Source organism: Falco peregrinus, chromosome Z, assembly GCF_023634155.1.
Source record: "Falco peregrinus isolate bFalPer1 chromosome Z, bFalPer1.pri, whole genome shotgun sequence".
Lineage (NCBI taxonomy): Eukaryota > Metazoa > Chordata > Aves > Falconiformes > Falconidae > Falco > Falco peregrinus.
In genome coordinates, this window is record NC_073739.1 from 36,195,106 (window position 1) to 36,339,284 (window position 144,179).

Genomic DNA, 144,179 nt, shown 5'->3' on the forward strand with positions numbered 1-144,179 from the left:
GGAATGCTAGTTGTACCCGTGCTCAGCCCACAGCTGCTATTACTGGCATTTCGGAGTGTGCTGTGCTGGAACTGGCAGTGCTGCGCTTTTCACAGTGTCCAACCCCCTTGCACAGCCATCCTCAGCCCCCACACTAGTCACAGTTCAATATCCCGAATATTGCAGCTGCCTCGATAGCCTGTCACATAATCTAACAGGCGGGACAGGAGACTCCCAGCCTCATCTTGGACATCAGAGCACTGTAGGGGTAAGGGGGCTGCAGGCTGGCCCCTAGCCCAGTTAAACAGGGGTAGTTAGCAATGACTAGCCCTGGATGTGGCTGTTCTCAGTGTCTGAGCACAAGCAGAGGCAGAGAGGTACTGGGGAAGGCATGGGAGATGACAGGGGGGTTGTGGGAGACAGACGTCACCCCAAGATGAAGAGTTGGGTAAGGTGAAATTGCAGAGGGTTTCTGAAAAGATCAGAATTCTTCTCAACAGCTCCCTCCATACACAATGCACAGTGGATTTGTAGTTACCTTCAGTCACGCAAGAGCTTCCTGCTTGGATTTTCTTTGTCCGTTAAGCCAAGTGAGTTCAGCAACCTGAGGATCAGTTAGGAAAAGAGTATTACATGATGATACTGACCACAGAAACTCTTCCTTGTTTCTTTTCTCCTTTAGCCAAGGAACTCGGTGTGATCCAACAGCCTCTGGGCCCGTGCAGCCCCATCTCATTGCACTATCTATTAGCAGCAGGTACTGCCCAGAGCTGGACTGTTTGCAAGCCACATGCAATTCAGGAAGCCCAGATTTATCTTTGCATTTCGAAGCCAGTTTACAGGCTGAGGATGAGGTACAGATTTCCCTGAAGATTTCTTTATTATTCCTTCCTGATAGAAGCAGTACTCCAGGCTAGAAATTATTTTAGGGAAGTGGACATGGGTTTGGGTTTGCGTTTGGGTTTGGGGTGTGTGTGTGTGTGTGGGGGTTCATTTTCAGGATTTTTTTTTTTGCTGGAGGCAAACTCCTTCCTGAAGGAGTTCTCTGTATTGTACTTTGAATGTAAACACCAATAAGTGAAGGAAAAGCAAGTGTGTGTCTGTTAGTCCTTATGCATGTCACAGTTGCAAAACTAATTAAACTGGGTACTTCAAAGAAGGATTTTTATCCTAGTCTCAGTTTGGTAGGCCAGGTGTTGAGGGTAGAGCTATAGTTATGAAATGGACAAATTAAGTAACAAGAAACTGTGTAATGTCTCCAAAATGGTAGTCTGCTGAAATTAATTTCTCAGTGAGATTTGACTGCTTCTTCACAAACTCCAAAAAGATTAATTTAGCGGTTTAGACCAAACTTGGCAAAGTCAAAAGTTGCAATATAAATTAATAAAAATTACAATTATTTATTATTTTTAACAGTAGTAAAAACAAATGCCAGGGGGAGGAGGCCTTAAAATGCAAATAAGAGATTATAAATTACTTTAAAACGTGATGCAACAAAGGGAGAAATCGAGCTGGGTACAACAAAAACTTGACCTAGCTGCTCAGCCTATCACCAGAAAATTTTATTTCAGGACATACACATAAACTGAGGTTGAGGTTTGACAGAAACAGGAACTAAGGAGAGATTTTCATGGAGTAAAAGCCCAGAGACAGTCAGAAAGAGGTCAGCTGAGGGCAGCTGCAGGAAGAGAAAACTGCGACATGAGGGCAGCAGCCCAGCGTCGTGGAGGGTGAGATGCAGCAGAGGCTGAATTGCTGGAGTGGAGCTGGCTTGCACTTGTCTGGAAGGTCAGAACACCAGCCTTGAGCTAAAGGTAATGAAGAGGGTTGACAAGGTCAAGATTATAGCCAAGGAGAACAGTTTTAAGATCTGCATTATAGATTAAATGGCAGTGGGAAACCAAAGGGAAAGAAGTTTCAGTAATCATGGTAGTAGGTTGTGGGAATTTATACTTACAGTTTGGATACCAGAACAACAGAAAGAGAGCAGGTCGTCGAATATTTTACAGAAAAAATACTTTGTATATTGTTATTTCTTCCTATTCTGCTTATAGCAATGGGTAAGTGTTTAGGACAAAATCTCTCTGGCCATGCTAGGGTGGAAATACTGCACTGGTTGTGGCATTGGACTATTTTGAATAGAAAACAGGAAATTAATCTTTGATTGAGATCTCTTTCTTACCACCCTTATCCTACTTTGAAGTTCTTATATTCAAAGTATTTTCCCTGCAAGCACAAAACTGTTTTCATAGCAGTAACTCCCCTCCCTCCCTTCTTGAAATTAGCTGTTGATTCTGTTGCATGTACTGTCTGAAGAAAATGTCTGGAGCCAAGAGGGGAGTGAGGTATCCACGTCAGGATCTGGAGGGTCCATCTGTGTGGCAGTGTGGGGAGTGTAATGAACTCTGCCCACGCTGCCTGGTCCAGAACGAAGGAGAGGTCAGATGCCGCTGAGCTACCAGATGGGATGAATGTTGGCTATGTATCCACAGCCCGTTAATGACCCATGCATTAATGACAGCTGAGGGTAAAAAATTGATGCTATCAGCAGAAAGGACTAGGGCACATTATAGTTCCCAAAGGCAGAGGAAGCCGGGTTGGTAGCCAGAGAACCACAGTCAGGTTTTGCTGGCAGGGTGATACCACAGCTGCATACATTTTAGAGTGACTACCTCTCTCTTCTGTCTTCTGCGTTTAGCTGCAGGAATGGGACCACTATAAAACTTGGTGGTGACGGGAGCGCATTTGCATCCACAGCACATGAGCAGGATGATGAGTGTGCACTTAGTACAGTGACTGCACAGAGTAAGAGGAGATTGCTCTGTTATTTGCCAGAGTACCCTGCACAATGTCAGGGCAAAGGGGTGAGGTGGGAATAGGTCCATGGAAGAAGTGAATATGAGTGATCAGCAGCTGTGCACATAACCACAACACACAAGAGGACACTTAAACTGGAACAGAATATGCAGCATGGGTAGCCAAAGAAGCAGGATAGCACCTGCTCACAGCTGGCCACAAGCAGACCTGTGACAGTGGACCAGGAGAAAGAAAACGATTATGGTGGCATTACAGACTTTCCTTAGGAGGGAGTATCTCTTCCTCATTAAAGTAATCAAGAGCTCGGCCCTCAGGTGGAGTGGGTTAAGGCTACCTGTTTAAAACCCCTGGTTTTCAGTAGGCACTGTAGGAGTTGCTCATGCATCTGGATGGCCTGCTCCTCACAGCTGATGGGGACAGAGGCAGTTCTCATTTCTCATCTTTAAATTATTTTGCCCACAAAGAGAAAGCTGCATGAAATGTGGGGTTTTCCCACTGGTTCAGTGAGAAGAAAATGCCTGCCTTTGTCTCTTTATCTGGTATTCCTCTGATATGTCAGCAGATCTAAGACCTGGATGAAAGGTCTTGCAGGAAAGGCACAGGTCTGGGACTCAGGACAATGGGATAGAGGTCAAGTCCTTTTTCACAGTGTGTATATGAGAAGGATGTAACAATATTGTTGGGAGAGAAATGTCCTACTCGTACTTCTCATTAGGCTTCAGTGCTTGACGTCATGTCCCTGTTGGTTTTGTCCAGTTTTGTACAAAACCTGTACCTTGTCTTGTAATCCCCAGTTTTAGTACCCTCCTCATGTGAGGAGACTGATAACCATGTATGTGATTTGCATGTGTGTGTATGTACTCACAAACATATGCGTAAAAAGTCTTGATATTAGCAGTATTGTCATCTTGTCATATATTAGGCTTGACAAGGTTATTTTCAAGGGGTTTTTAGCAGTGAAGCAGTAGTATTTTTAGGGCTTTGTATCTGGAATAGCAAATCTGGGAGCTGAAGAATACATCTGCAGGGACCCAACAGTTCTAATTTTTCTGCTTTTCACAGCAGGAATTTTTGTTAGCAATCACTCGTTAAATTTGATTCAGTGAGATATGGTGCAGTACCACAATTCTCTGGTGAATTACACACATCTTTACCATGCTACAAAATAAATATTTCACATGGAAATTACTTTCTGAGCAATAACCATTTGGCAGACATGCACTATCCAGAATAAAGCTGGGGACAATTTGCTGGTGCCCACAACAGGATAGCAATGACTATATGAAAAACTTCATGCTGGAAGTTTGTAAATTACTTTAATAGGTTTGGGGTGTGCTGTTTGATTCTTTTGCATGTACTGTCTGAAGAAAATGTCGTCTTCTACAACATAGACATAAAGAAGAAACACAGCATGTTCGTTGTTGGCTTTTCCAAGAAGCAGCCCTGAAAGTTATGGTTCTGTTGTTAATAAAATGCCTAGGTTATGGTACATGCTCTGTGTGTGCTTGCGTATTCATATAGGGGTAATTCTTGAATGACTTGAGCCATCAGGTGAGACTTAGAGGAGCTGATCACAAAATAACAGCTTATGATGCTTTGGCACTGTGTAGCTGCACTTGTCAGCGTGGATCTCGGGTCAGGATCTGAACTCTGTCTCCATGGGCTTCTTTCTCCATAGCACAAGCTAGCCCCTACCTCAGCTGTGTAGAACTAACTGGTGCTTTTGCTGGGGCATAAGGACAGACCCAAAGGCTTCCTGCTGCTACATGCAAGTTTCTCATGTCAGTGTAATGGTGTTTGAAGCTGGCTTAACCACATACTGATGCTATCAAGCTGTGTTTGACAAAAAATGTATTTCAACAAATGTAATGCTAATGGAAGTTAAACAAGGGAACACTGAAGGCATAAACCCAGGTGGCTCTGGTGGAGCAAAGCATGTGTTCAAGACTTTTTTTCAGCATAATATAATTGTTGGGTTAAGCTGGTCTGAGATGGAGTTGCTACTGTAAAGGGTAATTACACCTGGCTCCCAGATACATGTTCTTGCTACATTTTTCCTACTGAAGCTAGGAATTGTTTGGCAAGTCAGATCAGTTTGTTGATCTGGTTGAAAACTGTGCCTTCAAGAAAGAAATATTGGCCTTCAATGAGATCAGAGAGCTGACATATCTCATGGCTGAGGGATCGCTACAACTGGTGCAAACACATAGCAAGCTTGAGCAACTGGATGTCATGGAAGGAGCAGGACTGCTCCTTTAAACAGCAACATGGGCTAACACTGGCTCAGGGTGACAGTGAAACCATACCCTCATACATCATACATCTCCCCCTGCTTCAGCTCAGTGCTGCTGCTCTCTCTTGGGGTGATAACAGAGCTCCTGGCAAAACCAGCTCCTGACCTGTCTCAGGAGGGACCTGTCTTTTAGGATGCAAAAGTCTTAAGAAGCCACAGGTAAAACAATATGCCTCTGCGTTTCCTAAGTGAATTGGATGTGACTCTTCTTGATTGAATCTCACTTGTTTTTCTTTCAGCTACAGCTAAGGACATTTGCCAGCTGGCTTCAAGTCCTCTGAAGGTGCTAGTAGTCTTTATGGAAAATTTGGCTAAACTGGTACCACCACAGACAGAGTTAAATCCTCATTATTGAGGGAAAATGAATAAGGGAAAACAAATGAACATTAGATCTAACCCCTCCTAGCAGCCCTCACAGCCTACACCTCCATTTAAAGTTGTCTTAGCACCTATTTTTGTGAAGCTGGTGTCTTGCTCTGTGACTTGTGCCTCCCTGGTCCCAGTGAGTTATTATGGACATCTATCATGTATAGATTTCTTTAGTTATCCTGTGGTGAAGTGAACGCCATCAGACAAAAATAACTCTGCCTTGGCTACAGTATGAAGCAGTTTCACTTTGTTCGCTATAGCTGAGCTTGTAGAAAACATTAAGTTTTGTATTATTAGCTTTTCTTTATGCCTGAAACACCTTGGGAAAGAAGGGATTTCATGGCCTTCTAAAAGCTGCACTCAGAATAGTTGTCAGAAGTAAACTGATTCATAATCAATACTGCCAGGACTTGATTGATGAGAAGGAAGTATGTGGGCAGAGGAGTGAAATAAGCCCATTAAAGGAACTAGAGGCAGCCTCCAGATATAGAAGTTGGTGGTAATAAATATCAATAAAATAAATAGATTATAAAAATGAAAGCTATTATTCTAGTGACTGATACCTGATTCTCTTTCTTTTCCTAACTTGCCTCCCTTCCTTACCGTGAGGTACCTAAAGAAGACCTAAGTTGTGTGATGGAAATGTTCCAGCTGTTGTCACTTGAGAAAAGACTAGAAGGCATCTCCACAGAAGGAGAAAGTCATTACACTGCTGAATGTTGTATCCCCTATATTTCTGATACCTAATTTAGTAGTGTAACAGAGTTTGTACCCTCGGCTTTTTCTTCAGTGCTTGAGATGAGCTGTGTGCTAAGGAATGGGTCTTATAAAGGCCATCATTAGAAAGTTCTCAGTACGGGACTACATAAGTGAGAAGCAGGGAAAAGTACCAAGGTTAATCTGTTCTCTCAGGTAGATGGGTTTCTGTCTTTCACTGGATCTCTAAGAACTCCAGAGAGTTCTGCCTTTCCTGACCCCTTTTCATAAAACAGCCCTGATATAAACCAACATTGGGTTTTTGTTTTAAAATATTGGTGAAATTTAAGACTATCCTTTGTCCAACAAGCTGTTTAACCCCTAGCGTTACAACAGAGTGGTATAATACAGCACATGAACAACTGAAACCCATTCTCTGCTAGTGCCAGAAGGCTGGCAGTGCTTTAGCAGAAGCATGGGAACAGAGACATCAATTGGATGGCTCTTGGGAAAGAGGTTGGGGAGGGAAAGGGAAAGGAAAGACAAGAGTAAGCCAAGGAAGCCAGGGGGACAGGGGAGATTGGCAGAGTGACAAGTACTTCTTCTCAGCATCAGTATCCACTTTTAATCCTAAACTTTCCCCAAAATCTCTATATGTTTCTCAAATCCAGAAAATCTTCAAATTGATAGTCAAATTGCATATGTCCTAAAAATGATGTTCATTATCAAGATGCACCAAAAAATGAGTTTAAGGCAATTTTCACAGATTAAATCCTAGGGGTGGGGGTGGGGGGTTGGACATTGCTTATATTTTGACTTTGGGGTTTTGAACTGTTCTCTGCCAGGTTAGTATATGACATCTGCTAACAAAATTACGTTTTAAATAACCTCCAGGTCTACAAACCTACAAAGCAAGCTCTACAATAAAGTGATGATAGGCCTCTACTATTACCAACACGCAAAGCAGTCATGGCCAGCCAGCTATGTAATCACCCAGGTCAGCCCAGGGCTGTGTCCGTCCCTTCTACCGTGCCGAGGTTGTCGCAACCTGAGGAGTAACACCAGGTTCTTGCAAGATATCCTGTCCTCACAAGTTGTGAAGGTACTTGTAAAATGTTAGTGAGCTTGGAAAGTACTGCCATTTTCATTTTAGAGGTGGAGAAATGGATGCAGAGAGGTGAAGTGTTTTATCAAAGATCTTAGAGGAAGTAGGTGGCAGAGCTGAGAGTGTAGTTCAAGAAGACTAAGTCTCATGACCTTGACCTGAGTGACACTTTCTTTGGAAGGCATCCTATTACTCACATCTGCTTTTTTTATATAATAGAGATACTTAATCCCTATTACAGGAAAGGAGAACTATAAAGAAATGGTCAATTGTGAGTATAAGGCTAAAATCACTAATAAAAGAGGAGGATGTTTACTGCCCAGAGGAGTATGATGTTGAGTAAGTTGGGAGCATGAATACTATTAGTTCTGAGTTTTGCAAACAGACATTGTTAAATTGGCAATTAGCACAAGGGATCCTCTGCTGCATTTCCAGATATGGGCGTAGCTTCCCCAGGGCTGTCTTCCATGCATTCATGTTTTAAACCGTATAAACTATGACTTCCTGAAAATAAAAATAGCTTTGTTAAACTTAGACTGTCAATAAACTATATCAGATTACATGAGGCAGGAAAGGTATTTCTTTGCTTAATGAAAGTTTCTGGCTAGAAATAAGACATTTTAAGACTTAAAACATATGCAATGTCCTGAGCCTCCTGTCTTGTCCACTAGTTTAACTCTGAATGGAATGAATGCTCCATCTTTCCACACTTTCTTCTTGCACTGAAGCTTTTAACAACAGAAACCTAAACCATACATCTGAATTCTTCTATCAGACAGGGAAGTGAAACAACTTAGAGCGGTATCAGCATGTCACATTTTCTCCCCCATGCACAGCAGGACCTCAGTCTACATGCAACTTTGTGAATAGTCTCACTGAAGGCAATTGGATTGTTGCAATACAAGGGGATAAAGAAGAAGAATCTGTCTTTTTTACTGGTGTGGCAGATTGCCATTCTGGAGATATCCACAGGTCATATATTTGGTGAAATTGTATCTCTGGAGGCTGACTGCCCAGTCATGTAGACAGGGTTTAACTGCTGGGTACCTGCACTCCCGGCAGAACAGGCACCCAGCAGAGCAAGCAGCACAAGGCAGAGCACTGTGACAGGCAGTGTCAGATACCAGTAGCTTTGCAGTTTCAAACATGCTAAAGGAATAACACAACTTGTCCGTGTGAAGTTTGACATGGGTGTGTGGAGGGCTAAGGCCTTAATAATGTATTAGAGTTATTGCAGTGGTATCTTCAGGGGAAAATTAAAAAGAAAGCTAAATCCTACGGAAGTCTCCTGAGATCCAAACATAAGCAATGTGCTATGCCATCTTCTTGAGGTTACTTGCAGACCTGAATCACAGGAGAGTGCTTGGTGGGCGTTTTGTTTGTCCACCACCATGTGTGTTTCAAATGAGTTAGGGAATGTGTCTTTATTCCCTTTTTGTGATTAACAGGGACCCTTTCTGTTGTCAAAGAACAGGTATTCATTCAGTCTAGCCCAGCCAAAAGCACAAGCCAAGGAGATTACTTCCTTGCTGGAAGAGGACACCGAAGAAGGGTCCCCTTCTTCTATGGGTACGTTCACTCATCCTTGTCAGTAGCTCTTTTCCTTTCAGTTCTGCATGCCTGCAGGAGGTCTGTAACTGTTCATGATTGCAAACCCACTTCACCATTGGCAGCGGAGCGAAGAGACAACTGAGAGAGTTGTGTAGGAGTAGCAAGCAGCTAAGAATACAGTTTTCTGCAGCCTGAGGAGAAATTATAGACCTATGCACAACATTTTCTGCAATAGTTATTTATCTGGGATAACAGAAGCATGAAATAAAAGACACTCAGCTTGCAGAATTAGCAGCCTTGCAGTATTAGCGTCTTGTGGCCATATAAAGACAGCAGTCTCTAAAGCTGCTTCAGTTGTTTCTGTCCAGATAGCACCATTGGCAATGACTCAAGAATACAAAACAAATTACAGCAGAACCACCGATACAAAAGGGAATAAGGAAAAATGATGGTGAAGTTTTTAATGAACCACTTGCCCTGTTATAGGCAGTTTTCAAAAGTTATTTTTATGATTAGTTTATATTTATACACTGTTATTTGCAAATCTGCCCTTGCTAGTACACACCAGTGACTCAGTTTGTAAGGCACTTCTCAATTTATTCCAGCCCCACAGGAGTTTACAGTTGTTGGAGCCTCATGGAACTGGTTGTCTCTCTCTGTCAACCATGCATGCACGTGCATTTTATGTAAATATTAATTAATTCCCTGTAGAGAATACAAGCACAACAATCAAACTGTCCTTGAGTGGCCAGGGTCCAACAGTCTAATTTTTGAACAATATGGGAGTGAAACATTCTATGCCCAGCTGTTCAGTTTACATCTTTTGTTGTACATCAGTGAATTCAGATGGCCTAAGTTTATTTTTAAGGCATTTCTACATTTTGATGTCTCTGTCACTATAGATTTACCTGAAACTTAAACAAGTACATACAAATGCAGTTTTCTTTTCTGTATTTCCAACTGAGGATCCAGCAGTTATCTTGCTGAAATGAGTAAAATAGAAAATAAATAAATATCCCACGTGCAGGGTGGGATCATAAGATGTGCTGAGTATAGGTTGGGAAGCCAAAGGTCCTGAGTTTTGAGCCAGATTAGAAGTCACTTTCAAATTCTGATGACAAAGTTACATCTGTAAATCCATACTGAGGCATTATAACAGCATACACACTATGTCCGCATTGCTTAAAAGAGACAGAAAGCCTAACACGCTCCAGCCAAGTTTTGTCCATGGGTTGCAACAGTCTGCTGCGTGATGTGCTTACTCTAAATCTGAAACAGTTCAGAAAGGCAGTTTCAGTGTGAGCAAGTAGCACAGTGCAGCAGCAGCAGTGCAGTAGACCAAAGCACTCGGTGCACAGGACCCAGTGTCTACACTGCACACATTTTTGAGGCTTTGGAAGACAAATACAGGTGTGAAGTAATTTTAAATTCCTGAATCCTCAGTATTTTAAAAGAAAAATAATTATAAACGAAAGAGACAGTTGGAAAAAAGAAACTTCTGGAAAATATACCTGTGGCCAAATTTTTTTTCCTTTGGATTATAGTTCTGCATGAACTGAGCACCAGCAGAGGCATTTTTATTTCAGTGTCAAATTGCATTGAAACAGACCATTCTGATAAAAACACGGGGGGAAAGATTTGTCTTTTAGTGGATAGGCCTGGAACTGTCAGAGTGGTACCATAGCCACCCAACTGGTCATTTAACCATCCTCATCTTCTCCTTCATGATTGTTTCTTATTTGTTCTTTCTTGATTTTCATCTTGCCTGTGAGCTCCTCAAGGTAAAATCTATTTCCACATAGGTGAGAACTTTCTTGTCTTCATTTTAAATAGGACATAGGGGGGGCTTTTGGATGCTGGCCCAAGGCAAACAGTAAATAAAACCAAAACTAACAGTAATCTCATTTAATATCCTGAGCTTCTGTTACATTTTCAGCCTGCTCCTGCTCCCTGTTTTCAAAGCAGTTGTCCACCTTGGGAAATGCATGAATACATACCTGTTTCCTGCTTCTGTAGATTTGGTTTGCTGTGCTTGTAAACATTGTAGCAGTCATACATGGGTGAGCTCCAAATGGACAGAAAAGCTAGAGAAGCTAGTATCTTATTCAGGCACATTGATATCAGTAGTTAAAAATTTTGAACTGAAATTTGACAGTTGTGAGATTTTCTAACATTAGTACGGGACAAATAGGCTGTGTCTTTACTGTGGGGTGTGTGCTTTGTGGCACATCCCATGTTGTGGTCCACCAACACACTGAACATAGGACCTGCTGGGGCGCATTGCAAATGCCCAGTAGAATGCTAATCCTGGTTAGCTCTGTGTAACAAGCAAGCCACGAGCAAGGGGCAAGTATGGTGTGTTCCCATATCCCTGTCTGTATCCCAACTCTATCCTGGCATAAGTGTGCACTCCTAGATTGGGACGCTGTAAAGACAGTCACGATTTGATTAATAATATATAGTGAAATGCATGTGATTTGATGGTACCAGGTAAAGATGATGTTTTCAGCAAAGCTGAGTTCTGAGACAGAATGTGGCCTGTTCCTGAGTTATAAATTTGCATGCTTGGAAGAACTGTTTGATACAGAGGGAGTTTTGGGGGGGAGGGATGAATTTTATAGCTTCAAGAGGAGGGTTTGGGTTTTGTCTGTGTGTGTAGTTTTCGAGTCTCATTTGAGAGAAGTAGTAGTAGGAAATCTGTAAAGGAAGACCAGAGCATATTTAGTTGTTCTGTTCCCACACTATATTGTCTGGACATAATAAATGGAACATGAGTCTCATGTCTCTAATTTGATACTTTGAAAGTCCCTCATTCTCTTTTTGCCCAAGGCAGGCATCTATTCTCCTACTAAAGTTCCTTTAAAACTAACTAAGCTTAATCCAGCTTCCATTCAAGTCAGTTGGAATTTTTAAATGAATTTCACTGCAAACATGAATAGGCCTGTAGGATACATCCTTGCATTATTATTTAGTTGGTTGGGCTCTGTGTGTGTGTTTGGTCAGATTATGTCATCTTAAGTACCTCTGCATTCGTAAGGGAGTGGCATTGGATATAGATAGAGTTTCACTGCCCAGAAAATCTCTTTTTTTCCCAGATCTAGAATAGATTGGGGAAAGAACATGGATGACCACTCCAGATCTGTCCTATGACCCAAATGACTTAGTAAATTTTTTTATTTAAATCCCTGTTGACATATGCCTACATATTAAAACCAGTTTGCCATTACAAATACCTTGTAGATTAAGTATTTTATGATACCAATCTGTAAACTTTTGCTAGAGGCTACCAAAAGTTTTTTGTCAAAAATTTCCAACTGTTCCTGAGTGTTGGGAATCTACTGGTGAAGCATTACAGGGAAAACTCTGACAGCTATGTGGAACAGGTTTGAGCAGCATTGGTTGCCAGCAGCGTGTCTTTGCTGTTGTTCCCTCTGTTATTAACATCACTGAAGTTGTCCTAGCACTGGCAAATGTGTAGGTTAAAAAATACCTTTAAACAAAAGCTTAGTGCTTGTGTGGATTTGAATGTTTTTAAACACGATCCCACATTGCGTAAGTTCTGCTAGCTGTTTTCCAGCAAGATTTTGGTTTAAGCCCAGATCTGGCTATCAGCACTGGAAGTGCCTTAGGGACAGGGTGTCAACATAGAACTACTGTATACATCCAGATGATGACAAAACTGTAAACATTTGGGGCAATCATGAAGCAGAATGTTGTTCCCAATCCTCTGCATGCCAAAGCAAGTCACTTGCTTTTGCTGTCCTGCAGACCCTCCTCTACCCAATAAAGCTACTGAAATTAAATGAACAATGGCCTGTGTGATACACTTAACGTTACTCCCTGTTTTGAATTCCTCACTCCCTGATTAGGGCAATGCAGTGTTTTGACAACCAGGACGTCTCAGCTGGTTCTGGTTTTGTCACGCAGGTAGGCTGCACATGGTCCCAGTGAAACTAGTGGTGATTGACCTGCTTCCAAATGTGTATTTGGACCAGCAGGGCTAAAAATAGAGAAACCGAAAGGGAAGCAGTCATGTGGTGGACACAAAGCACTGAAGTACCTACTGACTTTTCAAAATTATACATCCTTTTACCCTCCAGGGCACAGTCCTATTTAGGACGTGGCATACCATTACCAGGTACTGCTCAGCTGTGGGTTGTTTCAGGAAAAGACCCTTTAGAGTTTCAGTGAGGTATTCAGCATACAAATCCTTAGAATGTTTTCCTAAATGTATAAATGGGCAGAACATTTTATCTAGTTGTTCCCTGCTGCCATCCTCCACGTTTTCACTATATATTTTATTTAAAAAAAAAATTTATGCATGCTGTAATCAGGCTCTTTGTCAGGCATTTTCAAAGTGGAAAACAATTCATTGACATTTTGCTTGGACTACTTTTGGGATGTTAGAAAAGTAAGAGTTATATTATTTAGCAAGGGCTATCCTGTCAAACTCCTGAACCTGGTCTGGTAACATGCTTGCTTTGCTTATTAATACTACCTACACTAGAGTATTTACAGAATAAACTGTTCTGGAATGAATAGCTGAAATCGACTCAGGTACAATGAAAGTCCTATGGCATTTTAATAGGAGAATAGCTGAAATCTACTCAGGTACAATGAAAGTCCTATGGCATTTTAATAGGAGATATTGCTGAAGTTGCTGTAAATTTCAATGGGAGTTCAGTATCAGGAGCACCTCCAAGACCTGGCTCCTAATCTGGAACCTGAATTATATTTAGTATCCATTTAAAGCCTGGATTGTTTTTAAGTTTGTCCACTTGGTTTTGTCATGCAGTGCCAGCTTTTCCTTTGCCATTACTCAGAATCCATCAAACTGTACTAAAATTGCAGGACATGGGTATGCCATTTAGCAGCGGTGTATGCTTCTATTTACAGAGGAAAATCAGGTGTATACTCCTGCAATTTTTCATGGAACTTACTTGTATGAACTAGTGTGGTTGTTTAATTACTTTTACCTCAAATATTTCCCTTAAACAGTTCCCTAACATGATGGAGGCAAGACTTGAGTACAAGTGGTGAATTCTGAATGGCCCAAGATTTCTCTGAATGATTGCAAAGGAAGATGTTTAGATGATTCTCTGCACTGCAGTCGCCTCCTGCTGTGCTACTGTGGCTGTCCCACAAAAATGGAGGTCCTAGGAATATGTGAAGTACAACACAGAGCGATAAACCTTAGTTAAATATTCTTTCGGTGCCACTCAAAGTGTTGTTTATCATAGAGGCCTGATACAAATGCTACTGTGGTGGAAACGAAGCTTTGTCCATCTCACCCTCATTACACTAGTACCAACCTACTACACTGCTCCTGATGCTGGCTGCCAGGTAAAACCCTGAAGGTGTGGCAGCAAGCTACTTCCACTGAGGGCTCATACCTCTAAAACCACTTCTTCTGACACTTCTCAGAAAGTCATACTTGATAATCTTTTAGAATGCAATTTACCAATTAATTTATACAGGCGAACTCAAACACACACCCACACACCCACCACCCCAGCATGATTTCCAAGGCATTATTTTAGTGATGCCGTAAAATTCGTTCATGGAGGAAGACTCTCAAGACTAGTTTTGAAGTTTGAGAAGGCAGGCATTTGTTATTACAGTGCTGAGAGCATGGGGAAATGTTTCCTCCAAGTGTGCTCACCAAGTTACTCAAGGATACACATTATATACAGCAGAGTACTTGTACATTCATAGTGTATTACATATTCATTTTCATTCGTGTATAGGACTGGTTACAAGTTTCTTGCTTCTAACGCAGGCTAGTATGCATCCTCCAACAGCACTGCTGAAGCTTTTTACTAACCACTCATGCTCCCCAAGAGAAGGTTTGCCCTCTTTCAGGGGGGCTATTTGAGTCAAAGACCATGATTTCCCACTGCCACAATTACCTTTGTCTATTCTCAACCAACTTTCTGGGGATTGCAACACTTCATCAACTTGTCTCCTCTTGCGGACAGAACTTCCTCACTTGGAAGCTTCTTTCTGCATAACTTAAGATAACAGTGTTCTTTTCACCATCTTTGTTTCATCATTCTTTGTTTCCTGTCCTTCCCAAGACTGACTGCCTTGATTAGAAGTCCATTTGTCACTTCTGGCAACTTTAGAGTCTGCTTGGCCTAAACTTTGTGCACAGATTTCTTTAACGTATAGCTAAATACCAAATCAGAGTTTGGTAATTCAGGTCTTGTCCCTTTGCTTTCCCTTAACAAAATACTTTGACATAAATGTATATGCAGTGGCATCTATACAGTGGCATCAGTAGAGATATATGTATATTTACTTTTGTCTTTGGACATAGCAGAATTGTATTTAATTCAGCTTAGATATCCTGATGCTCTGACATGTTAGACAGCAATGTTGCTAGGGAGAGTTCGCCAGTTACATCTGAGGAAAGTTTCCCACGTTTCAAATGGTTTCATGAGGAAAGAAAATAAATTAAGATTAAATATAGACCAGAAAAGGGAAAGAAAATGGTTGATCAAATGCTGCTTTCTCAATCTCATGCCATAGGGGAGAAAAGGCAGTCACCCAAGACAGACAGGAAATAGAGTTTCAGAGAATATTTGGATTTACAGTGCGATTAGCTGGCAGAACTTATTGCCACCATATATTGTTAAAGGCATAAATCTGGAAAAAATATTTCCTGGCTGCTTGTGGCAGCTATGATTTTAATCATGTCAATTGAGTAATTGGATAGTCCCATTTTCAAGGCCAATTCTCTACATAAATGTGCAAATCTGAGATTTCTCTAAAGCTATTTTTCTGTTACTCTATTTGCTCTCTTTTTCAGTTTTGTGCTAGGCTTTTTCTGTGTCTGTGTAAGGTTTCTCTTACCTTAGCTAGGTAAGAGAATGCTGTATATGTCTGTGTGTTTGTCAGAAAAAGGTGAAGTCCCAGCTTTGTAAGTCCCTACAAGTTTCATTAAAAGAGTTAGCCCAAGAGATAAGAGAAACCCTGCCAGGAGATGGAAAACTAAGAATGTTACTTATTAGACTGTGGAGAAATCACATGGTAGCAACTTTGTGAATGTCTCCACTGCAAGAAAAGCTTCAGTCATTTGACTTTTTGCAAGACACCGGGGAATCAATCATAGGATAGAAACCCTAAGGAACTGGAATTTATGGGTTCCAGCACTCATGGAATGTCATACTGTTCTCTTATTGTTAGTGCATCTTAGTTGTATTTGAACCTATATGCATAATTCTGTTCTTTTCTTTTGTACTTTTGGTGCAGAGAGTTTCACTTCCCTTTGCAAATTTGAGGCTAGCATTCAGAACGGGTGTTATCATCCATTTACACTTCAGAAAAACATTCTCCTACCAAATACTATGGGCAACATCCACGTGACTTGTACCGCATTGTGAATGCTATTTGCTACTTCAGTGGGTTTGTTCAATTCAGGACTAAAGAAGGGCAGGTGTTTGTGCCCAGCCCTGTGCAGGCACCCATACCCTGTTGTGGCAAAGTCTACCTGGCAGTGCAGCTGGACGTGCAAAACTGCACCTTCTGCAAGAATGAATCAGTGAGGCTGATGGCATGGTGATAAAAAAACCAACTGTGTAAACTCATATATGGGTTTTCTGTGGCGCGGATAGCATTTGAGTTTAATTTTTGAGGCAACTTCATATATATCCTGCCTCTGGCTTGACCTGAGAGTTTTCTGAAATTCTCCCAACACAGCTAGCAGTTAGTGGGATTCCTGTTCTAGGAAAAGCTCGGCACATTTTTTCTAGCACACCAGCTAGTTCTTTTGTGAGCCCCACCTCTTTTGACCAGTACTATGGACATGAAACAAACACTCGTACTTAATGATAATGCTGTCTGAAATCCCAGTTGCAAGCTCAAAGAGCATAAGTGTCACGACGGAGGGAAGACACAGTCACTCAATATGAGTGATCAGCAGACTTCATTTATTGTCTCTTACAGTCACCTTTTATGCCTTGTTATAATTAGCTCATACATATTACAAAAGTTAAGCTCATTATTGGTTAGTTGCCTAAATATCAAGCCCGCCCCTAGTTTCTCTTCTGTAGTTGTCTGTTCCCACCTGTAACATTCTTTTCCCACCGCGATCTTCCTGATATTGTGTAACAAGGACAGCCAAGGACAGTGTATTTTTGCTTTACTTCACATAAGCTGAGAGTGATGTGCATTTTTGTCCAGCCAGCTGGACTATGTCTATGTGACCCTTTTCAGCTAGCCAGTTATCCACACATAAGCTTCAGGCCATACAGTCACTGCTGAGAGGCTGAGGGCGGTTGTTTTTCTCATGAATATGAATGTTCTGTTCAAAACAAATGCCATCAGTCTTCAGTGGCCTAGGAAGACAATTCCAAATCAATTTAGCAGGTTGGCAAGAGATCAAAAATACCAACAATATATGAGTTGATGCAGCTTACTGCCAGTTACATAAACAAGGGAGGCATCGTAATGGAGTGGCTGATGGCACAGTCAAATACTGCTGCAAGCAGGCTTTTAGTACTACCTGTCCATCAGCTGGGTAAGATTCTGTTCACTTGCTTATAATTAAAGAGCTAAATTAGACTATCCACAATAAAGACTGTACAGTGTAGGGTAAAGAAACTCAACAAACCCAAAATAAAAACAATGGAAAAGATACACTGAAATTTATAAGGTGGAACTTAATTTGAAAGCTACTGGTACAAATTAAAAAGACACACAAGGCACTGCATTAGGAAGCTGAGCATACAATGTAAAAAACTGGTCTCACTGAAGACAGCAGCATGTCTTCCACTAAGTGATTCAAGTTCTAAGGCCAGCATCAGATCGGCATACTTCCCTGTATTTAGGAAGCAGAGAATATTTCATGGAGAGGACAGAATTCACCTTAGAAGCACAAAATACCCCCAATACAAGATACAGCATCCTATTGTATTTTTCTGAAGTCAGACAGAGAATTACTCAGAAAGTATTAGGAATGCTGGCTTCCTTTTCGTATTCCTTTTTTTTTCTTTTTTTTTTTTTTTTCTGGCAGGGAGGGGGAACGGGGGCAGGGCAAAATGGCTTGAAGTAAGGAAAAGCTTGAAGTAGGAAAAAGCAATGAGGATTTATACTGTTACGAGATGAAGAGTTGCCATCCTGTCACCATTTTTCAGTTACACTGAGCTGGTTCTGCTGCAGGAACAGGCAGGTTAATAGCAGTGAGAATGTAAGTCCACCTGATTTGCAGTTCAGCATAGGGCTGGTACAGTCACATTCAAAAAACGGTGAGTATAAAACTTTATAGAAGTGGCAATTAGAAATTCAGAAAGAAAAAAGACTTGAAGAACAAAAACAAGGGAGCAATGCCAGCTTTCAGAGTGCTGGCTGGGTGCTATGAAGGATAATTGCAAATGGTTCAGGGACCTAGTAAGTCACTTACCCACAACTCCTGTTGACTTCAGAGGATTTTTTCCCAGATGGATAAAAGCTTCCTTGGAAAATACTTGAACCTAGCCAGCAGTACTCATGAGATAAGTCTGTAAAACTCTCCATGCCATTAGCAAGGCACCTAGGAATACTAACAGCAAAGGTGAGAAAAATTATACATCACAGAGAATTCCAAGGGGTTTTGTCCCATTCCCAGACCATTCTACACAGTTTCATAGTAGCATGCTGCAAAGCTTGTAAAACACAAAGCCTGCCTTTTTACAGTGGCTAATGGAATGCCCCTGATCACTGGTTAAACCAATAAAACTGTATTTTCATAAAGAGGAAAACAAAGTTAATCCGTAGAGTTTCTGAAATAATAATGAATTTTAAAAGTGTAGAATTATTTATTATTTGTATCACAACAGCTAGTAGAGATGCCAAACAAATTGGGAGCTGCTTAATACCGGGCAATGTGCAAACAGCATAAACATAACAGAAACATGCAACCTATACAGACTACATGGCCAGAGGGTAAGAGAGAGAACAGAGATGCATGTTAAATAATCACAACTTTCCAAAGCCATGTACCTGCATAGAATGAAAACTAAGGGAAATTACAGGAAATATATTAGAAACCTAATCACCAGGCCTGGTCCCTGCAAGTGCAAAAACCGCTGCTGTTTGTGGGGTTGCATTTTTGTCAGAAAAGAGGACGATGAATGAAGGTATCATCCAGAGATTTCATTGCAGGCTCATGATGAAGCAACTGCATCACTGCAGCTATTTAGCAAAGTTCCTTTCTTAGAGGAACAGTAGTTATCTAAGGCAATTTCTTTGGAATTTCACTTAGATCTTCTTATTATGCAGAAAAGCTCTGAGCTGCTTTGCCAAGTTCAGGTCTTTACATGTTGAGTGAGAAGTGACTAAGTCAGGAGGACGCACATTCTTTTACATTCTCCCGACACTTTCATGATGAATGGTAACTCTGCCTCACGCTTCTTGGTGAAAGAGCACTTCAGCTTCTACTTCAAGTCTCTGGATCTCATTCAGGAAAAGGACATATGCAACCTATAAAGCCATAAAAGAGCAGGCGTGGTGCATCAGCTTCCACACGGACAGCCATCAGGCCAGGTAGAGGGGCTTGCATAAAAAATGCATGCAGATTCAGAGAGTTTGCTGGGACTTCCAGGTGAAACTTCTGCCTCTTCTGGAAAAAGCATTTTTTCCCCTTACCTGCACTTGTTCACAGGGAAGAACCCTTTAGAGAAAACACTGGAAGTTTTCTCTCTCCTGGAAGTAGCTCTCTCTTTTAGCAGGAGAGAGGTAAGAAGCTAGCCTTTCTTCTCCAGCCCCACCACCCCCACAAATTGAGCTGAGCTCCTCTTAAAGCTGGTGGTTATGACTGGACTCACCTTCAGCACGCGTCATGAACGGACCCTTGCAACCAACTGAACAAGCAGACCATAACAAGTTGCCTCTTGTTAGCTGAAACACATGAACAGACCATGCTCCTGGTTCTTTGCCTGGGGCAACTGCAAAACAAAATACACTTGCCTAGGCTGCTGTGAGGAACAGACAAGATGTCACAGCTAAGGAGTACAGGTATTGCAGCTAACACAGCTCAGTGAATAGCTATGATAAACCATTTGTAATTGCTGGTCCACACCTTCACTGACTTGTATATGGCTACACAAGAAACAGAGGAATCCTGTGGTGTTTATGAGTGTTGTAACCACACACTGCTATTTAGTCACAGCTAACATGTTCTTTTTATTGTTCATTTAAAAAAAGGGAACAACGCATTGTCAAATTTGGATTTATAAAGTAATTTTCCCTTTTAAAATGCAATCTTTTTTTTCACAGGCACCATCAAAGCCAGCAATGATGGATTTCTATTTGTTGTGCCTGGTATGCCAAGTAGCAAGCACTCAGGCCCACAGGGTGGAAAGAATGTCAGCAAAGGTTTATATAAATATTGAGTTATTTCTGCCTGACCATTTTTTCATGCTCTGGCATGAGGCCTTGAGACAGCAGGAGAGGAAAAAAGTTTTCGAAAGATAAAGTTCCTGCCTAACTTTGGATATTGAAGAGGTAATCAGCAAAAGTAGTCAGTGATATGGGCAAGACTGTCATCACTGGGGAAAGAAATCAGGAGAATGGTCAGTATTTAGTCAGAAGAACACAAGAGAGATACTTGGAAACTGGTAAAGACAGCATGATTGCGCTTTTGAGGAACTAACTGTAATGAAGCAGAGTACTGTTGGTCAGAGCACATTTGTCCAACTGAGTTCAATGTATGGAAGGCATAATTGAGTCCGTTTACAAGGATGGCTAGCACTATACACAGTTTTTTCTCACACACAACATGATTAGTACTTTGTTAGTAACTATGGCAGCTGAATAGGTACCATTGCTGCCAGAAGCAGTCCAGCACATGACTGTCTTCTGACAAGTATTTGGCAGATGCTTTCACAATGTAGATGGATCTCCTGACTCTGCTGCTGGACCTGGTCTGGAGAGGTTGGCTTCTTACAGGTTTATGCCACTGGGCTACACAGTGTGTCTTTGGGCACTCTAGTGTCTGTTGAGACATGTGTCAGGGGAGATGCCTGAAACTGAAGGTTTCTAACCACCATTCAGAACCATCTAACACAGATGACTGTGGAAGCACACACTTGACACCTCTCCCTTCTTTGAGAGGAACTGCTGCAGGGAACAGTTCAAACCACAGGGTCTGATGAAAATGACACAAGTCTTTAGAATACATTGGTACTCCTAATGTAGACAGTCCTTCATTGAAGTTGTTAATGTATTTGCAGCTTTGGCTGAAGATTCTTGTGATGTTCCTGTGATTCACCTGGTCTGGCATTAAATTTGGCCAATAAAATCCCAAAGTTCTTACTTATATCATGTCCTAAATGCACAATATCGAAGCAACATGTTACATGGTGTTCCCCTTGGTTTGTACCCTTACCAAACCAGGATAATAATACTGCAGAAGTTGTCTGTGTCAATATGCCTACTTGCAACATTTCCACTGAACTACATGTTTTTTTGCACGAGCTCAACAGAATTTCTGTTAACATGTCTTCTTCGATATTGCTTTGCTCCTTCTCCCAAGAATTTCTCAGGATTGAATTCCTGAGAAGTAGAGCTTGAGAAAGAAAACGAACTTGTGGTTAGACTGACTGGATCTGCACCAAAACTCTAGAACAAGTTTCTGGTTTTACCAAATACAGTATATATGACCTGAGGCAAGCTATACTGCCTCTTTATGCTGGAATTTGTGATCTTGAAAGTGGGGATAATAATACTTTTTCTACATCATGGGATTCTTGAGAAGTAAAGTCCATTAACAGTAATGAGAACCTTAGTTAGAATGGAAGCAACCATCACACCTGTTTTCTGCAGGCATCAGATAAGGGTGTTGATCATCTAAACAACCTGCAGCTGAAACACCACCGCTGGGGCACTGGGACTGGTTTTCACTGCCCCTGTCTGTGCAAGCCTGATGCAGACATCGCTCACACTGTGTCCTTCTGAAGGCAAATTAGACGTAACCACACCTGGTACCTCAGTGGGCACAGATAAAGACCTCTTAGAAAAATGTTCAAAATCATTACAAAAAAAAAAAAGAGAGTCAGGAAAAATAACAAAAAGCAACCATGCCGTCAGTTGTTGCAGGCCTTATTAATGACAGTAAATCTGTGCTGTTAGCAAGTGTAAATGTCAGGGATTCATACAGACTAAAAACAGAGATGAAGAGGTTTTGGATGATTTTTTTATATGCTTGATACCCTTTTCAGACTGTTTTATAACAGTTTGCAGGTATAGACCAGGTAATGTTCCATTCTACAGCTGGTCTTTCCAGTATCTTTCCCTGTGATACTGTCCAGTAACAGCTTACTGGCCACTTGTTAGCACTGCTGCATTTTCCGTCCTATCCTGTGCTGGTGAACCCACAGATGACACGGAAGACCAGGGCAAGCAGTGCATGGACGAGGTGGAGGAGGGTGGCAGCCTGTCTCTATGCGGAGAGCAGCAGCTCACAGCACCAAGGCATCCCTGGGTAAAGCTGCCAGCCGTACCCTGCCAGCAAGGAACGCCTGATCTTGTGCGTTCATCGTGTTTCTTATCTGGGTTGTTTGCCACCTTTAGCTTCGCCCCCGCCCCTTTTTTTCCTTCTTAAAAGACAGTATATGGTCCAGTGGAACAGAGTGGGGCGAGTTCCCTTCAGTGGAGAGCTGCAGTGATGCCATGCCTGTTCTGAATCAGTGAAGGGGTTATGGGCGTGGGGCGCCCATGATTAGCCATCACCCCTCCGCCAAGGTCAGGTTCACGTCGCTGTCACGGACTGAAGCGACTGCCGGGGGGGACGTAGGATGGGCATGAGGCTTGCTGCTCTCAGCAGATGGGGGTCAGGAGCCAGAGCCCCTCCTCTTCTCCTGGAGGCCTGGCTTTCCTGACCTGCGCTCCGCACCGCTTCGGGGCCTCTGCAACGCCGGCGCGACGCCGTGGCCAGCGGGCTGACAGCCGGTGAGCTGCGGGTGCTGCCTGCCGCCGGGCGCGCCCGCTCCTCACCGGCGGCCGCAGCAAAGCCATCGGAGGGGCGAGGCGCCGCCGGCGCCGTGCGGGCGCTGCCAGCCCGGGGCCCGGTCCCCGCGGGGGGCGCGGCGCGGTGCGGGCCGGGGGGTCGGGGCGCGGCGGGCAGGGGGCGCTGCGGGGCCGGCCCCTGACGGCGGTTCAAAGCGCGGCGGCGGAGGAGGAGCGGGCGGCACATCGATAGGGCTGACGGGCAGCGGCAGCCGTCCCCGCCACCGCCCGGCCTCCTTTATCCCCTCCCCTCCCCGGCGCGCCCAGCCCAGCCGGCAGCGCGGAGCCGAGCGGGCCGGCCCGGGGATTCCCAGCCCGCGCCGCCGAGGTCGCCATCTTCACCCCCGACCTCGCCTCGGACCCCGCCGGCCGGGCTGCCGCCAGCCGGCCGGGACCGCGGGAGGGGGCCTGCGCCGCGCCGCGCCCGCCGCATGTGACCGCCGGGCGGTAGCGGCCTCCTCCGCGGATCTCGCCTGCCTTCTCCGCCCCCGGCGCGGCGGGGAGGGGGCGCGGGGCGCCCGGTGGCGGGGGACGGAGGTGCCGCGGCGCGGCGGGCAGACAAAGGAGCGGGCGCCGCCGTGGGCAGCGGTGAGTGGCGGGGGCAGGGGCGCGGGGGCCCTGGCTCCCACCGCCCCTCTCCCCCGGCGCGCCCGCGGAGCAGGTACCTGCCGGCGGGCCGGGCTTCGCCGCGGCCACTCCCTTCCCCGGGGGGGGCGCCGGCGCTCGGGCTGCCCCGGCGGAGGCGGGGGTGCTGCCCCTCCGCCGCCGCCCGACAGCGCCGGTGTCCCCCGCACCGCCCTCCCTGCGGCCGGGCAGCGGCGAGCGAGGCCCGAGCGAGGTGCCCGGGGGCGGTGCGGGCCGGGCCGCGGGGCGGTGTGGCGGGCGAGCCTCCGGCCGCGGAGCCGCCGCCGCGGGAGCGGGCAGCGGGGCTGGCCAGCCGCGGGCGCGGCGAGCGATGCTGAGCGGCAATCCCGCCTGGGGCTGGGCAAAACGGGGCGAGCGACACATTTTCCTGGTGGGCGGCAAAAAAAAGATGGGGGGTGTGGGTGTGGGGCGGGCAGGTTTGAGGGCGGTGGGGTCTCGCTTTTTTCCCCTGGCGGGCGAAGCCTGCGGCGGCGGGGCAGGTGCTGCCGTGAGCAGGTGGGCGGGCGGCGGGAGCAGCGGGGCCGGGCCCGCCCGTGCCGGGGATGCCGCGGCGCCTCCCCGTCCGCCGTCCGCCGCCACCCCGCGTCCCTGCAGCGGCGGGAGGGCGGACCCCCGGCCCGCTGGGGAAGGGGGCGCCGGGCATCGCCGCCCGGGCTTCGTGGCGCAGCCAGAGCGGTGTGGGGTTTAACGCGTTTTTTTGGAATATGGCGCTTGTCTTGTGGGTTAAGCGTTGGGTTTTCAGGCAGTTACTCAAGTGTGTGCGTAACCTTGTGCGCTTACCGAAACCTTAAATCTTGCTTTCACAGGCCAAGAGAACATCAAGGCCGGCGACTTTTAACTGTGAAGTTGGATGTGCATTAAACTGTAAGTCTTGTGGTTTTGGTTTTGATCTTGGATGGATGAATGGAGTAATTCATGTGTGTGAGGCAGAAACTTCAGGAATAATTTGAATGAAACACTAAGCAAACTTCTCCCTCGCCCATTGCAAATATGGCCCTCCTGGACTGTGATAACTGGTTAAAAAATAGAAGAGTAAAGAAAATCCATAGAGCCTGAGGGGAGGGGTTGCCTTAAGCTCTTTTTTAAGGTATTTTTTTCTGGTGATCAGCCTTAATCCTCAAGGGCAGAGAGTCACCTTTTTAAGCTTAAATCAATGTATAAGAAACACCTGTAAGTATAATATTAGTATGTTTCTTTATATTTAACTGAAGTAATTGAGATTAGATGGTGCTCTTTTCCTCACTCATGAGGAATGTTTAGTCAATTAATTTGCTTAGGTAATCTGATAGTAATAGCTCAGTGAAGGTACAGATGCACCTCTGAAAGTTCTTTTATACCTTGTTGAAATAGAGATGCAGTTTTGAAAGATGTAATAAAATACTATATTTCTACTGTAACTTTTGTTGAAGGGCGAAAGGGACTGTTGTAGATTAAATTGTAGAAAGTGATAAAGCAAATGATTATACCTACTAATGAACTAAGTAGCAGCTCAAATAAGCTAATGAGGTAATTCACTGTATAAATTTTATTATGTACCTAAACTTAATTGTGTGTCAATAGTTGCATCACTCGTCTTTTAAATTTAATGTCTCCCATTAGCTTGGGTGAGAAGCTGGAATCTGAAGTAGTTTTTCTAATGGGTAATACTTTATATGCTCTTTCTGCTTTGAGGAAAGGCTGTTATCATTTCCACAGCAGAAGATCAGTTATTCTATGTTTAAGAAACTTCCTGGTGAAGTTTCTGTATATCTAGACCAAAGTTGCATAGATCAGAAATGTCAGTGTACATACAGTCTATAAGACATTATATTACGTTTGTACACCAGCGGAGTGATGAACTCTGGAACTATATTTGTTAGGTATAGGTTGTCCAAAAATTGACAGTTTACTTACGGTGCCATAAAAAAGAAATCGTTTTGAAGCTTGCTAGTAGTTCTGACCTTATGAGCATGTCAGAAGTTCTGTGGTGGCTTGCAGTGTGGTGGTCCGTGGGAAGCCTTGTGGACATGGTGACTTGTTGTGATAGGGAAAAGACAGAAATGTTTTGAACATCCCATCATAGTTTCTGTTGTCCAAAAAATGAGTTGAGTTGATTTAGAAACGGGAAGGGGAGAAGAGAAATGGGGGGGGTGTTCCAAATGGCTTTTGAAGTATGTGATGACTTTTACCTAGATATCAGAGCTTTCATTGCAGTGATAAAACATTAACCCTGGAGTAGTGTTGAGAAATCAGATCACATCCTATAGAGGCATTACAGTAAACAAGGAGTGTTAAATGTCTCATTTCATATTTTTTCCCCAACAAGAAGCATAATCACAACCTTTTACATTGCTAAGATTAATGGTTTGCGGTGGTAGAATAGTGTTAATCAGCATATACTGCTATAACTTATTGTCCACTTGGGAGGAGTTCATTTAACACCCAGGTAACTTGAGCAAGCTTTTTAGAGCAAACTTGCACAAATCCTTTAGATATTTGTGAGACGTTTTAACCCTTATAGGTGGGATGCGAAGGGGTTTATTTTTTTGTCTTTTCAGTTAAGATTTATTGCTAGAATTACAATACACAATTAGAAAAATACATTTTCTTTACACTATTGATGCATAATTACAAGGAAAACATATTTCATTCTGTAGTATGTGACTGAGGTGACAGTTTCTTGGAGTTCAAGAATTTTTTTTAAACTGTTAAGAGTAGTATTGAAGTGTTGAGACATTTGCTTTACTTAACGTGATTTTTAGACCAACCTTTAGGCATGAAGCGTAATGTGGAATTAAATTACTCAGTGTTTAAAAAAAAACAACAAAAAAATCCCAGTAAAATACTTCTTTTGCAGGTAGTTTGGGGTTTGGGTTTTTCTTATTATTTATTTCTTTTTTGGTAGACTTGGCTCATTGTGGAGTAGCAAATTATATGTAAGCTTAGCATGCTGTATTGCTGAAGTGAATTTCTTGCCAGTCTGTTTTGCAAACACTCTCATGCTGTGTGTTAGCATTATGTTCAGAAACCCACTGTGTTCTGGTCAGCGTAACTGAGTATTTGTGTAGAATTAAAATACCACTGACTTTGCACTTACTTTTGATGATACTTTGACTATTCAAATTAGCTTTCAGCAACTTAGTTGCAGCTCTTGATTATACTTGACAACCTGACTCCAGGACCTGAGCAGCAATTTCCCATGATATTCATTGCTCAACACATGTTTTTACTAGATATGGTTCTAGCTAGTGTTAAAGACTGTTGCTTCACATAAACATACTTCTGAAAGACCCTGTTATCTTTGTTTACCACCTTTTCTCTGGGTGTCTGTCTCTGTACACCTCTGTGTGTGCTCAGATAGAAAGCAAGGGTGAAGACTAGTGTGGCCCTTTGTAAAGGTTTGTACCTTGCTGTGTTGTATTCATTAAAATGTGTTTGCTAGTAACTACCATGTGTTTAATATTAGTCTTGTATCTCCTAATCGTAATATTGGCCTGTAAAGCAAAATAACTGAGTTTTAAAAGAACTGAGGGTGTTGTGAAAGTGTTAGTCGCTATTTTGATACAATATTTTGTCAGATAAATGCTTCCTTATATATGCTGAAGGACTGTAGGGAATTGGCTGCTGTTTACTCCACAAATGTAGCTGGTACATGTATGCCTGTATTCTAACGCAATTTTCTCAGTAAAGTATACTTAGCAGGGTTAATGTGAAGGAGGTTAATATTATAGCTGTCTCACTTTATTACTGTTGCGTTAGCTACATGATGATGACTGCAAAACTAAATGTTTTTTTTTCTTCCCCCCCCCCCCCCCCCCCCCCCAAGAATACATTTTTGAGTAGACTAGATAGAGTTGGAGATGCATTAGAAATGCAGGGACCTGGCATTCTTTCCTATAGTCGATCCTGGGAGGGAAATGAAGGAGGGAGGGGGAGGAGGAATGTATCTCTGAAGGGTGTTAGCCCTGAGATGGATAGATTAGATTCCTTTTTTAAAAAAAACCAAACAGTAAATCTGAAGAGAGGCTTTTGAGCATTCACAATCACTTAAAGGTTTCAAGATATTTTGATGAAGCAAGTCTGTCTTGCATGATTAGTGACTCCTGTTTTGTTGCATGACTAATGATGATGGCAAGAAATAATGACAAATCCAAGGAACAAGCAACCTTGAACAAATGAAAGTGGGTAAGAGAGCATGTTGAAGCAGGGGCTTCATATAAAGAGCAGACTGAAGAGGAAGTTTAGTAGTGAGAAAGCTGGCCTTTATTAACAAACAGAATGTAGGAAGTTTAGGCTGGTGAGTGTCTTCCAAGAGGGTCTGTTCTCCAGTACCTGTTACATAGCTGGGTAACTCTGCCTGAAAAGTGCTTTGGTCTCTTCAGTTCAGTGTTTTGTGTGTGGTTAGAGGTGAATGTGAGATGAAATTACTAGTCCAAGGGTAATTATTGCCCCAAGGGGAACCAAGGTTTCTCTTGATCGCTTCTCGTCAGCTCCAAGAGGAAGAGGAACTCTTTTGCCTGTAATGAAGGCACAGTTAAGGGAGTGCACTACTTCAGCGTGCTCTTCCATCTTTGTCAGTCTCACATTAACAGAAGGGTTTAGAAGGGAGGTGTGGGGAGGAAGATTTAAAGTATCAATGCGATCTTCAGCAGGTTTTGCAGGCTTCCTCCTAGAAACATAACTGTCTGTATTAACTTCCTTCTCTAGTTTAGTTAGGTTTCTGTCCAATCAGATTGGTGATATTTGTCGTAAGGTGTCAGGGAGAACTGGTACCTTCTCTTTGCATGTGCAGTAGTGCTTCAGAGTGGTCCAGGGGAGAAAGCAAGCTGCGGACAGTTGCACTGCCTCAAGAGCTAGGAACTTTTTTCAACTTGCTTCAAAGTTACAGTATATTCAACATACAAGTGAAATGATCTCTGTGGGCTGTGTTCAAAGGATAACTTGTTATACAAAGTATGGATCGTGATATAGGCCAATATCTAGTAATGTCAAAGGTCTATTGGGTTGCAGTTACCTGGGCACTTCATCTGATCCTGTGGTTATTGGAAAAATGTCAGCTTAGTCCTTCACTGCACAGAATTTGAATTCTCTCCCCACAATATGTAAATTGTAGCAGAAGTGTCATGACCCATCACGAGGTTTGTTTGCACTGTATAAACCATCGCCTGTATGTTGGAGGAGAGGTGCTGGAGGAGAAATTGCAGTTCATCTTTATAGTAAAAGAGAAACCTCCATCTAAACAATAAGGGGCCTCTGATGCTGTGAGAAGATTACACATGGTGATGCCCACTCTGATCCAATAATTTTTCACAGCAAAACACTTACAGTACTTACAGTTGCACTTTAGGCAAGTAGAGATAAAATGTTGTAAGTATCCTTAACCGTTTAGGCTAAAACAGATAGCTGTTTGTTTTATCAGTATATAAAACACAGTACAAGGGCAAAATGATGCATGAATCAAGTAGCTGATTAGAGACTGCATCATTGTTTGCTGGGTATTTTGGTGTCTTTTGCTTCTTTACAACTTACTGTATAACTCAACATGCTTTTTTTCTAACTATACATGGCTTGAACTTTATCACTTATTACACAAAGTCTAGAAATGTATTCTTAGGAAAACTTTCTTTCCATAGAATAGAAAGTGTGTTGTCACCAAAGCCTTCCCAGTCAAAATCCCAATTGTTCTCATAGAAAAAATAAGCGTGTCTGGTTTCTGAATGAAGTTGGTGATTTCTGTGTTAAACTTAGTGCCTTTTCTGTCATAAAGTAAAGTCTTATCTTTGTATGAGCTTCATATACTTTTCCTTCACTTCCTTTTTGGAAGAGGATCTTTTGTATTGGAAGGAGGATCTTGTACTCACCCATGGAATGTGGAGACTTGGGCAGAAATAGGACTTTCATAAATTGCAGTTGGCTGCTTTGTCAGAACAGTCATACTAATAAGTGCTGAAATATCACATGGAGAAAACTGTTACACCTATTGGTTGCTCTTATCTTATGGGTCATGTTCAATAACTCTTGTGCTGATTGATAACATCTTTTAGTCGGCCCCATAAGATGCAGCTATTGTCATCAAACACCATTTGCTAAAGGAATTCCACCTGCTCCTTTAAAGCTTCCTGAGAACAATTTTTCATCTGAACTCAGCTACCTATTTCTTCTTAGCCCTTCAAGTGAATGGTATTTTGCCTTGATTTTCCACACTGAAGTTCTTTTCTAATAAGCTGAATTTTATAAGGTTTTTTCTGCGTTAAGATAATAAAAATAAACTAAAACTGATGTAAGAAAGCAGTTTGAAGTTAGCAGTAGTCCTGTTCACCTGAACTTTATAAAGAAATTGTGAGATATGATAGGAAGTGTTTTTGTAGCCAAAAGTATGTGTATTTCAGAAACAGTTTACCTGTTTTATTTAGTGGTGACATATCCAAGAAGTCAATCTACAGTAGACTGAAGTAAAGGTTTAGAAATACCAGTTTTAAGTAACCTTTAATTTTTAAGGGGGGGGGGGGGGGGAGCTAGGAATGATCTTCAAATAACTGCTTTAGTTTCAGTATTTCATGCACTCCTTGCTCATCAGTGGGGTTTTTTTGTGTATTTGTTTGGAATTTTTATTGTCCTCAAGCATATAGGGGGAATAATTTGTGGAGCTAATGGAAGACTAAGGCAGTAGCTCTGTGGCATTCCTTTGTTTTCTTTTTTTGTTGTTGTCCAATCAAAAATTCATCTTACCTGAGATCTCACACGGGGAGCCTGCCACTGATCACATCATTGTTACAGCCAGGGCTTGTTGCATTTCAAGTCCGTTTTATTTCAGTGTTGAAATAGTGACTTATTCTGAAAGATAAATCTAGGTATGTCCAGCTTTGTTACTTGATGCAGTTTTAACTTGGTTTCTGCTGAGCTGTCATGATGCTCTTGAAAAGTGTTAATTGGACTTAAGACTGTGTTGAGGTGAGTTTGAAGGGGCACTGTGTCAGTACAGCTACTCTGTCATGAAAAGTGATTGATTATAACTCATTCTTTTTCCTCCATGGACTGTCCCCCAGGGTCCACCATTGCCAAGCTTCCTGTGAGGGCTCTAAAGAGTAGTCTGTAAATCCTTCCATCAGCATCTCTTCTTCACCAAGCGGTGCTTCCACTTAGCACCGGCCTTTCCTGCAAAGTCAGTGGGAGTGGTGAGGCATGCCTTTCAGTTGTGTTTCAAGTTGAACCCTGACTATGATGAATTTAAGTGAACCTTTCATTGAGATCCTAAATATGTTACAGTTGTGTTGGTGAAGAAAGTCAACTGCATCTCTGCAAGAATGCATTTGCAAGGGTATAGTCATTACCTGCAGGTAGCAGTTATGGTCTTGTCTTGTCCCTGCTGTTTCTTCATTAGAATTGCAATATAGTTGTATCCCAAGGTGCTTACAAACTAAAGTATGAAACATTATTGCTGTATATACAAGAAAACACAGATACCAGAGGTTGTGGTGGAATTGTTTAATCTGTTGTTTGGTTGGGGCACAAACAACCAAGAATTGTTGCCTTTGCTCCCAGTCCTATGCCCCCTATGATGTCAGGGTATGTACGTGTTCCCAGTAACATGATCCTCATTTCTTCAGACATATAATTAAGTTCCTCATTTCAACAGAAATATAAATAAGAAATAAATAATATTTCTTATTTATATTTCTGTTGGAAATTATAATAAATAAAAGGAAAATGCATCAAGAGTGATTCCACTTGTGGGAAACTCACAACAGGCATGAACCTGTTGTAGTCCAAACAAGTGTGCATTTCAGTGAGATAGTATATAAATTAAAAATTCCTTTAAAAGAAACATATTAGTCTGAAAGTGACACTTCCATAGATAGCTAGTCAAATGTTGACAGAGATAATGGGCAATTCTAGGTTATGCTTTTTATACTGAATATATGCTGTTTCTTTTCTAGAATCTTTAAACTCGGCTCCCTTCCTTCCAGGGACAGAAAGCATAATGTGAAAGCTTTGTTGCGTTGTTTGTACTGATTGAGGTCATGTTAAGATGTTTTTGTCAGTGTTCTTCTGTAAAGGCAGTCTGACCAGACTATCTGTGGCTTATTGTCTCTGTAACTTTATTTGTGTTAGCGTTTATTCAAAGATGCTGAGAGCATTTCAAATACTGTACTGTTCCAAAATCCCAGGCAGCAAATCTTGCAAATCACCATGGTAATGTGTATGTGTGGGAAGAAGGTTAAAGTCAGAATCTGCATTAACAGAATCTGTTAATGCATATGCTGAGTGCCACTAGCACTGCTTGGTCTTTGATGTAGATATTTTCTTCACTTAATTAAAACCAAAGTAATACAATGCAGCTAATACTGCTTGTAGTCTGATTTCTGATTTTTTTTTTTGTGATTCTGAAACAAATCCACTAAAATAATGAGATACACGGGTAATCACAGAGTCTTCTTTCTGTTCAGGAAATGGCATATAAGAATCTTGTAATCTAGCAAAAAAACTTCAAAATTTCTTTGTTGCCTCTTTAACAACTTATGGATAGGCTTAAAAGTCAGTGTTTTAGAACTAGAGCAACATACCAAGGACACTTGCTACTGGTAGCTCAGGTCCTGGTGATTTCTGCCGAGTTACTGTAAATGTTTAAGGATCTTGATTTTGAGTAAGCCTGTCTGGATGCTTTTGCACATGCAGTTGTTACCTTGGACACTTGGACACACAGAATTAGTTCTGAAGTGTAGTCAATGATAGTTTAAATAGTAATAATACAAAAAAACAATCAAACAAAGGAGCTGTGTTCTTTTCTAAGGTGCTGAAACTGTTTCTTAGTAATTTACCCTTGTTTGGTCAGTGCTGACATCAGACCTTAAAGTTCCTATGAATTGCTTTGTGTGGGGGACAGGAGGAATTACATCTGGCATTTCTTGGGTCTTTACTCCTGTAGTCTAAATAAACTGAAAAAAATGGGAGACTTGGATGAAGGATTATTTATTTTCTCTGTTACTGTATTGATTGTCTCAAATTTTAATGAGTTGCAGTTACTTACTGGTTTAAAAATACTGTCCCACTGCTACTGAGAATTACAGAGGAACTGATACTGGTTCAAAATGCCAGGTTATAATGACTGCAGTGTTAGATGGCCTGACAGAATGGGTTTCTTCATTCTTTCATTGCATAGGTGAATCCTATAGCAAAGCTGCCAAGAGGAATGTGGAGCTGAAATGCTCTCTCTGTGTCAGATGTCAAATGCATGAGGGGAGGGTCATGAGAGCTGAGTGTGCCACCAGCAGAGTGGAGTAATTAGCCTGGCATGACATGAATACTCAGTCAGACTGTCCTGAACTTAGCTGTTGGTTTGAGTTACCTGTGTGTGCATTTACATCACTGAGTGTGTTTTGATTTTTACAGTGCTATTCACTTGTTATGTGCAGTCTGTCATAGTAATAATGCTTATTACTGTGGTATTTTTCTTCAGAATGCCAGGCCTCCTTTCAAGAGAGTGAGTGTGGGAAGTGATGACTTTGAAAGTCTTTGCCTTGGGAAAACAAGTTGCAGTATTTCAAGGCTGATTTTGTGAAAGCTGAACTCCGCTGTGTAGACTGTGGAGCTGTTTGTATAGCTAGAGACTTCCTGGGTCCTTTCTTTGCTTGTTGATGATGTTTAGTGTCTGCTGACAAGATATCTCTCTTTCTAGTTCTTTAAAAGACAAAACTTCAGGGTCAGTAGGACTTCAAACAATGTTTTTTTGTTCTGTTGATAACCTTGATCTGTCTACTCCTGTTAGGTGTAGGATTTGCAGTAGCACACAGGTTGATTGTCACCTGTGTGATTTAAAGCAGACAGGCAAGGAATTATTCATAGTAGATACTGAAGCAAAAATTTAAGTAAATTACATCCTTTAGCTGATAAAACAGTTAAGCTATTCATGTCAGGTTCTCAAAGCCTGTGTTGGCAAGTATGAAAACACAGTACCTGCTTCTGAAGAATGTACTATTAATTGCACCTTCCTCCCACTAAACCCCCTGATGGCAATGCCCTCTTTCAGCTATGTCCTTATGAAAAAAGGTAAGCCTTTGCATGCAGTGAAAGAGTTATCACTGTTAGATTTAGGTTATATGGCAGTAAAATAATCTGAAAAAGAGGTATTAATGCAGATACTTTTTCTTTCCCTTTATGAAAGGCTTAGCCTCTCAAACATTGTAATACATATTGAGTGTCTCCATGCTACGAATCCAGCGTGTCTAATTGGGCTGAAATACAAGATTTCACATCTTACATAGCTGAATTTTTGTGCTCCCAGCTTCTGACCCAGGTATCTTTCAGTCTTCTCCTTAGTGTGTTCATACATCGTAGTCCATCTATCATCCAAATAGACACACCTGTGTCACTGATGAGCCAAAGAATCTCATTAGAACAGAGAAGAAATAAGAAAGCTTGATGCTAGCACAGATAAACATGACCTGGAGGTCAGCCTTCTATGTGTCTGACTCGGTAGCTTCCAAGAGGATTATTTGCCTTTTTTTTCATGCAGAGATTTCTGGAGGACACTGGAGATAAATGTAAACATAAAATGTAAACATTTTATACATTTATACATTACAAAAATATCTAAATTTCTTAATGTTGCTATCTTCTAAGTATCTCTCAAAAATGGTGTTTGAGGTGGGGAAAAGGTATTCAGGGAGACATTCACATAGGCTATTGTATCAAGTTCTCTTCTAGGCAAAGCTGGTTAATTGAGGTATCTTCCTGCTTCAGATGGATGTAAGTGTAAACCCCATCTCCACGTTGTCATCTAAAGGACTCTAATTTTGAGACTTACGTTCCTCTGATAGGAATGGTAGAAACTAAAATGAGCTTTCATGATTCTTTGTGCCTCAATTTACATTTCATGTTATATACCTTCCAGCTCTTTTGTTTCCAGATATGCACAGCTCTGAACTCATTGACAGCTATTAACTATTTACATTTATTATGGCTCTATTAAAATAATTAGTGTACCAGTTATAAGCTTCATAATGAAATTATAAAATTCTCTGCTGGCTAGTTTTCTGTATTTATATGACTTTGCCATTGACAGGAATGGAACAATGGTGGTAAATCTGTGTGTATATACTATATATGCCTATACAGATAAGAAAATTGTTTAGCAGGGGCAAAGTATCCTTGGTATGTTTTACATTTCTGTTTTTAATAATTTGAAAAAGGATAAAGAAGTCGGGTGTTCAAGATAATGAAACCCAATATAGAGTTTAGATTATCATTTTCTTATGGATAAACTGGTGAAACTGCTGAAGTTCAATGTCTGTGGTTTTGTTTTCAATGGAAAGGACTGAATGTTTGTAGGCTATTTAACTCTTCATCTATTGCAAACTCATGGCCTCTTTAGCTTAGAAAACACTTCATTCTTAAGAGACAAATGCATTCTTAAATCTTACACTTACGTAGTGTCTTTAAGTTTTTTATCAAATTTCAACCTGTTCGTGTAATTAGAAAATTTAGAAAATGTTATGAGGCTGCACTAATGATTTTTTTCTCTGAATTTGATACACTTAGTAACAGCATTAATTTTCTTAAATCTGTTAATGCTTATGACACTTCTGTAGCTGCCTTATCAGAATAGACTTCATTGGCATTTATGTTCTTTGAAAGAATGTGTAGCTCTTCAGTGGAAGCATTGTACTAACAGATATGTTTCAGCCTTCTAAGGTGATCTGTATGTCACTTATCATATTGATTTATGCTTTGACATCTTTATTTTCATTCACAGGTTTTATACCGATCTTCTCAAAAAGGCAAATATGACTTTTAAGCTGTGATGGACTAAGTAAAATAAGAAATAATTTGAGCAGATAATGCCAAGATAATGATGAAATTCCCTACTAATGTTGCAACAGTAGCGATTTCTTGTAACTGGTTAAATCAGTAATTTGATTATTACGTAGAAATACAGGAGGTATACTGAATTATTCACTCTGAAAACAAGGCTTCAGACAATCATAAAGCTTCAGATTCTCATGCAAATGCTAACACTTGCTATTTATAACTGACATTCTGAATGAATGAGGGATGTAGTGCAAGTCTGCAATAAGCTGCCCAGACTTCACAGAAAGTGTTTACAGCTTGATTAGTAATGTGCCTTGGCAGTACCTGCAAACAACTGTTCTTTCCACTCTGCTGGCTCTTACTCTATACTAGTTCATTTAATAGCCTTTCAAGCCAGAAGGCTACCATTTATAGAAGTGGTTTTGTGAACTACATTGTCCATTAGGATGTGGGTTTAGTCTATAGGCTTCATTCATCTGGAACTCTAGCTGTGACACGCTGACTTTAAAACTACTGTTCCAGATCTCATTTGTGACTGACTTCTAAAAATGTTATTTTATAAGGATGGATTTCATTGTGCTGTCTTGCTTCTCTTACAGTATGGCCCTAGATTTTTAATACTACAATTTAAGAAAGTAGAAATATTTTTTTTCTACTTAGTCTTTTTTTTTTTTTGTTTTTTTTTTAAGGAGAGGAGTGGAAGAAGACTCTTGGCTTGGAAGTTTTAAGTATAGATAGTCTTATATTTACCTCATTTGTATAAATATTGTTACATACTGAAATGGCTTATACAGAATTGGTCTCTACATACTGCTAGGGTGTTATGTGTGCTATTAATGTGTACTCTGTGCTAACATCTTATAGTGTAGAATTGTCTCAGTTTTCTCTCAGTAGAATTTACTAATATGAATCTTTCTCCACTTTGATTTTAGTTGCATTGCATTCAAGTGATTAGGTCCATGTTTAACTACAGTTAAATTAGTTGGTTCTCTTATCTATATGTCAGATATTGTCCAGAGTCTTTAACTAGAAGGCAGCCAAGTTGCAGTGACAATTCAGTTACAAGGTTGACATCTACTCTAAAAGTGCATGCTCGACTTGCTGGCTTTAAGGATTTTGCTTGCTTTCTGGTTGAACTTTAGGCAGCTAATGCAGTGTCGTGCGTTACCAGCTGTTTGCTCAGCTGTTTTGCCTGAGGACCAGTTTATTGTGTTACGGTTATTTCACCAGGTGAAAGAAAGATAACCAGAACTCTGCGCATTCTGTGATAATAATATTACATATTATTCTGAATATAGTTTATGTGGAGCCCAAGCATTATATTGAAGTGTTTTCCCTGTGTGCCCCTGCCACTATGTTGATAGCCTCCTGCTTTGCCCTGACTAGGTGTCCCATCTTTGGGAGCTGTAGCTTGCTAGCCCTTCATCCAGTAACTCTACACCTTTTATATAGTATGTCAAGCTTATTTTTCTGTCAATTCAAGTTCATTTTTGTCTCCCCTTCATTATTCTGAGGTAAGTAAAGATAAACAAACTAAAAAACTGTTGTCTGACTTCTTAGGCAAAGGGAGGAGACTGGTCTCAGTCTTCCCACAGACTCTTCTTGTGTCACTGTCACGGCTATGCAATCATCAAACATTACTTTCACGAAGGCGGTTATAGCCAATTCCTAATACTGTTCCTCTTAGTAATCCACTGTTGTGAAGTGTTTCTTTTTTGACCACCCAGATTTGTAGCCTAACAAAAACAGTGATCAAAGCTTTCTGTCTCTTGACTTGTGACACTGCCCAGACAGGTTTCCCCCACTTCCCTCTTTTCCTCCCCAGCATTCTTCTCTTGATTTACTATTTTTCTTCATTTGTTGTCTGTTTTACCTGCTGTCATCTACCTCTGTTCTTTGTCCATAAATTTTGTGACATTTTTTCTGAAAACTACAGGGGTAAAGATAAAAATTCCTTAATGACACTTTTTAAATCTAGCTTATGTCAGTCTGAGTAAAAGAATAGAAGACTTAGTTCCCTAGTTTGTGAGCAAGGAAGGGCTAAAGTATGACAAACAAGCCTCCAGTGAAAGTTGGCAAGCCAATGTCTTGCCATGTGGCATGAAAGACAAAATACCAGGAAGCTCAAGTGTAGAAGAGGGGATGGTGGTTTGTTGTTTGGTTTTGTTTTAAATAAAATCTGCAAAACATTACCCTACCTAACATAGGAAAGGCATCAAACTTAATTTACTACTACTTTTACCTTATTTTATATGAACATTTGGAGTGTGAACTGGATTGTTTGGAGTTTTCAGCTTTCCTTACTGATTTCGTCTGTTTTGAAGCCAATTTCTGATACATGAATTCTGTCATGGCAGTTTGTCGTTACAGTGGATGCTCTCTCAATACAGGGGTGTTCTGGTGGTTTTTGTGTGTGTTTTTGTTTGGTTTTTTTTTTTTTCAAATACAGGTTTAGCACCAGTAAATAATCTGCAGTTACTTCAACAGCAGATTCTAGAGCAGTGATTCTTCTCTTTGCTCAGAGCCAGCTCTTACGAATGTGTTTCCTTTCTGTTATTGCCTGCAGTACTTGTAATCTGCCCTTCCTTTTACTGAGAACTGCTGAACCTGCTAGCAGATGTCATGGACAATAATTCAATAACAAACTTGTTTGCTAAACCTCACACATGTCATGAGACTTAACTGTCAAGTTACACATTATTATTGGGTACTTAGTACAAACTAGTTATTTCCTGAACTACCTAGTATTGCTAGTGATCTGAAGACTGATCAGTAGAAAGGATTATCTAACTAATCTTGCACACAAAAATGGTGGAATATATATCTGGTTTAGGGCCTCTCCACCACCCACTCCTAATAGTAACATTTGACCCCAGCAAAGGGAGCAGCCAACTGAGTAGTTATACTTTTGAATCCATGCTCCTTTTTTATTTCCTTTAACTATGTCATATATATATATACACAAATTATATGTATATTTTTAAACAGTGTGTAAACCTTAGGATAAGAATAAAGAGTACCTGAGAGTGCAAAAGTCAGTGAAGTTTTCTTCGAACGCTGCAGTGAACAAGGTAGCCTCTAATTCTTGAATTCATTCACAAATGACAGCAGCTGAGCCGTTCTGACATATGTGGTGCTCTGCAAGGCAGAAGAGTTGGAGAAACTCCTGACTGTTGTTGGTAGCTGTTTTCTTCATGCTCACATGAAGTTACTTTGTTCTGTGTTATATTTGCATTAGGAGCTGTAATATATAGTTACTTATACCATTTTTTCCCTCCTTCTTTGATCTCTAGAATTGGGGATCTCTTCAGTGAATAACTTGCTGCTTAAAGAAAGGACCAGAGTAACGGAAGTTCTGAAATTCAGGTAGGCAATACTCTAAGTTTACTTTTAACTTTAAATGTTGAGGGAAACATAGGTGACAGACCTGTGGATATTCATTGTGGTACCAAAATCGTCAAAGCACAATAGGGATTTTAACCTTAAGTAGATTGGGTCTGGTTTCATGGCTTTTCTCATGAATTCTAAGAAGCGTTTCAAGTGAGCCCCTGGTGAGAAGTCCAGAAGAACTATGCTATGCAAATGTCTTTTGTGCTTCTAATAAAAACAGATTGATTAATATTCATATCTAATTCAGACTGACTTTGACAGGAGGTCCAAGTACTTTGTGACCCTCAATTAATTTAACAAATTATTTTTGACACCATTAAATTGTCTTGTTGCCCCAACAGACTCTGGTATTTGTGGTATGTTCGGTCACATATACTTTTATCTAGAGGTCCTTCCCTAATTTTCTTACCAAAGTATATTCTCAGTAGATTTGCTAATTACTTTGTCAGTTTCGCATTCCTGTTCCTTTATGCAAAGTAAGGCTTCTAAATCGATCTCCAATACCTAGTTCTTCAGTAAGATGTCAAAACTCCTTTGGTGTTCTTTGTGTGATACCTTTCATGACTTTAACAAATAAACAATTGTAATTTAGTATCATATGCTATTGTTTATTGTGGTTTGCTGAGTTTTGAAGGACCTATCCAACTTGTCTTTATTACTTTCTATGTCCCATCAAGTTTATGTGCTTTGGTGTGGTGTTAAATAATGTAAATGAATGACCAGTGGCTTTAGTCAGCTGAATTTGCCTCCAGCAAAATTCTGGGATAGATTTATTCCTATTCAGCTTCAGTAAGTAATATGATTGCAGCGCGTTTATGTAGGTTTAATTTCTGTGGATTACATGAGTAATGAGGGAACAACTAAACACTGAAATTATTGCTGGTTTCTTATGAGCTCAGTTCTGTACAACAGCTTTAAATTTAGAAGCTTGTAAATTCTACTTCAGTGTGTTCTTTTACTGTTCCCTGTTTTACTGTCTAAAAATCCAAATGAACTGTGGAGAAGGATTCTGTTAGGTAACAGTACTTTAGGAAATGTGCATAAAAGTCTCTTACACATTCTGCTCCCTCGGAAAGAGGTGTGGCTTGTGGAACACATTGTGCAATTCTCTGCATTGAGAGCAAAGCCTGCAAAACACTGTTTAATGTCTCGGGTACTACCTAATAAATATCTTTCTATTTTACCTTCTGAGCACCATTCATGAAATATGTAATTCAAGTAGCAGTCAGACTTGATGCTTTATTCTAAAAACACTCAAAGTATGCTGAATTTCATTTAAATACTGGTAAATAGCTAAAACTACGTTTTCTGTTTCCTCCTTTCTCTCTCCCTTCCCCCATGTTCCTTTGACAACTCCAAAGTGTTCTCAATACGACTGCCTGACAATACCAGACATGTTTGGGCTTACCTTTCATGTTGCGGACTTCCTTTCTAAGAATGCACCTGCTTTTTTTTCCCAGCTCTAATTTCACTATTACTTGTAAAATCTTTCTGCCAGAGAGCCTGGGGAAGGAAGAGTTTGCACAGGAATTTACCCTGGAGAAGTATGTGACAAAGAGATGGTTTTGTTATTAGCATGTGAAACTGGAAGTCAGTGGCATCCCAAAGTGGGAGCAGGAGCTGCAGCCTCCCCTGCAAGCCCTGCGGTTCCCCCTCTGGCCTGCTTCTTGCTGCTATGCCTCAGGAGCATCCCCAGACTTTCATATACCCACCCTGTGGAAAAGCATTTCATTGCAGAATGAGAATGGGGGGCAGGGATGGGGAATCTCTGTCCTTCAAACTCTCAGGAGCAGGGAGAGACGAGGAAATGCTAACTCAATCAGGTAATTTTAAAATAATAAAAAAAAAAACCTGCCAACCCCATATAGCCTGACAACCAAAAAACCCACTATGTGGAGGTGGATGGGAGGGGGTGAAGAGAAGGCAGGCAGTTGGGTAGCAGATGTAGGGGTGATAAGGGCAGTACAAAGATGGTGATGACTGAAGAAGACTGATAGGAAAAGAGGAGGAATATATACTACCAGTGGAGAATAAGGACTGTACTGCAAGCAGCAGGAGGAGGGCATGGGCATGGATGAGATCTGATGCAGGAAGACTGAATGGATGAGGTTCAGGACTTCTCCTGGAGCACTGATGTCAGTCAGTGGGGATCCCCCCTGGAGCAGGGGGAGGCAGGGAGCACAGAGAACTCCACAGTGCAAAAATGTGTGTATTTCATTCTTGTGCCAGAAACAAGTGAAGTGTGATGGGTGTTCCCAGCCTGTTGGCTGCCCTTTCAGTTCTTGCTCCAGGAGTGTCTGCAGGAAGCTTCAGTCACAGGTCAGGAAGTACAGCCTTCCTGACTTGCCTCACTGGCAGCTATGAAACTGGTGAGTGTAAAATCTCCATGACATCTTTCAGTATGTCCTATTCCAGCCAAAACCAACCCTTCTTAACGTCCTGATATTTTTCTTCATTTATCTTAAGCGTTTTGAGGTTCAGACTGACAGTTTGTAAGACAGTGATGCAGGGCAGTGCACCGGGGCCATGCCCTGCTGCCTCTTTAGTTAGAACCCTGCAACTTTTTCCTCTCTTTTCCCTCTGCAGTTGTGTGGCTGGATTTGCATCTTCCTTCATGTTCCTTGTTGCATGACTTTGACTACATGGTGGATGGATATACTTTCAGTCATGTGAAGGAGAAGGCATTAAGGCTTGTGGCTCTTCATCATAGTATATTCCTCATCTGATCTCGTGATACTCTGATACTTATACTTTCCAACCGCTTATGCAAATCCAGGATAATCTGAAAGAAAAGATAAAAGTGTGTTTTCCTTAACTCTTCTATTCTAGTATTGCTACTTGTCACTTAATTCACTAAAGTTCTAGAATACTTGGCTGGGGACAGGGGGAAAGGTGGAAAAATTTCCTTTTCTCCCTTATGGAGGTGGTTTCAAAATGGTAGTGAATGTTTTATAAATGCTTTTACACCAGTAAATAACTTCAGTTTGTCAAGAAAGTTCTTACTCCTTTCCTGTCTAGCACTAAAAACTTCTGCAACACTTTTGTACTACACTCTTACAGCCAGAAGTCCCAGCCTAAAACGTTAGCAGAATGTGTTGTGGTCATGTTCGGATACCACCACAGAAAAGCCTGCATATCTTCAAAATCTGAAATATGTCTTTTCTATTACCTTGCTTTTGTAGTAAGTGATTTTCAGATTTGGTTTATGGACCATCTTTTCTAAGTAAGATTTTAATTGATTTTAGTTTTATGTGGTGGGTGAAGTCAAAACACTTCCCTACATACTTTCATCAAATCTGTATGACTATAGGTGTCAATTTAATAATCGATTTGTGAAGTTGGAACAATGGCAAAAAGGGAAGTTTTAGTTCACTTATTTAGTTGGAATTTGATGTGCTGTTCATTTCAAGGGCAAAGGACAAAAAATCACGTAAGATGTTGGATTTCAACATTTTGTTTAATGAAGGACTTTTGTTGGTCAGTTTAGCTTTAAATTCTACCCGCAGCTCCTGAGTTCTGATCACTGCATTAATCCTGTAGAATAACTCTGAAGTAACACAGGTGCAAAAGTGTGCTCTTCCGTTACTGCATTTGAGATGGCCAGTTGTACAAATAGTCACACTTCGTTACTGTTGTCTCTTGCACCAGCTGTGTTTCTGACTGTCCTCCACTTCTTTCATTGTTAAAATTGGGTCAAATCACTGGTGTGCAGCTAGATTGTGTGACTGGTTCAGCTTCTTACATAGGTCTGTCTTCAGAAACAGTTTTGCTTTTTTTCCATTATGCATTTTGTTTGCATTTTGAGGTAGAACACAGCTGTTGCAATTGAACAATTAATGCAGAAGTCCACAGCACAACTTTTGCTGTCACTTTTCACAGTAAGGTGGAAGATGAGGAACAAAGTCACTGAAGCTTTGTGCCAATGGAAGCTATAAACCAGAGGGAAGGTAGGAATTGAAGACTGTCAATAAGAGAATTGCTGTCATGGAAGCTAACTTTCATTACACCTGTCTATGTGAAGAGAACAGTAAACAAAAAGTGGGCTAAGAGAATGTTAGGAATATTGGTTGATGTCTAAATTAGACACTTAAACTCGTTTGTCCTCCTTTGAGTAAGCTGTCCTGCAGTGTAATGGGGAAGGGAAGGAAGGCACAAGGCCCGCAAAGAATTGATGCTAGAAGGTACACCTTCATGATGTTCAGTTACTGTAGTTTGAAATATTCAATATATACCCTAAGAGATTTTTCAGTTTTTAAGGTTTTATATTTAGGCTTCTAACTAGCTACAGAATGTTCTTTATAATGATATTTAAAGTATCTCTAACAGATTGGGTAATTCTGTTCTGTAAGATATTTTTTTTTTTCTTTCTGGAAGTAGTTACATGCTTTAATCTTTTCCTTAAATTGGCTAATCTTATGTACAGTGAAATATGGCATCCTGAAAAACCTGTACATGCTTCCTGTCCTCTTACATGCACTGTATTTTGCAATCATATTTTTTGGTTTTGTATGTGATTTTATGCAGGAAAAAAAACCCTGCCATTTTGTAATTAAGGCACAAAGCCTAAGAGCCTAATTCTGGCTCCTACCAACATGAATAATCATGTCTCCCCAGAAAATGCCCAAACCCCATATTATGCCTAACACTTGCGTCCTAAGTGCTGTCTTGCAGTGAGGATGCCAAGGACAAATGACCAGGGACTACTTAAATGTTGGGATCCTGTTTTCTGGGAGAGCGCCAGCTGAGTGTTGGTAGTCCTTTTCACAAATTTAGTGCTTACTGTCTGACTTCTGTACATCAGATTTGTATTTACCCTTCAATGTGCAATACCTATCCATTCAGAAAAGCTACCAGACCAATGTGCATGTGTTACACAGTCAAATTTGGTTGCTATAGGTACCAAATAATTAAGGAACCCTATTCTACAGCACAAAGTGACTTCAGGTACTGGAAGTCTAGTAAGTTATGTAGCTCAGAGGCAGAGAAGAGCTCATATGAAGTCTATAATAATTTGATCTGTACAGCAGGCTGGGTGCAAAAGTGAACACAAGTGGAGGAGATCTGTTTCCCTTACCATATCTACATCTTGTTCTTGAATTCCAGGTGAAACTTCTAACCACAGCAACTGTCCCATTTTCTTCAAAAGAAGGAAAAGGATAATATCCTCTCCTATATTAATAATCTAGTATCGAGAAGGAAAGACTAAGTAACAGACTTTTGCTAATGGCCGAGTTTAACTTTCAGATTTGTCTTTGCCACAGAAAATACTTTTCCACTCAGGTGTCTTCTTTTGGACCAACGGTTGCTACAACATGCTGAAGGACACAGAATGGATCATTTTCTAACTTTGTTTTTTAACATTACATACAGCTTACTGGGTATTCCCTTAATAGGAAAAGCACTTCAAGCTATATGTCCCTTGAAGGAGGGATGTGTTCCAGTAAGCATTTATTCAGGACTTTGGCACATAGATTCAACGTACTATCTTGAAAATCTTACTAACATTCTAACTAACAATACAGCTTTGGACATGTAGGTTTCACAGATGCCTTGCCTCCATTCTGTAGTTTCACAGACACATAGTTTGCTTTGTTTACTCGTGTCCAATATTGCTGCAGTTTGGTTGAGCCATTAGGGATACTGCCCTGTGTCAAAGAGAGACTGTTATAGTTCCTTGGGTATGCTTCATTCAAATCGTAGTAGGCTTCTCAGCAGACACCATTCTGTGATGCCATTTACTTTTTAAAATATAATGGACAAAGTAACTTCTTGCTGCTCCAGCCTCCTTAAGCATCAGGTAGTAACTGCAGCATTTTTCTAAGAATCAGTTTTCCTCTTTTGAATGAGGAAATTCAGAACACATCTTGTCTTTCAGTCTTTCTCTGTGTTGGAATGTATATCAATCTTTAATCCTTCTAGCCTTTATTGATTCCCAGTTATTTTTCCTACCAGGAATGTTACCTGTTGCTGAGTAGATTGAGGGGAAGGATAAGCAGACCAGTATTTCCATTATTGCTGTTACATGGTAGATCTGTTCCTGGCTGGCTGCCCTATGCCTGGCCAACCGTTCTTTTGAGGCTGGTTTGTTAGACTTCAAGTATTTTTCAGCAGTTATTCTGCCACTCAAGTTGGGTCAACCAGCCTTAAGTATGAATCGTGTTTGGAGGCTGAACGGCATTTGCACATCGTGAGCATGTTGACTCCTTGGTGCAGGATTCTGAAGAACTGGAAGAGTGGCCTCAAGCTCCCTTAAATCCCATTGACTGGCAGAAGAGGAGTGCTGCCTTTGAATTGACTTAGGCAGGAAAGTAGTGGTGGGGGAGTTGCAGTGGCTTCACTGGGGTTTTTGTTTGCTTTTTAGTTAATATAAGTGAATTAAAAATGAGGATGGTAATGCCAGTCTTGCCCCCCTTTTAAGAGTAGTCTTTTCAATTTAATGCCAGTGTTGTTGTGGAAAATGCTGTTGTGGGGAGGTGGAAATGTGAAATAACTATGACCCATGCATTCTTCTTTAAGAGAAGGTATTTGATATATGTGTCTATGAAAATATGTTAATTTCCTTATGCAGAAGAAGGAGTGGAGGCATGGAGAAGCATTGTAATTAATTAGGGAGGGCTGGGATGCCAGACGAATTGTTCGATTCATAAAACGGAGAGCCAAATCTGTAGTTGAGTAGCACCTGTTTCTCAAAAAAACTGTCAGACTTTGAATGGAAACTGTTGGGTACTTGCCATTTCTCAAAATCAAGCTACCTAACTTTCCAGCTGTGTTTTGGGATGCTTTTAACATAAGGATCCTAACCTGAGATGTCACAAGAGACTGGGGTGCTGCTGTATTAAATGTTTTCTGCCTTTCAATGGACTGTGACTTAAACAAGTAAATGAAAAGCTGTACTGCAACATGTATCTCTGTAGTCCCAGCTTACTTTAAAGTGCAGATCCCCAGACTAGTTTGTACACAGATATTATCATTACTTGATTTGTCTATTGTAGGAAAAACAAACTCGTGGAAGATTGCTGACACTTCTCATTGTTAACAAGAGTTGCTGTGGAAGAAAGATATGATACACTGTGTCAAAATTTCATTATTTACCCTTAGATAAGACAGCCTAGAAAATTATTGTCAACAAGTGCTGTCTCATAAATACAATGTTTCCTTTGTTTCTGTAGCCTCTTTCTTCTACTCTCCCATCTACCTCTTCCATTGTCTTCTGCACTATCTTTGCCTCTGGGTATTTACGTGTATTTTAGCAAAGCTTCTTTGTGCAAGTGGGTTATCCGTTGTGATGTAATAGCAAGTATTTTTACTGCTGGCCTTTCCCCCCCACCCCCCCATCAACTTTTTGTTTGTTAAAAACAAACAAATCTCCCTCCCAGTTTTTTTATATAGTTTATAAACTTCAGGCCTGTTTCATGAGTATAGTTTCTTTTCCTCTGCTCTGCCTTGCTTTCTCTCTGTCTTTCTCCTTCCCCCAATATAACACTAACTTTCCCTGTTACCTTTCGGTGTCTTCCTGTTCCTTTCAGCTGCCTGCATCTCAAAGTAACTGCATTGGTCATAACTGAACTGCTGTGGTGATACTGTTAGCTGAACCCAGAATCTGAAGGCTGCTGGATAATGTTACATTATTAAATCCTTCATGGGGTGTCACGGGAGAAAACTGTAACTACTTCTGTTTAAAACACTTGGAAAAAGTTGCTAGCTCTGCAAAAACTGACTCTAGTGCCATTTAAGGACATTTGGTGTATGTTACTAATGTAGTAGTGGAGGTTTTTGGATGTTCTTGGTTAACTTTAATGTATTGCATTGCTATGGCTAGTAACCCCTTGTAAATAGGCATCAAATTCACAGATGTAAAGCTTTTTGGCAGAAAACTCTGACTTTGTTATATGTCCCAAAACAAACTGTGAAAAAAGCATGTGCTCATTCCAGCCTCTAGAAACTGATGTACTTTCGTTTCCATATAGATTTAAGAAAGTCACATAGCATTTACTTACCGGAAGCTTCTACAGTAGAGAAGCACTGCAGCTATTATGAATTTGGTCGTTCAACTTGAACTCGAGTGTGGAAGTGGTTTTTTGTTTGTTTCACTGCCTTTTTTCAGATAGCTGAGAATCCTCTAGAAGGAAGATACATTCACATACACCCAGAAATAACAGCTTGTTTTGCAGAAACTGGTTATATTCTGAGGACATGTTAAGTAAGTTTTAGTAGCAATCAGTTACAAAAAGAAGAAATGCGTTTCTTCTCAAATTAAGAGCAGTAACTTCTCAGAAGACCTTCTGAAAGGCTTTTCACTATTTTGTTGTTCTGCTATTAGTATTTGTGCATTTTAGAAAGTACTTCAGTTTTGAGATATTGCAGTAAAGTACGGTATCCATTAAGAAGTGGAATAAAGTATTTTAGACTGTTGTTTTCAGAACTTCTGCAAAAATCCCAAACACTTTCTCTTTCTCCATCAAAGTATCAATATGGAATTAATGAGTGAAGGCTGATGACCAGTACGCACTGACTATTGTTACTGGTGTTACCAGCACTGTCTAAATTTTGCAACTGTGTAGTGTATCAGTGTGTTACAAAGCAAGTTAAATCAGCATGTGTTTTGAGATCTTAGTCTCAAGAGTGATAGCTTTGTGCACATCTCACTAAAGCAATTGGAATGCATGAGAGATGCATATATAAAAATGTACACACATACTAGTTAAATTCAAGTGTTCAAAAATGAATGTACTGGTGACATAAAAAGCAGAGTTGCTCTTTTGACAAGTTTCACTGTTATTCTTTACATTGCATGTTCAAGAATTATGGCTTTTTCAGCACCACTATGTGTTACCCTATCACTCTGACTCTTATCCCTCTTTATTCTTGTACTGCTGGCTTGAGTGCACCCTAATGTGAAACACATGTGTTGGTTTGTGGTTTTCATTTGTTGCTTTTTTTTTTTTCTTGGGCTCTAGCGAATGTGTATCTTTAACACAGAAATTGAGGTTCTTCCTACCAGTTGTTCTACCATCCCAATTACAGAGCTATACAACAGGAAATGGAGAGAGGTATGAGATCAGGCTAGGTAAAAGACCAGGTCAAATCAAGTATTGAAATACAAATTACAAATTAGCATGGCACATTTACTTCTTGTATTCCTACTTTAAACATTTATGAGATATTCATGTGGAAGAAAGCCCACAACTGTAGGTATCTGGATTAGAAGAACAATTACCTTTCTGTTGCACTAGAAGTATTTGAGTCATGGTCCTTGAATAATACCAACTGTATTCTTCAGGATCATTGTTTAAACTTCTGAGTGTCTATGTCCTGTGTCCCGTCATCATCATCGTTGGTGGCCCTAAGCTGTTTCTCAAAAGGTTACCATGAAATAGACTAGACCATCTGCATATGTCCTGTATCAACACAGGGGTAAAATATCATATTTCTGTCTAGGTCCTTCCAGTGTTAGATAACCTTGCCACTATGCTCTGGTAATCTTACGGACAGCAAATGCTGCGATTCCTATTACCTTCTGTGGAGGCTTGGGTTCCTCAGAGCTGGCACAAATCCCGCATGTCACTTCCACTGTTGCTAGGAGGCAGACCTTCAGGTATAGGACTGCTGATCTGGTAACATTAAGTGAAAAACTAGTCTGACCTTTAGTTAAGGCCTAGAAAAACTGATTTCCTCTCCACCTCTTGTTGTGTAATAGTCTGACTCCCCATGTCAGAATGCTTTTGCACCCATGTACTCTCTGCATATGCTTATTAGTATAAAACTAATGATCACTTCACGTTGCTTTCTATGAAATATGTTTTCTCAGTTTCTGTTGTAAACTGCTTATTTGCACATAGCCTCAAACCCCATGTTTTAGGAGTTGTTATGCAGTGATGCTTAGGGTTCTCATGGAAAGTTAATTTCTTCCTCTTCTCTATTCATTTTCTGCTGTTCAACAATGATTTTTTTTGCCCTGAGGAAGAAAGTTCAAAGTGAAAACCAATTGGTTTTGCCTGTTTTCTTTCCTCTGACACTAGGAATGCTAAACTACTTCTTAATAGGAAATTGCTGCCAATATGGTGGCATTTACAAGCAAGATGGTACCAAAACCAGTTCAAGAAACAAAAGTTATTATGAATTTTTAAAAAATGTATTTTGCTAAATTTTCTGAATGGAAACACTGCCCATATCCCTCTGGATATGGATCCATTACGGAGAAGGCCAGGACTTCAAAACATAACTCTTTCTGGAAGATTAGAAATACTCGGAGACTGTTCTTACTGGTTTTAAAAAAAGAACAACAAAACAAACCAACCCACAAATCTCATCTCACTAGTTCTTAAGTCAAACTGCAGCATGACCTTCCCATCAAGTTGTGAGTAAAGATGACTAAATCTTTTAAATGGTGTAAATAAAGACCCTTCCCTGGGGGGGAGCAACCTGTGGTGGTGGCTTTGCAGCTTAGCAAGGGCCACCCGGTGCCTTCTGCAGCTCTTCATGTGTAAATGGTCACAATGGGTCAGGGGCAGGTTGCCTGCCTGCTTTCTGGTGGGGGAAAAGGGGGGAATGCTCTATTCTGCTGGTGCTGCGCCTGCTCAGAGGAGCAGATAATGAAACCCTTTGTGCCCCCATCCAAAGACATGTGCTTCAAGAGGAACCGGCAGTGCAGCTGCACCCCTAGCAACAAGGGCCTGGAGAAAAGAATGAGGGCAGCTTCCCAATGGAGGGTGGCCACTTTTGAAGATGAGCAAATGAAACCAGTAGCACAGTATTTAGAAGAACCTGTGTGTGCCTGTTGTTCTTGCTAGGGATTTTTTTCTTCCTGTTTTTTAATTTTAACTCTTAGACTGAGATCTGTCTATGTGTTTTTTAATACATAGGTAAATCAATGACTTGCCTGTGTCTTTGTTACTTTTAACTCTGCCTGTGTCGTTGAACATAACGCTGTAAGTCTGTTCTCATAACAAGTAGTAAAAAAATCTGATTTTTTTTTTTTTTTGGGTGGGTGTGATTTTTAGAGTCTTAACTCCATAGTGTATTTCCTGGAGCATTCACAGTGCTGTTTGATATAAAGAGCATGAAGGAATTCAGTTCAAGCTGATTTTTGTAGTATAGATGCAAAAAATCCTTAAAGAAGCAGTGATTTGAGAAATTAATTTATTGTAAGAAATTTATATATATCACAGGACTGTTTGCAAGATTTTCATTGGTGCTTCTAAGTTGTGCTTATTGTGCTACATGTTTTCTAGAGAAATTAATGTTAAATGTTTCATTTGTAAGATAAGGCAATCCAGTCTATTTGCATGGGAAGTCCTGTGAATGAATTGGGATAACGGTACTGATGTGAATACAATAGGCTTCATTAATTACCTAGCTGTGGATGGTGATTCATGAGCCACAGTTCTGGCTGCACGTCTGGGAGAGAGGGGGCGTTTGTTTGAGGAAGAGACTGAATAATGAATACCTTAAACCAAATGATCTGTGGCTGAGTGGCAGACAAAGAGGGCTTTGGGGAAGCGACTGAAAGGATTGCAGCTATATCTAGCCTTTATGCTGAACGTTGCATGAGAGCCATTGCCCCTTCTGTTTGGGGAGGAAAAGGGGAAATCAAATCCGCTTATGAAGCGAGTACACCTTGCCAATGGAGATGCTGTTCTGTATCATGATCATCTAGTTACCATCATGAAGAACGGTGATGTGGAAAGTTTGGTTATTTTAGTTCTGTTTTTCAGTATTTTGACAAATGCAGCAGCCTTTTTTTTTTTTTTGCAGTACAGGTACAAATGGTTTTTTTGTTTTTCTCTTCCACTTTCATATCTCCTATACACAGTCTCTAATGTCTGTGCTACAAGTTGATTGTAAGTCAGATCCCAGAGCAAAGAGAGAAGCAGATGTGATGGTTCCTGGATGTTCTGTGATCAGGATGTGCTGACCTGGGGCAACCACAAGTCAGGAGCCCATTCCCTTCCTGTGACTCTGCTATACAGCCAGTAATGTCCTGTACAGCAGCTGTGTGGAAAGCTAGAACAATATCGACTTAAACTGTTCAAGCAAGATTTACTGGAGGTTGATTGTAGATGGGATGAGTCACTCATTTCTTGGCTTTCTTTTTTTAATTTTGTGTCTTCCTTCACTTGTTCTGTGTTAAGCCTGAGCAGTAAAAGAGGAATAAAGGTGAAAGGTAGAAATTACATGTTTCTTCATTAGGTGTATTTGTTGACTTGCTCTGAAGTGCAAAGGGAAAGGTCTGGCATCTGTTAAATATTTGGAGACACCTTGAGTCTTCACTTGTAGAACACTATTTTTATGAGAGGTAGGGAGAATGAGGGAAATGTTTTGGGGTAGGATACAATTTGAGGCTGTAGTTAAATGCTAAATTTAACAACTGTATCTTGTGCTCTTTGCCAAAGTTGCTAGTGAAAGCAAAGTTACACGTTTAAAAAGCTTGACATTCCCTTTAACAGCCTTTCCTTTATTTGCAAAAAAGCAACCATAATGGAAAAACTTGTTAAAGAGCAACTGTAACTTTTATCTAAATGCATACTTCTTACACCTTAATCTTAACTTGTAGATAAAAATTGTTATCCTAGGCAAAGGAATTGGTGTGTGGTTTTGGTTTTTTGTTTCCAAATATACAGGATATATTTGTCAGCAGATTCAAGGAAAATGTCCCCCACCCCACTCGCAGAAAAGAAAACTGATGGTTGTGTGGCATTGGAGAAGATAGGATCTTATTCAAAATAGGGAAGCTTTGTGTGGTAAACTGAATTGTCACAAATGTTTCTCAATGTAGTCAAAGTAGCTGCTGCTTGCTTCTCATTTGAGTTGATTTACTTAAGTCAGTTCTACATGCAGACTTGATTGTACCCTCTAGCAAAACCCTAGTGACTCATCTTCAGCCCTTTCACTAGAAAGGGTTATACAAAGTAAATACTATAAAGTTATTACATCATTTACCAAAAAAAAAAAAACCACCAAAAAAAGGCATCAAACCCAAACAGAACTAAGCAAAATGTGAAAAGCAGAAAAGACCTTCCCCCCGCTCCCCCTAATCCCCTTGAACAGAGAGGATTCTACTGAATTTTACATCTTTATATTTTCAGCAATAATGGAGTTTGCCAGCAGTTCCGTAGTGTGCAGATAGAATGCTCACCGCAAAGTTTGTAAAGATCAGCATGAAGATATTACCAATTATACATACTTAGAAGCTATTGCAGTCTCTTTTTCAACAGTGGCTGTGAAACTCCTTAGGTGTTCAAAGTAACTGGGGAAAAGGGGCAAAAATCTTCATAGGACCAAAGAAAAAAGTGTGTCTTCTCTCTAAATGAAGAATTCTGCCATTTTATGTCTTTTGTAAAAGGCAGTGTGCTAATGTGGGCTATTTTTGTCTTCCCTAAACTTATCTGTTTAATTTGTTTCTTGGTCAGTTGCCACAGCAGTTCTTGAGAGAAACTGAAGCAGCTGTGCTACTTACTGCTTTGTATGTCTAAATTGCTGTGATCCCAGCATAGGACAAAGTTCCACTGTGTTTAAAACATGAGCATAGGCTAATTGAAAGGGAAGCATGTACCAGTATCCATAGGTTTTTCTTACCATTGCAGTAGCAGAAGAGGTAGTGGATTTGTATGTTAGGAAATTTTAACAGTTAGTTGTGTTTCTCCCTAACAACACTTGGAACCAGGATGGTCCTTCTGAATATATCTTTACCTTGTGGTCTGGGGAACTAAGTATTTGCCAAGAGAAACAACTGATTAACTAAGTTTACCTGTCAAGAGAATAGAATAGGACAACAGATGGTGGAGAACAGAGTAGGTGGTGCTGGCAAAATGTATTTTTTTTTTCCCCCCAAGCTTAAACTTGGAAGTATCTGATGTGAAATCCATCATGAGCTAAGCCTTATAATTCACTTCACTGTCTGTGTCTTATTCTGCAGTCTTCATCAGCATAGTTTACAAAAGAGGTCTTGGAGGAACCTGGCAGCCCTTCCTGGATACTAATACCTACAATGATTACTGCTGCCATTTTCCTTACAGCTTTGTCCTGTGTGTTACAAAAAGACTGCGTTGGCTGTCTGGAAAACTTCCATGGTGGATCTTGAGTAAAGGAACTGTATTTCCCTGTCTCAAATGGCCAAGTTGTTTTGATTGATGTGAGAAACACTTGAGTCTTCATGCTTATGTTAATAGAGATTCTTAGGCTGTGTGGCAGCAGCATTCTTTTCATAGTGAGAAAGCACAAGTATCGTACTTAATATTTGTTATTCAGGACGTTTCAAGTTTATCAGCAGAAGTACTAGATGTCTAGTGATTCTTTTGGCATGAGAAATACCATGGTCAAAACACTTGTTTATCTTTCAGGTTTCCATTAGGGGTTTTGTTTAGGTCAGAAGGTTGGAAAGAGGGCAGTATTTTGTGTGGTTTTGTGTTTCCCTTTCTTACATGTTTGCAAGCAGGTAACTAACTAAAATAATGTAAGAGAGATTGCTTGGAGGTGTGCCTCTGATTCATACCACAATTGCTGATACTGTTTTAAAATGTGTTTTCTTGTAAATCACCTCATTTCTTCCCTTACACCCCTCCCAAACATTTTCTAGAGCTAGGTCTTTGTACTTGGAAGTTTTCATTCAGTGCAGGTAAGCAAATACTGTTAGGTAACATGACAGTGGAACTGAAGTGCCCACTGTGGGGAAAAAGAATGTAAATTCATAGCTGTGCTGTCTTGCAGTGATAAGATTTTATTTCACCCTGCTAACATCTGCTGTAAGTAGATACTGTTTTGCCCATTACAAAATGCAAGATTTAGTGCATCTTTTTTTTTTCCTTGCTGTATGTGTGCATGGAGGAGAGAAGTATAGATTTTCTTAAGGGAGGGAGCAGAAGGCAAGAAGTAGGTAGGGGCAGTGTCAGAAGACCTTGTTGCGCTAGTGTGGAGAGGGTAATACAGGACAAGGAGCATGAAGTGTGGCCTTCTCTTTCAACAAAATTTCTGGGAACCTAAGTGTAAAAAGATTCCATACGAAGAAGCACCTAGTTCAAATCTCTTTGAAGGGCTGTTTTTCATCTTCACTGTATGGAAGAGGTGGACTCGGCACAAAAGGGATACTTCGTTTGTTCTCTTTATTTTGTTTTCTAACTTCTGGCTTCTATTCTCACTGCCCCCAGGATTCAACATGCTTACTTCACAGTGCAGTACTGGAGGGAGCACAGAGGGAGCACAAATACCGAAAACAGTAGAGGCTGAGTATCTGGCAGCTTGGCACATCTTGAGGGTGATTGCATCCTTTGTTTGAAACACTGGTAGGAAGATGAAAGGTGCACAGAACTACAGCTAATATCAGTTTCAGCCTTAATAGCAGCATAATAGTGCAAGTATCTTGAGGGGATGCTTAAGGAGGAACATGTTTACTGGTTTGGGGTTCACTTTTGTTAAATTCCCAATTCCTCTGTCACTTAGATGTATTCCTTTAAGATTTCAGCTGTACCAGGTAGATCATCCTACAAAAGCTAGATATTGACAAGACCACAGAATATTTTTTTTTAATTTAAAAAAACAAAAACAAAAACAAAAAAAAAACCCAAAACAAAAAACAAAACCAAACAACTAACCCCAAATAGAATATATGTATGGCAAAAATGTCAAGGTAGATTGTGAAGTACAGAAAAATTCTAGAAACGCTTCATTAATATATTGAAAAAGAAAGCAATATAGTGTATGCCTTTACTTGGAATATCATATGTAATGAAAATAATAGTAAAAGGCAAGTGATGTGTATCTCCCCCACGTGCACAGCATCCGGATGCTTACTTGTACTGCTACTTGTACCTTTCCTTTTGAAAAGTGAGGAGGTAGAGAAAATGTTCTTTGAGAAAGGATGGAAAAAAGTTAAGGGGGAGGGATGAGGGATGGTAGTGTTTTTATAACTCTGAATTATATGAAAATGAAGGGGCATACTTTTAAGACTTGGCTTGCTGTAAGCAGAATAACTTTCTAAAGGTACTAATGGATTCCCCATAATTTGTTTTCAAGTGATGTTTGAATGCCTATTTTAAAATAAAGATCACAAAAAGAACTAGAGGTTAAAGATCTTAGTTGTCATTCAGTTATGACTTTAATGTCTGTTTGTGTAGAATATTAGATAAAAACTTTGTAGAGGCCTCTTCAGACTGGAAGAACCACCAGTCCATTTATCATCATTTCTGTTGGTATCTAGAAGTTCTAAAGCAGACCATCTGCAGTTTGGCTGTCAACACAACAAATTTTCAAACTTCAGGGTTTTTTTCCCCTCTTAGTTTACAAAAAAACCCCGAAAGATGATGAAAATTGGGCTTAATACAAAGCTGTAGAAGCATATTAATGGCCACAAACCAACCAAAACTATATATATTTGTTGTTTTGACTGATTAAAAATAAGAATCTGCTTCCAACTTAATAGTACTTGGCAAAGAATAGTCAAACAAAGAACAATCATGAGGAGAAATGCGGCTTTTTGGTATGGTGATGCACTAGAAAATAAATACCTCTGTAAGTAGAATGTTATTGTTTCTCCAGGTAACTTCTGTAGGCCAACATTAGAAAGTCAGTTTTCTTTCCAATCTATCTTTTTAGCTTCTAGTTTCTTTAGCTTATTGTATGTCTTGCCTCATCTGCAAGGCTTCTGCCTCTTTATTTGTGGTCTCAAGTATAGAGCCTGTATCTTGGAAAAAGATTAGGCATTTTAAAATCCTGTTCGGTCATACAAAAATCAATTCAAAACAAAATATAAATTTCTAGTAAATTATGCAAACCTATGTATTAATAAACATTAAGAAGCACAGTGCTATTCGGCACAGTTAAGAGTCCTGTCTTGTTGCCTAATTGTAGCAAAGAAGGCAAATCTTTTTTTTCATGTTTTTGGGATTATCTGTGCTTTGCATGTACCTGGCAAGTAATCACTGGTAAGTGTTACAACTTCATATGTGATATATTAATACCTTACCTAAAGAACAGACTTGCTGTACCCATTCAGGATTTTGGAGAAGTCTTTACAGTGTTGTTTTGTCCAAAAAAAAAGGAATAAAAAAAAATACTGCCGAGTATACTGTAGAGCTTTTATAAATACAGTGGACAAGGTTGACATAGGGAAAATGAGACAACTAAAAGTACATAAAACCTGATAGGTATCATTCTCTTCCCCATATGGATACCATAATTCCACATGTCTGGTAGATCAGTAGTACCTGTGGATACAGCCACTGCAATATAGCTTTCTATCAGTCTTTCCCACTTGAAGAAGGATCAAAACAAATCTTTTCTTGAAGTGATAAGGTTAATTGAGAGCCAATATTTTGTTTGTATTACTGTGAGATCTGAAAACACCACTTACGTTTGTTCTGAGCTGCAGAGCTGAAAAACTGAAAAGATTCCCTTTAAAAAGAATGTTGTGATTTCATCATGAAACAGTCTGAATACTATAGTTACATTGCTAGAATGCAGTGAAAACAGATACCAAGACGGATGTGTCAAGGTTTTTTAAAATTTGTCAGAGATTGATGTTGTCGGCTGTGTATATTCAGTGGTTTTTTTCAAGGCAGACCATGGCGACTTCAGAGTTCTGTGAGCAGAGTTCAGAAAAAGTTTGGGTGAGAGGCATGTATGTTTCTTTATATGAAAGGATGCCATATTTTTATCTTGTTCTTTCCAATGCCTGCTCCTAGTAAAAGATTGAACGTACAGAATTCTAAAAACTAATAAACACGTGTTGGCCAGTTTTGCAGGGCTAAGTGTTGCTTTCTGTCTTCAGTGTTGCAGAGCAGTTTCAATGTCCTAGCTTTGTGAGAAGACAGATATTGAAATCCATGAATTGGTGGAAATGCATGTGCTTAGAACTAGGTTGAGTAAGAAGTTGGTTATCATGAGTTATAAAATAGCATTGGCATTATACCTCAGTTTCCCACACACGTAAAGTGGAAGAGGTCAGGAGACTTCCTCAAAGTCAGAGTGCTCATGACAGAGCCTATGCCTGCCATAAGCCTCCCTAATTGTGTCTTTTTTAAAAAAAAAAAAACACAAATAAAACTAATTCCTGGTAAATAGCAATATGATTCATGATAATGGATTATACTTAAACATCTTTATATATATGCATGATGCATATGTATAATTACCGTATGGTGCAATATTACCAGCTTTTGCTATGACAATCCTGTCACAAAGTTGACTCACAAATTATGTCAATTAAGTCACTGTGGCCCAAGGTTAAGAATTATTGCCTGTGTTAGAATACTGACAGTATATTAAGTTCAGGAAAAAAAGTTACAGTTCTTTTACCTGATTGATACTAGTTCTCAAAGGTTTTGCCCGGTCTTTAAATGGTTAATGAATCAATATTATTTTTTTTTGGTAATGCAGTTTTTTTTACATGCATTAAAGGCCTTTTGATTTCTTTCCCACAGAATCATTAAGAAAAATGGAATGGAAAATATATGCTCATTCATTAGTTAATTTCTTTGCCAAGATATGACTTCTTGTGTGTGGAGTTTTCTTTTTATATTTTTTAACAAATGCTCTGTACAGTTTGGTACGGAATGACTTGTGCTGGAACTGCCACCACTTGCCTACTGAGACTGTTCTACAATTTAGAAAAAAACACTAGCTCTTTTTTTAGTAATTGCCTTCCTCTCCCCCTCCCTGACTTTTACATTAAGCTATGTACTCATTTAACTTGGGTTAAATTGATTAAATCTGCGTTAAAATAGGAAGGTGATCTGCAGGCTGGGTGTCAGAGTACAGAACTGCTGATTTGCAAACCTGTCTTTGAAAGTGTAACTACCCAGTTGAATCAACGATGTAGTTTATGCTTTTGGGTATAATTTTTTTTTCTAATTAAAGTTGTTGTAAAGATGCTTTCATGTATCATCTGAAAGTGTGACCAAGCAAATAAAAACCAGCCGTGTTTGATAAGCTAGATTAATTGATCTCATGTTTATTGTTTGTAACTTAACTTTGATTTTTCATTCATTGGTGAAAACACTGCACTGGTGCCTTAATTGCTCTTGGTGATTAAAAATATTGACTTAATAGGCAGGGGTCTTTCTAGCTGGCATCAACTAAATGAGAAATTAGTGTCTATGTTCAGCAAAGGCACCTCTCTTTCCTCACAGGGGAACAGAGCCTGTGAAACTGAAGCAAGTGTTACACAGAAGTGTCCGAGTTGGCCATGTGCTCAGAGTTTCTCTTGGGGTAATATGTACTAGTTATTGACAAGTAAGTAAATGTTTAATAATAGCACTGTACCCATAAATACATTTCATGCATAAGGTTCCAAGAAAACGAAGATGGAAAAAACAGATCTTTTAAGTCCAGATACTTTTTGTTGTTATAATAATCTGGAAAGTTATTTTAGTTCTGATATGATACAGCTTTGATTCCTTCATGCAAGGTAACAATACACTGCACTGTAGGTAGTATCTTAAAATTTGAGCTAGCTCTTGATGCCCAGCTATCACCTGTGCATAGATCAATCCCCCTTTTCCGCACAGATGCCCATGTAGGAGGTGAGGTACCGAGCACGTGAGAAGCTGGGGGGGAGGCCTTGCTCTGAGGTTAGGCCTCAACAAAATTGCATCTTGTCTTTGTTAGGGCCACAAAGCTCAGAATCCTAAGTCCTTTATAAGCATCCTCCTAGTTCACTCTGTCTGAAGTATTTTAATATATACGTGTTATGTAAGCATTATAGAGATTAATATATATTGATACAGCCATATTAATAATAGGTTATGTTAATAGTCTGGGTCATGGCTACACACAGAAGTTGCGGTAGCTAGTCCAGACTTACTTTCTGTAGTCTGCTCAAGAATCCTTTCTGGTGTGGGTACCACTGCTCTGCTTGTGAAAGTCAGCTCCCTTACACAGCCACACTCAGCACCTCCTGGGTGCCCACCACATGGCAGCTGGATGAAGTGCAGTGCGATGATTACACATGAGATCATATCTTGGACAACTGAGCACTGACCTCTTCCTTCTGTAGACATGTAGTGCACGTAGACAGGTAGTGCATGTGGCAAATGGCTAATCTAGTTTCATATCCAGCATGTTCTTCATTGCTTTTTTTTTTTCTTTCCAGAACGGATTTTCTGATTTACTTGTTAATAAGGTAGTTTGTTCTTAATATAAATCACAGATAGGAGACTTTCAAAGGCAGAAGTCACAGTGTAGGAACATAACTGTAACTGAAAGCTAATAGGAAGTAAGCAGCAAATGCTGTCTGGCTTTGAGCTAAAGAATGAAATACCCTCACTTTGGGGTGGGAAGGATTGTGGTGTAGTGGTTTGGATTTGTGGCGTGTTAGGATTTTTTGGGAAGGTCTTGTGCTGTTATGGTAGAGTCTTGCTAATGCAGAATAGAGCGCTCTGGTCAGTTGTGGGAACCAAGCCTGATAAGGAGAGCTGGACAGCTTGTTAATTTTTGCTTAATGAAATCAGAGCCTAGTTAAGACTTCAGACAGCAGAAGCACTGTGATTTGTGTTCGCAACATCTGTTTCTCAACACCTGGTAGCGTGATAGAAAGTACTATTTTTCAAACTGCGTTAAATTGAGAAGCAAGTAACTTTGCTGCAAGTTTAGTTTTAGTGTACTAAAAACATTTTCTACCAACAAGAAGGTTAACAATTAAACCAGTGACTGTGAAGGTAAATCGAGCAAAAAATGTCGTGCTCTTTAAGTCATTTTTATTGCCCTGAATAGAAACACAGAGCAGATCCACAACTTTCTAAATTTTCTAACTACATGCTATATGAGTTGCTGTATGAGTATTTTTGGTCAGTTGTATGAGAATACAATTTTGAATAGCTGTATTTAATATAACTAGAAGTTCATTGTATAGGGCTCAAATAGTGTCATCCTGTGGTTATATGATGTCAGAGTACACTTTTCACACGGCCTGTTTGTTTCCTTACAGTGAGCCACAGACTAAGAACTGAGATGCATACAGTTTCTTTCATATTTAGTAGACAAGCATTTTAAGTTGCTTATGGTCAGCAGCTTTCAGTTCAGGGAGCTGAAATGAACTTGTTTAGCATTTAGAGATATGAACAACTTATTTTAAAGCTCACTGGAAAAATAACTCTTAGCCTTGACGCACCTTCAGCCTAGGTTTTTTTGATCGCTGGATACCTATCAATGTAAGTAAGCCTTATGCCACTGTATGCCTGGGTTTTTCATAGGAGAGCCAAATGATTTGAAATTTACAGTGGTTTTACATTGGCAGTAAAACTCCAGGTGGCTTAACCCCCACTGAGAACCTGCAGGGCATTTTCCAAATGGGCATTTTCAGCAGTAATGGCCTTGACTTTTTTGTGGGTAAACAGGGAAGATAGTTCAGTGTTTTGTGGCAAAATAGGCGGATCATTTCTGAGGGGACAATTTAGCTTCCTGTGCATTCAGATTTCAGAACAACAGTAACTGTTCTGCTGAGAATATGAACTTTGTTAAGTTTCTGGAACACATTGAAACTCCTTGTTGTACACCACATTGTTTCTTAACTAGGTCAATAATTATGGTATCTCCATTGATACTACATTTCAGTGTTGGAGGTTTGTCTTGTACACCATGCATTTTTATTTTAAGCTGATATATGTTATGCTTGGCTATTTTTCTGCATATGTTATGGCATAGAGTCTTTTAGGTTTAAAATTGCACCTCTCTCTACCTGATTTCTTAAACTTTATTAACTTATAATTAAAGTTAATTTGCTAAAGTTGTTCATGGTGTCTAGTGTATCGAAAGACATGCGCTGCAGATGAATGTTTAAGAGAAGTCATAGAATCATAGAATGGTTTGGGTTGGAAGGGACCTTAAAGATCAGCTAGTTCCAATCTTTTGTAAAAAGTCCCTCTCCAGCTTTTGCCATTGTTATGGGGTTAACTAAAAGGGGTTTACTAATGATTAAATGATGATCAAATGATAATTAGTGATCGAATGAAAATGAAATGGTGATCAATTAAGGAATAATTTAATGGTATTTAAGCAGTCATTTAACCCAATTTTCAAGAAGAGTAAGAAGGAACACCCTGGTAATTACAATCCTGTCAGTCTCATTTCAGTGCTTGGTAAAATTATGGAGATGGTTATTCTGGGAGTTATCAAAAACTACTTGAGCAACAATACAGGCATTTGTCATAGCCAGCACAGGTTCACAAAGGGGAAGTCCTGATTAACGAACTTAATTTTCTCTTCTGACAAGGTCACCCATCTAGTTGACCAAAGGAAGCCAGCAAGTGTGGGGTTTTGGATTTCAGCAAGCTTTTGATATTGCCTCACAGTATTCTTCTGGATAGAATGTCCAGCACACGCATAGATAAGTTCATAATGTGTTGGGTGAACAATTGGCTGATGGGTCAGGTTCAAAGGATTATAGTAAGTGAGGTTGCATGAGGCTGGTGATTAGTCACCGTGGGGTTCCCCAGGGCTCAATTTTAGGGCCCTTCACGTGTTTTGGGTTTTTTTTTGTAAATGATCTGGATGCAGAAGTGAAATGTACCTTAAGTAATATTGCCAGTGATACTAACTTAGGAGGAGCTGTGGACCCCCTTGAGTGTAGAGATGCCTTACAGAGAGATCTGGATAGACTAGAGAGCTGGGCAATCACCAACTGTGTAAGATTTAACATGAGCAAGTGCCAGATTCTGCAGCTGGAACAGGGTAATCCTGGTAATGTATGCAAATTGGAGGAGAGCAGCCAGCCCTATGGAAAGAGATCCAAGCATTTGTGTTGGTGGCGGGTTGGATATGAGTCAACAGCATGCTGTGGCAGCCAAAGAGGCCAACCCATGTCCTGGCATGCATCAAGCACTGCATGGCTAGTCAGTCAAGGGAGGTGATTGTCCCAGGCTACACGGCAGTGATGCATTTCCACCTCAAGTACTGTGTGCAGTGGTGGGCGCCTCAATATAAGGTCATCGAACTATTAGAGTGTGACCAGAGGGGGGTGACCAAGATGGTGAAACGTCTTGAGGGCAAGACTGAGAAGGAGTGTCTGAGGTCATTTGGTTTGTTCAGCTTGGAGAAGAGAAGGCTGAGGGGTCACCTCATGGTGGTTTACAGCTTCCTCAAGGGGGGCAACGGAAGGGGAGGTGCTGATCTCCTCTCTCTGGGACCAGCAATAGGACACAAGGAAAGGGAATGAAGCTGCATCAGGGGAAGTTCAGTTTGGACCTTAGGAAAAGGATCTTCACTGTGAGGGTGGTCAGTCACTGGAGCAGGGTTATGGCACCAAGTCTGTCAAGGTTCAAGGAGTGTCTCAATGATGGTCTTAGTCTTGTGGTTTAGTTTCAGGTAGTCCTGCAAGGAGCAGGGAGCTGAACTCTATGATCCTCACAGGTCCCTTCCAATTTAAGATATCCTATGATTCTATGATAATTTTAGGACTAATGCAAAATATCTTTTACCTCATAGATAACAGATGATGGGTAAGGGTTCTCTCAGCCTTGAGAAGTAATCTTGAGAGGTGTCCCGGGTTAAGGGGGAGGTCACTGTTTTGCAGCCTGCTGCTATACAGGAGAGTTCAATGGGCTAGGGGGCTACACATATTTATAGCTGAAAGTGATTGACTCGTAGTCAAACCCTGCTTTGGTGTGTATGTGCAGGTGTGCAGCAGTAGCAGTTTTAGTTTTGTGTAGTCCCAGCTCAGGCTATTACCGTTGGCTTCTGATAAAACATGGCCTAGATTCCTTAGTCCTTGTGAAGGCACAGCCTAGCATAGCTCTCGCAGTTGCACAGCTGGGCTGACTTCAGTCAGACCTCTTTGTGGGGATGCCTGAACCGAAGCACTGTTCGCTCTGGGTGCATCTGTCACAGACTTGCCAAACAACAAACTTGACCTGCACTTCCAACCAAAAAATTAGTAAGTAGATACTATTTACAAAATGAAAATCAGTGAGGATGTTCAAGATTTTGTTTGCAGTTACATCTTTTCATACTTTTGCCTTTGTATGTGAAGATAAACATTTTATGTCTTTTGCAAAACACTGATATGAGAGTTGTCTGTAGTAAGTATTTCTTCCAAGGGGTAAGTACTCAAATTCAACTGAATATTAAGGAACATTGGCAGTGACTCTTAACTTGGGGGAAGGAAAAGAGCAATAATTCCTTTTAATTAGTGTGCGATGTCTGAATCAACCTGCAGTCTGAAAGTGGTCCCAAAATATTATACTGAATTATAGGATTTCCTCTATGAAACAACCCTGTGTAGGTCCTGGTGGTGTTGCTACTTATAAGCTGTGTCTTATGTGTGCATGTGCAGTGGCTTACTGCGAACAATTGTAGAGATAAAAAAATCTCCTGAAGAGTTTTTCCTCTATTTTTCTCTGCGCCCTAAATCTCACTCTGTTTTGCAATATGACTGTTCCTTTCAGGAAAAAAAAAAAAAAAAAAAAAGGCACTGTTGACCTGCACATTGTTATTTCATAGTTACTGCAACTCTAATACATGAAATGTTTCTTTACTAGCTGGCCCCAGAAACTTTTTTCAGTTTGTGGTCGTTCTTAATACAGACTAGCTGTCTGAGGTTCGTTGAGGTAAAAGCAAGTAATTTTCATATTTGCTGTATATATAGCATGATAGATTTAGTCATAGGAATGAAATACTTTGTGACTGCTGCAGTTACTGGATTATAGGTTGTGTGTGTGGCTTCATACGGACATGTACATGCACATGCCGCCATGGTGTTTGGTAGGCTTCTTGTGTGTGGAAGTGGATAGAAGAGGGGTTATCTGTGTTGTGGAAGTCTAGAGTCTCTCTGTGCATATTTCTTACTTAGTAGTTGTATTTCAATTAATTCTTTTCCGTGCAATTGTTTAAGGATTATAGAATTAGGACACTCTTCTGCATTATGGTGTATTAAAGTTATGGTACGTGAACCCAAATTCTTGATTGCCACAGTTATGTTTAAATTTTCCTTCCCCTTAAGTGACTTCAGAAATGTCTAGAGGCAGAGGAAGAAAACCATCTTTTGCTGTATACTGCTAGATATAATGAAACTTGACCCTCCTGTCCGGGTGTCACTTTCTGCTGCCTGTTACACAGCACTGTGCTAGCACATCTCTGGTTATTGATATGAGAAGAGGAAAAGCTGGGCAATTTGTCAGATCTTGCCCCCTCGCTCTGCTCTGGTCCGAAAGCACATGTAGTTGTGGTAAGCATTTTTACATTATACATGTTTCTGACTAGAGCATTCTTTTTGAGACTTGCTTTGTCAGCCTAGTGTTGCAGTTCCCCATGCTTATTTTTAGAGTGAGACCCTAACAGGTCCAATTAACACTTGCCACCTCTCACTGGCTCTAAAACTTCTGTGCTTCCTGGCTCTGCCACACACCCCAGTAACATCCTGCTTTCCTGCCTAAGTTGGGTGGTATCACTTGTATTTCTATACCATGTTCTGTCTGAATGTGGACCTCCTATGAAATAAACCAAATATTTTAATATACTGCTATAAGTGTCTAGTCAGGAAAAAGACACTGCTCCAGACCAATCATAGCCTAATTTAGACTTGCTTACATGTGGTTGCTGTGTGAGTGCTGTTTAAATGAGCAACCACTGAAGACAGCAGGAGTTGAAGATGGCAGATGTGATCTGTGTTAAGCTGCAGAGTGGTCGTTCAGGAGAATTAATGGGAGCACTGGAAGTACGATAGACTGCACAGTAAGATAGACTGCACAGTGCAATAGACTGTACTGCTACCTGGGAACTGGTACACCTGAGATGGGCTGCATGAACTAATAGGTCTCTGCCTGTAACTTCTGTAAGTACATACTCCAAATGTCATAAATTCCATTTCTATTCTAGAGTGATAGAATTGAAATTTGAAAATGTGGTATGTGTTAATTTTTAGGTGTCTATCAAGTCTCCCATGTGCATACGTGCAGATGCGCACAGAGTTCAGGTCATCTAAAGCAGCTAATAACAGAGAAACGATAAGGGCTAGGTAATAAAGAAATTGTAGGGCTTTAAATGCTAGCAGGTGAAAAATATGCTGTTCTGTTGCACTTTGAACAGAAAACCATTGCTTGCAAGCTACAGAACTGAAAGCTAAAGCAGAAGCACAGTGCTTGAGCTGATGCACTCTTCCTGTTTGAAATATCTGATCACTGCAGACCAAGGGAGGCTTGAACAGAGGTGATTCATCTGGCTTTTTGAACAGGCCAATGTGCATCCTAGCTAGTGTTACTGGATGACTGAGCAAACTTCAGCTTATCCAGCCCCACAAAACACGATGGTGCTTTGCTTGCTGTAGTTGTTCTCATAAAACACGATGGTGCTTTGCTTGCTGTAGTTGTTCTCATAATTGTTTTGTACTTGAATGAGCTGAGGAAGTGACAGCAATCATCTGCTGAAGTGCATTAAAATGTTTAGATACAAGGGCAGACTTCTTTTGCAAGGCTATCTTACGACAGTAAGGTAAAATGTACCATAGCAGTGTGCTGTGAAACACTTACTGTACTGGTAAGGGTTTGCCTGTGTGAACTGATGGTTTTAATGGCCTTTTCTCTGCTTGTTCCGACTTACTGTTTTCCTCTATCATAAACCTTCCTTGGAAATTGCTTCAGTATATTAGTTTTGTGTGGAAAAAGGAATATTATAAATGCTGTGAATAATGCTTTTCACCTATTGTCATACTAAAAAGCAGGTGGAGTCCCTTGAATATCTTGTATGGTCTGTCACGTAGTTTGTCATGGGTATTTTTTTCCCCCATGGACTATTCCATTCCTTTTAATGCTACGCTGTTGTTAAAATGAGGGACTCTCTGGATGCTGATGTTGAGTATTTCCTATCATTACTTTAGAAGTAATAATAGGGGACTCTTCAGGGAGGTTTTAGTTCTTTCCATTCTTTATGGGAAAAGTACCCTATTCAAAGCCTGTCTTAGACCAGTAGTTTGCCATGTTTATTTTTTCTCTCTGACTGGTATTACCTGTTAGAATCAACAAGGAGGTCAGCTGAGAAAAGTGTTCTTCTGTGTTACCTTCAATAGGGTTTGCCACTTGAAAAGATAACGTTATTGACCAATTAAAACTTTGGCTAACAGGTTATTTTTTTTTTTTATGTGAATGGGCAGGCAAAATGAAATCACATTCCCTAAACCATAGGAGTGGATTCTCAAAGGCTTCTCACTTGTTCTTAACTGACTTTTTGTAGGTAGAGCAAAATATATTACGCCTAGACTATGTCCTAGGTAGGACAAAACATATTTATTTTGTCTTTAGTTTGCCTTCCTGTTACTTAATAAATACATTTGGGCCATTAGTTTTCTGTTAGCCTCTCTATATGTTCACATGCAGAACTATTAGTTGTTCTGTGCTGTGGTTTTCTGAGAAGTGAGCTCCTGTCTGCATGTATGTGTGGGAAATAGTATGAGCTATCTATCAGCTGTTTCAGAAAGCTGCATTGAATGCATGTGTATTGAAAGCAATTATCAACTGAAGACACCAGAAGTTTTGAAATGTCAGTGCTGGGGAAAAGGTTATGTGCACTGCTCAGTCACTGACACAGTATTGCCTGTTAAACTTGGTTTGGTCCCAAAAAACTATGCTTTTATGTTTCAAACTGGGAATTTTAATGGGACCGGTGTAATATTTTCTGTCTCATTTGTTTGTTTTGTGCACAAATAAGGACCTTTTGAGGGGTGGCCTACTTCGCTGAAATAATTAAATTTAACAAAATGGATAGAGAGTAAAATCCAGGCAATTGCAGGGATGGGTGTGTGTAAAAAACCCACCAAACCAAACACTAAACCAAACACAAAAAAATGGGGGGTGGGATGGAGGGGTGTTGGGCAGGATATTTGTCAATGATAAAACACACTATCAATATGCTTCAAAGACATTTAAAGGCTCGTTGCCTTAACCTCCCAGCTGGCACTTGAAAACATCATGTTTACTGTCACATTGCGTGAGCTGTTCTGTCCTTGACCGAAGGGCGTGTTTTCCTGCCTTCATCTGCTTTGCAGCTCCCTCTCGTGCTGTTGGTGATCTGGTAAGAAAAGCCTAGTACTTCACTTTACAGACTTGCTGTAAGGCTGTGGCTGCTGTGGCTCCCTTCCTGTATCTTCTGCTGCCTTCCCATGTATTATTTCTGATGGCTGTATTTGTTGTGGGGAGACTTGCTGTGGCTTCCTACAAAGTGAAAACACAAACTAAAACTGGAGGTGTTTTGGTTCCATCGAAATATGGTATCTTTCTTAAGACTAGACTCCATTCTATTAACAAGAATTAAAAGAACAACCCATCTTTTTCCCTCAAGTAAGCCATAAGAGTACCTTCATCCTATTCCACAATTTTCAAATGCTTTGAAACTTTTAATTCAGAAGCAAAGCATTCTCATAATATGTAGTCGTTCATGCCTATTAATTTATGTTGAGCTTCATTTGAAGTACAATCTGTTCCTAAGTTGCTTAAGGAAATATGCTAATGAAAACCATTTCAGTATAAATAGATGCAAAAAAAGGAACTGACTCCAAATGACCAATAATCCCAAAATAAAACCCTATAATAAAATCCTATAAATAGCTTTAGTCATAATGCTGAGAAATACAAGAATGAAATAGCTTTTTACAGAGTCAGGACCTATGCCTTCACAGTTTGACAATGCACAGGAAAGTCTAGCTCAAAACTTTGAAGCATCTTCTTCAATGTCTTGAAACTAAACCCTAAAGCACTTGTGGTGGGGGGGGGGCAGGTGGGGGTGGCACAGAATAGGTGTGGGAAAGTTATGAGGAAGTGAAAAAGGGATTTCAGCCTTATTCGGCCTATGTCGAGGGTGAATGTTGTCCTTTGTCTGGCAAGAGTTACTTGCAGCTCAGGTTTCTCAGGGCTTGAAAGTGCCAAAGGTAATTGGTGCATTAAAAGCGGTGCCAAAGTCCCCAGAAGTGCCTGCTCTGCTAGGGGGGAAGGGAGGAAGAGAGCTTCTGCAAGTGCACTGCCCTGGTGAGATAAAGTATCTGATAAAAAAATCATGCATGAAGGCAACTATAGGTTGTGTTTGTTTAAAACCTCTATTGCTTGTTCTACAGATCAGTTTCTTTCAAAAAACAAAGCTCGGAGTAAACATTTCTCAATTCCTTTGGGAGCTGGAGAGCATCCTTCAGTTGCTACAGCTGTTAAGTGTGTGGAAATGTACACCAGCACAACTTCTCTGTTGGTATGGACACACCTTAATCCCTCCCCCATCATTTCTTGCTGCCACTTGACTGTATCTGCTAAGCAGCAAGAGGAAACAGTATGGCAACAGTAGAAATTTAAAGTGAAAAATATGAAATCAGTCTTAAAAATACCCTCTGAAGTGATAATTTCTGCTTACAAGCTTGCAGGATTGAAACAAGTGATAGCTGTTCTGAGCCTTTAAGGCAAAGAAAAAAAGGTGTCTTTTATGGAATGATACTCCCATATCAAAAATAATTGTGTATTTCTTTCTTATAAAGTACTTGAGACTAAAAAACTAATAGTAATCATAGTTGTGCCTCTGCTTACATTTGCATACCATGATCATATTGTGACATGCGTACTTAGTCATGACTTTTTGCATATTTCACTTTTTTTTTTCCTTTTTTCTTCACACCCCACCACCAGCACCCCCTGCCTTAAATAGTAGTCTGAGTTTTGGTGCAAATCTAGTTAAATTCAAATTTAACATCTGCAGTCATTTTCTTTCTCTTCCTGTGGTTTTATTTGCTTCAAGTAATTGTCAAAGCATTGTTACCACACTTCCTGTTCGAAGCTATCCTGAACGGTATGCAGTCAAAGGATATAGTGTGTTAACCCTTAAAAGGAGCTTTATAGATGTTTTTTTAAGAAAAGCCCACTGTTCTTAAGCCATATAATTAATAAGTAGCTTTCTTCTAACTGACTCTCCACAGTATGCAGTATATCCCTGTTTGGATCAGCTAAAGTAAATGTTCACTAGCCTGTTTTTTGCCAGGAAACATGAAGACCTTGGAGGGGAGATTGATTTTTTTTGTTTGTTTGTTTTGTTTGTTTTTACCATTCCTCCTTTCCCGCTCTGTTTTATTTCTTACAGAAAAGTTAATACTGCTATAGTAAGAAAAACTGTTGATACTGTAACAGAACGTGTTCCACCCCCACTTATCTATTAATGCAGTGTTTGCATTTGCTGCCTTTATGACTGGTATTGAACAATAAATGGCAGTTTTGTCTTTGTATTAGATCAGGTACTGTGGAATAAACTTCAGAGTAATGAAAATTACCTTAATGGTTTTCACTTTAAACAATGTGTCCCTTTTAATATCTTCATTTCTTCATACTACTTAAAATTTCTATAAATGGGATGGAATTGAAGTTGTACACGAGGTATAAAAGGCTTAAAATGTGACAAAATTGTTCAGCATGATAGTCCTGTGTGTTCTTGCAGTGTAAATCATACACTCTAAAATAAGTTGCATTCGGAGTTCATAAGGTTTAAATGAGAAAAAATAAGTTGGTGTTTCACCATTCATCACTGTGATTAGCCTTCCTGCTCAGGCAGAATCAGCACCACGTTTTTTCAACGTAAGCTGTATGGTGTTCTGCCCCTCTGAGCATCATAAACTGTAAAGAGTGAAAACAAAGAATGATGGAGCTGTTGTCTTGAACTGTGTTCTTCAGCCTCTGTTGTTCTCTTCATTTGGCAAGTCTGCACAAACAAGTGCAGCAGCACTGGCGAACAGTGCCATGCTAAAAGCTTGATCCTGTGACAGAGCAGAGAACTAGCTGTGAAGTATTGCACGTGTTTTGGGTAATTGCAGCTAGGTTTGGGGTGCAGGCCAAGCTTTGCAGGAACATTTTCTCATGATATTGCTAGTGGACTGATAATACATAATACTTGACAGGTAGCTGTATGTCAGTGTGGTGCTTCTCTCTCTCCCCCGCCTCCCCGGCTCATCCCCTCCCATCCCCCTCTCCCTCCCTTTCTTTCAATAATTTGGAAAAGAGCAGCAGAATTTTCCTGTTTCAACTTGTTCTTTAAGCAGGCAACTAGTAGTAAGTCCTAGTGTGTTGCTGTTGACATTGAAGTGCTGATATGCCTTTTTGTCTTCAGTTAAATTGCTTTTTCGTTCCATTTTGGTGCAGCAGTTTTATACTTATTCTTTTACATTAGCTTGGCCACTGTAAAAATTTGTTTAGCTGAGTAGGGGTGTATAACTTTCCAGTGCTCTAACATAAATATGGCTAAACTTTTGTTTGCATTTTAAGAGGTTCAGTTACTTGCAGATTTTTCCAGATACATACGTATGTCCTTCCACCACCATTTTTTTTTAATTAAAAGGCAACAGATTGAAAATCTGTTTGGTACTGATTACAGAACCATGATATTAAAGGCAAATATGACACTATACAGGCTATAGAAGATAAAATGCATTTTTAAAAATTAATATGTTATCAGAGACTGTTACTCACAGTCTCTAGCTTGGCTTGGTCATTCAGCAGTTTTTTATTTAATTGGGGGCAATCGGTTTGAAAGAGAACTCTGTCCTAGAGGGCACAAGTCCTGCATGCTGAGAGTGGCTGGGTGGAGAAAATATTCTGTACCCTTGAGTATTTTGTCACCAGGAGGAGCCTTCCAGGCTCACAGGAGCATGCACAAGCCCTTCAGGTTTGTTCCCAGGGCTCAGCTCAGCACTGCGGTGAGCTGGAGGAGTGTGCCAGCTATCAATGAGCAGACTAGGAGACAGCGGAATTTCCCTGCCCTTTCCATGTACGTCTTCTGTACACGGTGTTAACAGCAGGATGGAAGTTAACTCTCTGTGAGAGCAAGAATTTGGTATGTTACATCTGGACTTTGTCAAAAAGATTCCATGAGGAAGCAGTAATGTGAGTGTTCCAATTTCAGGAGCTGCAAATCAGAATACTGGGTCACTTGTGTAGCAAGAGAAGCTCAGTGCAATGTATTCATGTATAGCTTTGGCAGGTTACAGTATCTTAGACTTCAAAACGTGCTGACTTTGAGTACTTGCTTTATCAATTTGTCATAATCTAAGCAGCATAATCTAATGGGGAAGCATTTCTGTGTTTCAGAAAATCTAGGAGTCTATCTTCTCAGAAGTAAAGCCGCCAAGTTAAAGAGACAGAAGCTGTGCAGGTTTTGGATTGAAATTGTCAATTGTTACATGCTTAACAGGAGTTAACAATGTTTCAATTCAGATTTTATTACATACTGAATCAAATTTAAAAAAGAATTGTGTATCATGCAAATTTCGAGACTGCAGAGAACAACAGAGCATTTTCTTACCAAGCTTTTCTACGTTACACCAGCTCTTGCTATTTAAAGTTTATTAAACTTTCAGTAACAGAAGAATTGAGAAAATTATGTGAAGCTACCTAATTATGAAGTGAGAACTTCTTTAGACTTTTGAAGTTATTGTCATTCTTGGATTTCATACCATTGGTTGATAATTCCCATGTTTTATTGCAACTTCTTGACACATACATGGGATTTGGGTCATCATCTTTGAGGTAGAAAAAAAACCTTTTAAGGATGAAAACATGTCTTATTAGCACTGTCCTAAGACCATTTTTTGAAGTGTCTGACAAAAGGAAGTTTGTGTGAAAGAGTTTTTTTATTTATGCTTTTTTGTCACCCCAGGTGTTCTGTTTAATAAAATGCTTTGCTCTGTATGGTGTTAGTGATAGGAAAAGCTAGCAGAGCTTTCCATCCCCCGCCCACACCCCCGCCAGCCCTGGTCTCATCTTTAGGCAAGAAATGCCACAAACAGGCATAGAAACGTAATTTAAATACTACTAGTAGCTTTTTCAGAGCTGAGAGAGACTTTTGCTGGGGTATTACTATTTAGATGGTGTTACTGCACTGTTTATTTCTTGAAGAGCCTCTGTTAAAAGGTAAGAAGTGGGAAAGCTTCCCAGAGCCTTTGGATTTAGTATGGGAGAGGTGTAACTGTATTTCTGTACGTGGGTGTTCTAACCAACAGTCCTGGAAAGTAGCTGCCTGGTGATGGCTGCACAGTACAGTAACTTGGCATGTATATAGTAAATGATGAACCTCATTGCTTACGTGCTTGGCATGTAGAGAACTGAAGAAGACAGTAGCTATGTGAGGACTGCTCTGCCACAGAATGTGTGTGTATGTACACATATATATATGTGTGTGTGTGTAGTTGTTTTATCCAATGGAGTCTCCCAACCACTTCATATTGTGAGGAATTGCATACAAATAATGATGCGTCGTTATTCACACACTTCTATGAATGAAGATGCAGTCGTATATAGAATTATTAAGGGGTATGCGTGTGAAAACTTCTGAATAGTCATTATCTCACTTTCTCTGCTAGTGAAGTTTATGATCGATGGCAAGATAAACAACCAGGGTAAAATCTCACAGGAATTTTTACTGCACTTTTACTGAAAGAAACTGGGTTGGACATTAACCAATAAACATTATTTTAGCAAACGAATGATTGGAATCTGGAGCCTCAGTTGTTCCACATGAGGAATTTTAGAGGTTTAAGGAAACAGTTTTGTACTCTACAAGTAATCTCCTCTTTTGAAGCCAACTGTATGTGAAGCAGGACCGTAGAGAGCGTAGAAGGAAAATAACTTTGAGTTGACCGAGTCCAGCCATTTTGCAAATTTTCCATATACAGAAATCTATTTATTTTTTGCCTCAAAATTTAGAAAAACACACTTTTACTTGACAGCTGTGCAACAGGGTTGGGGTTAAATGCTATCCACACCTTATGCTGTGAATAAACTGGGTAACTTTTCCATAGAGAAATACAGAGTGTCTGTCTACAGGCACAATTCTCTAAGAAGTTTAAAGGGGTGTATGGGCAATTGTTACATTCTAAAATGACATTTGACAATTAGATCAAGCAGAGGTGACTGCTGAAAGTTAGACACCAGTTCCTGACATCTTCATCTAACCAAAGCTGGAACATAAGCCTCATATAGGTTTCTGGTATATGCCATTTTTGCTAGTCACTGAAGGAATAAGCATGTGACTTGTTTGCAAGTGTCTTTTCAGTCTGTTTAAGATGTTACCAAGAAATCACTGATGAGGGTGGCTGTCTGGGAGCATGAGATTCTGTATATTCTTTCTTTTTGATGTAATGTACTTCTGTTTTCAGGTTCACCTAACGCTAGGGACCAAAGACGCATACATAACATTTCTGTGGTGCTGGATCCAACCTTCTGAAAGAAGACTCTAAAGTAACTTTTTGCCTTCAAGTTGTTTGTCCAGGGACTGACTTGTCTTTGGAGAAGAGCTCAACACAGAAAAGATACTCACATTGGAACCATTATAAATAAACCTATTTAAAGAACTTGCTACGTGGAGACAGATTTACAGAGGCAGAGTCCTGCTTTTCATCTGTGTCCCTACTTCAGACTGTAAACAATGAGTGAGTTTTGGTTGTGTTTCAACTGCTGCATTGCAGAACAGCCTCAGCCTGTAAGTATGAATATTGGCACTGCTTTGTTTCTGTATAATTAACTACACTGTTCACATTTTCTGGTTTTTTTAATGGCTTTTAAATTAGTGCTGTTTGGCCAAGCTCAGTGAGAATTAAGGAATTAACTAACATCATGGCTTAGTGGGGACAAAAAATGACTGTTCTAGAGTGTTGTCACACAGATATTTTCTTGTCCTTAAGATCAAATCTATCCAAAGCCTTTGGAGAAGGTCTTTGTTTGAATTAAAGAGGAGGTTAAAGGAAGGGAAGGGCACGGAGGTACTCATACCGTAAATCTTTTTTTTTTTTTTTTTTAATAGAATGGCTATTGTGTGAAAAAGTATATAGCAGTTTGATAAAAGAACTATTTCAAACATACGTAAGAAAGAAAAAATATACAGGAATATTCTTGGGTTTCGTATACTCTTAAGGACCGTTAGAGTATGTTCCTGGGTTCAGTGCTGCTGGGAGAAAGTCTGCCTATGTGAAGGTGGAGTTAACAGGAATATGGTTAGCACTCTGAGAAGAAGCATTGTACGGTATGGCATCCAGATCAAGCTAAATGAATGTATAGAAGGGACAGTCATCTTGCAGATGTGTGGAGAAGAGCCCAGTTACTACTAAAGGATATGCTGGAATTACAGTGACCAAGAGAATCCCAGAGTGAGTAAAGCAAGCTCACTGAAATGCTCAGATGATAGTATTTGGCTTTAGGGAAGCCAAAGGACTAAAAAAATAATTTCATGTTAAGTATTGTCATTGCACAAAGCCTGAATGCCAGACTGATCCTTGGGTGGCAATGCAAATATTAAAAGGTGACCATTAACATTTCTAAGAAATGAATGCAACTTTATCTCACTCTTAGTCAAGCCGTGTTGTTGGGGATGAACTCAGATAACCAACATGGGAAGCTGTGGTCCTCTCCTGTTGCTTGAATACCATGTAGTCCTTTAAAATGCTAGATAGTAGCCAAAGTTACTTGCCTAGATTTCAGAACATATATTTAAATTAAAAATGAGATAAGACTGTGTTAAAAATCTTTTGAGGTAGAAAATGGCTTATTCTGTTTATTTACAAGAATCCTGAGGCTCAATGAAGTCTTGAATCAAGCTTTGTAATACATTTCAGTTACTGCTTAAGGAATACATGATATGTTAATACAGTGGGTCACAATTCATGGAAAGAAAGGGTGGAGAACATACTTCAAAAGGGGAGAAAAGGGAAACAAGTCATTTTCGTATGGGTCTGCGATTTAGTAGTATGCATTTGCTTAGAAAATTAAAACCATCCTTGTGTTTAAGATACAAATAACACATTGCTGAGCATTGTCTTAGTTCCTGAAATCTGCCTTTCAAATGTTGTAGGAGCCTTGCTTGTTAGGAAGGGCCAAAATTCTTCAGGATGCATCTCAGAAAAAGGAGTTGTGGGCCCTCCTAGGTGTACTTGACAATAGGTGCTTAGCTGGCCTTCCCCTGCAGTTGCTCAGCTCATTTTGCTGTGTTGTGTTCAGCCGTTGCTCTGTCAAGCGCTGTTGCAGTAAGCGGAGTATTTAATCAGATACATATATATCTGAATAAGTACAGGAATGTTTTTTCTCTGACCTGTAGCAAAGCATGTACTGTTGGTGCGAGCAAACTGATAAATCAGACAAGTGATAAGGAAGCAGTTTTTCCCTGTCTCTGCAGGTGTTGTGTTTGGGAGACATACGTTCTGAAAAATGTGGTAGTGTTTAGCCACAAAATACTGGTACTTATTGCCCTATTGTATCAAAAGATAGGTCAAACATGCAAACTTGTGTAAAAGCTACTTGTCTGACCCCTGCTGTGCATTCAATATGTCAGTTTAGTCCAGTTTCTCAGGAGACGTGCCTCATCTGCCTGGTTTCATCTCTTTCATGTGCCTTCTTTCATTTTACCTCCTGCATCTCACCTTCTTCATGGTCTGACTAATAGCACCCCAGCCCTCACTTTTATGTTTGGCCATTACGTGTGCAGCATGGTCCTTCTGTGAAAGGACTAATGTGGTCTTGTAGCAACACTAACAGCCTCTCAGAATAGACCTTGAAAGCTGGAAGTTACCTAGTTTGCTACTTGTCTAATCAATGCTTACAATGTTCTTTTTGTTTTTAAACCTACATTCTCTGAAACATGATTATTTTTTTTCTCATTTTCTTTATCCAGTGCTGATGTCTGGGACACCTTTAATGTCGTGGATAGTGACATAAATTTTAAGCCTCTTCACTGGAGGAAAACCCCCCTGGAACTTTTAGTAGTTGCATGTTTCTGTGATATTTATAGCTTCCATTGTGCTAAGGAGTTTTCCTCCTCTCTTGAAATCCAGGATGCAGGAATGTCTGCTTTCTTGTGGCAAAATTCTAGCGTATTATATTAGAATCTTCAGTACAGCACCTCTATTCTTTGCAGCTGTAATGCATTTAAAATAAGAAATGTGTATATGCACTGAGTCCTTTCAGTCAAGTTTATAGAAGACTATTATTTAGATCGTACACAAAAGCATTTTCTAGGTTATTGCCAATACTGTGTATGCCTTTGAGACTTGCATACACTTTCCAGTGCAAAATGCTTCCCAATGCATTTTCATGGTTTTGAACCAGGTCTTTTAAGATAAGATTTGCATCCTTTATGGCAATAAGAACACATCCCTAACAGCATACCCTGGAGCGGAGCAGAGCAGTAACAAAGTTGCAGTTATATATTAGTATGCTTAAAGAGGTTCCTTAATTAAAAGCCACTGTTCAAGGATTACCGTCATCTTTTATTGAAATTTATCATGGCGCAGCTTTTTGTCTTTTGTCAGTGCCAAATGGATGCACCATGTTGCTGTGAAATACAACGCAGGCATCTTGGAAAGTAGTGTTCTACTCTGTTTCCTTATAGTACTTTGGTTGCTAAATATTTCACTTGGCATTTCCAGGACTGCAGTACTTGTAACAAGATTATGGAAGAGGCATGTTTGAATATGGGTCTCTGTGCTTCTCTGAAATAGGGTGATAAATGAAATAGAGTATGCAAAGGAACAATATTAAACAGTGATACAGTTGAAGGAAGCGTGCTCCTGATGGTGACTTAGGTCTTGCTTCTTAATAGCCTGAGGTCTTTACCACAGTAGAATGCAAACAAAAATCAAGGGGAAGGTGTTTTCATTAGCTTCTAGTTTTCTAATGTCAGATTTAGATTGATAATGTATTTTACCATAGTAAAGTGTTAAAGACAACTTCAAACAACTAGTTGCTTTCATAACTGTTTTCATGATACCAAGAAGGTGGTATTAATCTCTCAATTATGCTCAGGGTTTTTTTGGTGGTGTAAGTAGCCTGAATTCAATCCTTTTTATGATCTTACCCAAACCTTTTTTTTTTTTTATGTTGCGAAGAGTAGCACTTTCTGCGATTGCACCAGGTTTCTTACACCTCCCACTGATACCCTTTATACATTCTCTAAGCTCATCTTGCACTTCCCAGTGACAAGATGAGTCTTTGTTCCAGTGCTTCCTATGTGCTATCATCCTGCCCACTGCTACATTTCAGGAAACTCTGCCAAATCCATACTACTAGATGCATTGCTTGGTAACAGAAGCTGAGAGAGCCTTTAATCTTGCAGATTTTCAGAGGACATGTCTGTGGTTTCTTTCTTAGGCTGAGCTTGTCGCCTACACCAGGAATTTGTTATTTTCCTCCACTTTTTTTTCTGGTTTGTTTGGGGGTTTTTGTTTGGTTTTTTTCTTCATGTTCTGTCCATTTATAACTTGCAGAGTTAATTTTTGGGAGAAGGCTGAGAAGCCTTTGGTCATAGCCTGGTGCACTCCCACCTGGTTTGTACCTCTGCCCAGTGCAGCTGAGCTCCTCAGTTTCCCATGTCTTTGCAGTAAAATTACTGCTCTGCTATAAAAGAATAAACTTGTCCTCTCATTCCTGCTCCAAGCTTCCTTCTCTAGTTAATTAGTTTCTATTTTGTTGCTTGTCTCTTGTTTAGATGACCTCCCTTTTGTATTTTGTCAAAGGGCTATTACAGTTTTGCTGCATGCTGTTCTATAAAGGTTTAAAGTGGTTTAGCAAGTGAAGTTTCCTTCATGTCTTTTTTGATGTATGAAAGAGGATTGACAGATCTGTATTTAGAGTGGGGAGGCCCATCTTAAAATACAGGCAGAAAGAACCTTGCATGTACTGCTGTATTCATCAACTGAACTGAATGCTGAATGCCACAGAAGACGTAAGTGATCGTGATGGGTTACTTAAGGAAATTAACCACTCACGGATATTGTCAACTCTAGCTTTTTTTCTAGAGAAGGATTCGTAGATAGAGCTAAGGGTACATCTACCAGTGCAAGTCTTAGAAACATGAATACAATGAAGATAATGAAGCATTCGGTATGCATAGGCAATGCAGCATGAATCACGCTCGGTAACAGTAAATCAGGTGTTTGCTGCTGAAGTACTGGGCCAGGCTGCCCCTTCAGTATGGCAGTGCTGTGCCAACACAGCTTCTGGCTTGAAATAACTAAAACTCAGGCTCTCTTAATCATTAATTTTAATGAGCCTACCACATTCAGTAAGCATATGAAAGACTCAAATGTAAAAGGTGACAACTCTAGACAGCCCTCAGATTTCAGAGTTGTCATAATGATTTACATGTTGAGCTGCCAGTTCAGATGTTTCAAATTCCTTTTTTTTCCTGTTCAGTGCTGTTGCAGAAGGTAGCCTGAGGGAACACCTTATCAAAGGGGGTAGAGTTAAATAAGCAGCAAAATGCTTGGCTTTTATTTATCAAACCTGATCTGGTTTTGTTGCTTTCGGTCTGATCAGAGCTGCTTTAGATTTTTCTTTTACCTTTAAATTAGCTCCCATAAGTCTTAAAATATCTGTTGTAGTGTTCGAGTATCAAAAAGTTTACAAAGAAAATAAAAAAGGCACTATTTTGGGTTTATGTACAAATATCTGAATGAAAATTAACTGAATATTTTGTATTTATTATGGCTGTGAAATTTTTAGGAGCTTTTAGCTGCATTGACACCATTTATTTAATATAATACTAGTTGATAGGATGGAATATAGCTCTCTGAGGGGGTGGAAACAATTATGCCACTTTTCTGTTGATGAGAATCTGTCTTGCCGTTATGAATATATTTGAAGAAGGATGTAATATTCTTTTAATATCTACAGGTTCTACAGAGCTCAGGCTTTCTGCTTAATTGTGGGAAGTAGATTGTCTGGACATTAGTGTTGGGGCCCTTGAATTGCTTGTTTCTTTTAAATCTCCAGATTTTTCAGTGGGAGTACATTTTCAAGACCAAAACTCAATACGATTCACTGACAAAAGGAGCTACTACAAGAAATAATTTATGCTACCTATCAAAAGTTGATAGTTTTGCAGCCGCTCTTAGAGACTGTGGTAAAGCATTTCTGAAATTAACAAATCCAATGCAATTTTTATAATTTATTTTTTTCTAAATGAAAGTTGAAGCTGCAAAGCCGTAATAGTTTAATGGTTTTGGTGTGTCTTAATTTTAATGTTTGACAGTTTAGCTGTTTTTTCGCCTGATATGCTTTTTGTGTCAGAGCAGGGGAGATGGGGAAGCATGTTGGTTTAGGGGCATTTATGCTTGTCAGCAGGCAGAGGCAGAGGTAACTTGGACATAGTCTGAGGTGCACTTGCACTGACTCCATATGGAAGTATGTTTTGTGTTAATGAATAAAGTCAGTCATTGCCCTGAAGCTAAGCGTTCATCCTTTTACCTTTAACTGCCTTTGATATGAAAGACAGTATTGAGAGTAGAAGCTTCCTCTGCCACTATCTTACTGTATTTTTATTGTAACTTTTCTGTAATGGATCTGTGATATTCTGCTGGAGATAATTCGTAAGACCAATGTGCAACTCACAAAATAAGCATTTTAAATGGCTGTTTTAAAGGTCTCTGCCTGCACTTACGTTTTTACTTCCCAACATTAACATTTCACGATGATGAAAGTTTTCCTTTTTCAGACTGTTCCTCAAACCTTTGGGTTCTGCACTTCTTATGACTCTTATGTATGGGTGAGACATGCATGATATCAAAGTTCCTGTTGAATTACATTATAAATGTTTTTCATGTGTTTACAGATATTCTGAAATTTTAAGGTATCCATTAAGCCATCGACTTTAATATTTAATCACTTGCAATGATTTTCTCACTTTCATCTTCCGAGTGGCTTAGCTGATGGCTCTGAAGTGCTTTGTAGTTCTGGGTTAGTATGCTGCCACGGAATGAGGAGAATAGAGGAGTGGAGGTTGGGCAGAAAAATCGAGGCTGTGAACCACATTCTGATGCAGATTCGGGGGAAGCAATGCCTCTTAGAACCCAACAGTTTTATTTTTGTTTTTCAAATAATTTTAGAGGGGTTTTTAGGTACGTGGGTGTACCCTCAAGAGAGCTGTAGTTTACTGTAGCTGAGGAAAGATACTATCTCTTTGTGTTTTCTCCCTCAAATAAATGTGTGACACAGTGATTTGTTGACATGTTGGGCTCTGAGAGTGACCTGACATCAAAAGGGAGAGGCTTGCGTGGATTTCTTTAAAATAATTTTAAGCTACCTGTCTCTCTTCTTGCAATTGTAAATTTAGCTCATTCAGTGTCAGAAAATAGTGTGGGTTTATAATATGCTGTCTGTAGCAGACACAGAGTCTTCATAATTATTTGTTTCTCTTGCTTGTGGTATGACTTTTTCAATGTGACTGTAACTACCCTTTATGTTCTGCTTGATGGTCTATCATAAAGGACTACCTAGTTCATAGTTTACATGTTTTGGTACTGGGATGTTCTCAAACCAGAATATTTTAATTTCCCCTTATTTTTGGCAGGCCTGGGTTATGGTGTAGGTGTTTCTAACCTACACATGATGGTTTCAAATTGCTATGTGAGTGCCTTATCTTTGGAGATTAAGAGATAAATTGGGACCAAATTGTGATTTGTTTTCCAAGTTTGCCCAGACCAACACTTCTTTGTTGGCGTAGCATAGTGCTTCATGCTCTGCTGCTCTAACATGGTGGTGTTGGCTAGCTGGAGCTCTCCAGGTCTGGAGCAAAGGTGCAGAGCTGATCTCAGCACGGTGCACAGCGGGAAACACTGTTGGCCATTGGAGGCTTCCTTTCCCTCTGTTTTATGTCCATCTCTCTGCGGGAATGTGGTGCAGCACATAACTGTTTAGTTGCACTTTGTAAAAAAAAGTTCTTGTACTTAAAAACCAAATACATTTTTGATGGGCAGTGACTGTGGTGACAGCTGAGTCACCACAGAGAACACTCTGGAAATTTATGGCAGTCTTTTACTCTGGCCTCAGACTGCTTTAAGTACAGGTTAAAGTCTTGCCTCCTCTGAAACGGCAAGTTATGCCACTGATTTTGAGTTCAGCAGCTCAGGCCTGACTCATCTGAGAAGTCAGCATTGCTGTACTTGTTGTTTTACAGCTGGAAGATGTCAGGTAGGTTACTTTGCGAGCTGTATGGTGTCCATCAGTGGCTTCAGAGCCTCTGACCTTAAATGTGGAAAGAACAGAAGCATTGTTTGGGGCATGTAGGATGATGTGGTAGGTAGAGAAAAATGAATCGGATTCGAGTAAAATGGAGGAAAAGACTTCAACAGGGTTGATTAATAGATGTTAATTGGGGATTACGCCAGAATGATGGAATTTTAGAGGTGATGGCACATCATGGTTTTCAAAAAGACATAAATTGTAGTTAATAATCTCTACCTCATTATGCATATTTGCATAAAATTTGCCTTTTGGGGTGCTTATCAGTTTCATGAAGTGAAAAACTGATGCTATCGGGAATTAAATCATCCAAAGAAAGCACACTTGGCTATGTTCAACAGGGAACTAAAATTGTGAGTTAAGGGATTATCTTATTTATAACAGGAGATTACTGTTACAACTCATAAAGTTCCTCTAAACGTAGGGGGTTTCCAGGCCAAATCCACTTCAAGTAGATTTCTTGAAAGACTTGAGTAAAATTAATATAGGACAACATGTTATTTAACTCTGTTTGGAACAAATATTGCTTTTAATAAGCTTGCCGTACTCCATTTACTTAAAAAAAAAAATTAATTCCTAGGCTCTTGGATGATGGTTAAATAGCAGATTATTGTTGAAGTGGGACAATACATCCTGCTAGGCACATATTCCAAAAAAATCTGCTAGATATGCAAGCGTGCACACACGTATATGTGTGTGTGCATGTGTATTACGTACTGTATTGCTTGTGTTTGCCATTGCAGCTTGGCATTGCTGCACTTCTAAAGGGAAGAAGAAATGCCAATACAAGAATAGGCATGCAGATCTACAAAATAGCAGGCAAAGGCACCTACAGGGCCTTTTATTCTCCATGGAAAAATATCAAATACATATTTCCTTCTTTTAACATCAGAATTAAGCTTTGAAAATGAAACGCCTCTTCAATTTGTAATTCAAAGAAAGAAAGATTTGGAGGAGGAAGGAAAATAACTGCAATGTATGTACTTCAGAGAATAAAGAAACAGGACTTATATGTGAGATAAAAGAACTGGGGCTACTTAATTATTGCATTTAAAAATATTATAAAATCTGTCAAAGATTTATAATCCCATTATGCTTTATGGTTATTATCTTTTCTGTAAGCTAACGACGAAGACAGTGCAAATGTGTAAACCACTATGATAGGCTGCTGCCAGCAGTGAGTATGTGGAGAAGATGTGATTAAAGTGGCCATGGTGAAAGCAGTGTGGATTAAACTGGCTGCTGGAAGGCTAGACAGGATGTAATCAAGGACTCTTTGTATGGCCCAGCCCCTAAAGAAATAAAACGTACATACATGGCTCATGTCAGTGAGATTCAGCTGCTCTTCTTAATTCAGCAATAAAACACCAACATTTCCATTATAAAAGGAGAGTAACGTTCCTACACAGAGAATATAATCAAAAGGAAGTCTACACATTTGAACACATATGCACCTAGATTAAAAATCTGGCAAGAAATTGACTGATGTGTGAAGACAGATGTGTATTAGTTGATTTAGTTGTTAAAGAACTAAAGGTTATGGGGTTTTCTGCAGGCTGCATCTCAGTGTTTTTCTGCATAGCAGAGGCATGCAAACTAGTTTCTGTGATTGGTGATGTATGTTTTGAATGGTGGGCTGGATTTTGGTGGTTTGATTTTCAGGGGGTTTTTTCCCTGTGTGTATAGGGAGTAGTCTGTTGAATTACAGCAAACAAAACAACTGCCAGAGTATTTTTCTCAGTGCTTGCCTGAGACACTGCTAACTGTGCTGAGATCCTTTGAGGAGAGGCACTACCAAATAATGAAAAATACAAAACTCTTGGGTGTTTAGTAGGTTTTTGTCGGGCATGTGTATAAACATGATCTTTTTTGAAGGCAGCACAGCTTAAATGTTAAGGCAACACTTTATCTAGATTTTAAAACCAACTATGTTAATTATAGCTAATTATATATAATATACTTATATATTCCTTTTAAAAATTTAACTATTTGATGTTCATTGTAAACAGCTTTTCCATATCTAGAGACTATAATGCAAGAGAATTTTCTGAAGTGCACAATACTCATGTGAAGTAAATGCTTTGTAACATCTGCCATAGCATTTTACAAATGTGAAGCCATCTTCATCATCCTTTGAAGGTGGTAAAATTAGTCTCCTTGTATGCTGCTGGTAGCATGCTTCATGTCACCAAAATGACATTCTGCAGTATCTTTGTCTCTTGTTTACTCTTTCTGAACTTGACACTACTGTAAATACTAATTTCTGTTTAGTCAGAGTGAACAGAGGAGCTTACATCACTGATCTGTCTGTACATAATAGGAAAAGTGTTCAGGTACTCTACCTTATATTACATAACTCATGTAATTTAGAGTTCCAGTATTAGCTAACGTTATTACCCAGTGAAAAGGAAATAAAAGTGATAAAAGTCAGTAAAAGGATTTTATTTGGTTTTGATGGTCTTGTATTTTTTTGTTTAAAAAGACAGACAAAACTTTCCCTTTGAAGCATGCTCCAAAATTCAACTTGAAAACCTGTTCTACCATACAGTTGTTTTTTGGTCAAGAAAATATACACCAAGTGACTGACTTTTTCAAGAAACCACTTTTGAAAACCGGTAAAACGTCCAGTTGCAAGGTCTACAAACTCACTCTGGGTTCAGACAGTCAAGCTGAATCTTTTTCCCACACTGGTACAGTAAGTTTTCTGCAAGTAATCCCTTTGCTTCAGCTCGCTGGAATTTAGTAAATAATTTGGTCATGCCCAAGAAGGATTAGAATTCAGCTTGGGCTCTTAGTGGTGTTGGCTCTGCAGGCATTGCAGGGGTGAGTATCACTATTTTTTATGACCAAACATAGTAGACACTTATGTTTGCAATGCACAAGACCAGAAATGCTGCAGGATGCACTGTGGTATGATTCATGCGGATACTTCCCCAGATAAAAAGAGTCACAGGGAAGTTTAGATTGTGTTTTGTGCAAGTTTACTTGTTTTAGTTTCTTAAACAAAAATTAACTGTAACTATACAATTCTCAGAACACAGAAGGGTGGTCTGAAAATGAAGCCAGCAGGGAAACAACTGGGAAGGGCAGACAGGCTTGGATTTCTCAATTTTTTTCCTTGGTGATCCCAAAGAGGGAACATTGAGTGTCTTGATAATGCATAGATCTTTCTGCTTTATGACTTTTTGGGCTTTGCAGCTGGAAAACGAACCCCTTTTGTGGTGGTGTTAGTGGAGAAATTTGTTTGCTCTTGAGTTTTAAAGTGTATTAGATTCATAAAATGTACTTAAAATGTATTTGCATTTTCAGTATAATATGTTAAAATTGACACTAAAGCTTAAAAAATTGTGTAACATTGTCTAGAACTAGTGTCACTTCTGAAGCTGTAATGTTTGGCTTTGCATAAAAGCAGCTGGAGTATAACTCAGGTATACATTTTTTTATGGAGACAAGCTTTTAAGCTTCTGAAGAGCTTTAGCAGTGCCCTTTTTTCAGGAGGGATTTTAACATAGATGCTACAGATGATTTAGGACAAAGAAATAGCTAGAAGCTTAAAGCAGCAGGATTTCTTAATACTGTTCCATTGTCTTCTCTCTCTACAGTTTTTGGGGTCCTTTATGAAGGTAACTGGTAAATCAGTTGTTCTTTCCACTATGAAAAAACAGCAGCGTTTGGATAAAATTTCTGCCTGGATGACTGTCAAATGACAAAGCTGACTGACAGTTTTAGGGGAACAGGACAGAGGTGAAGGTTACTGTAACAGAGAAAAGCAAGGAACAGAGGCATGGAGGGCTCTTGAGAAGCGAGGATGCAGCAGGCTGCAAGTGCCCGTCACCTCAGAGGATGAAATTTCTCTGGGTGTCCTTGCCGGTGCATGTGTTCATTCCAGCAGGCAATGAAGAAAGGGATGTGGAGCAAACACCAGAGTGGCAGCTTTCTGATTTTTCCAAAGTATTCTTAATGCGTTATTTCCAGGCATCTGAAGTGAAAGGTTAAAGGGGCTCTCTATAGGGTAACTGTAAAGTGGCAACTGGTGTTTTACCAATTCTGCCAATGGTAGACAAATTGGATTCTGTCTATTAAAAATGAGGGCTTTCATGCTGGTGGATCTCTTCTTGTCCTAAATTATTTTGATGTGGTATGTATACCTTCTTAGTGTAAAAGTTTGAAGCTCTTGAGAAAGCACATAAGTGGCAATGTCTCTGTTCAGGACAGCAGTCTGAGGGTGGCTACTTTAATGCCTGTGTCCATGGATCTTACAGAACTTCAAGGACAGTTGGTGAAATGACAAAGCAAGGTTGAGGCATAGAAACCACGCAGGAAATCTGGGAAGAAAATGGAATCCTTGCAAATTCTGTGCCTTGATCATAGAAGCATGTTTCTGGGTGGTATAGCTTGATGATACTGTGGCATAGGGAGTACTTAAAATAATTTGGTACAATTGATATTTGGCAGTTGTCACGCTGGTGAGCCAGCTGTTCAGAAACTTTGGGGTTTTTGCATAGCTTCCAGAGTCCACTGGAGACCTGTGTCTTCGTTAAAGGCTACCTGACACTCAAGCTATGAAACAGAGTTGGTGGTAGTGATGGTAGTGGTTTAGCTTAGCTGTTTTTTTCCTTTAATTTAGGAACATTTTTTCCTACCAACAATTACTATTCAATTATGTTTTCATAGCTGTATTTGTTGGGAAGATGGAGTTGTGCACCTGTCGTTTTAGGTATCATATGGTTCCATTTACTGAAGAGTAAAAGGAAAAGTATTTGCTATAAAGAGTCTTCACTTACTGTTATGCACCAAGTTTAAAAATTCCCAGCCTGTAGCCCTTTAGAAAACCTGGTTTTGTTCTGTATGTTTATTGCTTTTTCTCCTCTTTATTCTGACTGTTTTTTTTTAACCGCCAGTGACTGGAAATCTGTAGCCAACAGCTGCTGTTAGCTGTATCTTGTCTTCGATAGAAGCTGACTACACTCATGGAGCTGGGAAGCAGTTGCCCTAAAGTTGCCAATAATGCAAGAACCTGGAGGAGTCTGAGAGATCTCCATGGTGCTCAGTGTTGTAATGCCAAAGCTTCCCGTTTTGCTGACTGTTAGAGCCATGCTTTCCTATTTTCCCTGTCTTAAGAAGCTCTTAAATACTGGCAATACCAGTTGATCTGACACAGTAAGAAAGCCACTATATTTCCTGGATTTCAGCCAGTACTAGGCTGAAAGAATGGTGTCAAAAAGTATGCAAGTAGGACACACAATAATACAATGATAGAAATTCTGCTCTTGCAGTAATAAATTTATCATCGATAACATACTGTGGAAGATCTGCAAGACAAGGAGGGACAGGCTTCCCACAGAAATGGTTTAGTAATAGAAGGATCTTTCCAAACATTATGAGCAGCCACACTGCCTCTAAAAATTATTCTGGTGTGTTGTTAATCCTGCTTGTGAGTCTGGCAGTATATTCTGAATAATGAATGTACCTGAGACTTTGTCCTCAGCAAAATTTGTGTGTCTTAGTGCAGCTAGTAGAAGAGTAAGGAGCTATTGCTACTGCTCCTGAATCTTCTTTTCAATGAGGCTGTATTTAGAACAGTAAAATTTGACAAATAAATTAGGAATGTGGTGCACTTTCTGACTTGATTAAATTTAAATAGTTAATGATGGTTTACACTCAAGACCCGTGGCATTGTGGCATGCCTCAGCTAGACTGTGCAAAAGTGCCTGTGCATGCTTGGAACTGGTAAATCTAAGCACAGCTATTTTTTTGAACATTTCTTAAGTGTTGCTGGTAGAGTACTCTTCCAGAAATGCTTCTAGCCATGCTGTGTGTGGGCTCAATATCTAAGCATCCCTAAAATATCTGTTGGGCCATCCGTTGCTAAATTGTCTTGGATACTTGTTGTATTGTTTTGTTTTTTTTTTAATCTTGTGTATAATGCTACCGTTTCCTCACCCGCTAGTGGGATCACCTTTCAAATGCATGACTGTTTTTCATAGTACAGGAAGAATATGCGAGGCTGTTCCTACTTTCTTTATGTTAGGTTGTAATACCTTTTTGCTTTAAGAGCAAGTAAAGACAGGCTACATCATGTATTTTGGGATGCACTTGTTACAGTGATTTACCTAAAATGAACTGGATGAACAGATTTCCAACACTGAAAGTCAAATCTGGGAGCTTTGCAGAAGTCCGCACAGGAGCAAGAAGTGGGATGAACACTGAAGGAGATCCGTGATTCTATGTTTATGAATACTTTTCCCCACTGGAGAGCAGGGTACCTGAGGCTGTGTGACAGCGCTTACATGTTGATGAGGTCAGGATGCCTTTGGAGTATCAAGGAGATCACAGAGATTATGATGAGTTCACACAGGTAACAAATAACTTCGCAAGGAAATGCCAATGGGAAGATTGCCAGAAAGGTCAGCAGTCAAGACTGAGTCTCATGGACCTGACACACACAAAACTGTAATGGGTTTACTTCCCTTAAAAAAAGTTTTGTACCAAAAAAAAAAAAAAAGGATCTTCATTCAGAGCAAGCTCATTTTGATAAAACTTTTAATAAAAAAGTAGTACAGTACACCACTAGAAAACCAGCTGAATATTTAGGTATTTCATTGCATATGTACATAAGCTGTTGCTTCTAAGATGACATCTACAGAGTTAATTAAAAGCTGATGAATTCATTGTCTTGTGTTTTTTAACTCTTGAGGATACTAGGTTTTGTCTGTGGCACAAGTACTAGAGGTTCCACCCATTAATCCTGCTGATAAAAATGTCAGTGCTGTAAGTCCTGAATATCCGTCTTCTTCCAGTAAGGAAATTACTAAGAGTTGTGTGCAGAGGTTTTTCTGAAAATACCACATGCCCTGATTTGTCATAGTTGAAGGTGAATTGCAATGTGCAGTACCAAATTGCTGTTTGCAAGCACACATGGCAATGTGTTTAGAGCTATTACCTTCAGAGTAGTAGATGTTTTAACTAGCTGGGCCGGAGAAAATGTTAGACTTATTCAGTGATTGGCTTTGTATGGTGAGTCTTGAGTGAGGATCCTGTATTTGACAGTGGCTATTACCTGTTCAGAGGTAATATTTGAGTTTGGGTTTTTTTCTTCTAATTTTCTGTCATGGAATTTGGTATGTGCATATCATTCTCATTTAGAAGATTATAGAGTGTACATAGGAGTACAGAAAGCTTGTATGTAACATATCTTACACAACATTTATGCTTCCATAGAAAGGCAAATGTGAGCAGACACCTTCATATGAAGGACACAAAAAACCAGCTGTTAGCCAGCTAGCTCTAGGAAGTCTTACTACAAGATTTGTGAGCATGAAATTATAATTTCTTAGCAAAAGAATTTCAATACACAGTGTATTTAAGAACGTCCAAAGCTTTTGTTTGTGTTGTAGCTGGGAGGGGGGGTGGTGGTGTCACATTCATTTGGCTGAGCAGGAGGGGCTACATGTTGTAATCCTGACACACGTCCTCTAGAGTAATACAGGTCTCATCATGCCAGATGACCTTTCAAGTATTTCCTGTGTTCTTGTTGGAAAAGGTCAGTAAGCAAAAGGAACAACAACACACTGCAAACTACATCATGTTGAGCTTTTATCAGGACTTTGGGATTTGCTGGTTTTTAAGAAGTTACTAGAAATTTCCAGAAAGTTTGTATTGTGAGGTATCTGTATATCATTTTTTTAATCTGTATCTTCTAACATTATACATTTGATCACTGGGGAGAGTATACCGCATCTGTGTTACAGCAAAGTGGTGTTCTTCATCAGAGAATCCTAGAATAGTTCGGGTTGGAAGGGACCTTAAAGATCATCTAGATCCACCCCGGCTGCCATGGGCAGGGACACCTTCCACTGGACCAGGTTGTTCAAAGCCCCATGCAGCCTGCCCTTGAACACTTCCAGGGGTGGGGCATCCACAGCTTCTCTGGGCAACCTGTTCCTGTGTCTCACTACCCTCACAGTAAAGAACTTCTTCCTAATATATAATCTAAATCTACCCTCTTTCAATTTAAAACCATTACCCCTTGTCCTATCGTTACAGGCCCTTGTAAAAGTACCTCTCCAGCTTTCTTGTAGGCCCTCTTTAGGTACTGGGAGGCTGCTAGAAGGTCTCCCCAGAGCTTTCTCTTCTCCAGGCCAAACAACCCCAACTCCCTCAGCCTGTCCTCATAGGAGGGGTGCTTCATCCCTCTGATTGTCTCTGTGGCCCTGCTCTGGCCTCGCTCCAACAAGTCCATGTCCTTTTTATGCTGGGGGCTCCAGACCTGAACACAGTACTCCAGTTGGGACCTCATGAGAGCAGAACAGAGGGGGAGAATCACCTCCCCTGACCTCCTGGTCACATTGCTTTTGGTGCAGCCTGGGATTCGGTTGGCTTTCTGGACTGCAAGCACACATTGCCAGGTCATGTTGGGCTTTTCATCCACCAGCACCGCCAAGTCCTTCTCCTCAGGGCTGCTCACAAGCCATTCTCTGGCCAACTTGTATTGATACTGGTGGTTGCCCTGACCCAGGTGCAGAACCTTACACTTGGCCTCATTGAACTTCATGAGGTTCACTTGGGCCCGCCTCTCAAGCCTGTCAAGGTGCCTCTGGATGGCATCCCTTCCCTCCAGCATGCTGACCGCACCACACAGCTTGGTATTGTCAGCAAACCTGCTGAGGGTGCACTTGATCCCACTGTCCGTGTCATTGACAAAGATGTTGAACAGCATCGGACTCAGTACAGACCCCTGAGGAACACCACTCATGGCCAGTCTTCACTTGGACATTGAGCCATTGAGCACAACTCTTTGAGTGCAAACATCCAGCCAATTCCTTATCACCACCAGCTGAAGTTAGAGACTTGGAACATAATCTAGGTGACGAGACCTCTGGATGCCATCTAGAGCCACATACCAACTCAAAACACAACCAACTAGACTGGGTTTTGCAGGGCCATGTCAGTTGTGTTCTGGGGATATCCCAGGATGGACATTCAGGTTCATTGGGTTCTTAGCCTTATGTTTGTCCACCTCTACGTAACATTTTTTTTTTTTAATTTAATGAGGATTTTCTATGTTGCCCCTTCAGGTTGTAGCTTCTCATACTATCACTGTGCACCTCCAAGTCTGTCTGTCTTCTATACCCTTCTGTTAGGCAGTAGAAGACAGTTAAGATCAGAGGCAGATGACCCTTCATAAGGGTGAACAGAGTCTTTCAGTCTTTTCTTCTATAACATGTGTGGCAGAGTTTTTGTCCCTTACCTGTGTCACAGCTCTGGATTCACTCTAAAAGGTGCAGCGATAAACTGTGTTTCCAGCTGTGTGGGCTGGCAATAAGCACTTGATCCAAGCAACAGCTAACATCTTGGAAGTTACCTAGCTTGGCAACTATAAGAAAAAGAGTGTATGGTAAGTGCTAAGTTCTGATGTTTGCTGCGATACCATAAACAAGTATCACAGACTTGTTCATCAGCTGTGCTGTCCTTATCATTGATGAATTGCCTACTCTACAATCAGACTGCATGATCTCTCTAGGCATTAAAGAAGTATGGTTACTATAGTAGATAAACCAGTGTTGCAATCTTAGGTGACTGTTTTGTTTTTTAAGTTATGTTAATGAGGCATTACACACCAAAAGTAATGAAAATAAACTTACAAGAAAGAGAAGTTAGGTCACAGTATAATGTGACAGCCAAGTTACAAGTTGTAAAAGTCTTAAAATTGTGCTAATGTGCATTTTGAAAAGGACAGTACTTACTAGCTATACCAAGGAATGGATTCTGATTTACTGTGTGACTTAAAGTTGATTTAAGCATCTGGAATGAAAAAAAAAGAAATCCCTTTAATGTCTGAGCTAAACCCATTTCTTGAAAGACCTATTGTCTTTCAGAATCCTTTGACCTCATCTGGCAAATTTTCCTGTTTATTTAGAAAACATAGGCCAAAGTTTTGTCATGTGATGACTGTTATCATCATAATATAATGGAATATTGTGTAAAACATCAAAAAGCATACACTTAAAAAAATTCAAGAAGGTGCTGAATTTGCTAAAACCAAAGGAACTGTTTGAAATAACAATATGCAATGCAGTTTGAGGTATTCATTTACAAAATAGGTTAATTTGATGTGAATTTGAACTTAAGATCAGGCTGTAAGATTTGAAGAGGTCAGTTTTTCTGCCATTTCAGATTCTTTTATTTTCACTTTACTTTTGTCTCTTTCTAAATATAAATGGAACTGCTAGTTCCTTTGCTCAGGAGTCCAGAAAGCAATTAGATTTTCTCATTCTTTTTTTGCCACTTGAGTCAGTCAGCAAGCACCATGTGATTTTTGCCCAAGGGCTCAATCAGTGTACACTTGCTAATCAACTTATTAGATGCTAATTACAGCAGCTTACATAATTTTAAAACTTACCTCTTTTCAATTCTTTGCCTTAATTTCCTAACTCTCCTTTCGCTAGAGAATTCAGGTAGCATTCTGGATTTTTTAAAAACTTGATGAAAGCTGAGTGTGCTGAAGTGTGCTACTTCTGTTGTTGAAGAGCTGGTGTGAAACTCCTGCTTCTGTTCTGATGAAGTGATAGTTTGTAAGATCCCTAATCAAGACTCTTCAACCAATCTGCTAGAAACTGCCCATGTAAAGGAGGGACTGAGAAATATGTGTTGGTAATGGTAGCAGCTTTGGTGGTTCGCAGTAGATGAAGGTCATAGTGCTGGTCAGAACATCATGTGGGCTTAGATACCACGTGTTGCTGGTTTAAAATAAACCTGTCACTGAAATATGGTGGTTTGGAGGGGTTGGGTAGCGTTTTAATTCATCTTGCATATTGTCTTAGTTGTGCTTCTGTGCATTTCTTCTGTATGGCAGACCTTTTGACATCAGGCATTTGAAATGTGAAGGTGTAGTTCAGGGGTCCTCAAACTACGGCTGCCAGGCCACATACGGCCCCCCACGGTCCTCAGTCCGGCCCCCGGTATTTACAGACCCCCCAGCCGGGGGTTGGGGGGGGAAACCAAGCAGCCGCAGATGGCTGCCTGCCACTGCATCCGCGCCGGCCCCCTGGTTAAAAAGTTTGAGGACCCCTGGTCTAGTTCTTCATCCTTGCTTCTTCAGAGAGTATGTGGTCTCCTGCACTTCACCATAGTCAGTGTCACTTTATGGTTCAGAAATTAAATTAAGTGTTAAAACTTTAAACATGTGCACCTGCCTGATTGGAATTTTAACATTACTGTGAATGATGTCTGTTTAATTTCATAAACTCTTGTATAGTACTTGCAGATTGTATAAATGTTCAAACTGGCAGTGTGTAAGTTTATAGCTTTAAAGCTGAAAAAAAACTTGGGAGTACTGCAATATTCAAGGACATGTTTAGGAAGAGTGCAGTCTTTTCTTCTTGAAAAATATCGCATTGGCTATAGGATGATCCTACACATCCAGCCATTGGTTTCACAGTACTAAGTTGCTACATAACGATCCAGTTGCTAGAGATGGGAGTGAATTAGCATTTCAGCTTTATACATGTACATGCTTCTTGTTGTTTTTTACATGAATCCCTAGGTTCCTAATTAGGGAGGAAAGCATGGAGAAATGCATCACAAGCACAAAATGCACAAAACCAAATGCCAGGGACACCCTTGCCCCTGCAGCCCCTTTATGTAGGGTTTGCTGAAAGATGCTCTTTAAGACCTTTTTTGGTAATTTTGATGGGCCAATGCTGGTAACCAAGACACGTCACTCAGACCACGACTTGTCTTGAGAGACAGACGGCCATTCTGTGCACATCAGACTATTTTGGGAGCGGAACAGCATGTACGTGGGAGGGCAGAGAGCCACCTCTACAGGGTGATCTGATACTTCCAGTTCTGAGGAACACATTCTTCCTGTGTGTTGTGTGCAGGATCAGCTGTGTGCAGCACTGCTCAGGGACTCATTTGCTGCTGGTGCTCTTTTCAGAGCAGATATAAAAAGTAGGAAGGATTGAAGAGGGAAAATAAAATGAAGGGTGTTTTCCCTCTTCCATTTTCTCCTGTAACCATCAAAATCCCCAGTTTTGTGGTGGCTATCTCGTCTTTGATTAAATCCTTTCTGTAGATTTCTATCTTGGTTTAATTTTTCGCCGGCACTGCTTTTGAAGTTTCAGCTGACTTCTTGAATACAAAGCTAGCAAACAGCTTGATTTCAACAGAGACTTCTATCACTGAGAAGTTTAATAGGTCACTGTGTCCTCAGGGAAAATTTATGAAACCTCTGTCTTGATTGGTGGCGAAGATCCTGGAGAGAAAAATTAGCAGATTAAAAGAGCTTGCTTTTTGCATTGGGTTAGCTTGAAATTGATGCTAGAATGAATGGTAACAGAAGTTCTCCAAAAAAGGGTTGCTGTTTGAGGGTTATTTGTGAAATAAGATCAGATAAAATAGCTGTGAGCCTCCATATAGATATGATAGTTCCTATTACAAAAAAAAAGTTAGCAAATCACATACCTATCACTGTCTTGGTAGTGCATGCATACAGCGTGTATGACAGTGCATACATACAGGATGTATGAGCAGACTAGCTCCTAATCATAAAAAATACATGTGCCAGGCAGGTCCAGGAGAGAACCAAGACCATATTCCCTTATCATAAGAGCAGTCTCAGTGGCTCCACTAGGGAGAGTTTGGGATTTGTTGTTTTAGTATGGAAAGAGGTGTTAACTCTGCATTTTTTAGTGTGGCAAGGAGTAGATGATGTGGCTAAAAGTTATATACTTCATTATGTTCAGGTTTTCTTCCTGTTATTTAAAAGTTAAGCTTGCAAAAGAGAGTGAAGGGCTTCTTACTTATTGATGGCATTTTAATGACTGACATAGCAGTGACTGTGCAGTCTGAAAAACTGACCCTCATGTTGTAGAGACAGGTTTAAAAGCTGTGTAACTTTCTAATCTTAATGAACACTGTCATCTTTCTGCTTTGAAAAGAGCAAAATTTTTGGAGGTAATAAATGTAAGTGGTCATTCTCTGACTACAAGAACTCATTCTGCAAAGCAATTCTATAGCATCCAGATGGGTAATTCACTTTTCTGTTCAACAGGGAGAGCTTCCCAGTAGGGTTAGTAGATTTGTTAAGTCTTGAACTGGGCTTCAGAGGAGAATAAAATGTTCTTTAGTTATCTTCTTGCCAAGAGAGATAAGCCTGTTTTATGACAGTAATCATTTAAGATTAGCTAGATTACTGAGCCCGCAAGCCAGCAGTAAGTGTTGTGGACTTGATGAAGGCAAGGCTGGCAGGTGAATGGGGCCCACTGGAGCCTGAAATGCTGGTGCAATAACCCACTTAAATGTGGAATATTATTAATACCTTGATTTACACAATCTGTAATCCTTTTAAAGAATCCTTTTAAAAAAAAAAAAAAAAAAAAAAGAGGAAAAATTAGAGAAGAGACTGATACAAGACTGGAAAATGAACCCTAGGAAGTTGATGCATTCACTCTGCATCAGATGAGGTGCCAAAGCATGGTGTTTTAGTTTTCCCTGATTATATATCAAGGCAGTTTTGAAGTTAAAATGCAAAAGATGTTTCTCATCATTTTTTTCAGGAAGGGAAACTATAAAGCGTGGAGATTATGTCTCAATAAATGTCACTTCCTAGATTTTCTGCATTTGAGTCTTTGTGTCAAGCTTATAAATTTTGTATTGAAACAACGGAGAAGCCAAAATAATATGTCACAAAAAATAACAGAGAGTGTCTTGGGGAATAAGGAAAAATTTGAATCAAAGTTCCTCTTATACAGACAGTTAAAATGAAAGACAAAAAGAATCGTGTCAAAAAAAGGAAGGTGTATCACATGCCATTTTATATATGGATCACTTAATATTGATTTGTATCTGGTTGGAAATATGTTGCACAAGATTAGGCTAAATAGATCAGACCAGCATGCTATTTCCTTTCTAATTTAGTTTGCTGTGCCCTACATTTTTTTTGAACACAGATAAATATGAAGTGATGGGAAAATGCCTTGAAATGCAATATACAATAGATTCATATATATTGTTATGTAACACACAAATATATTATTACTGCATATAAAATAAGACAAAATGTATATGGAACACGGTCATGAAAAGTGCCACTTGTAACTTGGTAAATGTTACAAAGTCAGCAGTAGGAAAGTGTTATCCTTGCCTTGTGGTAATATTAATAAATAATAATCACATGTTCTTCTCAATAGAAAAGGAACTGTATCTGTGTTAGATTTAGAGAACAATGATCAAAACAGAGATTAGCCACCTGTTGACTTGAATACCAGAATGTTATTCTCAACGTGAGGTGCGAAGTTCCAGTCTGCCCGTGCCACCAGTTTGTTTCCAGTGTAGATGAGCTCTGTTCCCTGTAGGAGGCTCACACTGAGGGCTGCAGGTGTTCTGTTGCCTGGTTTCTTACAGTTCACGTGACTGAGATCCTAAGATATAAAAAGCCAGGACAACAGGACACGTATAGCTGAGTAAAGAGCATTGTCGTGTGGGGAAAAGAGTTGGCAGGTTTTTTTGTGTGTAGAGTGGAGATAAATTAAATGGTAGGTGGTAGGAGAAAAGTGCCATATGTGGGAATTTTAATAAAGAAGCATTGTTTTCAGAAAATCTACATGTTCACAATATGGCAGTAACTTACTGTGCCCTCTGAATTTCTTCAGTTTCCACCATGTATTGCTTTATGCTTTGAAAGCACGTTCCTCATCTGCACCCACAGTGCTACTTCCATTTGAGGGCTGACCAGGGCTGAGGTGGAGCCTTCTGCAGGTTAAATCCATGCAGGCTTTTGTGTTGTAGGGCCCTTTGAATTGCTGTGTGTCACTTATATTTCACTCAGGCTTGGTTTTAGGATAATGTGTTCAGCAAATATCTGAAAAAAATATGGTTTAGATTTAGCAGAATGTGGTTTTCTGCTGGGTAAACAGCAGTTTTCTTTGCTTTTGATCTACAGCATACGTAGGTTGGTACTTGACTTTGGGATACCTTTGTATGGTTCTCTGGCTTCACTTGTGACTTCTGCTTTTAGCAGCTTCCAGAAAAGCAATTACCAGCTTGCTAGGATCTAAGTAACATCACCCAAATATATTTGAGACCTTGATGTTACTCTGCCTTTTTGTTTTTGGTAGGGTTTTTTTTGGTTTTTGTTTGTGTGGTTTTTTGTTGTTTTGGTTTTGGTTTTTTTTTTTTAAAGGGCCTGTCACAAAGGACAGAGAGGGATGCATAACTGTGCAAAGGAGAAAAATTTCCAAAACTTTTATTTTTTTATATATGTGGACAGATATGTAGGCAGAGAAATTGTCTAATTCAGAACTGTTGCCATCACTCTGAAGTGGCTTGAGCTAGAGAAGCGCAGCCCAGCCTCTGCACAAAATTTGGAGAGAGTCAAAGAAGATCACTTCTTCCCTGCAAGCCAAAAATAGAGGAGAATAAAGAGGAAATTCTACGTGCCTCTGGACCCATCTTAAGTAATTGTTTGTTTAAAGAAACAAGTTACAGTTTTGAATTTCTTGCAGTAAGTAGTAGTTTGAACTGTGAAAACACTGTTTCAGTAAAATGCTTGTGGCTTTGCTGAAGGGCAGGTTGAATACATGGTTTAATAGTTTTAAACAAGTTTTAGAATGTTTATCAAAAGATTCAAGAAACTTGAAGGTTTAAAATAATTTCTGTGTGATGCAGCTCTTGGTGGCATTCTGAATTCTGATCTTGTACTTCAAAAGAGATGCTACTCTGTGTGGGTGCAAAGCATCACTTGCAGATTAAGAATAAAAGAGACATCAGATCTTTAATTCATTACTATGGTAACTGAAATGTGATCCAGTTTCATTGTGTATGTTCAAAGCAAAGCTGCTGAGATGGGTCCTCAGGCTGCTTCCATTCCTGTCAAACATTTAACACACCAAGCTGTATCTTTTCAACTTCCATTTAAAAATTATTTATTCTTTTTGTGGCATAAAGATTACCTGGTATGTACATTGCAGTCCAAATTCTGCAGATTTTTGTCAAGGGGACAAACTGAGTAAAGCTATTAAATGATGACATTTCATGTTCTACTTCCAGGATCCCTTTACAGGTCTTTTCTTCTCATCTCACCTTTGTTGTACTTTGTGCCACCTCTTGCTCCCTGAGTAAAGGGGGAAGTGGCACGGTACAAGGAAGGGGGTTGGGGTGGCAAAAGTTGAATACTACAATTCAGATTTAAAACTTTTTTTGCCCATTGATATCAAATGTTTCAGTTACTTGACCCAAACTAACAGGAAAGATAGCAGACAAGTTAGCTTAATTATAACATGAGCTTTCTTCTGCTTCCCCTCTGCTAAGAAAACACCCACAAGAAACACAGATACAGGACATAGGGTCTCATTGCAGTTAGGCTGCCAGAGTTGGGACATGTACGTGTCCATCAGAAACATCTTTAAAACAAACTTTTAGATGGTATAAATATTCAGGTGTGTGTACGTTGAAGTCCTTTGCACTAGCATCATAGACATGCAGTTGTTTCATAGATGACCACCTTTATAGTCAGATCTCATTACTACAATGGTTAGTGCTGTATATATGTTCTAAGGCTAATTCTTTAAGGTATGTTATCAAGTGGAGTTTGGGGCATGGGTGAAAACTAGCGGGAATTCATTTTCAATGGGCACTGTCGGGTCAGGCACATGACTTGCACTACAAACGGGCATGGAAAGGTACACGTGATGCCCAGAGGGAAATGGGCATAATTGTACAATTCATTTCTTCCTATGGAAGAGATGAATTTGCTGCTTCTCAGCTTCTTTCAAATCAAATATACTAAATTTACTGAAGAATCGATCTGTGTTAATTCTTATTGTTTACAGAACAATGGTATTGTATGTCTTGCTACAGGTACCAGACCTCAGAAAATACAACCTCACAATAAATTCCTGGCAAAGCTAATGTTTATGGCGTCATCTGTAAAAGCTTTGTAACCTTTCCAGGCATGCTCCCCTACTCCTGTCTCTTGTATTACATTCCCTGAAAAGAGGTCACTTTCTACAGTGCTCCCTTCACCCAAATTGACTAGTAATTTTTGTTCTGGCTGAGGCTACGTCTATGGAAATGGCACATCCTAGTAAGAGCAGCTGTGTAGTAAAGCAAAACAGTTGATATTGGGGAAGCATAATGTGCATTAGATGTCTTTCATGGTCTGCTTTAGACTGGCTTACCTGGTCTGTTGGCCTCCGTGTCCATTAGCAGTGGGAGTGCATCAGCTAGTCTACCCAATTCATCCAAAAGAAGTCTAATTTGTACACTCGAAGATTACCCTGAAATTAAAATTGAAGCATGGTAAAGGGGGACTGGCAAAGTTGCTTCAAAAGCATACTCACGATGCAAGCTGAGTGCTTTTGCAGCAAAATATGTTTTATGTGCTTTTAGAGTGAACTGCTTTGTGGTCTTAATACAGGAGAGCATTTAAATGCTGTTCCATTGCTTCAGGGAGATCACATTAGTGGGCTCATGCCAGGGCTTCTGATTAGAAACTTGCTTAAGATAAGAAACAGGGTTTGATGGTGTTTCACTTCAACTAGTGGTTACTGAGTGACTAGTAATTAGCAGAAAACCATTTTCAGTTGTTCACAAGAACCAGCATGGTAATTCTGTTACTGGCATGCCAGCGATCTTAGCAACAAGTAAAGGAGGAAAGTAAGTTGAGTTGGCCAAAGAAAGAGTTTGGTTGTTTGCAAAACAAATAAACAAAAAATTTCCAAAGCTTTGAAATTGTCTCCATTTTCTCTGCATCAAAACCCTGCATTTCCAAACTCTACTAAACCCAAGAAATCACAGATGTCTTGTTTAGACATACAAATTAATCTGACTCTGGTTTTTATTTTTTTAAATGGGGGAGAGTGGCAGTTTCCACTCTCCAGACCTGGAACAATTTAAAATGTTCTAATTGGAGCAGTGTGTTTCATACAGCTCTCCAGTGCTTCTTTCTGTGTCAGTCACAGCATATCACAATGCTATATAGCATAAACACAACAACATGCATGTAAAATACTCTTCACAGCTAGTGGGGATACTCCTTGTCCTGAATATGTCAGATGAGTAGTTATTACAATGGAAACATAAACCTGGTCTGGGGTCTCTCCCCAGAAGTTAGTCACATATGCTTTACTAGCTGATTTAATGCAAGTCTTAAGAAATCGTAAGCTGTATGTATAAGCTTGACTTCCATATCGAAATATTAATGCATTGGTGGGACATGGTAATAGATTCTGTTGTGGCTCTTTATGGCTCTGTGAACTCTAGTAATGTTTTCTGTAATTGAGACATCTCTGTTAATTTCCATAAATATTTTATCTGAAAGCTCTCAAACTACATTAAGATGTGTTTGTAGCTATGATGATTTTATGTGGTTGATCTTGTCAAATTTGTTGGGAGTAGAGAATTCACTAATAGTTTTGGCATAAATTGGGTCATTTTGTTTTGCTGTTTCTCTGGGAGTGTTTTATGTATTTCCTCTCACCCCAGCTACTTATGTGCAGTAAGGTACTGAAATCTACTAAAATCTGGTTTTAGTAATAGGGAAAAGGTACAGGAAAGGATTACATGTATTTTGTACTTGCTGGCTAAACCCCATGTTGTATTCTTACAGTCGTGTGCTCTGATTCATAAAAGATTTAATCTGTAGCTGTGTTTCAGTAGCAGCTAGCCCACTTGTGAGGCACGTACCTTCATGTCTTGAGTCTGGGTGGTTTTACGATCTCATTACAGATTAGGAATGGAGGTCCCTTTAAAAATGAGACCGAGTGGACTTTAAGATGATGGGAAGGTTTTAATTGAGCTCAAGTAGTTTCTTAGGTAATACACTGTATTTTGTACGATGAAACTTAGATTGAGATATTCACACTGTGCTTAATGGCTATTTTTGGGTTTGTTGGGGGGTTTTGGGGGGTTGGTGTTTTGTGTTGGGTTTTTTGGTTTTTTGATATATTTTTTTTCAAATACAGGATACAGGCATACAGTGACTGAACACTGCATTGTTTGCTCTGTGTAAGCTCCCAGGTTCTGGCCTAAGAAATGACGATGGGTTTTCTTGTTTTATTCCTTTAGATGCAATGCTTAGCTGGAGGCAGGCAGTCAAAGCAGCTTCAATTAGAAGAAGTCCTTACTGCCTCCAATTTTTCGTTTGCATGTTCTTACATTAATAAAAAATGAAGCTGTGAGTGAAGAAAGGGAGGCAGAGGTTAAGGAATTCTTCCCTTCTGTCTCATGGCACAGGAACCAAGAGTCCCTAATCTGGCATCCTGCCTTACTATCACACTGCACCCCTTCAGCTCACACTCTGCAGCTATGCAGGCTGGAATTTATCTGAGTATACGGGGTTCAGTAAAGATATGTCTGTGACTAACCCCAATCAAAACTCAAGGCACTGTTCTGAACATCACCGTGAAGTGTATTGCCATGACATAAGTTCCCATGCATGCAAATCAGAAATTCTGTAAGTTAGTGGTTTCATAGACTATACTAAAGCTCTTCAATCCTTAATTCTTGAAGGACTAAACCGCAAACCTGATCTGTCACTCATGATTTAGATACAAATATAGGCAGAAGCTACTGTATGAAACATTGCAAATACTGCTTAATAAACCATGGACTGTAGTAAGGTTATTTAGAATGTAGTAAGGTTATTTAGAAATGTTTTGTTGGCCTAAATGTTAGGATTAGTGTCAGTGCTGGTCTAGTGATCTGCTATAGATCCTGCAAGTAAAACCAAAGGACAGTATTACCAATATCTTAGTTAACCTGGGAATTTGGACTCTGCTTTTTGACTCTATAAAAATATCTTACAGTGTATGAAATATTCTATGGACAGTTAACTTTTACATTTATGACACATAAGTTTTTATCTTTTCAATAACTCTGTTAGATGATTTCTTTACCTTCCTTTCAGAAAAGACGACGGCGAATTGACCGAAGCATGATTGGGGAGCCAACAAACTTTGTTCACACAGCTCATGTAGGATCAGGAGACCTATTCAGTGGAATGAATTCGGTAAGCATGAGTGGATGAAGAATATTTTGTCTTAGAAAGACTACAGGAACACTGTACATATATATTGGGGCTGAAGCAATGAGTCTTTCAACTGGAAGAATGAATCTCCTTAAAACTGAAGAACAACCTGTTAGCGTCTTAATTCTAAATCCTAAACACTTACATGCAAATTATGGAATATAATTTTTTAAATTCCTATATTTATTGACAATACATAGTAGATTCTGTATAAATTGTACAGGCTACGTGTAGAATACTTTTCAAAAAAAATCATTCTAATGGCACGTATGAACAAAAGCAGAGGTGTATTTGAAAATATACTGGAGTATTTTAGAGAAAACTTTTAAAAGTGTCTTGTAACTGACTAGATTTCTAACCTTAAATGCTTTAAACTATTTTAGGTATAGTTCATGTAAAACTTTAACTTACTTTGTTTTTATGTGCACACAAATATTCTTGGGTATTCTTATTGAGGCCTTTCTACACAGTGTAGTCCTATTTGCAGTATGAATTATTTCCACAGCAAGCAACAGTGAGGCAAGGTTTTGTGGCTTCCTGTAGCTGATAGGAGCAATAAATATTTTTGTCTCTCTCAAAGTGAAAAACAGGCTAAGATGGATACTGAAAATCAGCTTATGAGAATAGATTTCTTTTGTACAGCTTCATATTTATGTGAAATGTCAGTCTGTGTTTAAGGTCAGTAATATGCAATCTAGAAAAGGGTTGTATGTAGATAATGATGAAAAATACTTCTTGACCTTTAATAAGCCTTTTAAGAGGAAAAAAATGTTTTGAGATTAAAACGATGAAAAATAATTCTTGACACAGGAGAAGAACTGTTTCTGTCAGAGGTATCAGAATAGAGAGCAGAGCTGTAAAGGAAAGAGACAGTTTTAATGAGGTCATTTGTAGTTTCAACTACTTTATAGTTTATTGAGATCGTACAAAAACTTTTGTAATTCAGTACATATTGGGGAAGGGCAAAGCTAGAAAAATGACATGACAATCTACTACATTTTCCCAGAAACAGTGCAATGGATTGGAAGTGATTTGTACTAAAACATCTGTAAGCAAGTTAAATTGACAAACACAGCTTCAGCTTCACAAAATGCAGTTAAAGCTAATTACTTATTTAATGCAATATATTCATTAAAATTTAAAGCCATTATATATTGAAATAATAAATGACTTTTTGCTTTAAATTAAATATTTGCTGTCCCTCCTGTGAGAATCTTTCTCATTCTCACAGCTGAGCTGCCTCATATGAGGTTTGTGGTGATTGCCTGAAGCTTTGTTCTTTAACCTGAAACCTTCCCCCTGCTTGCCCTCATCTTTCCCTTGCATAATATCCTGTTCATCTTCAGATAGCAGGTAATTATTATTGTCTTTGTACATAGACTTTTTCATTTTGAATGCTCATAACTGGTGCTCTCTCTGTCTTACACACACATTTTTTCATTTGGATCATGTGCTCTGTCAGTGGTCAGTGATTTTTCTGACCCCAGATAGAAAAGATCTGTATGCAAAAAATAATGCTTTTTTCCCGCTCTCTCTTCAGAAGCACAAATCTCTACATTTTCACACTGCTTAGTTTCCTGCTTCTTCTGTGGTTTTACTGTGGTAATATTACGTCCAGTCTCCTTGTTCATTCTTCTCGGTGTAAATTTCAAGATTATGTTGTTAACCTCCGCATGTTTTTCTGCTGCTTAGTTTCCTTTACAGTATGGGCATTACACTCCTTCATGAACCTCCTTGTGCCATCTCTCTTCTAAATACCTTAGGAGGGCTTCCTACAATATCATTATCTTTTCCCATATAAATTTGGTTCTTTGTCCACTATCTGCCCTGTGCTTTTTTCATTAGCATTGTTCTTCATTATGATTCCAAGTACAGTAGTTTTCCGACTACTGAAATATTTTGCTTTTTTGATTGCCTTCTCTGTAGAGCACCTTGCTTCTTTGTTACAGGTACATTTAAACGATAGGAGCCCTCTATGCACTGCTTCTTTCTCATTCCTGTCACTTTCTTTCTTATTTTACATTGAGATTCTATGGTGAAATCTCTCACTTCTGCTGCTTCATATTACTCAGTTCAGTCTTTGATTTCATGTATTCTGTCCTTTTTTTAGTTTTCCCTTGTTTTCTTTCTCAAGGACCATTGGTGCTATTTCCTAATTCTAAAAGGGAGGGAAAGAAAAGGGAGGAAGGAAATTAATGAGAAAGATAAACAGCACAGCAGATTGTATGATCTTTAATTGGTGTAATCCTCTTCCCCTTCCAAAGTCTTTAAATCCTTATCCTATCTAAATTAGACATGAGAGAACCTTACTGTTATGTATTATCAAAGGAAGGTAATGGCATCTTTGGGGAAAGAAAAAAAAAAAAAATTGCATTTCATGGTGCTTGTTCTTGTAGCTCAGACTGCCTCAAAAGGAGGATGCTTCAGAAAGAATACCACCTTATAAGCATACAATTCTTAGACCTCCTTTTTGCTGTGTTTTTAACATTATATGTTTCCTATATGTTTTCGTATACAAAACAGCCACTGAACTGTTAATGCGGTCAAGTTTAATTTGCTGCATTCTCTTTGCTTTAGGTTTAACAGCCTCTGCATTTTAGGCTGATAGTTCCTTACCAACTAACACAAACATCGCATGTGACTCAAGTACCAGAGAAATTGTTCTAACCTTTAGAGGAAGTACACATAAAACATTTACACTTTAGCTTTGCAGTTTGCATTGATTTGCTGTTCTCCAAAATTCTGAAGTCATGTAGGCAAGTTGCTAGGCTGAAAATGACATGGCCTGGAGATCTTTTTCTAGCTCTTTTTTGCTAAAGGTAGGGTTCATTCAGCTGGAATTAATACTATCCTCAAGTAGTTCTTGTGAATACATTTACATGTAGATTAATTATTTTCTGAGGGAAAAAAAAAAGATTAAGTTCAAACTCCTTTTGTTCAAATGAGCAACAGAGGATGCTTGGTGAAGGTGACAACCAGATTGGTGACATGTAAAGAATCTTAAACACCACCCTGTGAATGTGGTTGCACTTATCCACACTTTCTTACAGAGTTTGTAGTTTCTGATGTCAGACCCACTAGAGTGTGGGCTCTGAACACTTTTTCCTGAAGAAAAATGTGCATATAACGTTGTTTTGCTGCAACTGTATGACTTATTTGAGCAAAACACCAAGACAGAAAATGCTTAAATACATAAAAATCAGATCTTTTGCACAGTGCTGCAATATGCCATACTGTTGAAGGCAAAAATCCTAAAACAGGCTTTCTTTTTTCACATTGGTTTGAGAAACTGTGTAAGAATTACTTGTGCTCATTCATTTTATGTGTGTGCATGTGTTTGGCTTTGCTGTGGAGAAGAATATACTTCTTTTGTCTTTGTAGACAGGGAAATAATCATGCAAGCTCCTTGGAAATATTTCTTCAGTGCTGTTTTAATACAGCTTTCTAGTGATGTTTTGAGGTCTCTCTGAAGGAGCATACATTTAATAATTGCAAGTGGTGCCCTGCAGGCATAAGCTTTGCTGCAAGTTCAATTTCAGAAGCTGCAGCCTTGAATACGTTCTATTGTGGTCACTATATACCTTTAAAGTTGGAGCTTTCTTCCCACAGGCCCATGGAGATGATTATTTTCACTCGGGCAACACAAGCAAGAAAGAACTGACTGTGGATTCCCTTCCTTTTTGTTCATAAAGGCAGTGAAATGCATAGAGGAATGCATATGTCTTGCGGGGTGGTGGTTTATGTATTTGTTTGCATCAGGCTAAAAAATACCTTCAAATAAGCCATTTCCAGGGAAGTTGATAGATTGAGTATGATTTAAACAATAAGTGCCCGGTGTTTAAAGGAATAGTAGCAATTAAGGAAAGCAGCATATGCTGTTAAGTGAATAGATAAACAGAAACCTTCCACAAACCAAAACCTCCTTGTTGGTTGTAAAAGCCCTTTTTTAGTTATCTGAAGCTGGCCGTACAGTGCAGATACTATGCAGATATTTTTTAAGTTATCGATTATATTTTAACATAATAGTGTCAACTTCTCTCCCTTATCGTTGTTGGCAAAAAATATTTTCCATATAACAGGATAAACTGTGGCCTGCCAGATGCAGTGGAGTTGGATACCAGTAAGAGGTTCGATGAAAATTAATTTTTTGAGTAATCAGACAGGTCAGTGAAAGCCTGAATCAGCCAGTTTTCTTTGCGAGAGGGGAAAAACTTCTGCCTCAACACCAGTTCTTCCAGCTCTCCTGCTAAGCTGCCTGGTGGAGTGAAAATTGCAGCCAGCCTGCACTACACATCCTCATGCAAAAGTAAAGGAGTGGTAAAGGAGCACTTACAAACCAAACCTAAACAAGAAATAAAACTGGAAGCAAGAAGACACCATAGCTCACTAACTGCCTTTCTTGTTTACTCTGCTCCTCTTTCCCTTCTGTCTCCAGGTCAGCTCAATTCAGAACCAAATGCAGTCCAAGGGAGGCTATGGAGGTGGCATGTCTGCAAATGTTCAGATGCAGCTTGTAGATACAAAGGCGGGATAACCTTGGGGAAAACTTTCCCGTAAGTATTGTGCTCTGCTTTTTACGCGCTGTGAGAGTAGGAGGAAGAACAGTCATACTACTTCATGATTAGCTCCCTATAAATAGCCATATCTTTATGATGCCAAATTTTAAAAGGTATTTCTGAGTAAAAAATTCAGTATCGTCTAAGCATATTGGTGTTTTTTACACAACAAACAAGAGATTGTCCTGACTGCATCAGTCTGCCCATAAGCCTGTTTTGCCGACAATATCATCTTAAATATAAATGTTTGCAAGTAAAATCAGTTGTATAACAAACTTTAGAAGAATTTTATGATATGGTTAGGGTACCATTTTTTCAACAGTTCTGTCCATTTAGGCATAATATATATGGTGTTAAAACAATGACTAGCAATGTTACAGTAGGAAAATGATCACTCAAAATGTTCAAAACTCAGTTTAATGTGTGTTTTCTGTCTTCCAGGTTTATGTGAGTTCCTTTGTCTTCTTTCCTGTGTCCCCTCTTTTGCCTTGGTGACTGCTTTCTGTGCTCATGACAAGAGAAGTGATGGCTTATTGTTCACCCTTTGTGATTACTCCAGTGCAAAGTTGCTGTTCTGCTCTGATGATGCCATTTATCAGATTGGTCCAACCGTGCCTTTCAGTGGCATGCACACATTGGCCTCTATCAGTATCATGGACATAGAGCTGTTTAGGATTGGGTTTAGCTTTTTTTTTTGTTTTAACGCAAATTAAAGCACCAACCTTAGCATCCCTCATCCCTCACAAATACTAATGCACAGCATTCTGTTGCTTCTTAGTCTTTAAATCTTTTCTCCACTCAAGTTGATTTAGAAATGAGTGAGTTTCCATTCCATTAGTGTTTTCAATCGTCTTTTGTTTATATGCGTTTTTGAAAGGTCTGGGACCTGCAAGCACAAATGATTATTTCATACAAAATCAGCAGAGTAGATGACCGCATGCTTTGTGAGGTTGCTTTGTATGGTGGCCCACTTGGTGCTAGAAAAAAAATAAAAAATAGCTTACTGCAAGACTGCTGAAATATTTTGCTGTAGCACCAAGTCATGCCTGTTTCTGAAGGACTTGTAACTTAGCTGCTTCAGAGTTATGTCTTTATTTTAGTTTTTATCCAACTGGTCTTGAAATAATAAAGAGAAAGCTTGCATTCATGAGGCATTTGTTGTAAATGTTCAGTATATTTATTTTGGAAGAGCTGATCTTGAGACTGTAAACCAATGTAGACCGTATCTAAGTGTTGTGGAAGCGCTTTAGTCTATTTAAAAAAGAAAATATCATGTTTCGCTGCTTCTTTTTCTTTCTACAGTTTTTCTTAATTTTAGGCTGTATGGTCATTTCCAGTAGCAGCATGTCAGACTGCCTGCAATATTAGCTGAAAAGTTTAGTAGACCTCTCCAAGTAGTTTGCAGTTTCTGTGTACTAAATATTTAGGGGCCATGGAAGTTGCTAAGAGCAACATACTAATCTGGCAGAACAGATGCCAATGAAAACAACATACAGGGTGACTTTTTACTAAGTCAGTAAAATGCCTTTTGCTCAGGTTCCAAAGCATGTTTCTTTCACACATTGTGAAATTGTATTTTAATATTGCTGTTTTCAGATTATCTCTGTAAATGGTCCCTTTTTTCCTTCTTGTTAGTGGTTTGAGAGAAGTCAATGATTTGAGTCCTGGTTGAGTTAAATTTTTACGTGGAAAAAAACCCCACCCAAATAAATAAGGCATAACTGAGCCTAGTCGGATCCATTTTTATACACATGTGTTCATAAATATAGATTGCTGTCAAATGATTCTTTATTATTTTTCCATCCTTTCCCTGATTTCAAATTGCAACAGCTGTCAGGTTGATTTAAACATGTATGAACCTACCTGTGCTCTCAGTTTGCAAACACCACACAAAATGCAGGGCCATGGAGGTAGTTTGCCTTCCCTAAATTGTATTCCAGTGGTGTAGGTGTCAGTTATCTGGTTGAATAGCTCAGATTAGGTTGGAAAGCCTTCACTGATGAAAGTATTCATTCATGACAACAGAAGATCAAGATGTTCAATTGTCTGGGTGCATAAACACATGGCAGTGCAGTGATACTTTTCTTTTTAGAGGTCAGCATTTCCAATACCACTTTATCAATGAGTCTTAGGTATACTATGATTACAAAATTATTTGAACTTTGTCGTTGGTAATAGCAGCCTAAATTTACTTGCCAAACCTATCTTGCACTTGTCAAAATGTTTTCAGCTCAATATCCAGGAAATAAAGAATTGACATATTTTTATAACAGACATAATTCTTTTGTACATTGTGTTCATTCTCAAAGTCAGTTCAGTGTTGGCTTGTAGATATTAAAGGAGAGTATTGACTTTGGTTCAATAAATGTTTTCTTTCAGTTGGTGGCCTACCTTTTTTTTCTTTTACATAAATTACATTTGCATTAGAAAAACACTTGCAGCCTACAGACAAATCTGTGGTGAAAATTATCCGAGTAACCTATTAGTGTCAATAAGTAATTTGCTGGCTTGATTTTTTTCATGCCACTTGACCCTTGCCGAGTGGATTAAACCATAATTTTATTGGCAGATTTTTTGCATTGATGTAGTGTATTCTGCAAGGGTCTTCAAGGGAAGACTTCTTAAAAAATACATTGGAAACCTTCACTTACAGGATTTCTTTCTTTTTGACTGCAGCTGGGGTATGTGTGTTACTTTCTTGATTGTGAGGCAGATTACTGTGGTGATCAGTAGAAGACTTAATCATACAACTAGTCATCGTGATATGCACATCTGCTTTGAATATACCTGCAAAGCATAGTATTGTCTACTCTGTATTTCACTGAATTAAGTTTTATATTTGACATTCTCAAAGTTAATTCCTTAAGTACTAATTTGCTACTTTAAACTTCATGCTAAATTGTTTTGAAGACTGATAATGAATTCTTCAGCTCATGGCATGTTCTTGAAATTGCCAGTTGAGGAAAAAAGAGTTCTAAAGGGAAAGAAAGATCAAGATAAAGCCATGACATATTGATCAACTAGAGGGTTCCTTTCTTTAATTTTTGAGGTTCTAGAAGCTTAGTACTGTCTACAAAGGTGTGTCTTCAAGAGCTGACATTTTAATATAACCATCTATAAAAATAAAGGTTTTTGACCCCTTAAAGAAGGAGCCAGCTTGTTTACGCTTAGTCTTTATTCTGTTTAGCTGCCTAAAGCAGATGTATGAGTCAGTTCATCCCTTTTGTACTTTTTTTAATTTTTGAGTGAGAAGGTGCTGCATTAGCAACCAAGTCTCTGAATTTAGTCTTGGTCCCAGGCAGCACTGTACTCTGCCATGATATGATACACCAAAAAACCCACCCAACCTTCAAATCCAGAAAATGAAGTTGTTTGGAAATTTTGCCATGTCTACCTGACACATTCTTGCAGAGTACAGTGCATGTACCATCACAACACATTCTGATTCCAGTATTCCTTGTCCTTTGTTTGGGGGCGGGAGGGGGGATGCAGAGGGAAGAGTTAATTAACTACAGTATTGATTTTCAAAGTCTATTCCTGTTTTGTGTGTTTGTATGGAAATAGGGCCCCTTCCTAGAGAACAGAAAGTGGGGTCTGAGCTTTGTAAAGATTCTGTATCTCTTCAGCACTTCATTGTATTTCCTGATCTCCATCTTCTATGAAGATCTCTATGCATGCCACTTGAAAGATTTCACTAATTGATTATACTGTCTCTGTATATGCCGTAAAAAAATTAAAAAGTACTACATCCCCTTCTGAAACTAGCAGTAACCAGTATAGTGGTTGTGAAAGAAAATTTATTAAGTTTTTATATTTGTGAAAACAGTTTAATAGAAGACCTCTGAGTAGTACTGTTGTCCCAAAATCAGGATTTTTCACCCAGTGTGCAAAAGCTGATCAACACATAAGAGTCGAGGTATTTGTTTATTTCATCTCTGTACAGAGATGGTGCTAGGTGGTAAATCCACAAAGCTAGCACACCTTTTTCTGGGTTTAGGAGGTTTACAATGTCATTAGCTATAGCTCTTTACATAATATCATATACAAAACTGCTTCAGAGGTGGCAGGGGGTGGAGAGGGGTACCCTTCTACAGTTTCTGCTTCGGGGGAGTTACTTTTACTATTACATCATAATGAGGATTTGTTACTTTCAGGTAGTTCGTCTTGGCAATTAGTGGGTCTGCAAATTTTTTCTTACCCTAGTTCCACAACATTGACTCTTCGTGGTCACTATGTTAGCCTTATGAGGGTCAGTATGTCTGTTCCATTAGCCCTGTTAGTTCCTTGGATTATTTCACATTCCTCCTTTGGCTGTTTGTCATCAGTACACAATCCCACAGATCAAAAGCTTTTGGTGAGGATTTCACACTGATTGTGATCCTGGATTTTGCAGTTTGGGAATATTGCACTTATTTGACTTTCAACAGTAAAATTCCCATTCCTTATTCCCTCTTCCTTTTTCCTATGATCACAGAGAATCACAGAAGACTATGCATAATTATGCATATTATTATTACATTATACACTGTTTACTCTTTTAACATTTTCTTATTCCTTGAAAACAGTTGTTAACATGATCGAATGATAAAATCTGGACTAAACTGCAGATTTAGTGGTATAATACAATTCCATAAGCACAAACCGTTATGTTAGGACACAAAACACTTTCAGGGTAAAAGACGTTACACATTCAGTATTTGGGATGAGAGTTTGAGGCTTCTTTCATATTAAGTCTATAAAAACATGTAGCCACAGGCTACAACTTCCCTATTGAAGTATTCTACTAACAGTAAGAAGATGTAAAAATTATAATCAGCACAGCACTACCTTATTTCTGAAGAAGTTCACCCACCTGAGACTGGTGGCAAATGCAATGTGTGCCACTGGGAAGCTAAGAGATGCTGAGTGAGGGAATTGCCAAGCAGTGAGCAAGAGTCTGCAGAATGAGACGTAACAAAAATTTAACCATTTCCTGCTGGCTAAATTCTGTGCATCAGAGTAGTAGGTAAATGTTAGATGGTTCTTTCAGTATTTGCTGTTAGGTGGTTAGGAGTGATCTGTGTGCATAGACACAACAAGCCAGCATCACTGAAAGTTACTGTGAACTTGAGCGAATAACGCTCTCTAAGTGCAAGCCATGTTTCTTGAATTACAACTGTGAAATGTATAGCTCTGGCTAGGTTCCTTGGAAATCAACAAAACAGGTGACCAGACAAAACAATCCTTCTCACTTTTGATGGATGTCCTACCTTATGCAATAATGGCAGATATCAAGACAGTATTTTGGTAAGCATACTTTAAAAGTTTATGTAATGCAGAAGAATTGCATGTACTCTTCAGTATTTGAGAAGAAGTAAACCCATTTACTTTCACTATATTATTGACATGAAGCAAAGTGCTCATACATGTGTATCTCATCATTTAACATTGTTAAATTGGCTATAAATTATTTTGAAATGTGCACTGCTCAATGAAGAAATTGACAAATATTTAATCGTATTTGGCATCTCAAATAATAATGATGAAGTCCTGACTGTAGATCCATACATAGTGACTGTGACATCAAAGCTTATACTGAAAATGATGTGCTGGCTCTGCCAATGATTAGTATAAGTACTTCAAAAGCATTCCAGTAAAACTGATTGGGACTGGTTCCATCTACATACTCTCACAGTCTGTGCTGGCACTGACACTGATTTGACTGCTCAGCTGACTGTTGGGTTCTGACCTACAGTAAAGGTTAGGTTTTGGCCAAATTGGTTAGTTTTAGTCTGGATCAGTTTCATAGTGCTTATCCAGAGTAAGCATGGGAGGGAGTGGCACAGGATCAGAAATAATCTGTCATGGGGAACATTGACAGCTTAACCTGGCTGTGGAAAAGCATCAAGCTTTCTGAATTAAAAAAACAAACACCACAGAACCTTCAGCCTAGTGACAAAGCTTAGCCGCAGCTGGGGCTGTGAATATGTCTACTGAAAAGCTACTTCCACTTTTTGGGAGCTCTCTTTCCACGTATAGGGCTCACCAGCTTCGCCCAAGTTATTCTGTTTGGTTTACAGGCGCAGAGGATGTTGAACACATTGCCAAATGGCAACTGCATCATCACCAGGAGTCAAACAACCTTAGGCAATACAATTAATTTCTGCCATCAGTGCTAATTCCTTCTATCACCACTACACAAAACATGACTTTCTGCCTTCACACAAGCTAATAGAAATGATGAGTTCAGACTTCAGGCAGGTTTCCTACTAAGCCCAGAAAACACTAGACTGCTGTGGAGTTGGCAATAATTTACTGAATACCAAGCTTGCTTACTTAAATACAATGCAGAATGGTATAACCACATTTATGAATGATTGAGCTGTCATGCAAAAGGCACATTCATTTTTCACAACAGCTATTTAAGCATTTGTGGGAGTTTTTCATGGCATGGATTGTCTACAGCCAAATTTATCTCTTTTGTATATATTTTTACCAAAAAATGTGATTATCTGGTTTTAGACATAAGATAGTAACAGAACCTGTTAGCAGAAAATAAAAGTAGAGTGTTATGGTTGGTTTATCAGTTCTTTCAAGTTGAATTCTTCACTTTTGGACTTGACTTGTAGTAGAGCACACTTTTGGTATGCCAAGACACATGCACAGAGCGGGGCTGGATATCTGGTAGTCAACACTGAAATTAGCTAACTGATTTGCCAACAGTTCAAGAAGGTGTTGGTATATATGCAAGAGTCATTGTAAGTTTTATCAGTCCAACAGTGACTTTGAGGGTAGGAAATTGTTTCAGCGTGAAACAGTGAGACACCCACTATGGATACATGTAATTTTTCCTCAAAATGCTAAGCAGTAAGAAAGCTTCATATACTGATGTCAGCATTCAGGGAGTGCTGGTCTTCTACCAGTGCTCTGCATGTCAGAGTCAAGGGCAGCTGTTTTCCAGGAATGTGCTTTGTTTCGCCCATGCCATGCCTTCAGTGCCATGAAGGAGCTGTTGGCTTTTCATTTGTTTTCTAAATCTCTCACCATTCCATCAGCCTTTGTAGGTAATAATTGATTTGAAATATCTGCTAGGCAATACAACCATATTTTGCATTTGTGCATTTCCTGGTGGGAAACTCAGATGAGTGACTCCTGTTGATAGGATACAGCAATGGTGTGAGGAGCCTCATGCGCCACACAGGAGCTGGGTTTATCTTTTTCACCTGCTATCATTCATCAGGATCTTTCACCAAATGTGTGAAGTAGGCTGTCATGCAAGGCCAGTTCTTAAAACATCACCTTTAAGCGGAAGAAGAGTATTACTTTGAATTGATTTATTTGGGAGTCCTCAGATTTCATGAAATGTGGCAACACTTTGGAAATGGCTATTCTGAAAGAGTTTTCCTTAGGAAATCACCTTTACAGTAGCAATAAAACAAGCAAAGAATCATAATCTTTGGAGAAGGGTACACTTTCCAGGTAGTTAACGCTAATGTACATGGCACCCCACAGCTTTTTCCACTTGTCATAATTTCACCTACTGGAGCAGTAACAGTTGTCTCGTGTATGGCATATGCATTAAGCAGCAGAGATAATGCACAGATCTGGGGGCGTTGTGCAGCATTTTGATTCAAGTTCATAATGGAGAAAAACATTTCAGAAGGTAGAAATAGGAAATAAGGAATCAACATTCACATTTCAACGAGCAACATTCTGGATTTGGAAAGATGGAGAACTGTTGGGAGGGCAGATACTGACAGTGGGTGAGTGAAAAGAAAGGAAGATAAGCGGGGGGGGGGGGAGGGTAATCTTTGATAGGTGTCCAAGCACAGTACCCAGGCCAATTCCCCATGGTGCTCTTTTCAAGAAGGAGCTGTTGGCGACAGCCACAAAAACAGAGCCCAGTGTGGCAAGGCTTGTTCATTTTTCACTGTTTTAGGTAGTAAGTGCCACGCAAATTACTCTTTCTGTAAGTTGCAGCAATCATTTGGTTTCCATCCGGCATAAGCAGGATCCACAATAACAGGCAGGGTAGGAGCAGCCCAGGGGAACAGGGCTGCAGAGAGAACAGAGCTGGGAAATTAGACTCTGAATATTGTCAAAGTCTATATTAAATTCAAACTATTTTTCTTAATGTGAACATATATAGGATGGTGCAATGGATGCCCATGCAGCTCCACATCTTTTAAAAAAACATTCAGAAGTCTGTTTCCAAATTCATTTGCTGGAGCTGGACAACATCAGGATGATATTGCTGCTACAGGTCCAAGTCCCAGTATTTCTTTTTATTGACTAGAACCACCCACTTCTATCTGTTTACAAGTATCCACAATTGCACAGATGCTATTTTCCTCAGAGACTGCCAAAATGCACCGTGCCCAGTCCTTGGATGGGTATTAAGTTGCCATGCCATGTGTTGGTTAGAACTCATTCTCTGAATCACAACCAGAACACTGGAAATACATGACAGAAGGAAATGCTGTGGCTAATGCAACAGCTTTGTAAGACCTAGAACTGCGAAGTCGCATCAAGGTGACTGCTTACTAAAACAATTTTAAATATGATTTTCAGGCTCTTAAGACACACTTGCATACCCAAACACTTAAAGCAAAAAAATTAAACTCTTCTGACCTACACAGATACAGTGGCCCACAGTGGCCCACATATATACGCTATAATGAGACATAATGATTTCTTCTCTAAAAATGCGTGTCCAACAGCTTTGGAGGCACAAGGCACTTCAGAGCTGTGCAGTGCATCCACCTGCCTCCTCTGCCGCGCTTCCAATACCCATCCAGCAGCAATGCAGAGGCCAGTACAGCACTGACAGGACAGACTTTTTCTCCTGACCCACAGTGCCAAAGCTGCCTGGCACAAGGGACTGGCAGCTGTTTTCCTCAGTGCTTGCAGGCATCGCAGCCGCCAGCAGGTAAGGCCAGCTCTCTGGTGGGCCAGCGGGGTCTGCCACGGCCGGGCTCACTCAGACATGCGGGAAGGCGGCAGCCACCCTGCTCCCCACAGCCCCGGCCTCACCCCAGACTGAACAGGGTGTTTGCATCCTATTCCTGGGCAGTGCTGCTACCTTCCTAAATGCAAATTTGCATAATATTGCACTGAATTAAGAAAATCCTTCTCAAATCAGCTTCTCTAAGTAAGGGCACTTGGTTAACTGTGCAAAGACAAGTTTCCCTTCTCCCCACTGCTCTCATTCACCAGGAACATGCCAGCCCAGGCAGCTAATGGGAGGGTGACTGGAGCCAGTTATCATCAATACACTCATCACTGCTGTCACTGCTTGGAAAACTGTGATCAAATATGAGCAGCTGCTGATTTGGATAGCTTTCCTCAGTGGGAAAGCTATCCACATCCATGAAGAAAAATCCTCCTGGGACTGGCACGCCCTCTAAATTTAAGCTCCTCTCGAAGTAAAGATGTTTCCACAGTGCTGTCCATTAAACCCTGCCATAAGTCCCATAAACTACCCCCACTCCACAAAACTAGCAATCATGTTGTTCACATTATAAAACACTTAAAAATTTGCAATAAATATTTCGATAATTGGAAAGTGGGCACTGGCCTCCCTAGATGGGCAGCTGTTTTAGATGATAGCTTGGTGTTCCCAGGTAAAGCCAGTTTCACAGCACACTGGACTGTTTTCCAGTTGAGAATCCTACAGTCCAATCCCCTGACCATAAATGAACCTGCAAATGACAATGGCATTTTCTAATCAGGCCAAGAGGATCCAGAAGCAGAGGTCTGCAAAGCATTAAAAGTATTTTACAAAACTAAGAATACATTTGCATGGTTCAGGCCTTGCTTTTTCCTCTGTACATTTCTGGTACACCACATCATCTGCATTTTTATTCACTATATACTTCTTATGGTTTGGGGCTTCTGAAAACTATTTCTGAAGACTTTATGTGCTACTGATGTTGGTTGTTTCCCACCTGAGGTCAGTCTTAATCGTCCCATCAAAAATGGCATCATAGCCACTTTTAAATGGATTATCAGGAATATGCAGCAGGAGCTAATGAATTTAAGTGAGGCATGAGATAACAAACATAGGAAAGGTACTCCTAAACATCTTCTAGAATGCTCTTGAAGTGTCATTAGCAGTGCTTTGCTATTTGCTTGGGGGCTAACATCCTCTAAAGGATAACAGCAGCACCACATTTCACTTTTGTAGCATTGCATCAAAGGAGGGACATCCCAGGCCTTGTCCTCACTTCAGTCAGTAACACTTATTGAAAGGTCACTTCAGAGCTTTCTCATGAGGTGCACAAGCACACAGGGTATAACAGACACTTTGAAAAAGAAAAACTAGTTTATTTTTTATTAACAATTGCATAAATCAGGTAATAATTTTTCCCATAAACTAATTGCCCTGTCCCTTGCCTGTGTTCTGTACCCAGAAAGGTAACACTCCTTCAGAAGCAGCAGGGTACAAGAGAGTTTTCTACTCCTCCAAGCAATTACTGTAAGGTAAGAAAAAATAGATCTTCTGAGAAAAGCAAAAAGGGTCATAGCACTCTTGTAAAAAAGCCTCATTAGTTTTAATGAAATAATTTATTTGAACAAGGACTGCAGGAACTAAGCCAGAATAGGAGAACTTGTCTCATCAGAGGTCACTGCAGCTTACTTTTACTTTACTAACTTACGTCAGTAAGAGCACTTAGGGTCACCTGGGTGAACAGAGAGAGAACCTACAACTTCAGGCAGATACAGCCTTTAGTCATGTCTATTACAACCGTTAATTTGATGGGACACAGGAACACGACCTGACCTCTGCCAGGCTGCTGCAGAGACAATCCTGCCAACATCTTGGCATGATGGAAGAAACACCAAACCACAACAGAAAAGATGAAGAACTTTGCACAGATAGACAGGATAATTCTTCCTCTGGTTTCTATAAGCAACACCTCCAAGGAAAGTGGGGAGCAGAGCAGAAGGGGAGCTGTTGCGGTCATGTCTGCTATAAAAGAGCTCTGCCCACAAGCCTGCTCATACGGCATTTTGCTTACATACACTGACCGGGTATACCAGCTCTTTGCAAGAGGCAGAGGTCTCTGACTGTGCAACCTTACGTGGTTCCAGCAAATATCTCTTTGTAAGTGTGCCTGCATGTGATATCAGAGAGGTTGTTTACAGCACTAAGTAGCCCCCTTAGCCCCAATGACACAACATTGTCACTCTGATGTAACACCATCCTGAGCGCTTATCTCTGAGAACAGAGGTGTCAGACACACAGACAGGGTGATTAATGAAGGAATGCTATTGTGAACATAGCACCATGTCCTCATTACATCTAAATGCTTCAGGTCTTGCCATTTTGCTCCTGTAGTTAAATGCAAAGTGAATATTGATTTTGATTGCTTTTGTTTCTTTAATCAGCAAGCAGGTTTGACATTTGCATTCATGGGTTACGGGAAGCAACAGAAAAATCCCAGCCCGCCTGGAGGTGAAAGTGCACAAAAACATGTGTGCTGCAGAATCAGTGGTTCTCTTAAAAGCTGGACCCACAGTGTGGTTGCCCATCTGCTCCAAGGCTGAGCACAGTGCTCAGTACAAAAGCCCACAAATTCAAGCAGGCTTTGAGAGCAGTTCTTGGGAGTGAGAAAAGGAAAAGTCAGCAGTTTCTCCACTTCCAGGCTCCCATAGCTTTCTTTGGTCAGGTAAGACTGCCTAGGTAGAGGAAAATGCAAAAAGTCTTTAGAGTGGTCCCATGGCTGGTCCCTGAAGGAAGGAACACTTTTGGGGCAGATGCCCAGTCCTTCTGGGCTGATGAAAACATGGCAGTGTGCAAAGCCTCAGCTGGGAGATGACTCTCAGCACCAGGACTCAAGGAAGATGGTAGACTAAGTGATATTGACGTGCGGAATTAGACTCTATAACTCGAAAGTTATAAAGTAGGTATGTTTATTGCGTGCAGATGCACGGGGGATCGCTCCTCCACAAGCGTGCATGCCCGAAGTGACGAACCATCTCACATTTATACAATAAAACAAATGAATATTCAATTAACGCCTATACATATTCGTTACCTAAACCCGCTTCGTATGTTAATTAGCTTATCAGTCCTTTGCCTGGAATGTGGTGGTCTTGCAGGTTTGTAGGTGATTCATGTCCTTGTGACCATCCGATCGTCTCCTTGCGTCTCCAGCAAGGAGCGGTCTTCTCCAGCAAGGAGACTTAGCACTCCCTCCCTCTAGATAGCATTTGAATGTCTCTCATCCTTTTCTCATTCTTTTTTAAATAGCCCCTTTGTTAGAGGAAGAAGGGCAGGCGTCTCCCCTTTCTTAGAGGAAGAAGGGCAGGCGTCTCCCCTTCGTTAGAGGAGGAAGGGCAGGCGTCTCCCCTTTTGTTAGAGGAAGAAGGGCAGGCGTCTCCTCAAAAATATAGGCATCTCCTCAGAGCTGTGTGCCTATGTGACCAGACATCGCACCCATGACTAGTCACCATACCCACATTCCTGGGCAGACATATACAATCACGATCGATGTCCATTGTCCCCATTTCACACTATTTCTCCATATCAATATGAGCTTGTAATTCATGGAAAACTGATAACCAGCTTTGAACTCTGCAGCAGCCTCCTTCAGAAAGGTCAGAGATGTGTTTTGGTGTGGAAGTGACTAAGTTGAATGATGGAGCAATGCTTGCTGATGAACTGAAAGGTTTAGTCCATTGCAGGAGCCTTTGAGTGACTCCGATTTCTTCATCAACTTGCCTCTCATCTTGCCATGTAGTCTGAGGATTCATTATGATGAAAACCAGCTTTCTAGTCCTGCTCCATGCCTACTGCATTTGACCCTTGTGTCAGTTTGCTGGTTGTGATGAGTTAACCCTGGCTGGCTGCTAGGTGCCCACCAAGATGCCCTATCATCCCCCTCCTAACACCGCAGTGGGAGAAAATACTATAGAAAGCTCATGGGTTGAAACAAGGGCAGGCAGATTACTCAGCAATTACCATCATGGGCAAAACAGACCTGACTTGAGGAAAATAATTTAATTTATTGCCTGTTTAACAGAGTAGGATAGTAAGAAATAAGAACAAACGTAAAAACACCTTCCCCCCACCCCTCCCTTCTTCCCAGGCTCAACTTCACTCCTTCTTCCCATCTAGATTTCTCTTCCTCCCACTGAGTGGCTCAGGGGGAAGAGGAATGGGGGTTGTAGTCAGTTCATCATATGTTGTCTTTGCCCCTCCTTTTTCCTCTCACTCTTCCCCTGCTCCAGCGTGGACAGGAGACAGTCCTCCACAAACTTGTCCAACATGGGTCCCTCCCATGGGCTGCAGTTCTTCATGAACTGCTCCAGCATAGGTCCCTACCATGGGGTGCAGTGCTTCAGGAACAGACTACATACATGGGACCACAGGTCCTGCCAGAAAATCTGCTTCTTCACAGGGTCTCCACAGGGTCACAGCCTCTTTCAGAGCATGTCCACCTGGTTGGGTGTGGGGTCGTCCAGAGTATGTAGTGTAGATATCTGCTCCACCGTGGATCTCCATGGGCTGCAGGGAGATAACCTGTGTCACCATGCACCTCACCACAGTCTTCACCATGGACTGTAGGGGAATCTTTGCTCTGGCATCTGGCACACCGCCTCCCCCTCCTTCCTCACTGACCCTGGTGTCCGCAGAATTGTTGCTCTCACATATTCTCACTTCTCTCTCCCAACTGCTGTTGCACAGTGGGGTGGGTGTTTTTTTTCCCCTTTCTTAAACATATTTTCATGGAGGCGCTGCCACAGTGCTGGTGAGTTCAGCTTTGACCATCAATGGGTCCATCTCACAGCCAGCTTAAGCTGGGTCTGTCTGCCATGGGAGCAGCTTCTGGCATCTTCTGACAGAATCCACTCCTGCAGTCATCGTTCCTGTCCATCTATCTCCTACCTCCCCCATGACCCCCCCTCCATCAAAACCTTGCACATAAACCCAACAGACCAGTACAACCCTGGTATTAATCTCTCCCTATGGCTGAGGGCTTTTTTTAAAAATGTGGTGGGCAGACATAGCCCTCTTTCACACAAGGTGGACTGGGAAGTGCTAAGCCTTATTTTAAGACACTGCACAGAAGAGGTGCTGTAAAATGTCTGCTGCCCCCATTCATACTGGCTAACAGCTGACCTCCCTCTGAGACTACACTGGTGACTTCACCTAGCAAAGCAGTGTACAAGGGTTCAGAGGTGTACTGGCATACTGTGAGTGGTACTGTTAGTCGTCGTGTAAGCCCCTGTGGTGTATTGCTGCCCGTGGTCCTCTACATGTGCCTCTGTGTGAACACAACATGAACTGGTGAGAAGCACATGGATGTGGTGTGGGTTTCTCATTCCAAGTAGGCGAAAAATAGAAACACATGAATCTAGACAAAAATAATAAAACTCTGTATGCTTTTTTCCTCCCCTTGACTCTGCTTTCTTGCCATTGCAGAACACTCTGCTGTTTTAGTGAGGGTTATGTCACATGTCAAACTCAGGGCAAGCCCATTTCTCACTGAGCACTTGGCTGTTGGTCTTTAAAAGGTCTACAGTCCTGAAAAATCATGTATGTGAATAAAAAAAACCAGCGTAGCATTGCTTATCCACTAGATCCCAAACACTCATTAAACTTGTCTCTGCTACAGGTCAGCTTACAATGGCTGGCTCAGCTGAGCTGAGTGAACCTGGGACTCTCCCTGTGTTCCCATCCACACTGGGAGCTCCTCTTCCTCTGGGATGGGGCTTTCAGCACAGCAGTCAGATTTTAGCAACCTGCTAAGACTATCTCTGTGATGATGTTCTTGGAGCCCTCAGCTCAAAGGAGAGGCAAAAAACGGCAGCAGGATACAACAATCCTTTTTAAAGGTTAAAAGAAGAGTTGCTGTTTTGCACGGTTGCATATGTGCCATGTTACTGTCTGTTGTACTCTTGCTTCAACTAAAAAAGCAAATCCTAACTGGCGGTGCCCACAGTTTTCTGCTGGCAACCCCACCTCCTGCTGCATTGTGTCTCCTTGCTTCTAGCTGTGAGCCTTGCTCCCGGGCATTTTAGCACCAGTTCCAGCCAGAGCCCATGACCCACCCATTTCACACGAGACAAACTGAGAATCATTTTACTGCCGTAAGTTAATTACAACCTCAGAAACACAAAAGCTCTTCTTCTGGGTGTCCCTTAAGACTGTCCCAAATCTCTGAAGACCAAACCAAAGAAGTAACTAGAGACTGCTTTTATTCTGCCTCCCCCACAGCAAGACAATAACAAGTTCTTTACAAATACATAACTAAGGAAAAAGTTACGTGGTTTCTGCTGTGTTTGGCAGTCAGAAATAAGCACTAGTTAGCACAAAAATAGGGAGGAAGGAGAAGAAAATACGTCACTTAGACTATGATGCTATCCTCTTTCATCAAGAAGTATGGCTAAATTCTAGATCTCCTTCCCTTGCCTCTTCATAGACCTGGCAAGCAGCTGACCTGGCAAACACTCTTGAAAACCATTGTGGGTTTTGGACACCTGCCATCTCTGTTACTTCCCTAGAAATAAATTCAAAGAGCTGGTTCATGCAACCATCTTTATCCTGGCTAGGTGGAAGAAAAGCCACTTCTGAACTAGGTAGGAAATACACTGTTTTTGAAGTATTGACGTACGGAATTAGACTCTATAACTCGAAAGTTATAAAGTAGGTATGTTTATTGCGCGCAGATGCACGGGGGATCGCTCTTCCACAAGCGTGCATGCCCGAAGTGATGAACCATCTCACATTTATACAATAAAACAAATGAATATTCAATTAACGCCTATACATATTCGTTACCTAAACCCGCTTCGTATGTTAATTAGCTTATCAGTCCTTTGCCTGGAATGTGGTGGTCTTGCAGGCATCTCCTCAAAAATATAGGCATCTCCTCAAGGCTGAGTGCCTATGTGACCAGACATCGCACCCATGACTAGTCACCATACCCACATTCCTTGAGCAGACATATACAATCACAATCGATGTCCATTGTCCCCATTTCACACTATTTCTCCATATCTGTATGGTGCCCAAGAAGAATATTTGCAGGAGAGAATAGTGCATGTATAAGCATGTCTGGTTCTCAGGTCATGCTCCAGCCTGAGGTATTGGTTTTCAAAATGTTCGCTGGCTCTAAGCTGCTTGTGAGAGGTTACATGAGATGATATTAAGTAGTTAAACATGATCAGCTTCCAGCCTTAGCTCAAGTCTTCCTGAAGTGTGTTGTTCTCGCATCCCTCTCCAACTTTCTTGCCCTGAAACTGATCCTAGCGTGTAGGATGCACAGTATCAGAATGGCCCAAAGCCTGAGGAGTGGGCACCATGCGGAGCACATCACATCCACAGTAACCCCAAGGGCCTTGTGCTGCTCCAGCATTGCCATTTCCCTTGGGAAGGCTCCAGTCCCTCTCCCCTTGGGAACAGTGGAGCAAATGAGCCTTTCCCACTCTGGACCCCTGCACTTCGTCTTGCAGTGCTCTGCCACAAGGACAAGCTGGTTTCTAACACCACACGTAATATAATAGTTCCCTACCAACACTGTGAAAAGAATCCCACCCCTCCTCACAGCCCTGGCAACATACACCTTGTACAACCACAAAGCTCACAGGCATGCTTCTCCAAACTGTCACAGCTCTGCAGACACCTGTTATTTTAAGAGCAGATGTGAAAACTGCCCTCCCAATTTAAAGGTCAATCACTGTTGCAATTCTTGGTGAAGCCATTTACATTTAGGGTGCTCTGGTCAGCAACAAAGGGAATAGCTGCCCTGTGCTTTGTGCAGCTCTGCTGCCTTGACCATCTCTTGCACACTGAAAATGGTGGTAATGTCACCGCCAGGTGCAATTGGTCTATCAATCTATGCACCACCCAGTTTTCCACTCCCTGTTAAACATGCTTCTGCACACCTTGGACCATTAGAGGGTGCCAGGCACATTTATCACAAAGATGAGGCCTCTGCTCCCTGCAGTAAAGAGGAAATAAAGATAACACACTGTAGAAAAAGAAGCAGAGCAATGTGCCGTGCAGATATAGGGCATGAAAGATGCCACACATGCATTTAATATACCTGTAAAACTTTTTTTGTGCCAGTCTGTAGCTAGGCAAACTTCAAAGAATCTGTGCAGCAATTGGTTTCTCCCCCAACCTCCTACTAGCTCCCAACATTCCTCCTACACCAGCAAAACTGGTCCAATCTTCCTCTTGAGCCACATGACACAAAACGTGACTGAAGAGGGTGGATGAAGGCACCAGACCAGAAGCATTTTTAAAGTTCTGCTGAGGTCTGAATGACAGCTCTGAGCTTGGGTCAGCAGCATCAGAGGAAGCCTCTCTCCCCATGCTGCCTCCTTCCCTTTCAAATCCCTCTACGATGATGCCGCCCCGTATGTCTGACACCATGGCCAAAGCTCTGGCTAGCTTGCTACTGCTACTGCCTTGTCTTCTTTATGCCTTGCCTCCCTGCTCCAATAGCCTGCCGAAATTTTTCCTCCATGTGCTGCTCATGATGATTTTCCTTCCCCTCTCTTTGGTAGTATTTTAGCCTTGTGTTGTTGCAGCACCCTGTGGTGCATGTTCCTCATTCCTAGTCCTCTGTCCACGACCAAAAAGGGGAGCACAAAGCACATACTTATTTTCGCAACCTTGGACACATACGCACGCACACAAAATTTAAAAAAAAAAGCAGGAGGAATAATGAATGAGTATATGGACAACACATTTGGAACTGCAGAATGCAGCTCCCATAATCGAAGGGGAAATGGTCAGCAATGTGCTACACCACTTATACACACACACACACACACACCCAGACTATGGGGTCAGGTGGGATCCACCCATGGGCACCAAGAGCTGGCAGAAGTGCTTACCCAGCCACTTTTAATCATTTCTTAATGATTTTAAATTAAATTAAAGATTACAATCCTGGCTAACTGGGAAGGTCCCAGAAGACTGGAGGTTAGCCAGTGTGACTCCCATCTACCAGAAGGGCAGCAAGGAGGATCCGGGAACCTACAGACATGTCACCCTGACCTCGGTACTGGTGAAGGTCATGGAGCAGATCATCCTGAGCACCATCACACAGCATGTGCAGGACAAGCACGTGCTCAGGCCCACTCAGCATGGTTTTACAAAAGGCAGGTCCTGCTTCACTAACAAGATCTCCTGTGACAAGGTGACCCACCTAGTGGATGAGAGAAAGGCTGTGGATATTGTCTGTCTAGACTTTAGTAAAGCCTTTGACACCGTCTCCCGCAGCATCCTCCTGGAGAAACTGGCTGCTCATGGCTTGGACAGGTATACTCTGTGCTGGGTAAAAAAAACTGGCTGGACAGCCAGGCCTAAAGAGTTGTGGTGAATGGAGTTACACCCAGCTGGCAGCTGGTCACAAGTGGTGTTCCCTGGTGCTCAGTATCTGGGCCAGTCCTGTTTAACATCTTTATCTATGAACTGGACAAGGGGATTGAGTGCACCCTTGGTAGGTTTGCAGATGACACCAAGCTGGGTGGGAGTGTTGATCTGCTTGAGGGCAGGAAGGCTCTGCAGAGGGGTCTGGACACATTGGAACAATGGGCTGAGGCCAACAGTATGAGGTTCAACAAGGCTCAGTGCTGGGTCCTGCCCTCGGGTCACAACAACCCACGCAGCACTACAGGCTTGGGGGAGAGTGGCTGGAAAGCGCCAGGTGGGAAAGACCTGGGGGTGCTGGTCGACACCCAGCTGAACATGAGCCAGCAGTGTGCCCAGGTGGCCAAGAAGGCCAACAGCATCCTGGCTTGTACCAGAAACAGTGTGGCCAGCAGGGCTGGGGAAGTGATGGTCCCCCTGTGCTTGGCACTGGTGAGGCCGCACCTCAAATCCTGTGCTCAGTTTGGGCCCCTCACTGCAAGAGGGACGTAGAGGTGCTGGAGCGTGTCCAGGGAAGGGCAACAGAGCTGGTGAAGGGTCTGGAGAAAGTCTTAGGAGGAGCAGCTGAGGGAACTGGGGTTGTTTAGGCTGGAGAGGAGGAGGCTCAGGGGGGACCTTACTGCTCTCTGCAGCTGCCTGACAGGAGGCTGTGGGCAGGTGGGGGTCAGTCTCTTCTCCCAGATAACAGGTGACAGGACAAGAGGAAATGGCCTCAAATTAATGCTGGTGTGTGTGTGAGTGTGTGTTAGGTTGGATATGAGGAAAAATTTCTTCACTGAAAGGTTATCAAGCATTGGAACAGGTTGCCCAGGGAAGTTGGAGGAATCAACATACCTGGAGGTGTTTAACAAACTCATAGGTGGGGTGCTAAGGGACGGGGTTTAGTGATGGACTTGGCAGTCCTGGGTTAACAGTTGGTCTTGATCTCAAAGGTCTTTTCCAACCTAAATGATTCTGTGATTCTATGATTCTACAATTACTGGTAAGCTTTCCAATAAGTGTGATTACCCCTACATATACAGATTCACACCACAGCTACCAGCAAATATATCCTCTGTGGTTCAATTACATTCTCTGGAAGAGATGTCCCAGGACTGTTGCTCATATAATGCAGTTTTTTCATCATAGCAACAAAGTACTTGGCAAAAGCTGCTCTGCAGAGGTGTGGAAGAGAAATATTTTAGTCTCTAGTACACTTTGATCTATGGCGATACATTTCCTGACCTCTGATGTTAGTTATTTCCATAGCTCATTATCTCATTTGGGAAAGCTTCTCTTGGGTCCCATCTGCTGTAAGGAACTTTCTTTGGTCTGGGAGGTCTCAGGAAGTGGTGCATCTCAGTAGGAGACTTGGGAGGTCTCTGGAGCAGTGGAAATTTATGGGTGTCTTGATCACCCATACTAAATCTATGAGTTTTTCTTTGGTGCTTGGGAAGTGGTTAAACACTTAAGGAAAGATACAAGGAAGATGAAGTTTTAGTGTTGAGAGCTCCCAAGTCCGATTCAGACCACAGAGACGGACAAGGTAACAGCAATGCAGACACTACTTTTGCACTTGAACTTCAAGCATTTGTGCAGAATATGGTGTTTTCCTCAAACACTGCAGACCTCTTCCTCAGGCAGTAGTGATAAGAATGTGCATGTCGCAAACTAAACTGCTAAGTATATAATTAACTACTTTCTTTTATTTTCTTTTTGTAGTTTTGATTCGTTAGGAAACAGTTTTACTAGGGATGAGGAAACAGCACTCTAGCAGCATACCTCATAAAAACAAATAAATGAGGCACAATGCAGTAAGCTTACAGGGCAGCTGGGAACTCAGCTGTGAGGTTGAGGTTTGTGTGAATCCTGATGACAGCTACAAGAAAATAGGGACCGAATGCAGCTAACACCAAAAACTTCCAGCATTCACAATACAAACATCCATATGTGGACACAGATAAAAGGTAATAACAAAGGGCAATATTCAACATTTCTTCCTTCCTCTTGCCATCAAGGATAGTCAGGCTTCTCAAACTCCTTTTCTGAGGTCATATATGGATGAACTGTTCATACACGATTAGTTCTGCCAATACGAACCAGGACTGAGCAGTTTGGTGAAAAGTGTACACGCATCAGCTGTTAGCTGATGATACCAAATACAGGCATGTGGTACCTGAAATGTATTTCTCCATTTGGGCTTTCTGCCTTTCATGAGGTATTCACCCACTGTATCAAGCTAAAATGAATCTGCCTATCTACAATATCCATATGCAAGCAAAAAATTACTACCAACAGGAAATCAGTTGCTGCAGTTTTGGACAGTGTGGGAGCACACATTAATTTCTTTCTTTATCATGACTCACAGCAGTCAATGCAGTAAGAAACAGATGTGCATTCTCCACAAACACTCTGAAGTTTGCTGCCAGTGCTACCATACACCAGAGGACACTAATTATAGGTGCTTCTGAAAGTGTTGCACACCTTTTGTGATGTTTTTGGACAGAGTGGCAAGAATATGCTGACAGAAAAGACTTTAATAGTGTCAAAAGAAGAGCCAGAGGATCAGGAAAATACCCAAGATGACAGAAGTGTAGTTTTGGTTTGGTTTGCTTTTTCCTTTCCTTCCTTGTTCTTACTTACTTACACTTTCAATACCTGTGCTAACAAACCACTGCCAAGTACAAACATGTACACTATAATGTACTATAATGTACTAAAATGAGAGCAGATTAAAAGGGAACAGTTGTTTTGAGGCAAAACTTGGAGGCTGTTTCTTGTTGACAATTTTGAAGACCGTGGAGGAAAAAGAGAAGCTCAAAGACTGAGAAAGAACAGACCAGTATCTGGCCAGGTGAGCACAGCTCCAAGCCCCATCTAGTAATTCTAAACTTTTCTGTGTTTTTCCACTCTTCCTTTCCATTTAAAAGCAAGCCCAAAACACAAGATCTTAGTGTCACAAGCTAATAATGGGGTTGGTACACTTCTGAAGCCTCTGCTAATGTATAAATCTTCCTTAACTGCTCAAGCAAACACTAACCTTTCACTGCCAGAAAGGTAGGCTGCAATCCTGATTTACTTACAAGCCTGCACATTGCATGCATTCCCTCAAGGATAGATGATGCATGGGACAGAGAAGTGTATTAGCAGCAATCTTCAGACTACATTTTCAATATCATGCTTGTCAAATAATTAATACACTTGAAAATTACTTTCAAGGGAGAACAAGGGCTTTAGAACATCTACAAAATCATTCCTGTAGTACCCTGAACTATTTTTTTGTACTACAATTATGCCTAGAAGCTCCACCTGAGACTAAGGACCCAAATCAGTCAATGGGCTCTGCATAGTCAGAGTAGTCAGTGTACAATTTCCAGAGAAATTTGAACCAACAAAGCAAAAGGTAAAATACTACTTTTGGGTGTCAGGCCAAAAATACACCACCACCACCCCCTTTTTCCCCCTAAAAAACCCCTTGAGTGCCTTCAGGTTGTGGCAGAATCTTCTGTGAAGTAGGAAACCAGCCAAATTGAGAAGTATTTCTGCAGAAATAGTTTGTAATTTCCTTTCATCAGTCCTCAAAACATCACATTTACAGCCCTTACCCTTACTTTTCTATTCTATCACAGAATATAGCTGATGCTCATACTGAAAAAGAACTGCTGAATAAATAAGTTTTATATCACCATAGATTTTTCTCTAGGTGAGAGGAGTGCCATTCCAAGCTTTATATTGGCATTAATCTAGTTCTTTTTTTTTTTTTTCTCATAAACCAACTCACAGTAATGAAATAAATACAAGCCAGAGGACTTGGTACATTGTAGGTGGCATCTAATGTAATTAAAAAGCTAGTTTAAAGGAAAACCACAATGGTTTCTATGTCATTCCTCCTAGACACAGGTCCTGAGGAATTTTCCAATGAAAAGTATTTCTTAGACAAAAGCTACTAAAAAAGTAGGAGTTTGATGAGAACAACAATTCCAAGGTGCTTTCTCATATTAAAATAGCCTGCCTTCCTCAGAAGTGTATATTCTGCTCATATCTCATAGACCTGGAGTATAAAAGATGCTTTTTGCGTTCATTCCACACAGAATTTCCGTATGTTTTCTTTCCTTATGTTGCTACATAATGGTCTTGGGTTATCTTCATAGCAAACAAACCAAATCTACTTTATTTTCCTCTTCCTAGTCCTCTTACTACATCAAGAGTGCCAGTGCATCACCTTCCTCTTGGTCAGGGGCACCAAAAACAATTTTGTCCTTCCAATGCTCCTTTGCTAAAAGAAAAAGTGATTTTTGCTTAACTCATGATAGGGCCATCCATGCAGAAATAGTGCCAGTAAGGAGTTTCTGCTATAAGGAGACTAGATGAGGGTAACCGTGGCATTTCATGAGTCAAGTTCTAGGGCTGAAGAAAGGCTCAACAGTCATATATAGATTTCACTCAAATAATGGAGAATATGTACAGAAAGGCAGAAAAGCATTAACTTAATAAAGTTTTTATTTATTTTGCACCGTAAGTCAGCTGTCCTGTTGATCGGCAAGCTTGCCCCTGGCTGGAGCAAGCCTGTCAATGCTGAACCTCTCAGTCAGCAAAACAATGCTACTACAAATAACAGATGTAATTACTCACATGCATGCAAAGAGATAATTTCCATACATGTTAAAAATCCTTGATGAAAGTACATAGAGTAGGTTACTGAAACACAAGCTTCTCCATACATTCAAATATATGCCTGACTATAGACAAATGCATGTGGAAATGTACACACTTCAGATTTATCAGGGAAATTTTTAGCAACTAGTGGGGGAGAAGAGGTCATAAGGGCCATCACAGTTCATTCCAAAGCATTATATTAGGTCATTCACAAGGTGCAATTCAATATGTCAGTTTTCTTTTAAATTTTTAAGATTGAAGAGGGAAAAAGAGCTTTAGAAAAACCCTTTCTCTAATTTTATTAGACGAAATTAAGAAACTATTGAAAAAATTGCATTTTACCAACATCAAGAAAGCTGCTGTAAGTCTTGAGATGCATTAAGTTACTAGGTTTGCTGCATTATTGGCAAGAAATACCCTGAGAAGACAGAATTCCCAAGGAATCAGCTGTCTCCATGTCTGGTTCTTATATGGCAACAGAATAATAAAAAGGATATGGGTCAGAGAGCCCAAGCAATAATGGAGTTATTTATCTTGATGGACAAAGAAGATATCAACATTCTGGGTTGAAACCATGCACAACAGGTAAAGGAACAGTGATGTTTTCCCCCCCAGAATACCTTCTAATTGTGAATTCCCAGCAGACTGCTAAAAATTGAGCATTTATTTTCAGCATGAAATATAAAAAATGGGATATTAAATATGTTCTACCCCAACAGCAATTCATTTTTGTCACCAAGCATATACTGAATTCCAAGAATTGAGAGATGATTTTTGACAGTAAATTTTCTGATAAGCCCTGAACAGAGGTTTCTGAAAGTGAAGGTGACAGATATGTTTTTCTGTACACTGAACTTAACAGGGAAAATCTTATTCAACAGAATTAAATATTTTTCCATTCTGCTAACCAAATATACCATAATATGACACAACACCTAAGAATTAGTAGAAATTACTTAATGAAACATTAAGGAGGGACAGGAAGCAAGTTTACTCCAAAACAGCTGAAAGGTACAGAGCAAGCTCAGCAGGCAGCAAGAATTACATTTTCTTCCATGTTCAGTTACTGAAAAATAAGGTATATCCCAGCGTGGAACTAGCACTGGAAATATTTTCCCATGTGATTACTGCTCTGAAGCACAGAAGTGCTATAGACAGACAATTGGGTAAGGCTTTAAAGCAAGTGTAAATGCAGATTCAAAAAGCACCTGACTTAAAGCATCAGTTTGTCTTTACATGCACCACAAGAGTTTTGTCCTTCCTTGCACTTCTTGATTAAAGAATTTGGCCTAGCATGAGGTGGGAAGCTTGGTAGCAAAGAGGAGAATTTTGCGTCTCAACATGAATCTGTTTAGTCAAACAAAAAATCTGTTTACCAAACAATTTATGGTATCTGCCTCATGGTGTTACATAACCAAAGTTAATAACCCATATAGAATGAGAAAGATAAATTTAAAGAGAAAGCCTTAAAGTACATTTTAATGATTTGGAAAAGAATCCTAGAAACTTGTGAAGCAATTAAAATATTTTTCTTCAATGGAAGATAAACATTTGGAAGCATTTTGTTCTGTGGTATAGGAAGAGCACAAAATATGGACTGGTTTTAGTCACACACTGTCCTTTTTTTGCCTAAAGTCACCTCTGAGGGACTGCCTAGACCATCATTACATATGCCTTTCCAAAAGTATACACATTTCAATTATTCCACTAAAGACTGAACCACCAGCAGCACCAAAGGAAGGCTCTTGCCAAAGAACAGCTGGAGAAGATGTGCCAGAAACAACGAATTACGTGCTGCAGCAGAAACGGAAGCAGCAAATCACTGTGCAAAAGGAACCTGTCTGTTTGCATGGGGTAACAGTAGCAGGAGGAAAGCAACAGAATGAGATGTCTGCCCAAGCAAACTCCTTTCCTTTTGGTTCTCTTTTTTGTCTTTGTGGCTTCTTAAGCATCTCTGTAACTCAAATGCCCTGTCCTAAATTATTCTGAGGAATTGAGCCTCCCAGAGCTGCAGTTTGCTGGCTCCACTGATAAAAGCTACAAAAAGTATTGTTATGCTGTTTAGAATTATACAATCACAAGCCCCAGGGGTCTTTGCTTTAGAAGTTTCCTGTTGGCAGTAAATCTCAAAATACTAAATAGTGACAGTACTCTGCTGACACAGGAATTGAAACAATTTGGGAACGCTTGTCTGAGCCCTTTGACTTACTGACCTCAACATACTTCTGTCTTACAAATACAAACCTGTGAGACATCACTCTAGTCTTCCTGGATCGTCAAACCAGTCACAAATTTCCACTTAACCTGCTGACCTACCACTTGCAGAGAGGATTGAATTGCTGATCAGATACAGGCTTTGTCTGGGACAGCGAAGAGTTATTTTGTGGAACACATATAAGTGTTAGTGCTAACACTGCCCTCATTCCTTGTACCAATAAATCAAAGCTCTGGACAGGACTGTGAGTTAAGAAAGCTTGTTACCCAGCTTCTGTATCTTAAAATGCACATTCTGGGTAATTTCTGTGGTACTGCCACACATCAAGATAGCTTGTTTCCTGCCAGCAAATTTGTAGTAAGCACTATTCTTCCCGAGAGATTCAGACACCAGCAAAAGGAATCGACACTCTACTGACTTAGCCTGGCAATGGTTTTCTTGGCAGATGTAAGATCTTTGTCATCCCCTGGCTCACCTGTAGGCACAGCTTGCATAGTGAGGATGGCACATTCTTTACAGTCCTACCATTGCTTCTAGCAATGTTAGCATAAATTGCTGATTACATTACATTAGCTTACACTATGAACTGAGGAGAATAAGGAGCAGACACACATTCTTGTTGGTTGCTCCTGCAGTGCTGGGGACAACAGCCTCTAGCAAAAGCTGAAGAGGAGAGAAATCAGCCACTGGAGCTGAAGTTCCTTGTGATGGTGAGTCAGTGCTCTTGGGCTTCAAGTAGCACTATGCATGTGATTCAGTTTCTCACATATTTATTTTTCCTTTTCAGAAATAGTAGTATTAAAATGAAATTCCAAATTTTGGAGTGCAATTCTGTGGCAAGAACTTGTGCAGAAAGCCAAGGAGACTTGCTCAGTAAATTGTGTAGGAGTCTGCGGTTGTTTGCCTCTGCAAATGTTTTACTTTCTATCACTCTAGAATAATTCTGGCTTTGTGCTGAGTGGCTTTTACCAGATCTTTAATTGCTTTAGCATATGGTACCAAATTAATCTTAAGACATCTCCACCACTGAGATTCAATAATAATAATAACAACAACAACAACAATAATAATAATAATAATAGAAAATTATTCTTCCTCACCCTCATGACTAATCAGGAATCCCTCATTTTCACATTATTAGTTTTACATTACAGACTTTGGTCACTTAGACATTGCTCAGGCATCTGAAGTTCCTGTCCCTGGCCAACATAGGTAGGTCAGCATAACCCCCTTATGGGGGTACCATTACATTGGTCTTGCTTCTGCATCTTCTTTACATCTGCAGATGAGCAATGAAAAACAAAAAAGTGCTTTTATATTACCATTACCATGTATAGCTTTGTCAGTATAGCTATATCTATGTTATTGTCATTGTCCCAGCACTGTCCACTTGTTACTGCAAAGGACAGAACTTCTTGATAAGCACCAGAAGAGTTTTCGTTAAATAGCGTGTGTCCCTTTCAGCAAAGCCTGATGCTTTTAATATATTAAAGCATACCTTCTTTGGTTTCTTGTGAAGATCTGCTAACTACTTTTATCACACATAAAATGCCTAAAGAAGAAAAAAAAAACAAAAAACAAACCCAAATAATACATTTTGCTTGTATTTGGAACTTAAAAGTTCAAATAACTTACAAACCCTATTTTTTTACATAAAAACAAGTGACACCACAGATGTATTTAATGCCCCATATCTTATTCTTGGGAGTACAGCTTAAAAAAAAAACATCTCCCAGTGCATACTAAGCAATATCATCAGTTAATCATTTTCTGAAGTCATATAATTAAAAAGAAAGGCCTTCACTAACTAATTTCAGGATATTTACAACAACAAACTGGGTTTACTTCTGTAAAACTAAATATGCTTTGACAATGTCTCCAGATTTCCCTCTGCTGGGATAATGGCAACATTGCTCACCAGAAATAAAACACTGCAATCCATTTGTGACACTTTGTAGGTAACACTGGTTTTGAGTTTATAAATGTAGGAGGTAAGATACAACTTTCCTTATGCATGTGCAGAGAACTGCAAATAATTAGACTGATCGGGTATTACAGTCTTGTCTCTGATGACAGCTTAGATGGTGTAGGTCACGTTAGTCCTTCAGGATGTACCTTGGTGTTCAGAGATTGAGAGCAGACATAGCAGAGGAGGTGCTGAGAGACACATTTCAATGCTGCTATCTCTTTGGGAATTTTATTTTAGCTTTATGTTTTCATACAGGTGTGGCATTAGCTGCTGCCCAGCACAACACTAAACTCTTGCTGTCATGACCATAGCATCCAGTCTTCCCCATTTCCTGATCTCCCATGGGTAAGCACTTGCTCTGAAGGCCCCTTAATCATTCACATCCATGCCAGCAGAACTGGCATCAGCAGCTCTGGCTTTCATTCCTGTTAAAGCAATTCACTACTCGTACAAGAAGGTAACATTACACATCAAAAGACAGATCAATCTGAAAAAAAAATTAACAGGCTAGGTCCTGTTCTGCTCACTGGAGTAAAGTGAGCAGGGTAAAAAGGCATAGTGTTTATCTTTGCAATGTGCATTTGCTTGCTCTGTTGGAGAACAGGGTGGTTAGTGAATTCCACCCAGTAAGTCTTCCAAACTTTTTTGGCTCAACATGATCATAGAGAGTCACATGTTAGAGGATACAAATCCATGTGGGGGAAGGAGTAGCTAACAGAATTTATTAAGGCCAGTTTGATAGCTCCTAATGAGAAAAACTGTAAAAACCCTTTGTGCCTCCATGAGAAACCAAAATAGCTATGCTCTGGACACAAGCTGGGGAGCTGCTACATTAGATACTGCATTAGGTTCTCTACATGTTTTTCATGTTAGATAATATTTTGTTTCCCCTTACTTCACAGTTTCTTTCAGATACTCTTTTTTTCCCCCCTACTCTTGCATCTTCTATTCTTTCAGATACTCTTTTTTTCCCCCCTACTCTTGCATCTTCTATAGAAAAACATGCAAAACACTGACATTACTTTTATTCCAAAAAGGTCAGCATATTTGACTTGACCCTGCACTCCCACCAGCTGGAAGGTTCCTCTACAGGTCTAGACGCCAGTGCAGACTGTGGTCCTGCTCTGCTGAATGCATGCTGCATTTGCACTGCTTGGAGATTGTTTCAGTATTCATGCGTATGGACAATATAATGTTTGTACAATGAGATACCAGTTTGGTTCAGATATCATTACATTACATAACATTTCTTTTGTTACTGACTGTTATAATTTTCATATGCTTTTGCAGTTACTCCCAGACAAATAACAGAGCTTGCCCAGTTAAGTGTGGTATGTTTGATGCCTGTTGCAGAACTATACTACTCCAAGTATTGCACACAGTAAACATTATTTTCAGCTAATAGTTTCCATTAGCTTCCATACCACGTCCTCTGCTCCTCTGTGTGTGAATTTTACAGGCTTAGATTAATTTTGGGGTTGTCTAGGAATCTAATTTTTCTCAACTGCCTTGGAGAATTCCTCTTTCACAAAACTAGGAGGGTGAAAACTAAAACAAGACTAGTTCAGGCAAGACTCCCACCACTGAACCACTACTGTATCATGAGCTGCTGGTTTATTGGGTCTGGCAGGGATGGAGTTAACTTTCCCCATAGCAGTCCTGATAGTGCTACACTTAGTATTTGTAGCTAGAAAGATGTTAATAACACACCGGTTTTCTGGGTACAGTGCTTGTATAGCATCAAGGCTGCCCTCCAACCCCCACCCTCCAAAGGCCAGTAGGCTGGGGTTGGGCAAGAGCCTGTCAGGGGACATAACTAGGACAGCTGATGCAAACTGACCAAAGGAATATGCCATACCATATGATGTCTGCTCAGCAATAAATCCGTTGTTAAGGCGTTTGTCTTCTGGAGCAACTGCCACATGTTCTGAGGCCCTGATTCACTGGACATCACATGCTGATGGGAAAGAGAGAATGAATCTTTTGTTTTCCTCTGCTTCAACATGCAGCCTTTGCTGTTTCATTATTAAATGGCCTTTATCTTGACTCACGAGGGTTTTTTTCATCTTATTTTCTCCTGCACTGTCCTGCTGAGGGAGTGGCCAGCCAAGGTCAACCTACGACAGCTGGCCAAGAGCAAATTTGTTCCTAATATTGAGGTTACATTAACTTTCATGGCTTATTCAATCTTTAACCATTCTGGTCAGATCATTTCAGAGGTAAAGGCACCTGACTGCGGGTTTTACAGATCAGACATCTTGTTCAGGAGAGCTAAGTTTGCACAGCCTCTTCAATTCACATAGGTTACAGGGTGATACCCAAGATCAACACCTACCCACCTAAGCTCAGCTCATAGCAGCTTCTGATAAAGAAGCCAAACACATCCACAAAATCCTCAGAATTGGCACTACACAGTTTGCTCTGGGTATAACCTGGTCATCTTACCTAGGGCTGCTCCTTAAGTTGAAATACTATTACAAAATATTTACAGGTACCTTGTACCTGTCTTACAGGTGGATTTTACAGTCCATTGTCAAAAAACACAGTGTACACAATATCAGAGTGAAAAGACCTAGCATGATAATCTTGCTGTTAAAGGAACTGACTAAGGAAAGCAGAGAATTGAGCACATGACCAAATCCTATGGCACGCACTCAGAGATCATTTGTTCTCATTCTGCAGTTAAAGGCTGAAGAACATTCATATGTCTTTGGATTCTCTGTAGCAACATTTAACTAACATTAATACTTACTAACATTAACTAATATAAACATTTAATTAAGCTTTTAGTTGACACCATGCATAAAACTCCAGACAGATTTTTTCTGTCTGCATGTACCCTTAAAGTCTGTATTCTGTCGTCTTTAAGATGTTTGATGTAAAAGAATTAGGTCCTATAATGTTTCCACTTAGCAGACTGCAATGGACAGAGCTGCTTCCTGCCCACAAATACTGCGGCACACCATAGCCGTTAGGGTGAGTGTGGCAATCTGTAAGAGTGTGGTTTGTGCTAGCATCCCAGTGTCTGCTTTCATATATGTCAGAAAACCAGGTCCCATTTGGACTCCTATTTAAAGCTACTGAATAAGATACTGTTCTATTGTTGCCTTATGTTCTGGAAAGAGCTCTGCCATTTGGAAAGGAGAAAATCATTCTTCCTACATGTGGATCTATAAGGCAGAATAAACCCGAGCATATCTAAGATGCTTAGTTAAGTTTTGTCTCAGCCACATTCACGTTTTCTGCACTGCTGGGTGACACTGAATTCATCAGTTTAGAGGACAAAATTCAGGAAACAGTTTCAAATAATATAATTTTATAATATCAATTTCACGCTATGAAATGGTCTTCCTATAAGGGTTTTATCCATCCAGGGGTGAGAAACAACATGATTTTATTAGTTAACTGATATTGCACCTATGACATTCATACAAACCATTTGTAGTGATGTAGAGAGTATCACTGTCATGGAAGAAACAAATAGACACTACCTGCCTTTCTTTCCTCAGCAAGTCTACAACCACAGTAGATGAATTGTAATAGAGCTCCATAACTTTTAAGCAATATGTAACATTATCCCCAACGTAACACAGCCTACCATCCCCAAAGTAATACTGCCTACCAAGCACCTCTTTTGTAGAGAGCTAGAATTTTGCTCTACAAAACTCCAGAATCTATATCCTCAAAAAATACACAGCCCCTTAATTGTCATTAAAATCAAGTCTAAACAGTTAGGCATCATCCTTCCTTACAGACCACCTCGCCTTACTGCACCGCTATGCAGCTGAGCTAAGGTCAAGCCATACCCTAGCTGGTTATAAAAAATAATACCTGAAAGGCATCCCTCCCTCCGCCTCCCTTTTCTATTTGCTTTGGCAGGCACAGCCCCAGCCAAAGCAATTTGAGTCCGAAGCATCCTGGGCAAGCTGTAAAGCCCATCTGTGCATGTGTCTGAGAGAGAGGGAGGGAGGGAAGGAAGGAGGGAGAGGGAGGGGGAGAGAGGTATTTTGTCTGGCAGGAGGAATGCTGAACTGAATGGTACAGTGCTGGGAGGAGTGGAAGAAGAGGATTACAAGGGTTACTCCTCTGGTTTTGCTTCCACAAGGATTCCTGCACTGTGTTTGCATTTAGAGGCAAAGCTACTGGAAAACATCTCGCTATTGATATCTACAGACCATCCCTCAGTACAGTTCCTTTCCCTCTCTGGCCTCCTCTGAATGCACTTCCAAGGAAAGATCACACTCAAAATTCTCTTCAGGTACAATTATGTGGGAAGAAAAATGGCTTGGATTTTCTTTAGTTACTCTCATAAAATATTCAGAAAGACAGGCACATTTTAGTGCACTTACTAACAACATAACTTTATTTAATTCCTAAAAATACATGGGCTTGAATAAGCACGGCAAGTCTTTTCAGACATATAAAACAAAAGAGTTTTTCCCCAAACAAAAACATCTCAGGTCAAACTTATCTCCATGAGAGTAGCGACAACTTAGACTTTTGTCTTCCTCAAATTTTACATGTATTTTTTTAGATTTCATCTAATATTAAATACTACTACTACTACTAATAAAAATAAAATTAATGAGAGTGGTATATAGGTAAGTTGTATGTACAATTGGAAATATACAAGACAACTTTCTGAAAAAAATACTAAGCCAAGCAAAAACCAAGAATAACTAATGTCATTCTATACTTTTCGATATTATTTTTAAAAAGTTGTTTTCTATGTAGTGTTTATCGTTCTGAAACTATTTCAAAGTACTTTTAATGAAACCAATATAGAAAAGCCAAAGCCGAAGACATTATACCTGAAGAAATGTTATAGACTAGGGTTTACATATTAGAATCCCAGTTTAGCATGACACTTTGGCACTTGGGAACAATCCCCATTTCACTGTTTTGGGCACATCTCTTGATTTAGAGTGACGTTACATGGTGTGGGTTTAGACTTTCTGCAGCTGGATTTTTAAAATTTTTAAGACAAGCAGTAGTCCCAGTCTATTTTGCCCTCAGACAGTAGAAAGGAAACTTTGCTTTCTATTTGGAGAGATGTTTAGCCTCATCTAAAGATGAAAAATGAGATTAATGTTAAATTTGGCTGCACTCTAGTTTTCTAACCAAACCAAGCTACCAAAACCTTTTATTTGGCTGATAAAATACAGTTCAGTATAAAGACTCAAGTCTTTAATTTGTAAGAACAAGCAGGCATAAGGGCAGTAATTGAGCACAAAAATTGAAACTTTTTTTTTTTAAATTCCAAGATACCACAAAATGCCTTGGCGGTGGTGGCGGTGGAATCAAGGCAAATTTGTACTAATTTTCTCATATTTTCCAAATTATGGTGGAGTTAAATGCATTGCTAATATTCTAATAATAGTAGTTTACCTAACAAAAATAATCTAGAAAGGAACGTTTCTCTGTGTAAATGTTGAATTTCTCAAGCTGAAAGAATTGAACAGGATGGTAGGTAAAGGTGCATTTCAGTGTTAAAATAACCTTGGAATTTAAAAAGTTCTATTAAGTAATGCAGAGAAGTTTCTTCCTACTTTTTTTTTATTCTTTAGAAAGTAAGCTATATTGAAAATGCTACAGATTTGGGTTGAAAAAATTCGAACGCTGGGCATTATCAATGAGAACATGACAGAGTTTCCCCAAGCAGAGCTTAGAAAGGACTCTGCTGAGAAAGGAAGCCTGAGTTCTACAGTGAAATGCAAGCCAACTTTCATTACTGAGCCCACTGGTAAACAGCCAACTACTAGCTGCAATGAAAGTTCACTAATAATAAACCAAGATTTAAAAGAGTACAATAGGCTGAGGCTCAAAATCTGAGCTAGCTGAAGCTTTTAAATTTTAGACATTTGCATCAGTAATTTCAAAAAAAAATCATCCCACCTCACAACTCAGATATGAATTAATGGGTACTGTTGATTTTCATTTTGCTCCTTCATGCTTATCTAAACCCCATGGCAAGTAAGGCTTTTTTCCAATTAGGGTTTCCAACTGACATTACAATTTGGGGTTTTAAACTCCATTGGTTAAAAGAGTATTACATCGACTTTATTAAACTTGGCAGCAGGGGTGAACTCACTAACCTAACACAAAACATGTGCTTCGAGAAAGTAGCTCCTAAATAGGAAAGATTTTTTTTTTTTTTAAGTTGGTTATAGGCTGACATTTTATCAGAATAAAGCTACATCTAAAATTTGACTAGTTGACGTTTTTCATTTGGCTGAAAGGCAATGAACAGCATAAGTCATGTTGATGCATGTTCATACTATTAAACACGAAGAATTTAAATTCAAGTGGATTTATTATGTAGTTGTTGAACGGTTTCAGAAATCTGGATACAAGTAGGAAGGGCTGTGCAAGTGATGTACTCAATTGCTATCTGGTCAACTGCTATCCATATGCAAAGTTTAGCACAGGCCACCTACTGGGAAGGAAGTTAACTCATGGTATGTCTGGCTAGATGACTTATCTTAACCAAAGAGACCACTATGGCTCTTAAGTGCCATAAAGGCTTAATCAAATGTTCAGAAAACATCACAGCCTCATTGTGCTGTTTGTACTCCCATTCTGCCTCATCCAGGACCTCTATTGCCAGAGGCTAGACAGTAAAGATAAGACAGGGCTCTGCTGAAAGCCAACAGACTGGAGAAAATGGATTCATTAACAGTGAATGGTCTTGATGAAACAAACGCATTTTCTACAACATTAACTATTCATGATAGAAGTTAAGAAAAAAAATGCAAACAAACCCCTTCACATAAGAACTTTATGCACACCATGCGTTCTAGGACTGCTTTCTGTATGTACAGTCACCTTCCAGTTTCCATCCTGACAGTCTATTAGTAGTCACTGCTTCAGTCCAGCTGCTGGTGACTTCTACAGCACTTTCATGACAAAGTAAAAAATGCATAGAAACAGTGCATCACAGAGCAAGAATTCAGGCAGCAACAGATAACAGTAATTGGTAGTAAAACTGTCATTGTGGATGATGGACAACAAGAAGAGTTAACTGCTTCAAGTAAACTGGAAGATTGAGGGTGCTGCATGTTACTACAGCATAAGATGCACCTGGGAAAATAAAGCTGGCATGACCATTTAGGATGGGAATGACTTGGAAAAAATATTAAACCATCTCTCTCACGCACCAAAAAAGAGACTTTGATCAAAAACTTCTGTATGAGGAAGGGAAGCAGAAACAACAACCCTTCTCCTGCCTTCTGGGCTTCAAAGACAAGAATCAGTAAAGAATCAAATAAACTTCACATCTATTGCAGTCAGTAAGAGTAGAAATTAACTTTCCAGTAAAAAAGTGTATTTGTCTAAAAAGAGCATCAAAACACTCCAGGCAGCTAATCTCTCACAGCTTCTTACACTTCTCAGGTGGTTCAGGTTTTTAGTCTTATGCCTCTTGTTTCAGAAATTAATTTCTTGAATTAACCACCATGAACTACACTTGGCTTTTTCATTGCTTAGCTAATGACTGAGACAAAACCTAGCTCTAGAAATGGCTTTCTAACTTTTGCAACAGTCATAAGAGACAACAACATATTTCTGAATAACTGCAATTTAAGACTTGAGAAATCTTCTAGGAAGGCAAGTGTATGCTAAAAAACTGTTTTGCTTTTTCAAAGACAAATGTTTACTTTCCTTTATAATAGAATTCATTTAGCATAGTCCGTAGTTTACTGTGTAACACAACTCAGAGCCAAAGCAAGCAAAGATATATTACTCTTGAGACCAAATCAAACGACAAGGAAAGCACATCCAAGATTTTTCATTATAAGGAAACTGAAAGCCATATTTCTTTTCTCTCACAGTGCTAATGGCTGGAGAAGTTCCCTGCATCTGTTGCCCTGTGGCAGCCCAAAAGGACACTTAAACCAGACTGTTCCTCATCCACCCAAGACTTAGGCTGGTCACATGCTGCTTTTCTCCCCACAAAGAGTCTATGTAGGAACAGCAAGGTTATAATATTGGGTCTATGTGAAGGATATATGCCCATAAAAGACTCTCCTCTTTTATGTCCCACTCACTCCCCAAAAAAAGTTAAATTTGTGAGCCCTTTGTGTTTCAGAAACTGAGACAAAGAAGGTAACTTTGGGTTCCTTCGGGTTCGGAATGCAACTCCAGCACTGTTCAGATATTTTGCAATGTTCTTTGGTGTTTAAAAATATTCAATATCTATTTTAAAATTAGATCACATTCAGTCATTAGTACTGGTACCGATTCATAAGTTAGACTAACACCCTCTTCTGGAACAAAGGATAGTTGTCAAAGATAGTTGGCCAGGTGTTTAACCATGCTACAGCTGCAGCTGATGCTTCAGCAGACTAATTGAGGATGTGTACATTTGCCTGAGTTAAATTAACATATGCTTCACTGAAATGGGAGTGGATGGACCGTGAGAAAAAGTATTTGTACACACTGGAAGTCTGTTTTATTGAGTGGCATGGTCTTTCCCAGCAAGTGGTCTCAAACATAAACCTAGTTGTTTGTGACTATTTTGAAGTCAGTAGCATTCTTCTCACCACATGAGTATTCTCTTTTACATCTCTTTTTCAGCTTTTCTACCCTTTTCTCTATTACATCTTTTGAGACAGACAGTTCATAGATCCTTTGCTTGGTCCGATTTCTACCAATTTGTCTGTTACAGCAGCTACTTGAACAGAGTACTCGTATATCAGAGTCAAGACGCCAGCCTTTTGGTGGCTGGGGATTTCTTTTCTGATCCACAATTCTGTGCTCAGGCAGTCTGAAAAATATATTCCCTATTTCCCAAAAAATCACTCACTGCAGACAAAGGCTTACTGTAGTTCAACAGAATTTCTTTCAAATTGTGTTGAAGTGTTTGTTGAAAGTAATCCATATTCCAGTAGCAGGCAATTAATTTCATTTTGTAAGGCCTAAGTTCATTCAAGGGGAATCCAAAGCTCTGTGCTCTGTCACACTAAGTGGATGTGCTTTGCCAAGATGGAAATAGTCTACATTTTTATCACTGTAGGTCATATCCAGTGTGAGAAACAAAATCCTTGGTGTGATTCCCACCCATTGCTTTAATGTCAATATTGGCACAAAGTGCACAGTTTTTTATTTGGGGAAAACCTATTTTTCCCCTTCAAAATGCACATACCAAGCAACCATCTCTACCGTGAGACTGCCTAGCTTCTAAACTAGTGTTTATAAGAGTTTGTGTTAAAAAATCACTCCTTGTAAAGGAACTTTTTTTCTCCTGATCAGACTGAGGAAGGTGCAAAGGGACTTTTTTCCCATACAATGCTATCTGATTATCTCCTGCAGCAGAACACCACCCTGTGTGATACTGAGCACTACACCTAAAATAAAAGCACTTGACCTGGGCTGTAAAAATCCAGCATTATGTTTTAGGATTTTCTTGTGTGACTTATTATCAGAAAAATAGGTGGCAGTCCAATCCTCTACCATCAGGCAGGAACTTCATTGTATTTCTTAGAAAGTGAGACATACCCATGTAAATCACCAGATCATACTTGCCAGTTAAAGGGCTTCACACACAGGACAGTGTGTGACACTAACACATCAGGATTGCCTGGTATTTGCTGGAAACTAAATTTCTTGAGAAGTGAAGGGGCTGAGGTTTGAGTTTTGTGGATTTTTTTTTGTGTGTGCATCTGAAATTTTCCTGTCTGTAGGGCATGCATCAGGTTCAGCATAAGGCTGGTACTCCCAATCACATCCAAGGTTATGTAGAACATCAGTAGTGCTGCACAGACACTCTCTGAGGCTTTTAGGCTGATAATTTTTAGGAGCAACAAAGTTGTTTTCTGAGCAGCAATGAGAATGGCCTAGGGCACAGGCAAAGGAGACCCACATTCCAGCCAGGAATTCTCTTGCCACAAATGGATTCAGGAAAGAGGCATTTCTTAACTACTGATTTCACTATTTAGTAACTTCAAAGTGGTTTTGGTTCAAGGGCTTCCTATTTACTCTTTCCTTTTCCTATTCCTTAAGCTTCTTACTAACCTTAGTGTGAAATCACTGAAGAAATCATGTAATTTTTCAAGCCAAGTATTGGTTTCCAAACTGGGCAATACCAGTTTGCAGACTTGCAGAGGCTTAGTGTCAAGTAAAGGAAAGGTGAAAGAGACAAGTACAGGACTGTCTAAAAATATATGGCTTGTATCAAGAAGTACCTGAAGGTAAGGAATGCACAATTGTACCTCAACAGGTGCTATTCCCTTAGTTTTCATTGAGAAAGAACATTTGAAGATCCTAACATTTTAACAGGAACAAGACACCTGTTCCTGGACTATGTGACAGGGAGAAACACTGCATGCTATGAATAAGGAAGCAGGATATGAAAGCAGCAATTAAAATTGCCCTTTTTCTCCATGTTCTGTGTCACAGAGCAAGAGAAGACAGTAGCAGTTGCTCTGATTTATTCTTGGAAAGCCAAGAGACACTTGTGGAAAATGTAAAGTGAGGTAAAAAGAAACTAAATAAGTCTGAGTATAATCAGCCCACTTAAACCTGCTGCAAAATAGCAAAGACTGAAGTGCTGAGGGCAAAAGTTGCAGAACTCCCAAGCTGATGTGTGGAATAGTGTCCTTTGAGGCAAATGATATGGTGATCAGGATTGCCTCAATGCTCCAAGTACAGGAAATTTAGTGTAAAATGCTGCTGCAAGACAAAACCACCCTGATCCTGGGGGGGCTGAGTCAGTTCTACCCTTCAGGACGCCTGGGATGTAACATCAATAGGAAGCAAGCAGAGCATCTCAGTAGTAGCTCTTGAAAAACAGGTAATCACATTTGGGTGTACATATCTCAATTAACAACGAAACTGCAGTAAAACTTCCATATCACTGTCACGTGTACAAAGTAGAATAAACTCTCAACTTCTCTGAAGTGACAGGAGATCTGTATCTGAGCTACAGTTTCTGTCTCTACAGAACACTGAGCATACAAAGTATTCTCTTAACCAATTACTGATTATAAAGTGGTGTTTTCTTTTGGTAGAAAGTAAAGTACATAATCATCGCAAAGATTAGTAATCACAAAAGTTGGAAGCTTTTCTCCTTCAATAATTGCTTTTAGAAGTCTCTCTGGTAATCCTTGTAATTTTAAGTAAAAATTGTCAATCAGCCATTATAAAACATTTGAAATATGACCCCATGCAGCTGCAACTTACATACTTAAGGAAAAATATTTAATATGCAAAAAATTAATAAGCTAGTTAAAAGCTTGTATGTTTTCCTCTCAGCTAGCAGTAGTCAGCTGAAGAAAGGATTTTGCTTTGTCCTATACAACTTACCTTTAGACAGGATTAGGTCAGAAGCAACTATTTCTTGGGAGACAGATTTTAGGCAGGTTACTTCATAAACATCATCTTTATCTTAGACCAATGTTACTTACAGAATGACAGAATCATAGAGTACTTTGAGTTGAAAGGGACCCATAAAACTCCAACTGCCTGCTCCTTGCAGGACTGCCTAAAATTATACCGTATGACCAAGGTCAGCCTTGTGCCATGACCACTTCCCTGGGGAGCTTGTTCCAGTGACTGACCACCATCTTCTCAGTGAAAAAACTTTTCTTAATGTCCAGTATGAACTTCTAAGTGATGTACTGCAGAGACGGCATCTAGTATTTGTTGGAGATGAGTGAGTCTAGGTAGAACTGAGTTTAGATACACATAACAGTTGCTACAAGTTGCTCTAAGATCTTATCTTTATAATTTCTGCCTATACCAGGACATTCTGGGACACTAGTTTTGGGGTTTTCTCATTCTTTCGCTTCCCACCTTAATACTAATGATTATTTTTATTATTTTTATTTTTTGTTTATTTATTATTTAT

At 40.1% G+C, this 144,179-nt stretch overlaps 1 protein-coding gene across 1 annotated transcript; it reads left to right on the forward strand.

Moving 5' to 3' along the window:
• The first annotated feature begins 23,023 nt into the window (after positions 1-23,023).
• On the forward strand, positions 23,024-107,520 carry CDC42SE2 (CDC42 small effector 2). The gene is made up of 7 exons (XM_055791289.1): positions 23,024-23,384; positions 24,248-24,305; positions 38,522-38,594; positions 72,706-73,028; positions 100,467-100,568; positions 105,022-105,139; positions 105,584-107,520. The coding sequence occupies exons 4-6, from the start codon at positions 72,975-72,977 to the stop codon at positions 105,118-105,120; spliced, it is 255 nt and encodes an 84-aa protein (XP_055647264.1). The 5' UTR covers positions 23,024-23,384; positions 24,248-24,305; positions 38,522-38,594; positions 72,706-72,974; the 3' UTR covers positions 105,121-105,139; positions 105,584-107,520.
• Positions 107,521-144,179: the final 36,659 nt, after the last annotated feature.

What these genes read in the sequence shown, in the direction of transcription:
- CDC42SE2 (XM_055791289.1), top strand. Translation starts at nt 72,975, where the DNA reads ATGAGTGAGTTTTGGTTGTGTTTCAACTGCTGCATTGCAGAACAGCCT. An exon ending in TTGCAGAACAGCCTCAGCCT is followed by an intron (nt 73,029 to 100,466) that starts GTAAGTATGAAT and finishes CCTTCCTTTCAG; the next exon opens with AAAAGACGACGGCGAATTGA. An exon ending in TATTCAGTGGAATGAATTCG is followed by an intron (nt 100,569 to 105,021) that starts GTAAGCATGAGT and finishes TTCTGTCTCCAG; the next exon opens with GTCAGCTCAATTCAGAACCA.